This window comes from Saimiri boliviensis, chromosome 21 (genome assembly GCF_048565385.1).
Source record: "Saimiri boliviensis isolate mSaiBol1 chromosome 21, mSaiBol1.pri, whole genome shotgun sequence".
Classification (NCBI taxonomy): Eukaryota; Metazoa; Chordata; class Mammalia; order Primates; family Cebidae; genus Saimiri; species Saimiri boliviensis.
Window position 1 is genome coordinate 1,575,835 of NC_133469.1, and position 140,993 is coordinate 1,716,827.

Here is a 140,993-nt window from a genome sequence, read left to right on the forward strand (position 1 = left end):
TTCAAGCAATTCTCCTGCCTCAGCCTCCTGGGTAGCTGGGATTACAGGCACGCGCCAGCATGCCCAGCTAATTTTTTTGTATTTTTAGTAGAGACGGGGTTTCACCATGTTGACCAGGATGGTCTCGATCTCTCGACCTCGTGATCCACCCGCCTCGGCCTCCCAAAGTGCTGGGATTACAGGCTTGAGCCACCGCACCCGGCTCATACTTTCTTTTACTATTCAGTGAAGCAATTGTTTGGCTTTATGGCTACACAGGCAGTTTTTCTTTCATAGCTAAGTTAATTTCGTCTTTAGGCAATCAGGTGGCACAAAAGTATTAACAACTACAGGAAACCAACATCTGGCAAAGACATTTGAAGATCATGTTCACCCTGAATAAACAGGTGCCTTTAAAAAAAATTCTTCCAACTTTTAACATCAAACAGAAAAGTTGAAAAAGAAGTACCATAAAGACACATGCGCCCTCTATTTAGATTCACAAATTGACATTTTCTGGGATTGGCTTTGTGTGTGTCTCTGTCTCTTTTCCTCTTCACATACACACTCATTTTCTCTCTCTTACACATGCGTACATATGCATGCACACACTCACATTTTGGGGAGTTCTGAACTGCTTGAAAACAAATTGCAGACATTAAGATTATTTAAAAGCCGGGCGCGGTGGCTCAAGCCTGTAATCCCAGCACTTTGGGAGGCCGAGGCGGGTGGATCACGAGGTCGAGAGATCGAGACCAACCTGGTCAACATGGTGAAACCCCGTCTCTACTAAAAATACAAAAAATTAGCTGGGCATGGTGGCGCGTGCCTGTAATCCCAGCTACTCAGGAGGCTGAGGCAGGAGAATTGCCTGAACCCGGGAGGCGGAGGTTGCGGTGAGCCGAGATCGCGCCATTGCACTCCAGCCTGGGTAACAAGAGCAAAACTCCGTCTCAAAAAAAAAAAAAGATTATTTAAAAATACTTAAGGGATTTTTTTCCCAAAATTAGCACATTCTTTTATATTACCACTATAACAATTACAAGACATTAGTTACTGATAATTAATATTATGTAGTATACAGTCTAAATGTCTCCACTTGCTCTCAGATATTCTCTATATCAGTCAGGGATCTTACATTGGAATTTTTGGCATGTTTCTTATTTTCATCAGTCTTGAATATTGCTTCCCCTCCACCCTTTTTTCTCATCTTTTACAACCTTGATATTTTTGAAGAGTCCAGATTAATTGTCTCATAGAATGTTTCTCAAACTGGATTTATCTAACTGTTCTTCTGGATTAGGCAAAATGTTTAGGCAAGTATTACGTTTCCCATTGCATTGCATCGGGAAGTTTATAATGTCACTTTATCTCAATATTTGTGAAGCTAAGTTTCATCTCTTCGATTTAAATTCCATGCTTAATAAACATTTGATGGGTAATAGAGATATATGAATGTCCTTTTCCTAACAATATGTTAGTATATAGTGTTAGGAGTAATTTCATGCCAGAATCTTATATTACCTTGGTGGTATTTGCAAAATGGTGATTTTAAAATTCAGGCATTTTTCTAGCTCAGGGGCCAGTAGATTTTTCCAGTAAAGAGCCACATTCTAAGTCTTTTAGGCTTTGTGGGCCACATATGGTCTCTGTTACATATTCTATTTCTTCTTTAGCGGTGTAAAATTATTAGCTCATGGAGTGCAGGAAAATGGTCTGCAGCAGGATTTGAGCCATGAGTAGTAGTTTGTCGAAGTCCTGTTTGTGTTATAAAGAAGAGCTTTCCTTTTCCTTGTAACACCTGTGTGTGTGTGTGTGTGTGTGTGTGTGTGTGTGTGTGTGTGTGTGTCAGAGGGAGAGAATGAGATTGTTTTTTGTTTGTTTGTTTTTGAGACAGAGTTTCGCTCTTGTTACCCAGGCTGCAGTGCAGTGGCGCGATCTCGGCTCACCGCAACCTCCGCCTCCTGGGTTCAGGCAATTCTCCTGCCTCAGCCTCCTGAGTAGCTGGGATTACAGGCACGCGCCACCATGCCCAGCTAATGTTTTGTATTTTTAGTAGAGGCGCAGTTTCACCATGTTGACCAGGATGGTCTCGATCTCTTGACCTCGTGATCCACCTGCCTCAGCCTCCCAAAGTGCTGGGATTACAGGCTTGAGCCACTGCCCCCGGGAGAATGAGATTCTTTAGTAACTTTATGTCTTTTGTAGAGTTGGTCTGTTTAAACTTTTTAAAAAAATAAATACTCTTGGATTTAACTTTGGTAAATAATATTGTCTTAAGAAAATTTCAATTTCATATTCTGTGCTTTCTGATACAATACCACTAGCTGCATGAGACTATTCAATTTTAAACTAATTATAATGCAGTTATAATTAAAAATTAAGTAAATTAATCAGAAAAATTCAATTTCTCAGTCACAGGAGCCACATTTAAGTGTACAAGTATTCACTCAACGCACGTAGCTAGTGGCTACATATTCAACAGTGCAGATGTAGGACATTTTTATGATTTAGAAGTTGTATTGGATAGTAATCAATGCAGATTTCAAATATATTTGTATATTTGAAAGTTGTGTAAAATAGTCCCTTATAATTAGAGTTAACTTATAATGTTTTTCTTGCCCTTTTTTTTTTTTGCTTTTATGCTTATTTCCTTTCATACTAATTTGTCTATTTCTTTTTTTTCAAGGCACCAAACTATTATGTCTACTATTTTTTGGTTTTTGTCTCACATTTTCGTTTCCTTATGCTTTCTTTTGATTTAGTTTATCCATTATTCTTGAAATTTTAGGTTCAGAGGTACGGTGCAGGTTTATTATATAGGTGTCACTGGGGATTTGTGTACAGATTATTTATTCACCTATGTGGTAGGCACTGTACCTCATAGGTAGTTTGTCTGTCCCGACCCTCCTCCTTCCCTCCATCCTCAAATAAGTCCCAGTGTCTGTGTGTCCATGTGTACTCAATGTTGAGCTTCTACTTATGAGAACATGTAGTATGTGGTTTTCTGTTCCTCTGTTAGTTCATGTAAGATAATGGCTTTTACCTTCATCGATGTTGCTGCAGAGGACCTGACCTCATTCTGTTTTATGGCTCCATCATGTTCCATGGTGTATATGTACCACATTTTCTTTATCAGTCTACCATCGATGGGCATTTAAGTTGGTTTTGGTTCTTTGCTATTGGGAATCATGCTGCAATAAGCATATGCGTGCATGTATCTTTTTCTTTTCTCTCTTATATTTCCCTCCCTCCGTCCCTACCTCCCTCCTTCCTTCCTTCCTTTCTCTTTTCTCTCTTCCTTTTTCTCTTTCCTTCTCTTTTTCTCTCTCTCTTCCTTTCTTTCTCTCTTGTTTCTTTCTTGCTTGCTTGCTCGCTTGCTTCTTTTTTTCTCTTATCTTCCTTCCTTTCTCTCTTTCTGTTTCTCTCTTTCTTTCTCTCTTTCTCTTTCTGTCTTTTTTCTTTCTCTTTTCCTCCCTCCTTCCCTCCCTCCCTCCTTCTCTCTGCTTCTGTCACCCAGGTTGGAGTGCAGTGGCACCATCTTGCCTGGTTGCAAGCTCCACATCCCAGGTTCAAATGATTCTCCTTTCTTAGCCTCCCAAGTAGCTGGGACCACAAGCGCCCGCCACCAGATCCAGCTAAGTTTTGTATTTTTTATTAGAGGCTGGGTTTCTCCATGTTCTTCAGGTTATCAGACTGGTCTTGAACTCCTGATCTAAGGTTATCTGCCCACCTCGGCCTCCCAAAGTGCTGGGATTATAGGTGTGAGCCACCGCACCCAGCCCTCACTACTACTCCCCTTTGTATCCCCCAACTCACACCTTGCCCATGCCACTCATGCATAGCCCCTGCCTTTCCCCACGGTCATTTGTGAGTCCTGCACTAAATGGCCTTCAGCCCAGAGACCAGACATCAGACAGCAATCTGGACCTCTTCCTTGATGGGAGGTGAGACCTCCAGAAGAGGAAAACACCTGCTTTGGAGACTGCAGGCTGAACACAGTGACTCTCCAGGCAAACAGCTAGAACCGAACTGAGTAAAATCTCCAGCCAGAAAGAAAACTTCCCAGTCAGCTCTTCCCTGACCCCATTTTACAGATGGAAACATTAAGGCTCAGAGGAGAGGAGACAGAGCAGGCATTGGAACCATAGTCTCCTGGCTCCAAAGCCAAGTTCTGTCCACCCAGCCAGGCTGCATCCTTCCTTCTATAAATGTTTATAACAGTATGTGCTGGGCACTCTCGTTAGGCCCTTTTATACATATCACTCAGTCTTCCCATTCATTTGACAAGTGTTTATTGAGCTCCTACTGTGTGCAGATGCTGGACTCGATACTAGGGACATCTTGGTAAAAAGCTCAGGCAAAGTCTACCCACCTGGGGCTCTAACAAGACAAAGTGAGGCTTGGCGCCATGGGCAAGGCTGTGAAGGCAATGAATGAAACGGTGGGGTCAGACAGAAAGGGTGGTCAGGGATGCTCTCTGCGTGGAAGGGGCATCTTCTTGGCTTTGAGACCCAAGTGCCAAAATACCTGTGAGCAGCAGGCCATGCCCATTCAGTAAGAGAGCTGAGCCACAACCCTCCATAGATGCCAAACCAAACACCAGATCAGGTCAGCAATGAGGGACAAAGATCATGGCCGGCAAGGGTCTTGCCGCCTGAGCTCACAAGGGGATTTTTGTTATGCTTCTTTTATTATTATTATTATGGTGAGGTTGGGGGTCCTTAGTGCACAAGACACACTCTAGGAACCATAAGTCAAGATCGAGGCTGCAATCCCTGCTCTGCTCTTGCTGTGTGACCTCGGGCTGCTACCGCCACCTCTCAGAGCCTCAGCTTCCTTCCCCTTCTGTAAAATGGAGAGTCTAATAATACCCACCTGGCAAGGGGGTCCAGGGAAGTCAGTGAGCTCCTTCATGTAAATAGCGGATGTCTGCACGTGGCCCCGGGTCAGAGATTTGTAATGGGGATTGAAATTACTGATAAGTGGCCAGGCATCTTGGCTCACACCCTTAATCCCAGTACTTTGGGAGGCCAAGGCAGGTGGACCACATGCGGTCAGGTGTTTAAGATTAGCTTGGCCAACGTGTTGAAACCCCATCATTACTAAAAGTACAAAAATTAGTCGGGCATGTAGGTGTGTCCCAGCTACTTGGGAGGCTGAGGCAGGGGAATTGCTGGAACCCGAGAGATGGAGGTTGCAGTGAGCTTAGATCATGCCACTGCACTCCTGCCTGAGCAAGAAGAGTGAAACTTTGTCTCAAAAGAACAAGCAAGCAAGCAATTACTGATAACCTTACAGGTTTTCAGAGGTACACAAGGGACTCAGAGGGGGGACCACACCCATCCTCTCACACACACAGAAGGAAGCAGCTTACCTACCCAAGACCACACAGTGACCAGCTGTCAACAGCTGCATCACCCCAGGCTCTCCATTGTGGCCCAGGGCTTCTGACCTGCCCTGGAGGGGCCCTTGGGCCTCCCCCACCACCTCCTCTCCGTTCCTCACTTTAGCTCTTCTCTGTGGCCCCTGGTTATGGCCAAAGGCTGGGGATCTTATGAGTTAGAGGCAGCCTGAGCATCTGTCTGTGCTTTCACCCAGAGCCAGAGCACCAGGCCCCATGCATATCAGCTGTGATTCTCCACCGATTCAAAACAACCTAAGGGCTGGCTGGTTGTGCATGTGGAAGAGGGGGTGCTGTTCTTCCTCCAGGTTGACAACATGATAGATTGAAAAGTACATGAGAGGCTGGGTGCAGGGGCTCAGGCCTGTAATTTCAGCACTTCGGGAGGCTGAGGCTGGTGGATCACCTGAGGTAGGAGTTCAAAACCAGCCTGGCCAACATGGGGAAACCCCATCTCCTAAACATACAAAAATTAGCTGGGCGGCATTTGCCTGTAATCCCAGCTACTTGGGAGGCTGAGGTGAGAGAATCACTTGAATCCAGGAAGCAGAGGTTGCAGTGAGCCAAGATCACACCACTGCACTGCCGCCTGGGTGACAGAGTGAGACTTCGTCTTAAAAAAAAAAAAAAGAAAAGTGCCTGGGCTCTGGAGGCAGAGAGATGGAATTGAATTCCAGCTTTTACTTCTCAGCTGTGTGCTCTTGGACAAGTTCACTTCTCTGAGCTTCAGTTTTCTCATCTGTGAAATGGGAACAACATTTGGCTTGCCGGGGGTCTTAGCATGACTGGGAAGTGTCTGGCACGTAGTAGGTGCTCAACGTGTGTGTTTTCCCATGGCCATCTAAGAGTCCTCAGGGCTGCCCTCCTGCCCTTCCCCCACAACTCCTGTGCCTGCCTCTTAAATGGGTGCTCAGGGTGATAAGGAGGCACAGGTGAGAGCCAGGCTGGATCCACATCCACGCATGCCCATTGTTAGGAAAACAAGCTTTTAATGCCTGGTCCTGTGGCTGGTGGCTGAGTATAAAATGGGACCCAGAGCCAGCCTCTCCCTTCCTCTAAGGCACACCAAGGCAATAGTGTTTTAAAGGAAAGGAGTCAGTGGCATGGAGGCTCCAGAGACTGAGCCGTTCCTATGTCAAGAAGGGAGGCAGTGGGGCCCACTGCTGAGGGCCATCTGGTGGGTGTTCCATTCTACCTTCCTCCTGGGACCCACAGCCTCTTCATCAGTGATGTTTTCAGGTTCACTGTCCCCAAGCTGCTTAGGTGAGTCCAGACTTCAGGAGCTCTGCTAAGGCTGGTGGTGTCTTAATGGCATCCCTTCAGAGTCAGAGGGCTTCAGCTCTCATGCCTCTGCCTATAGATCTGGTGCTGAGGACACTGGAGGGTGGGTGAGAAGGATACTGAAAAAGGGAAATGATTAATGAGAAAGTGACTGTGCCCCAGAAGGGCAAATAAGCAAGCTCTTACCTGACTGCATCAATTAGCTTTTGTTGTAAAATGCTCCAAAAATGAGTGGCTTAAAATTATAAGCATTCATTTATTTTGTTCCCGGTAATGCGGGTCAGTAACGTGGACTGGGCTCAGCTGGGTGGTGCTTCTTTTCTTGGCTGGGTTTCCTCATGTGCCTGCAGCTGTGTGTCTGAATCTGGGATGGCTTTCTGTTCCATGTGGGTTCCCACCCTCCAAAAAGCTAGCTCAGACTTGTTCATGTGGCTGCTTCGGAGGCTTCCAAGCAATAGGCCAAAAGCCACATTGTCTCTTGAGGCTCACAACCGGCATAGCTTTACCTCCACTCTACTCTGTTGGTCAAAGGTGGTTTTGTGGCCAGCCCAGATTCAAGTGGTGTCTGCTCAGCTGCTCAGTCTGCATCACAGACTGAGTAGCTTCAACAACGGAAATGTATTTTTCTCATGATTCTGGAGGCTGGAAGTTCCAGATCAGGTATCCACAAGTTGGTTCTATCTGAGGCCTCTGCCTTTGGCGTGCAATTGGCCACCTCCTCCGTGTGTCCTTGTACGGTCTTTCCTGTGTGTCCAGCCTGGTATCTCCCTGTGTGTCTACATTTTCTCCTCTTATACGGACCTCAGTCAGATTAGATAAGAGCCCAGCCTAATGACCTCATTTTAACTTTATTGTCTCTTTAAAGGCCCTATTTCCAAATACAGTCACATTCAGAGATACTGGGGGTTGGGGCTTCGACATACAAATTTTGTGAGGACACAGTTTAGCCCATAACAAGGGGTAAGAAAAACGCCATCTCTTGATTTTTAGAAGCTGCAGTCAGATTGAAAAGAAGCATGGACTGTGGGGGAAATAACCGAGATCATGATTGTGAAAAAGCCAACCACGTCGACTGACCCCCGCACCTGGTCTGCAATGGGCTAAGGCAGCACACATGGGCACCTCCTCTCACCAGCTGTACCTTCTTTCCCTTTCCCCTGCAAGCCTTTTCCTGGAGTTTATTGGTGATCCTAAGCCTCCGGCCTGGAAGGGCTACCTCCTCGCGGTGCTGATGTTCCTCTCGGCCTGCCTGCAAACGCTGTTTAAGCAGCAGAACACGTACCGGCTCACAGTGCTGCAGATGAGGCTGCAGTCGGCCATCGCTTGTCTGGTGCACAGAAAGGTGAGCCCCGGGGAACAAGTGCAGGTCTTCCCAGCCGGGAAAAGGAACATCACTGAACTGGTTGGTAGTAATGCTATCAGCAGCTGAGAACGCTTTCAGTTCTTAGTTATTAGATTCACTCACGATATATTCTCACTTCCTTTGTAATTTCTCTTTATTTGCATGTATTTATTTTTTCGAGACAGAGTCTCCACCCACCGTGACCTCCTAGAGTGTTGGGATTACAGGCGTGAGCCACGTTGCCCGGCCTCCCCCACTTCTTAAGTCTGAGTCCTATTCTGCTGTGCGGATGGATCACACAGTGTTTATCTTTTCATCTGATGGTGGACCCCTCGGTGGATTTTTGCCTTTTGGCTGCTGTGAATCACACTGCTGTGAGCACCAGTGTGCACATATCTCCCTGAGTTCCTGCTTTCTCTTCTTTTGGAATGGATGGCAGTGGCTTTGTTAGAGCAAATGGCAATGCTGTGTGTAAGTGTTTTGAGGGACCACCATTTGTAAAGGGTTTTGTCATTGTTGTTGATATGGAGTCTCACTGTGTCGCCCAGGCTGGAGTGCAGTGGCAGGATCTGGCCTCACTGCAACCTCCTCCTCCCACATTCAAGCCATTCTCATGCCTCGGCCTCCTGAGTAGCTGAGATTACAGGCAGCTGCCACCACACCAGGCTCATTTATGTATTTTTAGGATAGACAGGGTTTCACCTTGTTTGCCAGGCTGGTCTCGAACTTCTGGCCTCAGGTGATCCACCCACCTTGGCCTCCCAGAGTGCTGGGATTACAGGTGTGAGCCCCCTCACCTGGCTCTTGTAAAGTGTTTTAATCATCCTGTTTTACTGTTCTTCAGCTGGGGTTGTGATCGCAGCCCTGTTTCTCTCTGCTCCTGCTAAGGAACTTCCCGTAGGCAGCCCAGTCCCCACCTCTGTCCAGGAGACAGCATCGCTGGAAGGGAACCTGGGTCTGTCCTTCCTCAGTGCTGCTTCTGTTGTAGGTAAATATCCTGTGGGGTCAGGAGAGAAAATCCCAAGTGCACCTGGGGAACACCATGGGCATCCCCCAACTCAGGACTGTGGGAGAGATGGGGTGTTGGAGGAGAGGTAAACCTGGGAGCCACTTAGACCCACTCCGTCCCTTGCCCCGATTTTTTTTTTTTTTTTTTTTTTTTTTTTTTTTTTTGAGATGGAGTCTTGCTGTGTCACCCAGGCCTGGAGTGCAGTGATGCAATCTTGGCTCATTGCAACCTCCGCCTCCCAGGTTCAAGAGACTCTTCTGCCACATCCGCCTGAGTAGCAGGGACCACAAGTGAGTGCTACCACACGTGGCTCATTTTTGTATTTTTAGTAGAGCTGGGGTTTCACCATGTTGGCCAGATTGGTCTCCAACTCCTGACCCTAGGCCATCCACCTACCTTGGCCTCCCAAAGTGCTGGGATTTCAAGTGTGAGCCACTGCGGTCAGCCAATCCCTGCTGCATTCTAATCCCACCACCTGTGAAAGGCTTCTGGAAGCTCACAGAAACAATGGCCCCAGTATGACGGCTCCCACTCACTGCTCCCAGAGTTCTGGGGACACACAGTGAGGAGTGATTGTTTTTCTCACTCATCTAGATGTGATGAGCCTGGACAAAGAAGTTTGCTGTTGCTGACTTGCAGCTGGTCAGGCCCCTGCCCCGTGGAAATTGCCCCCACTAAATCCTTATGCCTCAGTTTACTCAGCTAACTCAGATCTCCAGCCCTGTCTCAGGCTGGGTTAGGCTCCTCCCTGTCACGCCATGCAGGAATCTCCCATGTGATACTTACTTACTTATTTGATTGATTGATTGATTGATTGAGATGGGATCTTACTCCATCACCCAGGCTGGAGTGCAGTGGTACAATCACAGCTCACTGCAACCTCTGCCTCCCGGGTTCAAGTAATTCTCCTACCTCAGCCTGTTGAGTAGCTGGGATTATAGGCACATGCCACCACGGCCTGCTGATTTTTTAATTTTTAGTAGAGACGGGGTTTCTCCATGTTGCTCAGGTGGGTCCCAAACTCTTGACCTTGTGATCCACCTGCCTCAGCCTCCCAAAGTGCTGGGTTACAGGCTCCCACACGCCTGACCTGTGTGACACTTTAATGAAGTAAGGTGTGTAGATGTTGGCTGCCTGATGATCTTCCCACCACAGGGCAGGGCTAGGGGCTGTGTTGTCTGGAAATTCCTCAGCTCTTTATGCTGGTAAGGGAAGAAGGAAGAGAAATCCCTCGGGAGACATGCGGCGAGGTTTGGTGGGGACATAGCTCACCAGATTGTACTTGGTGTTCCCATGTAACTTGTAACAGCTCTCATGGAAGGTAGCCTAGAACCTCAGGAAGTGGGGGTTGCTCACTATCACCTAGGGGTGGGGGGAAGAGAAGCTGAGGCTGTACAGAGCCAGCAGGCATAACAGGGAAACCAGGGCTAGGTGCGGTGGTTCATGCCTGTAATTCCAGCAGTTTGGGAGGCGGAGGCAGGTGGACCATTTGAGGTCCAGGAGTTTGAGACCAGCTGGCCAACATGGTGAAACCCCGTCTCTACTAAAAACACAAAATTAGCCAGGCGTGTTAGTGCATGCCTGTAATCCTGACTACTCAGGAGGGTGATGCAGGAGAATCACTTGAATATGGGATGCTGAGGTTGCGGTGAGCCGAGGTCATGCCATTGCACTCCAGCCTGGGCAACAAGAATGAAAATCCTTTAAAAAAAAGAAAAAAGGAAATGAACTTGCTCTGCCAATGTGGCTCCAGGTGCAACCCCTGATGTGTTCCCCCTGCCCTGCTCCTGCTCCAGCATCACCCACAACCCCCAGCTGTGGATTTGAAGTCCTGCAGTGCAGACAGCCTGAATTTGCAGAGCTGCGGGCCTGGGGTCTGTCTTGCAGCAGGAGACACAGAGGAGGGAGCCTTGGGTTTGAGCCAGAGGCAGCCTGTGGTGTCCCGATGCAGGTCCTGGTCCCCTTGTGTTTTGTGACACTCCCCCATATCCTCACAGAAGCCATCCCCATTTTCAGCATGATTACAGATGCTACTTAACTCGTGACGGGGTCATGTCCCCATAAATCTATCATAAATTGGTAATAGCAGCCAAGTGCAGTAGCTCACGTCTGTAATCCCAGCACTTTGGGAGGTCAACGTGGGAAGATTGCTTGATCCCAGGAGTTCAAGACCAGCCTGGGCAACACAGAGAGATCCTGTCTCTGAAGAAAAAAAAAAAAAGTGAAAACATACTAAGTTGAAAATGCATTTATTTATTTTTTGAGACAGAGTCTCACACTGTCATCCAGGCTGGAGTGTAGTGGTGCAGTCTTGGCTCACTGCAACCTCTGCCTATCAGGTTCCAGTGATTCTCCTGCCTCAGCCTCCCGAGTGGCTGGTATTACAGGCATGAGCACTGGGTAAATTTTGTATTTTTAGTAGAGATTGGGTTTCACCATGTTGGCCAGGCTGGTCACGACCTTTTGACCTCAGGTAGTCTGCCTATATCAGTCTCCTAAAGTGCTGCGATTACAGGCGTGAGCCACTGTACCTGTCCTATTTATTTTTACTTTTATTTTTGGAGGTGGAGTCCTGCTCTGTTGCCAGGGCTGCAGTGCAGTGATCCCATGTTGGCTCACTGCCTGCAACCTCTGCCTCCCGGGTTCAAGTGATTCTCCTGCCTCAGCTTACCGGGTAGCTGGGACTACAGGCACCCTACCACACCTAGCTAATTTTTGTATTTTTAGTAAAGACAGGGTTTCACCATGTTGCCCAGGCTGGTCTTGAGCTGCTGAGCTTAGGCAATCTCCCCACCTCAGCCTCCCAAAGTGCAGGGATTACATGTGTGAGCCAGCCTACCCGGCCCGCAAATGCATGTAATACACCTACCCTACCAAGCATTGGATGTTAGTCCAGCCGACTTCAGGTTGAGAACAAACCGAGCAGTACTAAAAGGAGAACAAAACCCACTCACCCTTCCCCACCTTGGATCATGACTTTGACATTTCAGGGGTCCAGCCTTCGTGAATGTTTGTAGAAATAGATAATAAACTTGGATAAATGTACCACCTTTAAGTGTACAATTCAGTGGCGCAGTGGCGTTTGGTAGCTTCACAATATTGTGCAACAATCACTACCATCTGTTTGTATACTTTCTCATCATCCCAAACAGAAATGCTGTCCTCGTGAAACAATACTTTACCTGCTTTTAAATTTTTATTTACTTATTTATTTATTATGAGACCGAGTCTTTCTCTGTTTCCCAGGCTAGAGTACAATGGTGCAATCTCGGCTCACTGCTACTTCCACCTCCCAGGTTCTAAGCAATTCTCCTGGGTCTTGAACTCCTGACCTCGTCGCGATCCAGCCACCTCAGCCTCCCAAAGTGCTGGGATTACAGGCACAAGCCAAAATTTTTTTTTTTTTTTTTGAAAATAATACAAATACACCCCCAAACTGTGTTATTTTCAAAAATACAAATACAACCCTTAGCTGTATCTTGGAAAATAATACAAATACACCCCCAAGCTGTGTTATTTTCAAAAATACAAAAATAGAGCCCTTAGCTGTAACTTGGAAAATAATACAAATACACCCCCAAGCTGTGTTATTTTCAAAAATACAAATACAACCCTTAGCTGTATCTTGGAAAATAATACAAATATACCCCTAAGCTGTGTTATTTTCAAAAATACAAATACAACCCTTAGCTGTATCTTGGAAAATAATGGAAATACACCCCCAAGCTGTGTTATTTTCAAAAATACAAATACAACACTTACCTGTATCTTTGAAAATAATACAAATACACCCCCAAGCTGTGTTATTTTCAAAAATACAAATACAACCCTTAGCTGTATCTTGGAAAATAATACAAATACACCCCCAAGCTGTGTTATTTTCAAAAATACAAAAATACAGCCCTTAGCTGTATCTTGGAAAATAATACAAATACACACCCAAGCTGTGTTATTTTCAAAAATACAAATACAACCCTAAGCTGTATCTTGGAAAATAATACAAATACACCCCCAAGCTGTGTTATTTTCAAAAATACAAACACAACTCTTAGCTGTATCTTTGAAAATAATACAAATACACCCTTAAGCTGTGTTATTTTCTTTTTTTTTTTTTTTAGCCATGGGAACAAGGATGGAGACACACCAAGTGAAGTTGAGAATGGAAGATTAATAGATAATAGCTCTCTGGTGCAGACAGGGGTCCCAGAAAAATGGGTTGCTAGATCCACAGTGAAATACAGGGGGTTTTATAGATGAGTGGGTGAGGAGGAAGTGTTTTATTTACATAGGACAGGAAAAACTGGTTGGAACAGATGTTCCATTTGCATAGGATACAAATCTCTGGCAGCCCCCACCTTAATCTTTTTTTTTTTTTTATTGCATTTTAGGTTTTGGGGTACATGTGGTGAACATGCAAGATTGTTGCATAGGTACACACATGGCAGTGTGCTTTGCTGCCTTCCGTCCCCTCACCTGTATCTGTCATTTCTCCCCATGCTATCTCTTCCCACCTCCCCACCCCCGACCCCTCCCCCATTTCCCCCCAACGGACCCCAGTGTGTAGTGCTCCCCTCCACGTGTCCATGTGTTCCCATCGTTCAACACCCGCCTATGAGCGAGAATATACGGTGTTTGATTTTCTGCTCTTGTGTCAGTTTGCTAAGAATGATGGTTTCCAGGTTCATCCATGTCCCTATAAAGGACGTGAACTCATCGTTTTTGATGGCTGCATAATATTCCATGGTGTATATGTACCACATTTTCCCTGTCCAGTCTATCATCGTTGGGCATTTGGGTTGTTTCCAGGTCTTTGCTATTGTAAACAGTGCTGCAATGAACATTCGTGTGCACGTGTCCTTGTAGTAGAATGATTTATAATCCTTTAGATATATACCCAGTAATGGGATTGCTGGGTCAAATGGGATTTCTATTTTTAGGTCCTTGAGGAATCGCCACACTGTCTTCCACAATGGTTGAATTAATTTATATTCCCACCAACAGTGTAAAAGTGTTCCTATTTCTCCACATCCTCTCCAGCATCTGTTGTTTCCCGATTTTTTAATGATCGCCATTCTAACTGGTGTGAGATGGTATCTCAATGTGGTTTTGATTTGCATTTCTCTGATGACCAGTGATGATGAGCATTTTTTCATATGTTTGTTGGCCTCCTGTATGTCTTCTTTTGTAAAGTATCTGTTCATATCCTTTGCCCATTTTTGAATGGGCTTGTTTGTTTTTTTCTTGTAGATCTGCTTTAGTTCTTTGTAAATTCTGGATATCAGCCCCTTGTCAGATGGGTAGACTGCAAAAATTTTTTCCCATTCTGTTGGTTGCCGCTTCACTCTACTGACTGTTTCTTTTGCCGTGCAGAAGCTGTGGAGTTTGATTAGGTCCCATTTGTCTATTTTGGCTTTTGTTGCCATTGCTTTTGGCGTTTTGGTCATGAAGTCCTTGCCTACACCTATGTCCTGAATGGTTTTGCCTAGATTTTCTTCTAAGGTTTTTATGGTATTAGGTCTGATGTTTAAGTCTTTAATCCATCTGGAGTTAATTTTGGTGTAAGGTGTCAGGAAGGGGTCCTGTTTCTGCTTTCTGCACATGGCTAGCCAGTTTTCCCAACACCATTTATTAAACAGGGAGTCCTTTCCCCATTGCTTGTTTTTGTCAGGTTTGTCAAAGATCAGATGGTTGTGGGTATGTTGTATTTCCTGTGAGGCCTCTGTTCTGTTCCATTGGTCTATATCTCTGTTTTGGTACCAGTACCATGCTGTTTTGATTACTGTAGCCTTGTAGTATAGTTTGAAGTCCGGTAGTGTGATGCCTCCCGCTTTGTTCTTTTTGCTTAGAATTGACTTGGCTATGCGGGCTCTCTTTTGGTTCCATATGAAGTTTAAGGTGTTTTTTTCCAGTTCTGTGAAGAAGGTCATTGGTAGCTTGATGGGAATAGCATTGAATCTGTAAATTACTTTGGGCAGTATGGCCATTTTCACGATGTTAATTCTTCCTAACCATGAACATGGAATGTTTCTCCATCTGTTTGTATCCTCTCTTATTTCATTGAGCAATGGCTTGTAGTTCTCCTTGAAGAGGTCCTTTACGTTCCTTGTTAGTTGTATTCCTAGGTACTTTATTCTCTTTGTAGCAATTGTGAATGGCAGTTCGTTCTTGATTTGGCTCTCTTGAAGTCTATTACTGGTGTATAGGAATGCTTGTGATTTTTGCACGTTGGTTTTGTATCCTGAGACTTTGCTGAAGTTGTTTATCAGTTTCAGGAGATTTTGGGCTGAGATGATGGGGTCTTCCAGATATACAATCATGTCATCTGCAAATAGAGACAATTTGATTTCCTCCTTTCCAATTTGGATACCCTTTATTTCTTTTTCTTGCCTGATTGCTCTGGCTAGAACTTCCAGTACTATATTGAATAGAAGTGGTGAGAGAGGGCATCCTTGTCTAGTGCCAGATTTCAAAGGGAATGCTTCCAGTTTTTGCCCATTCAGTATGATATTGGCTGTTGGTTTGTCGTAAATAGCTTTTATTGTTTTGAAATACGTTCCGTCAATACCTAGTTTATTGAGGGTTTTTAGCATAAAGGGTTGTTGAATTTTGTCAAAAGCCTTCTCTGCATCAATCGAGATAATCATGTGGTTTTTGTCTTTGGTTCTGTTTATGTGGTGGATTACGTTTATGGACTTGCGTATGTTGAACCAGCCTTGCATCCCCGGGATGAATCCTACTTGATCATGGTGGATGAGCTTTTTGATATGCTGTTGCAATCGGTTTGCCAGTATTTTATCGAAGATTTTTGCATCTATGTTCATCATGGATATTGGCCTGAAATTTTCTTTTCTTGTTGAGTCTCTGCCGGGTTTTGGTATCAGGATGATGTTTGTCTCGTAAAATGATTTGGGAAGGATTCCCTCTTTTTGGATTGTCTGGAATAGTTTCAGAAGGAATGGTATCAGCTCCTCCTTGTATGTCTGGTAGAATTCAGCTGTGAACCCATCTGGACCTGGGCTTTTTTTGGGTGGTAGGCTCTTTATTGCTGCCTCGACTTCAGACCATGTTATTCGTCTATTCATGGTTTCGGCTTCTTCCAGGTTTAGGCTTGGGAGGATGCAGGTGTCCAGGAATTTATCCATTTCTTCCAGGTTTACTAGTTTATGTGCATAGAGTTGTTTGTAATAATCTCTGATGATGGTTTGGATTTCTGTGGAATCTGTGGTGATATCCCCTTTATCGTCTTTTATTGCATCAATTTGGTTATTCTCTCTTTTCTTTTTTATTAATCTGGCTTGAGGTCCTGCTCTGTTACCCAGGCTGGAGTGCAGTGGCATAACTATAGCTCACTGCAGCCTCAATCTCCTGGGCTCAAGTGATCCCTCCTGCCTCAGCCTCCCAAGTAGATGGGACTACAGGTGCACACAATTGCACGTGGCTGATTTTTATCTTTATATTTTATAGAGACAGGATGTTACTATGTTCCCAGGCTGGTCTCAAACTCCTGGGTTCCAGTGATCCTCCCACCTCAGGCTTCTGAAGTACTGGGATTAAGGGCATGAGCCCCTGTGCCTGGCCCTCATGCAATGTATTGAATACTATGCTAACAGTGAAAAACAGACAGATTGTATCGGTACTGGAAGCAGAGTTTCTACTGAATGTGATCATTTTTGTGCCATTGTAAAGTCAAAAAGTTGTATGACCATCTGCACTTGGAACTACTGGTAGGCTTAGACACTTGGATTTTAGATCCAGAAACATCCAAACACCTCCTGCTGGGTGGGAAAAGGGGTTTTTATTTACGTATTCATTTATTATGAGACCAAGTCTTTCTCTGTCTCATAATAATATTTTATTTTATAAATATTTTATGTACATATTTATTTATTATGATGCCGTAGGAGTCAGAGCTCTTAGCTGCTAGGGAGAGGAGCCCACTCAGGCTGAGTATAAAAACTGAGGCCGGGCACTGTGGCTTATGCCTGTAATCCCAGCACTTTGGGAGGTCGAGGTGGGTGGATCACCTGAGGTCAGGAGTTTGAGACCAGCCTGACCAACATGATGAAACCCTATCTTACTAAAAATACAAAAATTAGCCTGGCATGGTGGCACGTGTCTGTAGTCTCAGCTACTTGGGGGGCTGAGGCAGGAAAATTGCTTGTACATGAGAGGCGGAGGTTGCAATGAGCCGAGATCATGTCATTGCACACCAGCCTGGGTGAGAGAGCAAAACTCCATCTCAAGAAAAAAACAAAAGGAAGAAAAGGAAATGAATTTATGGGGCAGCTGAGAAGGATCGAGGAGACACAGAGACTAAAGATGACAGGCAGCCAGCTGGACAGCCACAGCCTCATCAAGCCGAAACATGCAGAGGCTGGCGTGGGGGGGGTGACACAGAAATGGCCAGACATGGTGGCTCATGCCTATAATTTCTGCATTTTAGGAGGCCTAGGTGAGCGGATCACTTGAGACCAGGAGTTCAAGACCAGCCTGACCAATATGGTGAAACCCCGTCTCCACTAAAAATACAAAATTAGCCAGGCATGGTTGCAGGTGCCTGTAACTCCAGCTACTTGGGAGGCTGAGGCAGGAGAACTGCTTGAGCCTGGGAGGTGGAGGTTGCAGTGAGCTGAGATCACACCATTGGACTACAGTCTGATCAACAGAGTGACTCTGTCTCAAAAAAAAAAAAAAAAAATGACACATAGAGACAATTTCTATGCAGAACTGTGAGTGAGTGTCTCTCCTTTTGGGGGCAATGCCAGGGGATTTCCAGGATCTGCGAGTGGGCACTCAGCATGTGGCTGAGAATCCTGGGCAGCAGCAACATCCAGATGTACTTAGCAGAGGAATCAGGGATGTGCCTGGTTGGGGTATCAACAAAGCCGTCAATTCCAGCTGGCTGTGGATGTTGATGCTATACATCCTGTATATGAATTCTCCCATCAGAAACTCAGTCTAGTTAGAAATGCAAATAAGAAAGAAAATCATGCTCCCATTCCCCAAAGGAAAGGGCAGGGAGGCGGGAAGGTGGAAGGGAACTTCCTGGTGCTGCGGCCTGAATCTCCACTTGTGCTGCTGTCTTCCCCACTAGACTCTGGACTTCCAGAAAGGGCTGGGGACGGGCACAATGCCAGCCCCTCTCTTCTCTCCAGAAGTATTCCCAATCCTGACATTCACAGTAATTGCTTCTTTCTGTTCCTTTCTCCTTTTTTGAGGCAGGTTCTTGCTCTGTCACCCAGGCTGGAGAGCAGTGGTGCAATCACGGCTCACTGCAGCCTTGATTTCTTGAGCTCAAGTGATCTTCTCCCCTCAGCCTGCTGAGTAGGCAGGACAATAGTCGTGCACCACCCTTCCCAGCTAATTTAAAAAAAAAACAAAAACAAAAAAACAACTCCCCCCCCCCCCCCGAGACAGGGTCTTACTATGTTGCCAGGCTGGTCCCAAACTCCTGGGCACAAGCGATCTCCCTTCTCAGCCTCCCAAAGTGTTGGGTGTTACAGGTGTGAGCCACCACACCTGGCCTCTTTCTGTTTCTTTAGAGTAGAGCTGCCCTAGTATGCATCTCTAACGTATAACTGTTACCCAGCATTGTTTTGTCTTTTAAGCCTCTTTCAATCTCCAAGTTTGTTGGCTGGGTGAGTGCTCACTCCTGTAATCCTGATGTGAGAGGATCATTTAAGTTCAGAGGTTTGAGACAACACAGGAGACTCTTGTCTCTACAAAAACTAATTTTTTCTTTTTCACTCCACTCAGGCTGCAATGCAGTGGTGCAATCTCAGCTCACTGCAACCTTTGCCTCCTGGGTTCAAGCCATTCTTCTGCCTCATCCTCCCAAGTAGCTGGGATTACAGGCACATGGGACCATGCGCAGCTAATTTTTGTAATTTTAGTAGAGCCAGGGTTTTGCCATGTTGGCCTGGCAGTTCTCAAACTCCTGACTTCAGGTGATCTGCCCACGTCAGTCTCCCAAAGTGCAAAGATTGGGATCACAGGTGTGAACAACCGTGCCCAGCCAAAAACTAAAATTTTAAAAAAGACACAATCTACAAGTTTCTCCTCTATCCCTTTTCCTTTTTTATGTATGTATGTATGTATGTATGTATGTATTTTATTTATTTACAGACAGTCTTGCTCTGTCACCCAGGCTGGAGTGCAATGTCACAATCTCAGCCCACTGCAACCTCCGTCTCCCAAGGTTCAAGCAATTCTCCTGCCTCAGCCTCCTGAGTAGCTGGGATTACAGGCGTGTACCACCACACCTGGCTAATTTTTGTATTTTTAGTAGAGACAGAGTTTCACCATGTTGGCCAGGCTGGTCCCAAACTCCTTATTTCAGGTGATTCGCCCTCCTGATTCTCCCAAAGTGCTGGGATTACAAGTGTGAGCCACTGTACCTGGCCTTTTTTTTTTTTTTTTGATATGGAGTTTTGCTCTTGTTGCCCAGGCTGGAATGCAATGGCGTGATCTTGGCTCTCTGCAACCTCTGTCTCCCAGATTCAAGCGACTTTCCTTCCTCAGACTCCCAAGTAGCTAGGATTACAGGTATGAGCCACCATGCCAGGCTAATTTTTGTATTTCTAGTAGGGACAGGATATCTCTATGTTGGTCAGGTTGGTCTTGAACTTCTGACCTCAGGTGATCCACCTGCCTCAGTCTCCCAAAGTTCTGGGATTACAGGCATGAGCCATTGTGCCCGGCTCACCTGTTAGGAACTGGGCAGGCAGCACAGCAGGTGAGCAGTGGGTGCGTGAGGGAGGTTTCATCTGTGTTCACAGCCACTCCTTATTGCTGGCATCACCACCTGAGCTCCACCTCCAGTCAGATCGGTGGCGTTGTTAGAGTCTCATAAGAGCACGAACCCTACTGTAAACAGCACATTAGAAGGAGCTGGACTGCGTGCTCCTTATGAGAATCCAATGCCTGTTGATCTGTCACTGTCTCCCATCACCCCCAGAAGGGACCATCTAGTTTCAGAAAACAAGTTCGGGGCTCCCACTGATTCTACGTTACGGTGAGTTGTGTAAGTATTTCATTATATATTACAATGTAATAATAATGGAAGTAGGCCGGGCACAGTGGCTCATGCCTGTTATCCTAGTACTTTGAGAGGCTGAGGCAGGTGGATCGCCTGTGGTCGGGAGTTCAAGACCAGCCTGGCCAACATGGTGAAACATCCGTCTCTACTAAAGGTGCAAAAACTGGCCGGACATGGTGGCAGGACATGTAATCCCAGCTACTTGGGAGGCTGAGGCAGGAGAATTGCTTGAACCCAGGAGCCAGAGGTTGCAGTGAGCCACGATCGTAGCATTTTGGGAGGCTGAAGTGGGCGAATCACCTGAAGTCAGCAGTTTGAAACCAGCCTGGCCCACTGGTGAAGCCCCGCCTGTAATATAAATACAAACATTAGCTGGGTGTGGTGGTAGGAGCCTATAAGCTGAGCTACTCGGTAGGTTGAGGCAAAAGAATTGCTTGAACCCAGGAGGTGGAGGTTGCAGTGAGCTGAGATCATGTCCCTGCACTCCAGCCTGGGCAATAGAGCAAGATTCTGTCTTTAAAAAAAAAAAAAAAAAAAAAAAAAAAAAAAAAAGAGGCAAGCCAGTCACAATGGCTTATACCTATAATCCCAGAACTTTGGGAGGCCAAGGTGGAAAGATCACTTGAGGCTAGGAGTTCCAGGTGTAAACCTGGGCAACATAGCAAGACCCCATCTCTACAAAACATTTTTTAAAAATTAGGCACAGTGGCATGTGCCTGTAGTCTCAGCTACTCAGGAGCCTGAGGCAAGAGGATTGCTGGAGCCCAGAAGGTGGAGCCTGCAGTGAGCCGTGCTTGTGCCACTGCACTCCAGCCTGGGTGACAGAGACCCTGTCTCTCAAAAAAAAGAATTCAGAGTAGAGAAAAGTATGAATCGTAAGTTCAAGCACGCCATGTCCCAAATTTCCTTCACGAGTGTTGATGCACGCCCCAAGAAATCTGTATTCATTTCCCAGCGCTGCCTTAACAAAGTACCTTAAACTGTGTAGCTTCAACCACAGAGGTTTATTCTCACAGTTCTGGAGGCCAGGAGTCTGAAATCAAGAGATTTTTTATTGTTTGTTTGTTTTTCCTGTGAAGGCTGTGAGGGAGGGTCTGTCCCAGGTCTCGCTCCTGGATTCTCAGAGCTTCCAGAGTTCCTTGGCTTGTAGGTGGTCTTCTGTCTCTGTCTTGACATTGTCTTCCCTTGGTAGGTGTCTTTGTCCACACATTCCCTTTTTATAAGGACACCAGGCACACGGGATTAAAATTTACCCTCATTACCTCAGCTTAGCCTGATCACATGTGAAGAGCCTATTTCCAAATAAGGTCGCATCCACAGACCCTGCGGCATAGGGCTTCAGCGTCTTTCGGGGAGACACGGGACAACGCATAACGCTATAGATTTGCAAATATTTTTAGTTTGAGTTTCTGGGTTTTATTTTTTATTTTTCGCATCAGGTGGGTGATGTGATGATACCATAACAAGTTTTGAGGAGGGTGCATATCATAAAATAGCATGAAAACCCAATGGTCATGCTTAGGTTTTGATTTCTTAATTTTACTTTTAATTTTTCTTGAGGCAGGGTCTTGCTCCATTACTCCGGCTGGAGGGCAATGGTGCAAACATGGCTCACTGCAGCCTCAACCTCCTGGGCTCCAGCGATCTTCCCACCTCAGCCTCCCAAAGTGCTAGGATGATCGGAATGAGCCACCACCCCCAGCTGTTCTCTACTTTTTGTTTGTACGTTGTTCTTTTTACTCAAAAATACACCTTTGCAGCTGGGCATGCTGGCTCATTTCTGTAATCCTCAGCACTTTGGGAGGCCGAGGCAGGTGGATCACTTGAGGTCAGGAGTTCAAGACCAGCCTGGCCAACATGGTGCAATGCCTTCTCTACTAAAAATGCAAAAATGAGCTGGACGTGGTGGTGCATGCCTGTAATCCCAGTGACTCGGGAAGCTTAGGCAGGAGAACCACTTGAACCCTGGAGGCGGAGGTTGCAGTGAGCCAAGTTCATAATACTGCACTCCAGACTGGGTGGCGGAGCGAGACTCTGACTCACAAAAAAAAGGAAATACACATACATATATATATATATATATATATATATACATACACACATGCACACTTAATACACACACACACACCCCTTGGCAATCTTTTTATATATCAGCATTTGCTATTACAATTTAAAATCTATGGTAGATTTCATTTAGATTAATAGTCTAAATACTATCCTGGTAAGTTCTACAACTAAAGAAAATAGGCAATGCATTTAAATGATTCAAAGTTCAAAACCTATGAAAGAGTATAGAACTGAGTCTCCCATATGGCAGCCAGTGGCACCTATGTTTCTTGAAATCAAAGTGAGGCCAGATATGGTGGCTCCTGCCTGTAATCCCAGCACTTTGGGAGGCAGAGTCAGGTGGCTCTTCTGAGGTCAGGAGTTTGAGAGCAGCCTTACCAACATGGTGAAACCCCATCTCTACTAAAAACACAGAAAGAAGCCAGATGTGGTGGTGAAGCCCTGTAACCCTATCTAATTGGGAGGCTGAGGCAGGAGACCTGGAGGCCTGCTTGAACCTGGGGACAGAGGTTGCGGTTAGCCAAGATCATGCAGCCTCACTTCAGCCTGGGCAACAGAGCTAGACTCCATCTCAAAATAGAAAAAAAAAATCTAAATGAATTAACATTAAAGAAGATAGGCCGGGCGCGGTGGCTCAAGCCTGTAATCCCAGCACTTTGGGAGGCCGAGGCGGGTGGATCACGAGGTCGAGAGATCGAGACCATCCTGGTCAACATGGTGAAACCCCGTCTCTACTAAAAATATAAAAAATTAGCTGGGCATGGTGGCGTGTGCCTATAATCCCAGCTACTCAGGAGGCTGAGGCAGGAGAATGGCCTGAGCCCAGGAGGCGGAGGTTGCGGTGAGCCGAGATCGCGCCATTGCACTCCAGCCTGGGTAACAAGAGCGAAACTCCGTCTCAAAAAAAAAAAAAAAAAAAAAAACATTAAAGAAGATGAAGGATTCGGTTCTTTGGCTGCGTCGGCCACGTTTCAGGTGCTCCGCAGCTGCAGATGGTCCTCAAACATGGTCCTCATTGCAAAAAGTTCTATCGGTTGGTGCTGGTGCCGCCTTAAAGCCGCTCTCCCTCCTCTCCTGAAAGCCAACCACTGTTAGGGTTTTTCTGGTGATTCCTTTCCGAGATGATCTATGCACACGATCAGCACGTGGAGTTAATATATCTACCTAAAAAAAAAATCGGTGTGTCCCGTGTAGTGCGAATGACCATGTAAAAGTCCATTTAATGGAATGTATTCAGCTAGTTTCATAATGAAGTGCTCTTGAGTTTTTCCCAGGTTTCCTCTCTTACAATTATTCTGTGGTGAACACCATTCTCTCTGCAGAGTACATTCTTAACAGTGGAATTCCCTGGCCACAAGGTTTATATGTCTTTCTCTCTTCTTTTCTTTCCTTTCTCTCCCTCCCTCTATTCCCTCTTTCTTCCTTTTCCTACCTCTTTTCTTTCCTTTCCCCTCTCTCTTCCCCTGCTTTTTTTCTCACCCACTTTCCTCTTTCTCTCACAAGGTCTTCTATGCAATGGCATGATCCCAGATGACTGCAGCCTTGAACCACTGAGCCCAAGCAATCCTCTTGCTTCAGCCTCCCAAGTAGCTGGATCTAAGGCCTGTGCCATCATGCCCTTCCATTTTTCTTTTCTTTTCTTTTCTTTTTGTGGAGATGCGGCTTACTGTGTTGTGCAGGCTCATTTTCATCTTAGTAGGTCCTTTTCAAGGGTTCTTACCCAAGGGTACCTGGATAGAACTTAGTCACTTGAAGCCCTTGTCGTTGTGTTGAAGTTTCGTGTCTGTTTCCTCCATCCCGGGGAGAAGATTTAAATCTTCTATCCCCTTTTCAAGCAGAACAGTGACTTCAGAAAGTGTACAAATGTTGGGAGGTGAGGTGGGAGGATCACATGAAGTCAGGGACTTGGGACCAGGCTGGCCAAGAAGGTGAAACCCTGTCTCTACCAAAAAATACAAAACTTACCTGGGCGTGGTTGTGCACGTTTGTGGGCCCAGCTTCTCAGGAGGCTGAGGCAGGCGGATTGCTTGAATCTGGAAGGTGCAGGTTGCAGTGAGTCGAGATTGCACCACTGCACTCCAGCCAGGGTACAAATAGCACCTTTAGCCTTGATCCCACCAGGCATGACCACTGGGCACGTTCAGCAGTGGATCACCCAGTTCTGCCTCAATTTGCAGTGTCTTCTCAGATGGCTGGAGTGGCGCATCTGAAGCTAGGGCTGGATGTCTTGCTGCATAAATACTCTCTCCATTTCCACCTGTGCCGTCAGCCTGGGTGGGGAGAAGACGCGTGTCAGGGGAGAGCCATCTTCTTCCTAAAGCCCCACCTGTCTGATGGCTGAGACATCTGCTTCATTTCCAGAACTCCCAGGGGGCCTTGAACGTCTTGTTATTTGCTAAAGATGCAAGCACAGATTGCCTGTACCTCCCCTCGGACCTTCCTGCCACTCCCTATAGAGCTGTCTGAAGCCTGGAAATGTTTATTTGCCTTTGGAGAAATTCTAGTTCTATCTGCCCCAGACTCATAGACTCATCAAAATTACAGTAACAGCCTGCGCTCTATAACTTTCTGGAGCCTGTTCCAGCAAGCCCCTTCTTCAAGTCTTTTTTCTAACCCCGTACAAGATGGGGAAACTGCGGCAGATGAGCTCATGAATACAAAGTGCCAGAGCTCGGGTTCAATCTTGAATCCCTGGGCCCAGGGGTTCGAGGCTTGGGTTCAACCTTAAAGTCTGAGGGATTTAAGGTTGATGTGGGAAGTGTTCTGTTTGACACCCCCTACCCCGGTGTGTGGGGGTTGGTCCGGTGTTGCCTGGAGAGCCCCAGTTTTCGCCCGCTGACCTGACGCATTTGTGGCTAGTGTTCTCTTTAACTGCAAAGTGTGCTTTAGGAGAGAAGTTCTGTGCTCACCCTGTTCACCTGCACCCTGAGGAAGCTCTGAGAACACCACGCAGCCTCCGATACACGCTGAAGAAAGCCGGCTCTAGGATGTGCCTGCCAGCAGGAGGAGCTGCGAGCATCTACATCCACATGTAGACATATTTGTACACATACGTTCAGATACAAACATCCATATATATACACGTCTTTACACACATCTGCACACTCGTCTGTATACACACATTCATACACATGTCTACATGTACACACATCCATATCCACACATTCATACACACATATCTGTATTTCCATATATCTGTATACATACACATCTACACACATCCACGTACAGATACATCTGTATACAGATGCATGCACATACATACACATCTGCACACATGTCGGTGGGGATCAGGGAAACATAGCATTAAGTAGTGATGGTCTGGCAATAGCGAGTATTGTTTGGACATCTTTTGGGTGAACTGACCAGCTAGTGGCTATCAGAGGGGTTTGTGGGGTGTGTCTGCAGCTTGGTGGGGTCATCAAACATGGTATTTATTGTTGCACATGTCTTTTCTAGAGGATCTCCCATGCGGGGCCCTGGAGTGTAATGAGCTGTCCCCGTGGCCCACCTGCCAGTGTCTGCACCAGTGACCAACAAAGTTCTGGCTTCACAGGCCTCACGGACTTTGGATTGTACTGCAAGAAACGCTAGTGTGCCATCATTGGAAGTGTCTGGTCACCACGTGGAGATCCGTTGCCAGCGGCAGGTTGGGAGCCGGGAGGACGTTTCAGTCAGACAGGCTCGATGACCAGGGCTGGCGCTGGTGGGCAGCGGAGATGGCAGATGGGGTGGACTCTAGTCACGTTCCATAGTGATGGCCGACAGAGTTTCTGATAGATCCAACGAGGGGGTTGTCAGTGAGAGAAGAGTAGTCCTTTGTGTTTATGTCTGAGTTTATAACACAGGTTTCTAATTTTGAGAAATCCCGAGTTTAAAAAATTCGGGAAGAGCTGGGCATAGTGGTTCCCACCTGTAATCTCAGCACTTTGGGAGGCCAAGGCGGGCGGGTCACTTGGGCTCAGGAGTTTGAGACCAGCTTCGCCAACATGGTGAAACCCGGTCTCTACTAAAAATACAAAAACTAGCTGGGCACTGTGGTGTGCATTTGTCATCCCAGCTACTTGGGAGGCTGAGGCAGGAGAATCACTTGAACCCAGAGACGAAGTTTGCACTGAACCAGGATCCTGCCACTGCCCTCCAGCCTGGGTGACAGAGTGAGACTCTATCTCAAGGAAAATCAAAACCGGGGAAGGATCAGCATACAAAGCCATTAGTTGGGCTGTCTCCTGCCCTCTCTCCAGTCCCAGCTTGTGTGATCATGGCTGGGCTTGCTGGCCAAGCTTGTCATTCCGGGTGACACCATGGCCTTTTCAGGACTGGAGACATGCAGCCACCCATGGTCGGCAAGGCTGAGTGGTTCCAGGAGCAGCTGGAGATGAAACTGGTCATGGGGCAGCCCTGTCATCTTTACAGGGAACCTCACGCAGCAGGCAGGCTGCAAGCTGGCCTCTCTGCATCACTGAGCCGTCTGCTGAGTGACCAAGCCCACCTGACAGGTAGGCTATGAAACCCCTTGTGCCCCATCTCCCCTGTGGCCAGGCTAGGGTGTGGGCCAAATGCCTCCTGATGGTCCTCATCAGCCCAGCCTCTCAATATCAACAACCCATCTAAGGACAGACGTAGGCTCAGTGAGCCCCCAGAACCTCCCCAACCTCCAACTGCCCCCACAAACCTTAAAATAGCAGCTTTAGGGCAGTTTTTATTCTCACCCATGGTCAGAAACATGTAACATTTTGACCTAAAATACACAGGGCATTTAAAACACACACCCAGGCTGAGCAGGCGCTGGCCCGGTGCCAGAGCCAGGGCGGTGGCACCTGGGTATGCCGCTTATGTGTTCTGAATGATTCCAAGGTAAGGACAGGAGCTGAAGCTGGGGGCACTTGGAGCAGTGGCTGTTGACCACCTCATGTGGGTGTTTGGGAGTCATAACAGCTGGCCCAGTTCCACCTGTGTGTTCTGGATGACCTTCAGTGTTGCAGAGGCAGAAGCTTCAGAAGGTGAAATTTATCCAACAACCTATGAGGTGTGGTTAATTCTTTTGTCATCTGTCCTATTTGATTTTGTTTCATTCTTTTTTTTTTTTTTTTTTTTTTTTTTTTTTGAGACAGTCTCACAGTGTTGCTGGGACTGGATGCAATGGTGCAATCTTGACTCACCACAGCCTCTGTCTCCTGGGTTCAAGCGATTCTCCTGCATCAGCCTCCTGAGTAGCTGAGATTACAGGTGCCCACCACCACACCTGGTTATTTATTTATTTTGTATTTTTGTAGAGACAGGCTTTCACTGTGTTGGCCAGGCTGGTTTCAAACTTCTGACCTCAGGAAATCTGCCTGCCTTGGCATCCCAAAGTGCTGGGATTACAGGCATGAGCCACTGTGCCCAGCCTCATTCTACTTTATTCTTGGGCCAAGCACAGTGTCCCATGCCTATAATCCCAGAACTTTGGGAAGCCAAGGCAGGAGGATTGCTCGAGTCCAGGAGCTCAAGATCAGCCTGGACAACATAGACCCCTGTTTCTAAAATATATGTATACACACACACACACACACACACACACACACACACACACACGCCAAGGTGGCGGCACAAGTCTGTAGTTCCAGCTACTACTTGGGAGGCTGAGGTGGGAGGATCAAATGAGCCTGAGAGGTCAAGGCTGCAGTGAGCCGTGATCAGGCCTGTCTGTGGGCTGTTGTGCAGGGCACAGGTGTTGACTCTTCAATGAGCCCCCCAACCCCAAGGCCCCTGGCATATCCCGAGTCCCCTCTTTGCCTGGGGCTCAGGGTGTTGGTCCCTGGGGCCTGACCCTTTCTCCTGCCTGCTCTCTGTCCCGGCAGCACTGCTGGAAAGGAAGGGGGAGGATGGACACTGGGCGGCCACACTGGGTGCCGAGCTCGTCGTGTCAGGACTGGCGGGGCTGTGTGCCCTTAGCCTGCTGCAGCAGCGAGGCCGGCTCTGGACCAACTCCCTGAGGATCCAGTGCAGCCTGCTGGGTAAGGCACTGCATGTCTGGCTGTGGGGCAGTTGGAGGTGGCAGGGTCTGCCCTGTTTCTTGAGGCTGTGGCTCTGCAGGCTAAGATATGCTGTCACCACAGGATTTTCCATTAGCCATTCTGTGGGCTCTGAGTAGGACTTAGTACCTGCTCATTTAAAACAACAACAACAAAAAGGTGTGTCTGCTGAGGGGACATTCACCCCTCTCTTAAGGCCTCCCCAAGAACAGGTTCTAATGGAGTGACAGGTGAAGCAGACCACAGGGCTGGGAGGACACGGCTGAGGCCAGGCTGGGCTGGGCCCTCCTCCTCTTGGAGCCCTGGTGGAGGGCTGCCTGGCAGAGGGGGCAGGGGTCCATTGATCAATCTTCACAGCTCAGGCAAAGCAGCCAGCACACCAGTGCAGCACCGGCCAGAGGCTGCCGACAGAGAGTGGCTTAGATGGCGCTTACCAGCTGGAGCTGGGCCGTGAGCTCCACAGCACACAGATCCCGGCCTCAGCCACAAGGTAGGGTGCCCGGGCCAGGTGGGACATCCAGAGAGAGCACCAGAGTCTGGCAAGGTGATCTGAGTACCCTGAGCTCTTTCCTAAAGAGATGAACTTGCTCCCAATAGCATAGCCACATAGGACAGCTGGAACTCAGCCTTGGTGACTTTCCCTTTTGCATCTCCAACCCCATGTCCTCAGAAGTAAGAAACGCTTGTCACAGTGCCAAGGACTGGAAGGAGGGCTTGGGAAACAGATTTTCAATCATAAAAATGCATTTTGGAAACAGCAGTTCACTTAGTTTTTCCCAGAGCAGGGGTCCTTTTGCTGAGTTAGGAATCACGGTGTGCTCAGCTGCTGAACAGGTGGTAGTTTTTCTATAGCACGCATTTAACCTTATACATATTTTTTTCTTTTCACATCCAGTCCTGCAAATGGTGGTGGCTTATTTATTTTTTTTCTCGCTGTGTCACCAGGCTGGAGTGCAGTGGCATAATCTCAGCTCACTGCAACCTCTGCCTCCCGTATTCAAGTGATTCTCCTGCCTCAGCCTCCCAAGTAGCTGGGACCACAGGCATGCACCACAATGCTTGGCTCCTTTTTGTATTTTAGAAGAGATGGGGCTTCACCATTTTGGCCAGGATGGTCTTGATCTCTTGCCCTTGTGATCCACTGGCCTCAGCCTCCGAAAGTGCTGGGATTATAAGTGTGAGCCACGGTGCCTGACCCAACCTTCTTTTTTTCATGGGCTTCTGTCTTATTCTTACAAGGTCTCCAAGCTAATATTCCTTATGCCTGCTGCCTCAGTTTCTTCAGTCTTCTGCCTGCTTTCTTTTGCGTGTACAGCCTTGTTTCTGTGACGCTTACTGCCACAGGGTCTCTTTCTGGTTCCACGATGAGCTCTTTGTGGCCGCATGGTCCTTAAATGCTCACAGCGGCTGCCTTGACTGTCCTCCTGGCAGGACTAGGAACTTCTGGCCTCTCCACCATCTGGGGCTAAGTAAGACCGTGCCCCATGCCAGGGTAGGTGTCCCTCTGACTGGCTATTGAATGCCCTCTCTATATCCTCTCTGCTGTGCCAGAGTCCCATGGCCACCCACAGCACAGTGAATTTGAAAGAGTGCTCCGTGACTCGGCCCACTGTGCTGTTCACAGCTGTCATTGACCACAGTGAGAGAAAGCAGGAATGTCGGCACAGGGAAGGGGCCAGGGCGGAGTCCAGGGGGAACCAGGGCCAGCACCCAGTGTCCTCTCCCAGTCCAGCGCCTTCACATGGGAGGCACTTGGCTGTCCCAGCACTATGTCACCCAGGGTATTTAGTGGGGCTGCCTAATTGGCAGGTGCTGCTTGGCTCAGAGCACACTGTCAGACTCCTAGGAGGCAAGCAGGGGTTCAGCATAAACCCCGTTTGTGCAAACAGTTCAGGTGCAGAGAGCCTCGTATCACTTCTAGGAGTGGGGGAAACCCCCAATCCAAGTTCCCAGACAACTTGTAAGCAGGCCATGCAGAGGCGGCTCGGGTTTACTGTAACAACTCACCTGCACTCTTCAGTGCCTTCTACTCTATTTCTTTTCCCCCACTTCCCCCACCATTTTAATCCCAGGAACAGGCCCTATCTCCTCCAGACCTGGGCTGGGCCTCTGAGCTCCCCAGAGGCCTCATGGTGGGTGGTGGCTGCCTTTTGCAGGGCCCCTGGCCACACTGGAAGAACGCCTTCCTGGAAGTGATGCTGCAGCCCCTGGAGGTGGTGTGGCGGGAGTAGGCAGAGGAGGCCATGTGGTGGCTACAGGCCTGGGTTTCCGGGATGCCAGTCAACCGGGGTCCCAGGCCCATTAGGGTGGCCCGAGGGGCCGTGAAAGGCACCCTGGAGCTGGAGACTGAGGGCAAGGATGGGGCGTGGCTGGCAGTTGAGGACAACAGAGACAGCTCTCTCAGTCCCCTCCCTCTCCAGGTGGCCCATTCGATGCTGTCCGGGGCTGAGGCCACATTCTCACGGGCACTGAAGAGGCTCTGCAAGCCCCTGCTGGACCTGTATGACCTCATAACCAGGTAATGCAGGGTTGGGAGTGGCGCATCCGGCCTTCCTGCCACGTATCAGGTGCAATGCTGAATGCGTCGACACGCTCTGACTCACTGACTCCTCTGACTGCCCCATTTCACAGGAGAGAAAGCTGGGGTTTCTTCCTTACTCCACGGAGACCTCACGAGCATGGTCCCAGTGCAGGCAGGATTTTAGGAGCTGCTGCAGAGGGCCACCGTGGGCCAGGCGGACCCCTGCCTTCAGGAAGCTCAGTTTTACTCAGAGACAGACACGAAGCATGAGAAATCTACAGCAGGGTGTGCACCGCTCCCTGCAGAGAGCCTGAGAGTCACCTCTTAAGCAGGCCGTTCTTCTCTGTCACATTTCCTTGTTTTGTTTTGTAATTTTTTTTTTTTTTTTTTTTTTTTTTTAGATGGAGTCTCACTCTGTCTCAGTGGTGTGATCTCAGCTCATTGCAGCCTCTGCCACCTATGTTCAAGTGATTCTCCTGCCTCAGCCCTCTGAGTTGCTGGGATTACAGGTGTGTGCACTACTATACCTGGCTAATTTTTTGCATTTTTAGTAGAGACAGGGTTTTGCCACTCCAGGCTGGTGTCAAACTCCTGACCTTCAGTGATGCAACTCCTTTGGTCTTCCAAAGTGTTGGGACTACAGGCATGAGCCACCACTCCTGGCCTGTTTTGTAATCTTTTACAAACACATAAAAGCCCTTCTTTCTTGCAGGCTGTGCAGAAGATGACCACAGGCTGGGTGTGGCCCACTGCCCATCGTTTACCACTACTGAGCCATACATTAGGTGGCAAATGCTAGAGAAGGGACATTGTTGAGATGGTGGGCAGAGGAACCTGTGGTGTGGCCATGGCCAGTGTTGAGAAGGTACAGTCTGAGCAAGAGCCATGGGGCCAGTGTGGGAACAGAGCTGCAGGTGGGGGCACCACTGCACAGAGGCCTGGGAGAGAGATGTGCCTGGCCTGTTTTTGAGATGGAGTCTCATACTCTGTCACCCTGGCTGGAGTGCTGTGGTGTGATCTCAGCTCACTGCAACCTCTGTCAAATTCAAGTGATTCTCCTGCCTCAGCCTCCCAAGTAGCTGGGATTACAAGCATTCATCACCATACCTGGCTAATTTTTGTGTTTTTAGTAGAGACGGGGTTTCACTATATTTGCCAGGCTGGTCTCAGAATCCTGGGCTCCAGAGACTCGGTGCTGGGATTACAGGCATGAGCCACCTTGCCTGGCCTGTATGAATAGCAAGGTGGTGGGGCTGATGTAACTGGGAGGGACTGGGAGGTCCCAAGGCTGGGGTGGTGAGGGGAGGACTCTGGCTTCTGCTCTGACCTAGGAAGGATGTAACACAAATTTCTGCTCCTGCCATCTTGCAGTCAGAATGTAGGCTAAGGGAAGAGCTCCCAGGGCGGGGCGTTGGCTTGGTTGAAGAATTGCCTGTCTGGTTATTCGCCTACCTGGTGAGTGGGATCTGGTGGGAATGCCAAACAACTGGATTCAACTGGCAGTGAGGGTGTTGAAGCTGCTTCCTGCCCACAGCTGCAGGGCCTCTGAGCTCCCTAAAAGGTAAGTGAGGCTACCTGTCCCTCCCCCTCACTGGCCCATCAACAACAGAATGTGCAATGTTCCTCTTCCCACTCCGCCCCCACCTGAGCCAAGATCTTCTTAATCATTCAGATCTCACAGGCTTGAGCCTGCTCTACATATTAAGAAAGTTCCAGTCCTCCGCTCAGCTGTAGAAACTTCCTAGACCTGTTGGTCGGGCACACTGGTTCATGCCTGTAATCTCAGCACTTTGGGCAGTGCTGACTCGACTAAAAATTTAAAAATTAGCCAGGCATGGCAGTGAGTGCATGTAGTTCCAGCTACTCTGGAGGCTGAGACAGGGGAATCACTTAAACCCAGGTGGCAGAGGTCACAGGTAGTCGAGATGGTACCACTATACGCAAGTTTGGGAAACAGAATGAGATTCTGTCTCAAAAGCCCAAACAATTTCCTACACCTTCCAGCTCCTGTCCTTGGCATCCCCACACACAGGCCCTATGCTGCCCAAGACCCGGGGGGCAGATCAGACATGACATCAGACATCTGTGTCCTCAAAATAGGGCAGCTTGTTTCTGTCCAAGCCTCAGCCATCACCTCTACTGTCAGGCCAGCGTCTGTCCTCCTCCACCTCATTATGGGATTTCCTAGAACAAGGACAGCCCCGAGAGGCAACCCAGTGCTCTCCACGGCAGGGCTCTTCCTGTGGACCTGTGAGCTCCCCTTCTGCAGCCAAAAGGAGCAAGGCTCGGCTAGGCATAGCGACTTGTCCTGTGTGTTCCCTCTAGGAACTACTTAGTGGTGGTGACACTGCCACTGCTGCCTCGGGGGGTGGGAGGGAGGGCGGGGATGAGCCCCTGGACATGGCCTGGGTGACCAGCTACCTGGTGGTGTAGAAGCTGCTGCGGCCACTCTGAGAGGTGTCCGAGGCCAACATGCTCTCGTGTTCTACCAGCTCAGATGCCGCCTGCTGCATGATCTCTGAGAGTTTGAGTCCTGCCCCGAGCTGTGCCACCTTCCTCCCTGGGAGCCCCCTGCCCCATGGGCACAGCAGCAGACCATGCAGGGGCAGGTACTGTGGGAGCACATGGAAGCCTACAGAGGCTTGTGGCATCACAGTGCCAGGCCCAGATCTTATTGGACTTCCCAAGGTCTTATGGGACTAGAGCTGAGGCTTCTCATCCTGCTTTTCTCCAGATTATAAGGCCTGGCCCAGCAGTGCAGCCAAGGGTGGTGCTGGGATGACCGGCTCTGGGCTGCTGGGGAGCTTGCATGTGGCTCGGGTGAGTCTGCTAACCTCTGTGGACTCGGCTTCCTCCGCTGTGAAATGCAGGTAATCACGTGGCTCACACACATGGGTAACGGGCATGTACAGTTCTTAACGCACGAGGGAGTCCCTCATGTCCATGGGCAGCCAAGGTACCCAGGCTTGACAAGGAGCGGTTTATCTTGTGTGGGACTCACAGGGAGGCCTACGGCTCCCTAGAAGCATGGGTGTAGTCAGGTCTAAGCAGCACACTGATTTTTTAGAAAACAGCCTGGTCTTGAAGTTGTGTGTGTGTCACCATGGGCTGCTCTGTGCCCTCAGTTCTGACAGCTGACCACGGCGCTGGTAGTGCCTCCCTTGGGATGCTGACCCTGGCCAACAGGTGTCTGGCTGTGCACGATGGATGGTGCTTTCCCGCCATGGGCACGAGCACCCCCAAGGCACGGCTCAGGGGCCATGCTGGCTGGACGGGTCCCACTTGCTCCTTCACAGGCCAGGTCAGCAGGACACTGCTGTCATGTTTGAGGGAGCCATTGGCCATCCACTTAAACAGTCCATGCTTTTCTCTCCGTGGCCTCCCCCACCCCCACCCCCACCAGTAGCTTCCTTGAGATTAAATGGATGACTGGTATGATTTTTTTTTTTTTTTTTTTTTGAGGCGGAGTTTCGCTCTTGTTACCCAGGTTGGAGTGCAATGGCGTGATCTCGGCTCACCGCAACCTCCGCCTCCTGGGTTCAGGCAATTCTCCTGCCTCAGCCTCCTGAGTAGCTGGGATTACAGGCACGTGCCACCATGCCCAGCTAATTTTTTGTATTTTTAGTAGAGACGGGGTTTCACCATGTTGACCAGGACGGTCTCGATCTCTCGACCTCGTGATCCACCCGCCTCGGCCTCCCAAAGTGCCGGGATTACAGGCTTGAGCCACCGCGCCCGGCGGTATGATTTTTTTTGAGACTAGATCTCACTCTGTTGTCATGGTTGGAGTGCAGTGGTGCGATCTCGGCTCCCTACACCCTTGACCTCCTGGGTTCAAGTGATCCTCCTGCGTCAGCCCCGCCAAGTGCTGGGATGGCTTAGCGCCACCATGCCTGGCCGATGTGTGAAATTTAAGTGCACCATTCAGTGGCTTCTAGTTTATTCAGAGCGGTGCATGCCTCACCACAATCGATTTTATAACGTTTTTATCATCCGCAGCTGCCAGCCTGCCTGCTGTGTCCAAGGCTGTGCCTGCTGTGGACATCTGATGTAAACAGAGGTATGACTGTGGCCTCTGAGCCAGGCTTTGTTACTTAGCACAGCAGTTTTGTAGCGGTTCTGGGGACTCCATTCCTCGTTAGGGCTGAATTGGTCCATAGCCCTTCAGCTCATGTCATCCTGAAGCAGGTGAGGGATCGCTGGGCCGCTGGCTGCTGCACAGGGAGAGGGGGACTCTTGGCCTCAGGGCAGGCTAAGCTGGGGCTCTAGGCAGTGGGGTGCCCAGCAGGCATTGGGCTCCCACTGTGGTGGGTGGAGCTGGCTCCACTCACCCTGCCTTTGGGGCTGCTTCTCCCCAGACCATGCCCTGGTTGCCCGAGCCCAGCATGTGGTGACTTTTGACAGCCGGGTGTGGGACCTCAGCACCCAGTGTGGCAGCATCCTGCTGGCCCAAGACTTTGCTCACAACACATTCTCCCTGATGCTGAGTCGGACAGGCTCGGGGCTTACCGCCCTGATTGTGGAGCTGAACCACGTGACCCTCATCTTCTACCCCAGCCTGCAGGTGAGGAGGAGAGGCCCGAGCTTCCCCCGGAGACCTGTGCCTGTGGCAGGTTGCCTGGGGAGATGGCCCTTTCAAACTTGTCCCCTGGCTGTGGGTCGGCCCTCCTGCCTACCCGCTCTGGTCCACAGGCCTACAGGCTGTACAACTCCTCGCTGCCAGGGGAGAGCTGTCCAGACCTCCAGCCGCTTCTTGCCATGAAAAGGAGGGACGTCCCCAGGATTGAGCTGGCCAGTGAGGATGGGGTCTCCATCTCCTGTGACGTGCCCACCGGCCTCTGCAGCCTGACTCTGGGTCTGTGGCACCACGGTGAGTCTGGGCCCTGGCGGGGTTGGCCCCACCACCGAGATCCTTTTCGGGATGCACCATTCTCAGCTTCCAGTGTGACAGGTCCCCGGGCTGTAGGCAGCTACTGTGGTTGAGATGATGGCACTGAAGTCCAGGGCTTTCTGCCCCCACCCCTGGGATATGTGGCTCCAAGGTGGATTGGCCTTTCTGTGGTCCCTCTGCCAAGGAACATAAAGGGTGGGCCTGGATTCTGGCCACTCGAGCTGAGGCCATGGGGAGGGGACGGGGGCGGGGGGAGACACATGCTGTCCTTAGACCCTGTGCTTTCTCTCCTGCCTTTGATGAGGGTATGGAGCCAGAGCCCTGCTCTGGGAGACTGGGGTGGAGGTGGCAGGATTCTACCACTTCTCAGTGTGCCTCAGGTTTGTCTCTCATACAAGTACCCAGGGGGAGGATCATGGGCTCTCAGGACCTCCTCAGCTTCCCTCCGCCCCACAGGCATATCCGCTGGCCTTCTGGGCACCAACGACAATAAAGCAGGCAATGAGCTGATGTTGCCGGACAGCTCTGTGGCCTGCAGCGTGGAGGAGCTCAGCCTGGCCTGGCAGGTGAGCAGGTGCACCTGCCCTTCCTCCCTCTGGGTGAGGCTCTTGAGGGCTGCTGGCTGCAGAGTCCCAGGAGAGGCAGGTGCCCTGCTGGCTCTGCAGAGGTCTTTGCAGACCCAGGGTTGGGGGAGTCTCCTGCTGAGGCCGATGTAGGTAGGGGAGCCACATGGTCCAGCGGGAGGCCTACATCTTGTGTCTGTCCCGCCAGGTGGATGGTGACTGTAGGGCCGCCGAGATGACTCAGCCAACCTGCCCAGGACAGAGCCCCACCTGCCCGGCCTTCTTCCAGGGCCCCGGCTCCAGCTTGGGGAACTGCTTCTGGGTGGTGAGTGTGAGTCTGGGCCCCGGGACACAGAAAGCCCCTTCCCCAGTCTACCCTGGGGAGTGGCATGGAGGAGGGGCCTGAGATAGAGTGGGTGGGTGGCCCTGATTTCAGGTGGACCCTGCACCATTCCTCAGCCTGTGTGTGCAGGACCCCTGTGGCATTGGGGAGCTCCAGCTTGCCTGCACTCTGGGGACTGCCTACATCCACCTGTATGCCTGCAGCTTCATGTCCCTGACCCCTCCTCCACAGTGCGGTAAGCTGCCCAGCTGGCTGGCACTCTGTCCCCACCCCCCCGTCTGCCTTCCAGCTGGAGGGAAAACCCATGTCTCTCTCTTGCCAGGGAGGACAAATAGTTGGCATTCAAGGAGCTAAGAGTAGAAACAAAACATTTGCAGCCTGACACAGCTTGGATGTGTGTCCCCTCCAAATCTCATGTTTGTTAGAGGGGGTACCTCCCTCATGGATGGCTTAGCACCCTCTGTTTGGTGAAGCATGACTTCTTGCTCTATTACTTCCCATAAGAGCAGTTTGTTTATAAAGAGCCTGGCCCCTCCTCTCTCTCTTTGCACCCCCTGCTGTTTCTGCCATGATCATAAGCTTCCCGAGGCCTCACCAGAAGCCAAGCAGATGCCGGAGCTGTGCTTCTACAGCCTGTAGCACTGTGAGTTAATTAATTATATCTTTTATTTATGAACCATCCAGGCTGGAGTGTAGAGGCACAATTTTGCCTCATGTCAACTTCCCCCACCCAGGTTCAAGCAACACTCCTACCTCAGCCTCCCCAAAATACAGTCAGGTATTTTTGTAGAGATGGTGTTTTGCCGTGTTGGCCAGGTTGGTCCTGACTTCCTGACCTCTGGTGATCCACCTGCCTCGGCCTCCCAAAGTGCTGGGATGACAGGTGTGAGCCACCATGCCCAGCCTCACTAGGAATTTGAATGTACACTCCCATTTAGAGAAAATGCTCAGCCCCTGTTTTTCCTCTGCTCTCATAGTGCAAAAATCATCATCAACACAGAAGATGACTTCGGTGAGCAAATGTGTGGGGGTTTGTCCCCACTACCAGGGTGGACCTCTAATTCAGTTCTAACAGTAGCTACCTTGAGATTCTCTAGCCCATGCTGCATATGATTGCTACAGCCAAAGCCCCACTAAAAGGGCACAGAGAGAGGTCAGTATCAACAAGAGGAGTGGAAAATATGACAAAGGGAGGATGAAATGAGAGGATCCAACACGTCTCAAAGAAATTCCAGGCCGGCTGTGGTGGCTCATCCCTGTAATCCTAGCACTTGGAAGGCCAAGATGAGTGGATCACCTAAGGTCAGGAGTTTGAGACCAACCTGGCCAACATGGTGAAAACCCATCTGTACTAAAAATACAAAAATTAGCCAGGAATGGTGGTATGTGCCTTTAATTCCAGCTACTTGGGAGGCTGAGGCAGGAGAAATGCTTGAACCCAGAAGGTGGAGGTGGCAGTGAGCCAAGATCTTGCCTCTGCACTCCAGGCTGGTGACAGAATGAGAGTCTCTCAATAAAAATTCCAGAATGAAAATAGAGACAGGACCCAGGACCCTTTAGAGTCAGGAGGCACTATCCCCAATACAATAAATCCATCCATACCTAGACCCATCCAAACACAATTGCAGAAAAGACAAAGAGGAGGTCCTAAAAGCTACCGAGGAGGGTGGAAAGAAGGAAGAACATGTTGACAATTGCTTTCCCACCCGCAGCAACAGAAGACAGTGGAGTAAGAGAAAGCAAGCATGAGGTTAGAGATGATCCCCAGCTCAACTATTACTGAATGAAATAACCTCTCAGCACCGATCTGTCTAGAGATCTCTTTACCACAAACGGACACTTTCTCACGGGACACATGCCCGTGTTCATTTACGTACGTCTGTGTCTGCTCTCCTGCTACAGTGGCAGAGTATCTGCAAGGGAGACCACATCTTTGCTCTCTGAAAGACTCAATTAGGAAGATGGAGAGACAAGCTACAGGTTGGGAAAAAACCAATTGGTGGTTTACAAACCACCAATCAGACCAAGGACTCATCTATCTCCAGAGACTCATCTCCAGAATGCATAAAGAACTCAAAGCTCAAAAGTAGGCCAGGTACAGTGGCTTACGCTCGTATTTCTAGCACTCTTGGAGGCTGAGGTGAGATGGCTTGAACCCGGGAGGTCAAGGCTACAGTGAGCCATGATTACACTCCTGCACTCCTGGCTGCATGACAGAGTGAGGCCTTGTCTCACAAAACAAAACCTCCAAAGTAAAAAATGGGAAATAATGCATGAACAATATTTTCACTCCCAATCATAGAGAAACAAAGTAGTGCTACACACCTGAGCTCCGGTGAGTTCCGGCACGGGTTGGTGAGTTGCAGGGACTCTGCAGCATAAAGCATTAGTTGCACATCCAAATGGCCAGGTTGTTATTTCAGCATCCACTGATGAGTGCATTATAAAAAGCACTGTCCTAGTGCCCAAAAGGTGGTGGCTGATAAGAAAAAAGTGAGGCTCAGGGGCAGGAATCAAGGTCACGGCCTACCAACCAGATCCTCTCGGGAAGCAGCATTCGACTCATGAAGTGCCAAGACAGGAGATGGTGTCGCTCTGGTGGAAGCTTGGACATTCTGGAATCAAGCAGAAGCACTCATTGTTCTGACCGTGTCAATACAAAACCGTCAGCTACTACAGCGATGAACAGAACATCTGGGACGACAGGCAACTCAGAAGATTTACAGCCACAGAGTAACAATGGAGTCTTATCTGCAGTTAAGGTCCTCTGTATTCCTGTTAGGGTTTATGTATTTTTTTGAGACAGAGTCTTGCTCTCTCACTCAGGCTGAAGTGCAGTGGAGCAATCTCAGCTCACTGCAACCTTCTCCTCCCGGGTTCCAGCAATTCTCCTACCTCAGCCTCCCGAGGAGCTGGGATTACAGCCATGTGCCACCACGTCCCGCTAATTTTTTTGTGTTTTTAGTGGAGACGGGGTTGCACCATGTTGGCCAGGATGGTCTCAAACGTCGGACCTCATGATCCATCTGCCTTGGCCTCCCAATGTGCTGGGATTACAGGTGGGAGCCACCGTGTCTGGCCAGTGTTACTTGTTTTAAATCAAGGGCTAAATTCTTCCCCTCTCTTGGACACCAGTGAAGTATTTAAGAAAAGCACTCACCAATTACAGTTAACATTTGAAGGACAAATTTAAAGGTGGTTATAAGTTACAAAATAAAGGCGTCTTATGAACTCTCATAAGAAAAAAAGAATATTAAGACACTTTTTGCTATCTTTTTGGGATAGGGTCTTGCTCTGTCCTCCAGGCTGGAGTACAGTGGTGCAGCCTCCCAAGTAGTTGGGATTACAGGCGTCCACCACCGTGTTTTTGTCTTTTTAGTAGAGACGGGCTTTCACCATGTTGGCCAGGCTGGTCTCAAACTTCTGAGCTCATGTGATTCTTCCACCTGTCACCTGACCAGAGAAATTAAGACATTCTCAGATAAACAAAAGCTGAGACAGTTCATTACATTGGGACCTGTCGTGCAAGAAATGCTAAAGGGAGTTCTTCAAGTCAAAACAAAAAGATGCTAGGTGGACATTTGAAGCCACATATAAAGACCTGTATTATTGAAATTTTGATTCACATCTCTGATTTTAATTATTTTACTGGATTTAAAAGAGGCGTAACCATAAGCCTATGTTAAATATGTAATTTATTTTAAAAAATTAGGCATGGTGGCGTGCACCTGTAGTCTCGGCTATGGAGGATCACTTCAGTCCAGGGGCTTCAGGTTACAATGAGCTATGACAGTGATACTGCACTCCAGCCTGGGTGACAGAGTGAGACCCTCTCTCTAAAATATAGATAGACTTTGTAATGAAAACATAGGACGGGGTAGAGCTGTCGAGGAGTTGAATATTTGCTATGTCATTGAACTTACTAGTTTAAAATCAATTGCCATATCTTCAGGATGTATTATGTAATCCTCATGGTAATTACAAAGAAAATATCTATAGAATGTACACAAAAGGAAGAAGGGATTCTAAGTGTATCACGCAAAAAAAAAAAAAAAAAAAAAAAATTAAACACAAAGGCAGGCAGAAGGAAGGAAATGAGAAAGAAAATAAACCATAAGCCATGCAGAAAACAATCCACAGAGTGGCACCTAAAAGCCCCATAAATGGTGTGCTGGAGTCCTCCCAGAACAACTGCTCACCTTAGCCCCTGGCTGTGGGCCTCATGGCACAGTCACCCACCAGGCTATTGACTTTCATCAGATGATATTCTTTAAAAGTGCAAATTATTTCCACAATCTAAAGACAGTAAGAGACTTACACATAGGATGACAAAAAAAGATACTCCATGGAAATGGTAACTGAGAAAAGGAGGGAGGAGCTAGATTAATCTCAGACTAAGTAGACTTAAGGTCAGAAGCTGTTGTGAGAGATAACAACAGTCCATTCACCAAAAAGATGCAACAGTTATAAAGGTATGTGCAACGCACCTCGGAGCTCCTAAATATATGACTCAAACACTGACAGAATGAAAGAAGAAACAGTTCTATGAAACTTGTAGGAAACTTCAACACCTCGCTTTTTTTTTTTTTTCCCCCCCCCAGACAGAATCTTGATTTCCCAGGCTGGAGTGCAGCTGCAACCTCCTGAATTCAAGTGATTCTCGTGCCTCAGCCTCAGAGTAGCTGGGATTACAGGTGTATGCTACCATGCCCAGCTATTTTTAGTAGAGACGGGGATTCACCACATTGGCCAGGCTGATCTTGAACTCCTGACCTCAAGCGATCCACCCACCTTGGCCTCCCAAAGTGCTGGGATTACAGGCATGAGCCTCTGTGCCTGGCCCAATAATTGACTTTCAATAATGGATACAACACCCAGACAGAGGATAAAGAAGGAAACAGAGAGCTTGAAAGATACTACAGACAAATTGGACCTACCAGACACACACAGATGAGTTCACCCAAGAGCAGAATACACATTCTTCAAAGTACATGTGGAACGTTCTCTGGGAAAGGTCATACATTAGGCCTGAAAGCAAGATTTAATACATTTTAAAGGACTGAATTCATAACGGCAGAATGAAAACTGGAATATTCACAAATCTATGGGAACCCGACAACAACTATGAATCAAAGAAAAATAAGGAAAATTATAAAGTATTTTGAGAAAACAATGTATCAAATCTGTGGGATGCAGCAAAAGCAGTGCTATGAGGGAAATTTATAGCTGTACATGCTTACATTTAAAAAAAAAAAAAAAAAGGCTGGCTCTAGGTAGTGGCTCACATCTGTAATCCCAGCACTCTGGGAGGCCGAGACAGTCAGATAACCTGATGTCAGGAGTTCAAGACCAACCTGGCTAACATGGGCACCCCATCTTTACTCAAATCATAAAATTAGCCAGGGGTGGTGGCAAGCACCTGTAATCTCAGCTACTTGGGAGGCTGAGGCAGGAGAATCATTTGAACCCATGAGGAGGAGGTTGCAGTGAGCCAAGATTGTACCACTACACTCCGGCTTGGGAGAGACAGCTAGACTCCATTTCCCTTCACCCCACCCCACACACACACAAAAGCAGCAGTAGCCAGGCATAGTGACACTGTTCCATAATTCCATCTACTTGGAAGGCTGAGGCCAGGAGATTGCTTGAACCCAGGAGTTTGAGACTAACTCAGCAAGTGGCAAGAGCCTCTCTCAAAAAAAAGAAAAAGGAAAAATCTCTCAAACCGCAATCCTAACTTTGTACCTTAAGTTTTTAGGAAGAGAAGAACAGCCTAAACCCAAAGTAGGACAAGGAAGGCAATACTTAAGGTTAGAACAGAAATAAATGAAATAGAAGATGAATCAGTGACCAAAAACTTGACAAGAAAGTACAAGAACAGATGGCTTCATGGGTGACTTGTACCAAACATTTACAGAATCAATACCAATCCTGCTCATCTTCTTCCAAATTATGGAGGAAAGAATACCTCCAAACTCATTCTGTGAGGCCAGCATTACTGATACCAAAGACAGACAAAGCAGAAGAAGAAAACACACCACAATTCCTGATCAATACAGATGCAAAATTGCTCAAGAAATTACTAATGAGAATTCAACAGCATCATAGAAAGATTACATAACATGATCAAATAAGATGTATTCCTGGAATGGAAAGGTGGTTACCATATAAACATTAGGGTAAGATACCACATTAACAGAATGAAGGAAAGAAAACACATGATAATTTGTTTCAATTAGTACAGGAAAAGCAGTTAATGAAGTTTAATATCCTTTCATGATTAAAAACATACTGACTAGAAATTAAAACAACCTCAACCTAATAAAAGTCATATGAACAACCTCCAGCTAGTATCATTCTCAATGATGAGAGACAAAGTTTTCCAAGAGGAGGAATAAAAATAGTGGTGCCTGCTTTCATAATACTGGAAATCCTAGCCAGAGCTACTAAGAAAGAAAGAAAAAAGAAAAGGCATCAAAACTGGAAAGGAAGAAGTGAAATTTTCTCTGTTAACAAATGACATGAACTTCTTTGTAGAAAATCCTGAAGGCTGCACAAAATAAACTGTTAGAACTAATAATTTGTTCAAGATTCAGAATTATGAAATCCAACACACAGGAGTCAGTTGCATTTCTACACACTAACAGTCGATGATCCAAGAAGGAAATTAAGAAAACAGTTCCTGCTGGCTTGGTTGTGGAAGCCTAGTCCCAGCTACTTGGGAGGCTGAGGTAGGAAAATCCCTTGAGCCTGGGAGGTCAATTCTTTCAGTTTTTATAACGATTATGCCTGTGAATAGCCAACATACCCTAGCCTGGGCAATATAGTGAGATACTATCTTAAAAACAAAAAAAGTCAGTTTACAATAGCATCAAAAAGAACAAAACAGGAATAAACTCAAGCAGGAGGCAAAGACTTTGGAAGGATTTTGAGTTCCAGAGACCGGTTGTGTAACAAATGTAAAGGCATCTCGTACTTAAGTATTATAAGGCTTAGTTTCCTTAAGATGTCAATATGACTCAAAGTGATCTACAGGTTTAGTTTAATTGCTCTCAAAATCTCAGTGACTTTTTTTCTTCAATTATAGAAAAATCCATCCTTATAAATTGTGTAAAGTTTATATACAATTTCAAGAGATCCCAAATGGCCAAAGCAATCTTGAAAAAGTAACAAAGTTGGAAGTCTTTTATTTCTCAATTTCAAAATGTATTATTAAAAGCTACAGTGGGCTGGGCATGGTGGCTCAAGCCTGTAATCCCAGCACTTTGGGAGGCCAAGGTGGGCAGATCACAAGATCAAGCGATCAAGACCATCCTGGCCAAGATGATGAAACCTCATATCTACTAAAAATACAAAAATTAGCCAGGTGTGGTGGCACACGCCTGTGGTCCCAGCTACTCAGGAGGCTGAGGCAGAAGAATCCCTTGAACCCAGCAGGCAGAGGTTGCAGTGAGCCGAGATTGCGCCACTGCACTCCAGCCTGGTGACAGAGCAAGACTCTCTCTCAGAAAAAGAAAAAAAAAAGAAAGCAAGTTACAGTGGTCAAAAGTGTGGTATGACAGTAAAGACATACAGAGAGACCAGTGGAATGGAATACAGAGTGCAAAAGAAAACACTTACACATATGGTCAAATGAGTTCAATAAAGATGCCAAGATTTTTCAATCAGGGAAGGAATAGTCTTTCAACAAATGGTGTGGGTAAACTAGATATCCACATGCAAAAGAATGAAGTTAAAGCCTTACCTTATATCATGTTAAAAAAACAAACAAAAAAACAAAAAAACACCTCAATAATGAATCAAAGACCCAAGTGTAAGATCTGAAGCTGTACAATTCTTGCTTTTTTGAGACAGAGTCTCACTCTGACACTGAGGCTGGAGTGCAGTGGCCTGATCTTGGCTAACTGCAACCTCCGGCTCCCGGGTTCAAGCAGTTCTCTGCCTCAGCCTGCCAAGTAGCTGGGATTACAGGTGCCCATCACCACACCTAGATAATTTTTGTATTTTTAGTAGAGACAGGGCATCTTGGTCAGGCTGGTCTTGAACACCTGACCTCATGATTCACCCCCTTTGGCCTCCCAATGTGCTGGGATTATAGGTGGGAGCCACTGTTCCCAGCTGACGACTCTTAAAACATAGAAGGAGAGCTTCCTTTGGCAATGATTTCTTGCCTATGACACCAAAGGCCCAAACAACAAAAGGAAAAGTAGACAAATTGGATTGCTTCAAAGAATACTATTAACAGAGTAAAAAGGCAACCTGCAGAATGATAGGACAGAGGTGCAAATTACGTGTGACTGAGTTCCCATCTAGAATAGATAAATCACTCTCACAATGCAACAACAAAACCCAACTAAGGCAGTTCAAAGATGCGCAAAGGATGTGAATAGACAGTCCACCAAATAAGAGATGCAAATGGCCGTTCGGCACATAAAAAGATGCTCACCATTACTATTAGGGAAACAAACCAAAACCATGGGGAGAGGCTGGGCGTGGTGGCTCAGGCCTGTAATCCCAGCACTCTGAAAGGCTGAGGTGGGCAGATCACTTGAGGTCAGGAGTTTGAGACAAGCCTGGCAGACATAGTAACACCACGTCTCTACTAAAAATAGAAAAATTAGCTGGGTGTGGTGCCATGTGCCTGAAGTCCCAGATGCTCAGGAGGCTGAGGCAGGAGAATTTCTTGAACCTGGGCGGTGGAGGTTGCAGTGAGCCAAGATTGCACCACTGCACTGTAGCCTGGGTGACAGAGCGAGACTCCACCTCAAAAAAAGAAACATAAGAAGACCTACATGGAGAGGCCACCTCAGACTCATTAAGATTACCGTAATCCATACAGAAAATAAAGTGTTAGCGAGGATGCTGAGTGGTTGGCAGCCTTGCGTACTCTTACTGGGAGTTTAAAATGGAGCTGTAGCTATGGAAAACAGTGTTTAAACTTTTCATCAAAAAGTTAAAAACAGGCCAGGCGTGGTGGCACACACTTGTAATCCCAGCACGTTGCGAGGCCGGGGCAGGAGGCTAGGAGTTGAGGCCAGGAGCTCAAGACCAGTCTGGCCAACATGGTGAAACGCATCTCTACTAAAAACACGAAAGCTCACCAGGCGTGGTGGTGTAGGCCTGTAATCCCAGCTACTCAGGAGGCTGATGGGTAAGAATCACTTGAACCCAGGAGGCAGAGGTTGCAGAGAGCCAAGATTGCACCACTGCATTCCACCCTGGGTGACAGAGTGAGAGACTGTCTCAAAACAGAGGGTTACCATATAATCCAGCATTTCCACTTCTGGGTATGTACCCCCTGCAATTCAAAGGGCTGCACACATTTATACACTGATGTTCATAGCAGCGTTGTTGAGAGCAAATTCTGGCATGTGTGAGAAATCATATTGTTTGCTGAGAAATCCTATTGAGATCAGCAGCAAGAAATATCAAGTCAGCCCCCCAAAGCGGAAAACTGCCCCGAAAGCAGCAAACTGCTCAAAGCATTATAAAACAGCATCCAACATAATTATGTCTCATGCCAGATGAATGAGTTCTTTGAACACAGGATGTGTGACCCTTTCCTTTGTTCCCTCGTAAAAAGCATTTTCTAGTTCATCTTTTACCTATAGTAAACACACACTAGCTGCCTGGTTAGTTTACCTTTAACCAATGAAAGAACACAGAGCATCTGCTTGTAAAACTTGTCACTGGAAAGTCAAGAATAAATACATAGGTCAGAGTCTGGTCTGGACTCTCAGCTGGAAATGCTGTGAAACCCCTGGTGCTCCACTCTGAACCCACCTTTTGCTATCTCTGTGTCTGTTTCTTAATTCCTTCAGTGCCGCATGACTGGGGGTCTCCAAGGCTGAGCTGGCCTCAGCACAGCGTTATTCATAGGCGCTGCAAGATAGCAGCAACGCAAGTGCCCACCAACGGATAAACAAATGTGCTCTCTCCATACAGTCAAACATTATTCAGCCTTAAAAAGGAAGGAAATTCTGACGCATCCTAGCACACAGATGAACCTTGAGGATGTTATGCAAAGTGAAATAAGCCAGTCACAAAAAGAGAAATACTGTATGATTCCACTTATGGGAAGGATCTAGAGTAATCAGATTCACAGAGACAGAAAGTAGAGTGGTGGCAGCCAGAAGCTGGGAGAGCCAGTAAGGGCTTATTGAATGGGGACAGAGTTTTAGAGTTTGGATGCACAAAAATATGAATGTACTTAGACTGGTGTACTTTAAATGGTTGTGGTAGATTTTTTGTGTTTTACCACATTGAAAATTTTTGACATTGGAAATGTGTATTTATTGAGCACCTCCATGCTGGGCATGATGATAGGATTATGGACACTGTAGTTATAAAAAACACTCTTAGGGAGGTACAATTCTAAGTGTAAACACTAGCACAGACAGACAATAATAGATACAGACCTGCAGGACTCAGATAGTAGACTTATTAGACAGAGATCATAGATTTCAGCAGGGAACCAGAAATTATTAAAATTACTAATCACTAAATTTATAGTGTAGTAATTTAGGCAATCAGCTAATTTACTAATTACTGAAAATTACATACTGAAAAAGAACCAGAATGTAGTAGAAAGAGATGGCAGAAAAGGCCACCTAAAGCTCAACTTTTAGACATTTCTCTTAGCAAATGAGGGATAGAAGGGCACTTCCTGGCCAGGCGTGGTGGCTCATGCCTGTAGTCCCAGCCACTCAGGAGGCTGAGGCAGGGGAGCCACTTGAACCCAGCAGGCTGAGGTTGCAGGGAGCTGATACTGTGCCACTGCACTCCAGCCTGGGCAACAGAGCGAAACTCCATCTCAAAAAAAATAAATAGCAGGATGCGATGGCTCACACCCGTCATCTCAGCACTTTGGGAAGCCAAGGCGGGTGGATCACTTGAGGACAAGAGTTGGAAACCAGCCTGGCCATACCCTGTCTCTAATAAAGATAGAAAAATTAGCTGGGTGTGGTGGCAGGCATCTGTAATCTCAGCTGCTCAGGAGGCTGAGGCAGAATTGCCTGATCCCGGAGACAGAGGTTGCAGTGGGCCACTGCACTCCAGCCTGGGTGACAGGGTGAGACTCCATCTCAAAAAAATTAAATTAATCCCATCTTTTAAACAGTTCTCCTAGCAGATGAGGGATACAAGAGTGCTTCCTTACCGTGGTAGCTCTGAGTGTCCAGTCTGTGCCCTTCACCACCACACCTAATGGGGAAACCGTAGGGCAGCCTCCACTGCAAGCTGTACTGAAGATCCCACCCACATAGTGAGAGTTCCCTTTAGCCTGCACTTTGGGTTGCACACATCCCGAGCTCTCAATGCATCATGTGCTAAGCTTCCACCCTCCCCTGGGCTGGGAAGTATGTCTTGGTCTTCTTTCTCCAGGGTGCTGGTGGCAGAGGCTGACATGGAGTGAGTGCTCCATAGACGCTTGTTCAGTTTCCTAGGAACTCAGCAAGCTGGGCCTAACACCACTGCCTGCAAAGGCCTGGCAGGTGTAGGGACTCATCGACCCCTGCCTGCTGCTCTTACAGAAAGAGGAGAGAAAAATGGGTGGGAGTGGATGGAGAGTTGTCCTTTTAGTAATGAGGGCCAGGAGCTGTAACAGGGGCCCCAACATAATTGATCTCAGGAAACAGCAGGGACCCCTCTCCTCTGGGGCCCATCACCTGGCCTTACTTGTCTTGTCACTTCTTTTCAGATTGAGATTTCATCTAAGCCAGCACTAGGCTGCCAAAGACTTCAAACTCCTTCACCTTCTACTCTAATTCCAACTCCTTGACAAGGGCAAGATTCTTGCCTGGGACAGAATAACCAGCATGGAATGCCAGGAAACTCAAAATCACACGTTCTTCAAATGCAGGGAAGAAGGGCTGTTTGCCATTGTGCTCAAAATACTTCTGAGGACATGAAACTCTCCCACTGGCCTGGGTAATTCTCCCCTTTCCACTGTAATCCAAGAGACAGCATGGCCAGTGAGTCTCAGCACTGCAGAGAGAGCTCTACTGGCTCCTGTTCATGCCCAAGGTATTTATTAACTTATTCAACAGCCATGTGGGAAGCACTGCTTCAGAACGCTGACTGTGCTCAGGGAGACACAAAGTCAGGTTCTCAGCTGCCTGGTCCTGGCTTTCCCTGCCTGACCCAGGGGTCTCCTGAGGCAGTAGCTTTTATGAGGGGAACAGATAGCTCTTCAGAAGCCTGATAGAGAACTGCGATCTGGGGTAGACACACAAGGACTGAAGGCTTTCGAGGGCCTCTGTTTCGGTAGGGGCACCTGTGAACTAAGGCTCCCAGGCTAGAGCATTCAAAGTTTATCTACTTTCTTTTGGAACATAACTTTTCCTTTGAGTTTTCAACTGAAGAATAAACCTACCAGAATCCAAGAATGTGTATCTGGATTGCTGGGGCTGATCAACTCAGGAGATGGGGAGATGTGGGCATTTATGTAATCTTCTCACCGATAGGGGGAGCCCTCTTTAGGCTGAGCATTTGGTAGTAGATTGCAGGGTCCAGATTCCAGAGCAAAGGGCCAGGTGTCAGCCACAGAGACTGAGGCAAGCTGAAGGCCAGATGCCAGACTTTGCTGTCCCTGGCCTCCACACTCATGAATCCCTGGTGCACAGCAGGTGCTAGATGAAGTTCAGAAGAAAGAACTCCAGGGTAAATGGGAATGAGCAGGTTGGTCCTTCACATTCCCATTCTGGAGGAAAGAGAAGGGAGGGTGGCTGGGATCTGAGTGTTTGCTATGGTTACAGCCTGAAGACCCCGGAGCCCAGGCACTGCTCCAAGTGCCTGGAAAGATGTTTGATCTTAAGCCTTACAATAGTCCAAGGAGGAATGGATGATCTCCTTAATGAGGGAAGAAACAAAGGCTCAGAGAGTTGAGGGGAATCCCCAAAGTTAATATAACCTACAAATGGCCAGGACGGTGCTGATGTGGGCCTGTCTGCCTCCCAATGCTGTCCAAGCTCAATCACACCCCCACCACTTCTGCTCTTGTAGTAATAGCCTTACGCCACATATTCTACCAGTTACTTTATGAAAGAAAGTCAAGTAAACTTTAGCCATATCCCAAGCCATAATAGGTAGCTCCTGTTCAAAATACCCTGTAAATCAGGTCATCCAAGATCAGAAATGCACTCACAACTGTCACAGGTGCTCTGCTGGCCACTGTTTTGGGGAACTCAGCCTAGGAATATGAGTGAAGAGATAACTCACAAAGAAAAGCAAATCACTGGCGTGCAGGGGGCCCTGAGCAATTCAGAGTCAGATACATCTAGGGCGTGCAGCCACCTGACCTGCTGGTTTCCCAATATGCTTAGTGGATCCATGATGTGAGGTCCACAAAGGAAATGCAGAAGCCTTCCCTTCCTGCCTCCCACACTCTGTGGGTCAAGTATTTACCAAAAACACAGCAGTGGACTGGACACCAGCAGAGATACAAAGAGGGAAAAGCAGTTTTCCCTTCACAAGGCAGGTTGGACAACATCAATATTTTGCAGTTAGGAGGTACGGGCGGAGTGTGTGTGCATGCCCAGAATTTAAAGACAAACAGATGGGAGAGGGAATGATTCCAGCAGAAAGACAAATAAATATTCATATCGACAATGTACACTGAATTGCAGCCTAGACAACATAGCAAGTCTCTGTCTCTACAAAAAATTTAAAAATTAGCCAGGCATGGTGGCACATGCCTGTAGAGTCAGCTACCCAGGAGGCTGAGGTGGGAGGATCACTTCAGCCCAGGAGTTTAAAATTACAATAATGTGTGGTCACATCGCTGCACCAGCCGGGGCATCAGAGCAAGGCCGTATCTCTAAAACAAAACAAGATAAGACATTTACATAAAAATCAATGTATGAAAATCCCAAATAATACATTAGCAAATAAACCCCACTGGGGCTTTAAAAAAACTTACCTAAACCAAGAGAAACTTGTACAGTGTGAAAAGGATGGCTCAAAATTAAAACATCTTCCCATTTCATTTATATTAGTATGTTGAAAATCATAATCACCATAGATGTTCAAAAGGCATTTGACTACAAAATTTATAAAAGAAACTTATCAGATTAGAAAGAAGGATACTTCCTTAAATTACACACAATAAAAAAAATTACACCCAGATACACACCCATCAAGGCAAAGCCCAGCATCATTTGTAAGCGATGGAAGCAATAGAAGCTTCCATCAACCTTTGGAACGAAGGAATGCTCTCTGTTACCACTATTATTTTGGAGGCCCGAGCTGACGCAACCAGGCAAGGAGCAAAGTAAGACATTAAAGAAAAAAGCAGAAGGTGAAACAGTTATATTTACTCTGAAAAGTAAATATAACTACTTAAGAAAATAAGAGAGGACAGAAACAGATATAAAAACATTTCATGCTCATGGTCAGGAGGAATCGATATTGTGAAAATGGCCATACTGCCCAAAATAATTTACATAGTCAATGCTATCCCCATAAGCTACCAATGACTTTCTTTACAGAATTGGAAAATAAACACCTTAAGCTTTATACGGAACCAAAAGAGAACCTACATAGCCAAGACAATCCTAAGCACACAATTATGGAGACATCATACTACCTGACTTCAAACGGTACTACAAGGCCACAGTAATAAAAAAACACCGCGGTACTGGTACCAAAACAGATATGTAGACCAACGGGACAGAACAGAGGCCTCGAAAGTAACACCACACAGCTACAACTGTCTGATCTTTGACAAACCTGACAAAAACAAGCCATGGGGAAAGGATACCCTAGGTAACAAATGGTGTCGGAAAACTGGCTTGCCACATGCAGAAAGCTGAAACTGGATCCCTTCCTTGCACCGTATATAAAAATCAACTCCGGATGGATTCAAGATTTAAACATAAGACCTAACACCGTAAAAAACCTAGGCAGTACCGTTCTGGACATAAGCATAGGCAAGGACTTCATGACTAAAACAGCAAAAGCAATGGCAACAGAAGCCAAAACAGACAAATGAGATCTAAACTTAAGAACTTCTGCACAGCAAAAGAAATTAGCATTAGAGTGAACTGGCAACCGAAAGAATGGGCAAAAAATTTTGTGACAGAGATGAAGAGACACTTTTCAAAAGAAGACATTCATGCAGCCAACAAACATGAAAAAAAAAGCTCATCATCACTGATAACTAGAGAAATGCATATCAAAAGCACTTTGAGGTACCATCTCATGCCAATTAGAATGGCAATCATTAAAAAATCTGGAGACAACAGATGCTGGAGACAATGTGGAGAAACAGGAATGCTTTTACACTGCTGTTGAGAGTGTAAATTGTTCAACCATTGTGGAAGACAGTGTGGTGATTCCTTCAGGATCTAGAAATAGAAATATTGTCGGACCCAGGAATCCCATTATTAGATATGTACCCAAAGGATTATAACACTTTCAATTATAAAGACACGTGTACACGTATGTTTATTGTGGCACTGTTTACCATAGCAAAGACTTTGAAATAACCCAAATGCCCATCCTAGATAGACTGGACAAGGAAAATATGTCACATATACACCATGGAATACTGTGCAGCCATAAAAAATAACTTCATGTCCTTTACTGGAACATGGATGAAGCTGAAAACCATCATTCTCAGCAAACTGACACAAGAACAGAAAACCCGACATTGCATGTTCTCACTCATAAGTGGGTGCTGAATAATGAGAACACACAGACACAGGTGGGGGAACATCACACACTGGGGGCCAGGGGCTGAGGGGCTAGGGGAGGAATAGCAGGGTGTGGGCGAATTGGGGAGGGATAGCATTAGGAGAAATACCTAATGTAGATGACGGGGCAATGGATGAAGTAACAACCACCATGGCATGTGTATACCTATTGAACAAGCCTACATGATCTCCATATGTATTGCAGAACTTAAAACATAGTATTTTTTTCTAAAATATAAGTGGATGGTGAACAATGAGACCACATGGACACAGGGAGGGGAACATCACACACTGGGGCTTGTGGGTGGTGGGGGAGGGGTGGGGAGGAACAGGCAGGGGTGGGGGGATTGGGAAGGGATAACACGAGAAATACCTAGTGTAGTTGATGGGAGGATCAGATGCAGCAAAGCACCAAGACGTGTGGATGCCTATGTAACAAAAATGCACGTTCTGCACATGCACCCCAGAAATTAAAGTGTAATAATAGTATTTCTTTCTCTTCTACCTTCGTGGAGAAGTTTTCTTGGTTGGGGGGAGATTTCGTTTACAATTATGTGTCTCTAACACCTCCCAGTCTCAGTGAGAATGTTAAACATATATACATATATACATATATATGCATATGTATATGTATATATATATATTTATGTATATATGTATATAAACATCTTCTAAATTAATACTTTATCTCTTCATCTGTATTAGTCCAATTTGCATTGCTGTAATAAAGGGATACCTGAGGCTGGGTAATTTATAGGGAAATGAGGGTGATTAGACTCATGGTTGTGCAGACTGTCCAAGAAGCATGGCACCAGCATCTGCTTCTTGTGAGACCTCAGGGAGCTTACAACCATGGCAGAAGGCAAAGGGGAGCTGGCATCTAACATAGTGAGAGAGGAAGCAAGAGAGAGACGGGGACAGTATCACACTGTAACAACCAGATCTCAGTGAGTGAAGAGAGCAGGAATTCAGCCATTACTGTGAGGAGGGCACCAAGCCATTCAGGAAGGATCTGCCCGATGAGCCAACACCTCCCTCCCAGCAGGCCCTACCTCCAACACTGGGGATCACATTTCAACATGAGACTTGAAGGGCCCAAGCATTCAAACGGTATCACCATCTCTGTTACTACCGTATCTACACAGGTAATGAGGGGTTCTGTTAGACTTCATTACATCTTAATTCTGCTGCCCATATCAGATAAACAATGGTAGGCTGGTAATGAGGAATCAGAAGTAGAGGCCAAAAGTGGTTTTACTCAGATGGCCATAGCATCATTTTAAATGTTTGGAAAAATTAGATTTCTTGGGTTAGTGCACTGATTAGCGGAAAATGCCCTGTGCTTGCAGTTGGAAGAATGTGGATCTGAACTCCGTTCCACCACTGACTCTCTCTGTGAGTCTTACCAGTCTCCTAATTTCACCCTGAAGCCCAATCTCCTCATCTGAAAACATCTCTTGTTTCTTCTAGGGTCACTGAGAGACCAGATGAAATATTACAGGTGTGCTTTGCGTGATGAACACTTGTACCCTAGTGTTTTCTTAGTATTCACTAACCTTGCCATCTAAAGGGACTGTGACATTTACCAGCTAGTTTCCAAAGGGGCTTACTCCTAAAGGAAAGGAAAACTGATCTTTCCATTTCCAGTTCATCTGTCCATTCTTCTACTTCTTTAAACTTCTTCATAAAGACTTTCTTGCCTTTCAGCATTATATTCTATCTTTAATAACATAGGACATGGTGCTCACAGTTTTGCACATTTAATTTGTTCTGCATTGGGGGTTATGGTTCCTAAGGGGGATGCCCTATCAAGTTACCCTGTCTTTTCAGCTCAAGAATTCAAGGTGTTTATAAACTGAGGAAATACAATGACTTCAAGTGGAAAATAAAATGAAGAATAACTGCATACTACAAGATAGCAGTGCAATTTAGAGCTAGAACAGGCCTAGTGTGTTCTAAATCTAGCATAAACACATTTTATGTTATAAATATGGATTTTAAGTAAAAAACCAAGCTTTCTGTTGTGATTTATTTATTTAGGTTTCTCTCTAATTTGGTTGAGGTCTCTCTTTAAAGGAGGCCAGAAGCCGGCCCATCTCCAGGAGAGCCCTGGCCAGGAGGAAAGGAAGGCTCTGGGGTGTCAGTCAGGTAAGGCACAAGGAGGAGGCAACACCAAAACGCAGGAACAGAAGAAATCTCTAACTTACACATCCTGGAGAAGGTCGGGGAGCGTCTGCAGCCCGAGGGGCAGTCTGAAGGCCGTGAGGAACCAGAGAGCAGAGGGAGGGCCTGAAGCTTTCTTCTCGGGCTTTCCCGTGAGGGTGTGGCTTTGCTGATTTAAGAGAACACGTGGAGCTGGGCTTATTTACAGGGCTCTGGTGTCGACCATTAGGTTTTATCATGACCAGCAGCTGTGTGATGGGTGGGTTCTGACTCAGCGGGATGGGCCGCATCACGACCACTCAGGGAGGGGGAGGGTTACCCGGATCGGAGGGGACACAGTGAGACTGGGCTTCAGACAACTTAGGTCAGGTCTGAAAATGGATGCTGAGGCAGCAACTATTAAACACATTTATGGCAGCTTTCCCCGAAACCTGGCTTTTAAATCATTTATATTACACATGAACCAAAACTAAACTGAAAATATTTGGAAGTAACCCCTTTGGTTTGCACTAATAAGCGGGAATCAAGTTTCTAGGTTGTCCTGTTTTAAGTAAAATGACCATGTTATTTAAGTTCTCCTATTCGTAGGTTCTCCTATTATAAGTAAAATGACAATGTCATTTCATCTTAACGCTAAGATATGAAAATAGAGAGGGAAATATGTAGCCCTTTACCTGAGGTGTCAAAGTGTTTCTGTTCATAAAGGCCGTTTTAAGTTTTAGTTTCAGATTTATCTTGTTATTTTAGTGCAGTCTAGGTGAAAATATTCTTTTGAGGCTGTAAGACACATGTTCCCATTTGGAAAAAAGATATTTCATTGACCACATATGTTTCTATTATGACTGTCGAGTGTTTCTTTCATCTAGAGGTTTATATTGCTAAAGAAGTTGCCTATGGTTATAGTTTGCAGCCAACAAGTTACCCTGAATTAGCAAAGGTGACTCTTGTTATAGGAATGCCATGGCGTGAGGCTTAACCATGGTTCTCATATCTAATCATTTATAAATAAGATACTATACTAAAACATTAATTACTGAGCATAGCTAATTCAATTTTATATACTTTTGTCCCGTATTTTTATGGAGAGAATAAAGATATTTTGGCCTGTTATTAATAATTTTTTTTTTTTTGTATACAACACTGAGAAATTGTACTATGAGGAAACATCACTCTAGATGTCGGGAGAGATCATATACTCATACATTTTCCTTTTATTTTCTGAGACAGAGTTTCGCTCTTGTTACCCAGGCTGGAGTTCAATGGCGTGATCTCAGCTCACCGCAACCTCCTCCTCCTGGGTTCGGGCAATTCTCCTGCCTCAGCCTCCTGAGTAGCTGGGATTACAGGCACATGCCACCATGCCCAGCTAATTTTTTTGTATTTTTTAGTAGAGACGGGGTTTCACCGTGTTGACCAGGATGGTCTCAATCTCTTGACCTCGTGATCCACTCGGCCTCCGAAAGTGCTGGGATTACATGCTTGAGCCACCGTGCCCAGCTCCTCATACATTTTCTAATCTACTACAGAATGTTAATATATGACAATTTAAAATTGTCTACTTCCTAGTTTACTCTGGAAAATAAAGATTACTAAGTGTTAAAAATATAATCTATTTGGCCGGGCGCGGTGGCTCAAGCTTGTAATCCCAGCACTTTGGGAGGCCGAGGCGGGTGGATCACAAGGTCGAGAGATCGAGACCATCCTGGTCAACATGGTGAAACCCCGTCTCTACTAAAAATACAAAAAATTAGCTGGGCATGGTGGCACGTGCCTGTAATCCCAGCTACTCAGGAGGCTGAGGCAGGAGAATTGCTTGAACCCAGGAGGCGGAGGTTGGGGTGAGCCGAGATCATGCCATTGCACTCCAGCCTGGGTAACAAGAGCGAAACTCCGTCTCAAAAAAAAAAAAAAAATATATATATATATATATATATATATATATATATATATATATATATAATCTATACATAAATAAAATTACTAGAAATAACAGAATAACTAGAAACTCTATGCAAAGTATGCAGGAAAAGTAAGGCAAGTTATGCAAATAAAGTACGTTGTATTTTTTATAAGAAAAACTATACCAAATACACAACTAAAAAGAGATATCTAACCTTCCCTGGGTTATATTTGAATTGGTAAAATGTTATGTTTTCAAAAATTATATAAAATTCCTGGAAATTTGTCAGTGTCTTCCTTATTTATGCTATGTGCTGGTATAGTGTTATGAGTCATATTTTCAATTATTGTTTTAAATGTCATATGCCACAGAAAAAAATTGAATATCCTTGTCAATTGTGGTATAATGAATTCTCATCAGGTCTTTTGTCATAGTCATTTCATGCTCTTTGTCATTTAGATGTTATTTAGCCCTGATGCTTTCCAAAAAGCTCCTGCAATCAGCTATGGATCAGAATGTGCGTCTCCAACACAGGACTCCCTCTGAGACTCACAGAAAAGACTGTGACAGGTACTCTGGTTACAGGTTTCTGATGATATTGCTCAAATAACTTTAAGACCATACACTTGACTCAGTGAAGCTTCCAGAAGTCTAGTTGAGAAACAGATGGGTTCATGACACGGCTAACCCAAGACTCAGCGAGACTGGAATTGAGTACATGGCACTGACTACACTGATGAAAATGGATTATAATTTTATAGCTTATTTTAAGCATTGCTGATCCTTTAATGTTATAGTTTCTGTATTTAAGAAATCTCTTTCTCTTAAGCTAACTATAACTCACAACAATTTAGTAGATTACATTTATTTAAATAGAAATGAAGCATTTATCTTGTTTCTTGACTGATTTCTCCAAAATTTTGAAATTCTTACTGAACACTCTTATTTTCATGACAATATAGTTGTTAGCAGAAGTCCAATAAGAATCTGTTCACCTTAGAACAGGACATAATTGGAAACTTTGTTTATATTATCAAGGCTTTTACTGGAATATCATATTTAGCAATAGTGTACCTAAGATCAGCTATGACCAGCAATTTTAAGGAACTAAGGTTGATTTTTATGCACCCAATCCTTACAAAGCAGTCTGAGAAAAGCCAGCCTGATACCTAGATTACAGGATTCACTTCCTTACAGGTTAGTAAGAAAGGTCCTTTCTTGTAGGCCCAGAAATTTGGGGATAGTTTGGGAGCCTGAAGAAGAGAAGAATTCACTCAAAGCTATGAGGACTGCAGCTGAAATGTGATAGTATGTTCTGGGCTTGGCTTTTAGCCTCAATAAGGCCTTTAAAACTCCAATCTGAGATTCTGAAGGAAAACTTGCAGCAAAGAAGCTTGAAAGCACCTATGTGGTCAGCTCCTTTTCTTGCTGCACTTACATAAATAATCAGGCAAAATCTAACAAAACTAGACTTATTTTAAAACAAGAATAATCTGTGATTATCTATGATCAAAAATTATGTTACTGCAGAGAGAAATTTTATGTTTCAATGAAAAACTATAACTCAGCCAGGCATGGTGGCACATGCCTATAATTCCAACACTTTGTGAGGCCAAGAGTTCAAGACCAGCGTGGGCAACACGGCAAAACCCCGTCTTTACTAAAAGTACAAAAATTAGCTGGGCATGATGGCATGTGCCTGTGGTTCCAGTTAATCAGGAGGCTGAGGAGGGAGGCTTTCTCATACCCAGGAGATAGAGGGTGAAGTGAGCTGAGCTTGCACCACTGCACTCCAGCCTCGGCCATAGAGCCAGACCCTGTCTAAAAAAAAAAAATTTTTTTAATAGGAAAACTACAGCCCTTGTGGGCTATCAGATTCTAGTCTTGTTTCTTTTCTTTGGGCTATTTTTACCTCTTTGTAAACTGGATCCTGCCATCTCATGAATTTTGTCACATGATGATACAGGTGGAAAAAGTAACCAAGTATTGTCTCCCCTATTAATGTATCTATTGTTAGACAACTTGCAGGCCTCCAACCCTGGAACAAAGAAGAGGAAGGTTTAGTCCCCAAAATGCATAACCAAAGTGTAATACATTTATGCAATGGAATACTGTTTCACCATAGAAAGGAACAAGCTATAAACTCAGATGAAGACACAAGTGATCTTTCATGCACATTGCTAAGTGGAAGGAGAATCCTCACAGTGTGAGGAGAATCGACACAGTGTGACCTCATTTAATGAGATTCTGGAGAAGGGAAACTACACAGATGGGAAGCCATTGGCTGCGTGGGGAGGGGGTTTTAAGTGTTCTATATGATACTTTAATAGTATATACCGGCCACTATCCATTTGTCAAAACATGCAGAATTTACAGCTAAATGGGTAAATCAAACTCTATTCAAATTAAATATTATTCAGGATGTGGAGTATCCCAGCACAGAATCCATAATGTGAAAAATAATTTAACTATGTTACAAATTACACTGGTTTGGATGTCGTTTGTCCCTGCAAAAATTCATGTTGAAATTAGACCCCCAAGGTGGCAGTGTGGGGAGGTGGGGCCTAGTGGAAGGTGTTTGGATTATGTAGATCGATCCCTCATGAATAGATTTATGCTCTCCCATGGGGGTGAGTTCTGTCTGCTCTCACATAAATGGATTAAATCCTGCAAGAGTAGATTGTCAAAAAGAGTCTTGCTTCCTTGGCTTCCCTCGTGCTTTCACTCTTGCTGTGATCTCTGGTGCACCCCTTGCTCCCCTTCCACTTTCACCATGAGGTGAAAAAGACTGAGGCCCCGCCAGATGCAACTGCCCAATCTCGGTCATTCCAGCCAGCAGTATTGTGAGCCAAAAGAACCTTCTTTACTTACAAATTACCCTGCCTCAGGTATTGTGTTACAGAAGCACAAAATGGACTAAGACGCAAATGTGGGAAACAACTCTCTGAAGGTGTAGCGAAAACGGTGCTGACCTAAGTCTCTTTAACAATGAGTAGAATCTGTAGACTGAAGGAAAATAAACTATACTTCATCATTGGATTCCACTTTATAAAGTCGCAGATGGTAGGAACCAGGTCCCTCACTGTTGAAATGGAAGGTTATAAATTAGCAAGGGGAGAAGGGTAGAAAGATTCATGTGATAGTAGATCAGAGGTGAAGACATCAACATAAACTTATGTTTAGTTTAATACAGATACATACAGTTCCACATCGAAACCTTCCTAACTAGGTGTGTAAAGGTAGGCGACATACACACATATACTTCCTAGCATTGCTAATGAGAGACAAGACACAATGTGCTTACTCAGCAGCCAGATAATCTCAAAGTATCAGAAAGTAAGAACTAAAAAAAAAACTGAAATATGTCAAAGGAAAATTGCAGCCAATAAAAAGAGCTACTGGTGGCCAACACAGGAATGAACTGTTCAACACACTGCTGCAGTGTTTAATACTAACTAAAGCTTCAAGTAATTATCTAGGTGTCTCCATTTGTGTATGTAGGTGAATAAGCAAATAGAGTTGAATAGAAATCTCCTTTGCAAAAGATTCCAAATACTTAATGTAGACACTCAGCCATCAAGAAGGTGGAGCTAACGCCTCACTCCATGAGTGTGGGTTTTGCGTATGTGTAAACTTGTTTTCACATTTTTTTCTTGTGCTGTGGATGTGTCCTGGGTTCATTCTCTAAAATGCTTTTCACCTTAGACCAGGAAAAATAATAATAACCTTACAGATTCTATTTCAATTCATGGATATTTTTATAAGACCGACTTTGTAAAATTATGTTCCAATGGCTGATTGACTCATTGTGACTGGATCACTTATTCCAAATACTTCTTGTCTTTATTTTTTTCCAGTGTCTACCTTTTAGCCATAATACACCAGAATCAAATATTGGTCACTGGGAAAAAATATTCAAAGAAAAAAAGAATGTGAACCGAACTTGTGATGATGATAATTCAATGTTTTACCACAACACTTCCTAAAACAAAAATGTTTAAAAGGATATTCAAAGTCAATTTCCTCAATAAGGCTTTGCAGAAAATGAGGAAACTAGAGAAACAAAATTGGCAGAACATCCTATGGGTGATTTTAGATGTTTCCATGTTTTATGGGGAAGAAATACTTTACCTTTAAAATAATTACAAAGAATTATTGGAAACCCAAACTCTGGAATGTTTCCAAATTTAGTTGAACTTCTATGTAATTATTTAGCTAGTCATGAACTTGATGTATTTTTAAAAATCTCTGCCTTATTTGTGTAATAAAATATACAATGAATAATTAATGCTAATGGGAAAACATGTTAGACCTTGTGAAAAGAAAATAAATCTTGGGGAACCAAAATCACTAAGCTAAAGGGAAAAGTCAAGCTGGGGACTGCTTAGGGCAAACCTGCCTTCCATTCTATCCAAAGTCACCCATCTGCTCACCGAGATAAATGCATATCTGATTGCCTCATTTGGAAAGGGTAATCAGCAACTCAAATGAATGAAATCATTCATCTTCATCTACCTATGATCTGGAAGCCCCCTGTTTGGCCTTCAAGTTGTCTCACCTTTCTGGACTGAACCAATGTACATCTTACACATAATGATTGATGTCTCATGTCTCCCTGAAATGTATAAAACCAAGCTGTGCTCCTCCCACCTGGGGCACATGTTGTCGGGACCTCATGAGGATACATCATGGGTGCGTGCATCATCAAACTTGGCAAAATAAACTCCCTAAAAAATCTAAGGCCTGTCTCAGATTTTTGGGGTTTATACATGTAATGTAGGATGTTAATGTTTGTAAAACACACAGTATTCTATCTACTATTAAAACTATACTGCCAATTAACCTTAGACTTTCTCAACAAAATAAAAATGTTGATGAGGTATGAATAATATATTTAAATTTAAATAATGTTGCAAGTTTTAATATGCCTACTTTTTATTTTTTTAATATGCCTATTTTGACTACTTTAATGCTGTAAGAAAAATGAGTAATTAAAACATCAATAAAAGTGTTTACAGGGGGTGGACATGTTTCCTCCAGCCTCAGGATATGGGTGACTTGAAAGGCAACTGCCCATCCCCAGCTTTCATCCCAGCTGTCCTGATGGTGGCTCTAAGCATTTCTCCTTTCTCTATATGAAGACCTCACCCCAAAAACAAACCCAAATCTTACAATATGTTAGGGCACGCTAAGATGATGGGCAGCCAAAGCCTCAGGCAAGGGATGCTTCTGAAAACAAGACTTGTAGAATATAATGTGTGAAAGTAAAGTCAGTGTCAGAGTTCCTTCCTCTGCACACGGGGAGCGGACAGGAAGCTGCTCACCTTCCTCACGTGGCCTGCAGTCACGTCTCCCCAGGTCAGACTTGAGGAGAACAAAACTTTGGTCTTCACTGTGGACACGCCACCAGGTGCTCCAAAGCCATCGCCTCTCCTCAGGTGGGTCCTGAGGAGAACAAAGCTCTGCTTCTAATCCTAACCCCATCCCTAGACTTCGACCCTGACCCTAAACCCTGATCCATACCCTGGTCTATAATTCTGACCCTAACTTTGAAACTTTGACCCTGACTTTTATCTTGACCCTGACCTTGACCCCAACTCTAACCATACTTCCGGCCCTGACCCTGACCCAGACCCCAATTCTAACCCTATTATTATCACTACAATCTCTCTCTAATCTTACCCTCTAGTGCTAAACAGCTGTACCCAAAAGCACTTTTTGATTATTTAACTTCTTTTCCTTGAATTCTCTAAGGAAGTCCTAAAGGAGATGTCATTATGTATTCTGCAGTCCCTGTGAGTGGCATGGCTTCAGATAAAAAGTTCTAATACTTTGCAAGACAGAAGTGTGAAGGGTAGCAGCACTGGGTTGTCAGGAATGCATGTTAGCATTCACGAGAGTCATTGGCGCTGTTCTCCACATATTTTCAGTTCATTTTTTATGAATGCATTCTGAGTGTTCCATCCTACCTACTTAAATTTTTGCATGGCCATATATATATATATTTTTTTTTTTTTGCCATCGCAGGTGAGAAGAAATAATATGTGACTTTTTCAGGAGAAATATCCAAGAAACAGTTCTATCCAGCATGCTTTTTGTCTCTTCTAGAGCAATGGGGATATTATTTATGGTACTTCCTTTAGCCTCGATTCCTGTGTTAGGACGACACAGCACAGAGCGACCACTCGCCTGACCCATGATGAGATGCAAATAAATGAGGAAGAAGATTTTTGAGCCACTGAAACTTGGAGGTTGTTTGTCACCGTGGTTTAACCAGCCCACACTGACTGACGTAGGGCTGAAGAGTGAGTCAGAACTGGGTCTGGACATGTGAAGTGCACTCCTCCAGGCTAAGTAAAGTTCAAGTCTTGTTGCAAAGGTAACAGTGAGCACGATGTGTTATTAGCATGCGTGTGGGATACGTAAGGTATGTCAGGTGAGAATAATGAGAAACTCAACTTTAAAAGACAGTGCTTCAAGCCTGTAATCCCAGCACTTTGGGAGGCCGAGGCGGGTGGATCACGAGGTCGAGAGATCGAGACCATCCTGGTCAACATGGTGAAACCCCGTCTCTACTAAAAAGTGCAAAAAACTAGCTGGGCATGGTGGCGCGTGCCTGTAATCCCAGCTACTCAGGAGGCTGAGGCAGGAGAATTGCTTGAACCCAGGAGGCGGAGGTTGCGGTGAGCCGAGATCGCGCCATTGCACTCCAGCCTGGGTAACAAGGGCGAAACTCCGTCTCAAAAAAAAAAAAAAAAAAAAAAGACAGTGCTAATTTGGACTGTGGAGAGATTCCAATGTCCTACTTAGCATTTGAGACTGCGATGGCTGAACAAACTCATTAAGAACCCTAAATGCATTTAAGAGATGAAGCCTCTGAGGCTTAGGGGTTAAGTTTCCCAAAGTCAAACAGAAGGTTACTGTCACACACGGACCCCAACACTACTGTGAGGCAAGTACTGGGAGTTAAGAAGCTGCCATAAGTTTTCCAGGCAGAAAGTGGTAGAGCCAGGCCTTAAACTGAGGTCTGTGGTCACAAAGCTGATGTTTTGTCTACTAGGGCACAGTGTAAAATGATCTATGTTGGATAAGCAAAGTGCTACTTCCTTTCATTTAATAAACCATTGTAAAAAAAAAAAAAAAAAAAAAAAAAAAGAACCCTAAATGAAGGCTTGGGATAAATATCCGAGGGTGTCTAATATACCAATTATTCATCCTAGAATGGGCAGAGTTCTTGACCCCATTCTAGGGAGTCTTCCAAAAGAAAAAAGACCTGCATTTCTCCAACAACCCACATCCAGAGACTTTCCTGCACTTCTGAGCTGTGGCTAACACTCCTCACCTTTCATTCTGTCCTCAATGTTTTGGGGAAACACCTTTAACTCTCTATGACTTACAGGCTAATAAGTGGCCCTTATAATTCCCTCCAGAGATAGAAAAGACTAATGATGAGGGAGTCCGAGCTCACGGCAGCAAGCGGGCATGTGTGCTCAGCAGCCAGGTGGCTCATCTGCTAGATTACTACATACGATGTTCTGCAATGTTGCTTAACACAACGGGACTCTCTCCCCACTCAGGTTTGATTGTTCACTTGCTTCTTTTTCTGCCCTCTTGGGCTCCTAAAATGAAAAGAACTCTAGGGTGATACAGTGAATCAAAGGAGTGCCAACCATATCATAGCAAAATAAAGATCCCTAAAAAAATCCCTGGCCTAAGATGACAGCCTTGGCTGGGTTAGTCTGAATGTGCTAACAGTGGACATGGAAGCATTAAAGCGGTCAAAATGTTCACATTAAAGAACATCTGCACAGAGCACAAGAAAAGAGGGACGAATGGAGATGGCAGCACGAGTCCCTAAAATAAAAGCAGTTGTTTTGAGATCAGTTATTTTTTTTTTTTTTTTTTTTTTTTTTTGAGACGGAGTTTCGCTCTTGTTACCCAGGCTGGAGTGCAATGGCGTGATCTCGGCTCACCGCAACCTCCGCCTCCTGGGTTCAGGCAATTCTCCTGCCTCAGCCTCCTGAGTAGCTGGGATTACAGGCACGCGCCACCACGCCCAGCTAATTTTTTTGTATTTTTAGTAGAGACGGGGTTTCACCATGTTGACCAGGTTGGTCTCGATCTCTCGACCTTGTGATCCACCCGCCTCGGCCTCCCAAAATGCTGGGATTACAGGCTTGAGCCACCGCGCCCGGCCTGAGATCAGTTATATTCTTTCCGACAAAAATTAGAGACAGAAACCAAAGTTTAGCCTGAGGCGACAATTAACTGGGCAATAAGCCAGAGGCACATGTGGCATAGACAGATTTAAACATTTTCCCTTATATTAATAGAAATACTAAATTAATATCATATAAATATAAACACTTGGGCCTACAGCAGTTTTAAAGATCTCACAAATGAGTTTGGCTTTTGAAGGTTAGCACTGATGTGAAGTGAAGCAGAATTGCTTTTAGTAATCTGATTACCCTCACCCTCACCTCCTTAACCTCTAACCCTAAACCCTAACCCTGTGACCCTAACCCTACCCCTACCCCAATTCCTCATCCTACTCTTTAGCCCTGACCCTTGACCCCAACCCCCAAACCCCAACACCAACCCTAACCCTAACCCCTAACCCTACCACTAACCTTAACCTTTTACATCTGCTCAGATTCTCTAGCAAAAGCAGGGACCCTTGGCTCCCAGCTGTGCACCACTGCATCTGGCACAGGACTCCATAGCAGTCCCCAAATAGGCACCTGAATGCCCACTGTGCCAGCCATGCAGTGTAAGCCCGCGCTATATTGTCACCTCCAGAACCAGGGCCCAGCACTTGCATCAGGCTGCTCAGGGCTGAAGTGAGCTGGGACACCCAAGGTCTTCTTAAGACCAAGGTTATCTCATGCCTCATGTCACAGAGCGAGACGCAGACCCAGCAGCACTGCACGCCCCCTCCTTCCCTCCGCGGCAGCTCGGCAACCTTCCAAGTAAGTGGCCTTCCCTGATGACACTCCAAGCACAAAGCACTGGACTTTCACACAGTGAGGCTGCACACATTATTCTGTGTAGATGCCCAATTAGGCCGCTGGGAGAAAGGGTGGTAGAGGGACCCTCATGTTGCCCTGTGGTATGCATGCTCTGGTTTATACGACTGCAAGCTATTTACGAGAAACTCAAGCTGAAACACTACTTGTTTCCAACGTTTTGTCAGCAGAGGATTTACAATGTACACTCCCATACAAGCTAGCCACAGAGCACACTGACTACTTCCCCACTTAAGTCGCTCTGAGGGCCTCCGCATCAGTCCTAGAATTGGAAGATTGGTGGAGAAGAACTGGGATGTTGAGGGGGTACTGGATACTTGCTGGACACCAGCCTCCCCTCACCTAAGCTTACAGACAGCGCAGATCACGCCTGATAAATCAGACATTTTAACAAACAAAGCTCGCAATAGCAGTACTTAGAGAGGGAAAACTCTAAGGCAAAGGATTGTCTCAACTCCTTGGTGTCTCAAGGAACTAAAACACTGCCTAGCACAGGTGCCCCATCAACCTTATCACTGAATACTCCTCTATATTTTATACATCTTTGATTGTGGAAGTGATGTGATAAACGCAGTGGACTAACGACCTTTGAGATCTCTTCACGGGATCCTATCTGGTGGACCCCCAGATTTGCCAACACAGAGAAGGCATCATAAACATGTGCAGGAAAGAGGCCAGATAAAAACTGTCTCTCAGCCTCAAAGTAGCCTGGCAGTCACAGGAATGGCCACGCGGGGTCTGGCCCATACCAGGAGTAAAGCTTTCGGCTTGAGGCACCCCACTGCACCTGCAAAACCAAGTTGTGCCTAACAAAGAAGAATCAGCCAGCCTACTCCCCCTATGAAAGATTCTCCCCGGGGCCTGACAACTTGGGGGTAATTCCTCCCTCCTCAGGCTTGGTCCCAAGGTATAAGACCACGTGCACCAGCAGCATGGGTCAGCAAGCCAGCAGAAGCCAGAAAAGGGCAGGCCAGAAGACAAGGAGCCCCTGAAGATCAGGAGAGAGGCTGTCTAGGTACCATGGAGCAGTTACATCAGACTGGAACACGTTCCATTTACAGGAGATTTGAAAACCCCAGCCTCACCCTCACTTGGGGCTGACACCCTTTTAGGCCTCAGCCCGTCTGCACCCAGGCACTCATGAAAACAGCATGTTGCTCCACATCACCTTGAGCTGTTTGCTGGCGCTCTCAGGGTTCGAACCAATAATAGAGGCTTGTGCCTAATATCCCAGGTGGTAATCCAAGAGCGATATCTGCGTGGCACGCCTCCTCCTCCACCCTCCATATCCAAGCAATCACCAAGGATACAAGCCGGCCAGGCAAGGTAGCTCACGCCTATAAGCCCAGTACTTTAGGCAGCTGACACATGTGGATCACCTAAGGTCAGGAGTTCAAGACTGACCTAGCCAACATTGGGAAAGCCTGTCTCTACTAGAAATTCAAAAACTAGCCAGTGTGGTGGCAGGCACCTGCAATCCCAGCTACTCAAGAGGCTGAAACAGGAGAATCACTTGAACCTGGAAGGCACAGGCTGCAGTGAGCCGAGATCACACCATTTTACTCCAGCCTGGGCAACAGAGCAAGACTATCTCAAAAAAAAAAGAAAAGAGCCGGGCGCGGTGGCTCAAGCCTGTAATCCCAGCACTTTGGGAGGCTGAGGCGGGTGGATCACGAGGTCGAGAGATCGAGACCATCCTGGTCAACGTGGTGAAACCCCGTCTCTACTAAAAATACAAAACATTAGCTGGGCATGGTGGCGCGTGCCTGTAATCCCAGCTACTCAGGAGGCTGAGGCAGGAGAATTGCCTGAACCCAGGAGGCGGAGGTTGCGGTGAGCCGAGATCGCGCCATTGCACTCCAGCCTGGGTAACAAGAGTGACACTCTGTCTCAAAAAAAAAAAAAAAAGAAAGAAAAGAATTAGTATAATTTTGTCTCCAGAAGAGGGGTCTTGTCCCAGGCCCCAGGAACAGGATTTTGAATCTCACACGAAATGGAATTTACGGCAAGTCGCACAGTCTAGTGACGTTAAAATGGTTTCTTAGCCACTACTAAGTGACAGAGCAGGGAGTCCTCAGAAAGCAAGAGGAGGAACGCACCTGTTTTAAAGAAAAAAAAAAATTTTGAGGCCGAGTTTTACTCTTGTCATAATGACATGATCTCGGCTCACTAAAACCTCTACTTCCTGGGTTTAAGGATTCTCCTGCCTCAACCTCCCAAGTAGGTGGATTACAGGTGTGCACCACCACATCCAGCTAATCTTTTTGTATTTCTTTTCCATTTTGATTTATTTTTATTTTTTTATTTAATTTTTAAATTCCATTCCTGTAGAAACTTCCAAAAATTGCCAATGCCGACTCTATTTCCAGTCATCATTGTGGGATATTGGGAAAAGTTTTCAATTAGCCATAATCGTACCTCAGATAAACCTCATTGGCTACAATACTGCCACTGTGCAAAGTTATTTTTTTTAAAATTTTTAGTAGAGACTGGGTTTCACCATGTTAGCCATGCTGATGGCCAGACATTAACGTACAAACAAAATTACTTAATATTCGTTTATATAGGTTATTAAGAATAGTGTTGTCTCTTATGGAGGATTATAATCAGTTTGTGTCAGGCTATTAGTATTGCTACTTTTCTTTGTTACTATTGATTTTAACAATAATTTATTAGTGTACTATTACCTTTAAAACTTATTTTTAAATTAAGAATACTTTTGGCTTAAAGTACTGGTATATTTTTATAAGTTTTGGGTCTTTATTTAGTTATTAACTTGTTCCTGCAACCATAAATATTTTATAACCAAAGGTGCTCAATCCCTAAATATATGATCCGACAGATTTAACCTGTGTGTGTGTGTGTGTGTGTGTGTGTGTGTGTGTGAGAGACAGAGCGAGAGAGCGAGAGAGCGAGAGAGAGAGAGAGAGAGAGAGTGTGTGTGTGTGTCTCACTCTGTCTCCCAGGCTTGAGTACAGTGGTGTGATCATGGCTGGCTCAATGCGGCCTCAAACTCCTGGGCTCAAGCGATCCTCCCACCACAGCCTCCTGGGTAGCTGGGACCACAGGCACGAGCCACCACGCCAGCTAATTTTTATATTTTTTGTAGGCATGAGGATCTCAATATTTTCCCAGGCTGGTCTTGAACTCCTGATCTCAAGTGATCCTCCCGCCTTGGCCTTCCAGAGTGCTGGGATGACACTCGTGAGCCCTGCACCCTGCCCAGATTTAGCTTTTTCTAAAGCTTTTATTTAAAATAAAGTCATTACGGTTAAGATGCCTCTGATGGTTTTGCATTTTAAGTGCAAAGACTATGTTGAGTGAATGTTTCCATCAGTTGTAAAACGTGCATCCATGTTTATCTCATTCCTATGGTTTCCAGTTAATTGTCCCTTCTTCCTTTTTGGAAACACACGGGCTAGTGGGCTCCATGTCACTTTGCATTTCCAGAAGGAGGGCGCCGAACACTCCGCGCTCCGACTTCAAGTGGTGCAGCGGGACGGCCACCAGAGGGCGCGCGGCCTCGGCCAGCGCTGTGAGCGCGAGGGCCCTGCAGTGCCCCGGCCACCAGCAGAGGGCGCGCTGGAGCAAGGCGGCGTAACTGCCTGGTGGCCAAGCTCGTCTAACAATCAGAAGCCCGGCTTTACAGAGGCTGACAACTCCAGATACGACACGTGAAAGGGTCTTGGGGTTACAGCTCTGGAAATTACATGGGAACGGGTCTTGGTCCATGGAGTCGGTGTGGGGTGGCGGCTTGAACTCATTTAAGTTAAGACAACGCCTCCGGAAAGATTCCCCCACGCCAAGCCTGCGATCTATAAGGTGGCGCCCGTCGGCCAGCCTTTACTTCTACTGAAATGCAGTTTGGAAGTCGAGGGGGCGGTGATCTTAGATGCTTGGCTCTCTCACCAGGTCACCTCCTCCCTGCACACGGCCACTCTCCCACCTGGGCTACTTTCCAGTCTCACTCACAATCGCTCTGAGCAACTGTGGAAAGAGGACAGCTGTGGAGCCTCTCCCTTGTCCAAGTCACTCTGCTGAGAGACCTGATAACTCGTCTCACTGGACCCTGGACCGCCCTGGGAAGAATACTTCTGCCCCTGTATTTCAGACAAAGGTGGTCAGGCACGGTAGCTCACACCTGTAATCCCAGCACTCTGGGAGACCGAGGCAGTAGATCATGAGGTCAGGTGTTCAAGACCAGCCTGGCCAAGATGGAGAAACCTCGTCTTGACTGAAAACACAAAAATTAGCTGGGCGTGGTGGCGGGCACCGATAATCCCAGCTATTCGGGAGATCGAGGCAGGAAATTGCTTAAACCTGGTGTCAGGTCTCCATAGGTAAACCTGGAACCTGAAAGTCTGAAGTCCTGCTTACTTCCTGATCGTCTCCCAACCCCTGCCCCCCGCGTTCACCATTGTCCCTGAGTGCCCAGCGGAGCTTCCCCAGACAAGCCCCTCACCCAACCCTGCCATCTCAACTGTTCTTATGATAATGTGAATGCCTCTCACCCATCCTGTCATCCTAACTGCTCTTCTGCCTCAGCGCACCGCCACTGTAACTGAACTTGGGGTCATGTACACTCCTTGCCCCTACCCACCACTGTAACTGATCTTACTCTGTGACTTTCCACTGCCCGCCCCAAACCTGTAAAACCAACTCCTATCCCACTACCCTTTGCTAACGCTGTTTCGGCCTTAGCCGACCTGCACCCAGGTGAATAAACAGCCACGTTGCCCACACAAAGCCTGTCTGGGGGGGTCTCTTCATTCAAAGCATGAATTTTCAACATTTTGGTACCAAAACCCAGGGTTGAGGATCTCCTACAGGAGACCAAACCCCTGTCCTTGCTCTTGTGCTCCTTCCATGAAGAGATCGACCTACCAACCCGACCCCGGTCATCAGACCAGCCCACACACACACCACTGGCTGTTTTGGTAAGCAGTCACACTTTTTTGCTTTCTCATTCTTTTATCTTTTCCTTTCCACTTCCTCCCCCTTTCAGTTTCATCGTTTTTCCACCACAAACACAAGGAAAATCAGGTAAACCAGGTTCTTCCATGAGGTTTGGAACCAAAATACCCTATGTAGGTCATGGATCCTTGTACCCAGGTTCCGCAGGAGTTTGACTATCATGGAGACGTTCACCCTAGTCACTCACCTACCAGGCGCAGGGCCGATATTGGTGGCAGGTCAACATTCAAGATGCTTTTTTTGACTGCTCACCAACGACGAGGTTCAACGCAGGCTCACCGAGGGACGCCTGTTGAGCGGCTGGGATGCGTGCCTGTTCTCCTTGTCTCTGCTGTCTTTCCAGAACCCTGGGCAATCGTCCATCCTCTATCCCTCCCTCCTCTCCGCTGGCCTGTGTTTAAAGAACCTTAAACCTCTCCAACTGTGCCCTAACTTAAAACCCAAACGTCTCTGTAAACACTGCGTTCTCTTTACTGGGCCACTGCATGGTCGCAATACAAGTGAAACAATGGCTCCAACTGGCAAAAAATTGGCACCTTTCACCTCTATTTTATTAAATTAAGACAATTTTCATCACAACATGGGCGAAGGGTCTGAAATTCCCTAAATTCAGGCATTTTTTTTACACACTAATCCCTCCCTCATCTCTAGTCTACTTCTCTTCACTTCCGTCTGCCCCTCCTTCCTCTGCGGGTTAGCCAGACTCCTCCCTGTCCATCAACCTTCCGACCTTTCTCCTTCCCGCCTGTGAACCAGGCCCTCATCCAGGACCTAACCCCACCCCAGAGCCTTCCTCCTCTTCCTCTGCCCACAACCTGCCTCCTCATGCCCCTCCTGTCACCTCCCCACCTCGTACGCGGCTTACAGCTAGTCCTGTGGCTGCCTCCTGCACCCCTGCCCGACAATCCCCCTTCCAGAGGTGGCTGGAGCCAAGGCACAGTTAGGGTGACGTTTCTTCCCTTTATGACCTTTCCCAAATCGACCACTGGTTACGCTCCTTATCTTCAGATCCTCCAATACTTCACCCAGTCCAATACTCTCACCTGGAGTGACTTAAATGCCATCCTTACTTCCACTCTCACCCCTAAAAAACGCTTTATGTGCATTTTATCACCCAGTCAACCCCAACATTACAAAAAGGTACAAAAATTAAAATCTGGCCCTCAAACACCGCAACAGGAATTAGACAACCCTACCTTCAAGGTGCTCAGTAACAGGGAGAAATCTGCCCGGCTGCACATCTCAGAACTGCAGACGCTGCCTCCTCAGTAAGACAAACCCCAGCCACGCCACCGGCTCACAGAGACTTCAGAGCACCCGGACTGTAGCGGCTCCAGCCGACCCCCCAGACCTTGCTTCACGTGTCGGAAACCTGGCCACTGGGCCAAGGAATGCCCGCAGCCCAGGACTCCTCCTGAGCCCTGCCCCGTCTGTGCGGGGCCCCCACAGAAAGTCGACTGTCCGACTCAGGTCGCTGCTCCCAGAGCTCTTGAAGCTCCAACCCTTGGCTTGACGGCTAAAGACTGACGCTGCCCGACCATCTCAGAAACCCCCTGGACGTTCACAGATGCCAAACTTAGGGTAACTCTTACGTGGAGGGCAAGTCCATGTCCTTCTTAATCAGCACGAAGGCACCCACCCCATGCTGCCTTCTTTTCAAGGATCTGTCCCCTTGGCTGCCGTGCTGTTGTGGAAATTGACGGCCAGGCCTCCAGGCCGCTCATAACTCCCCACATGTGGTGTCCATCAGCCCAGCACTCCCTTCCACGTTCTTTCCTAATCATCCCCACCTGTCCGGTTTCCCTGTTAGGCCGGGATATCCTAGGGAAATTGTCTGCCTCCTTGACTGTTCCTGGGCTACAGCTACACTGTTGCAGGAGCGGCCACAGGCTCTTGAACACTGAATATTGGAGGAAGTTTATTCGGCCAGATGCCAGGTGGCATATTTGCCTCATATCCAAGCTCGCCTAACAAAAGAAGTTTCCCTCTTTATATAGGCTTATACTTTAGATGTTACCTGGAAGAATCTTGGGTTTATAGCTTAACATATGAAAAGGGTCTCAGTCTAGGAATTACATATGAAAATAGTTTCAGTTTACAGTCTAAGGAATTACATATGAAAAGGGCTTCAGTTTACAGTCTTAGGAAAAGGGAAGTTGATCTGAGATGCCTGGGGCTCCCTCTTCAACACCTCACTGCCGCCCTCCTCCCCAAACCCATACCTCCCTCAATAGCTCCCCTTATGTCCCCCAACCTTAAGCCTGGGTGTAAAACACCACCTTCCCATCCGTTGCTGCAAGTCACTCACCCCTTCTCATCGCCTTAGAACCTAACCACCCTTACCCTGCCCAGCCCTGTACCCCATCCCACAACAGCTTTTAAAAGTAAAGCCTGTTATCACCTGTCTGTTGAAACATGGCCTTTTAATTCACCCGTCTGCTTTTTCGGCATCTGTACTCAAAGGGGCATCATGTATCCCCTTCCGAAGCCCAAATTTCTTCCCATCTTTTATAATCTTTCGCCAGCATACACACGCTCCCCCTGCCAACTGCATCCAGTAAATTTCCCAAACCCCAACCCCCTCCATCAAACAACAGCTTATCTCCTTCCTGGGTGTGGTTGCTACTTCACCTCAGGATACCAGGTTTTGCTATTCTGAGCCATTGTATAAACTCACTAAAGAAAACTTATCCAACCCTGTTAATCCCAAATCCTTTCCTCACTCCTCCTTTTGCTCCTTAAAAAACAGCTCTAAAAACTACTCCCTCCCTAGCTCTCCCCAACCTGTCTCAACACTTTTTCATTCTATACTGCTAAAGTCCAGGGCTCTGCGGTCAGGATTCTCACACAGGATCCAGGCCCATGGCCTGAAGCCTTTTTATCCAAACAACTTAAGCTCACAGCCCTGGGCAGGCCCTCATGACAACATGCAACAGCAGCTGCTGCCCTGATACTCTTAGAATCCCTCAAAGTCACAGGCTCTGCCCCACTAACCCTCCTGCTCTCACGGCCTCCAAAGTTTTGTCTTTACACCTCACACACTTAACCTTTAGCCCCTCGCCTTCTCCAGCTTTAAGCAGTCACCCCTACTGCTTAAACCACACCTCAAAAAGTCTGTTTCTATTATTTCCTAACTGTGCCCAAATTCACTGCACTCATTTACTTTTACATGCCCTGCTTTTCTTTAAGTTGCCGGTTTACACATTTCCTCCAGGCAATTACAGCTGACATTTCACTCTTCATCTGGCTCCCATTCTCTGCTCAAACACAATCTATTTTTTTTTTTTTTTTTTTTTTTTTGAGGCGGAGTTTTCGCTCTTGTTACCCAGGCTGGAGTGCAATGGCGCGATCTCGGCTCACCGCAACCTCCGCCTCCTGGGCTCAGGCAATTCTCCTGCCTCAGCCTCCTGAGTAGCTGGGATTACAGGCACGCACCACCATGCCCAGCTAATTTTTTTGTATTTTTAGTAGAGACGGGGTTTCACCATGTTGACCAGGATGGTCTCGATCTCTTGACCTCGTGATCCACCCGCCTCGGCCTCCCAAAGTGCTGGGATTACAGGCTTGAGCCACCGCGCCCGGCTCCACAATCTTGTTAATAAAAGTGAGTGGTTGCTTATAGATACCGCACGCTTCCTCACACACCATGAAAACAAAAGCTCTCGCTCCACACAGTTACCCCACCAAGCCCTGTAACGGCAGCAGCCCTTGCTGGTTCCCTTGGCTTTCAGGTCCAAAGCTCCAGAAAAAATGTTAATATGTAAAGCAGCGTGGCCTCATATTTAATGACATCAATTAATGAAGAGACAGAGCCCAAAAGCGCACGAATCAGGCAAATGGTTATTCTGGACCTGGCTGGACGGGCTGGACGCTGTCTAACTGGAGTCACGGCTCCTCCCAATCCTTACTCCGTTAATACCCATCTTTCTTCTTCTCCTGTTCGGACCCTGTATCTTCTGTTTAGTCTCCCAATTCATACAAAACCGCATCCAGGTGACCACAAACCAGCCGATGCTGCTCTGGATGACCCACAGTACCGCGGAGTGCCTCTAAGTCCCCCCGCAGCTTAAGCATTCGTAAGGCAGAATGTATTGTCCAGACCTTCCTTATTTGCACACCTGTCCTGTTCCCATTTCCACCCCGTCTCCCCCGCTCAAAAAAAATACTTTACGTGCCCCTGCAGTCCCGTCAGGCAAGAAGTAACCTTAAGAAACTTCACCCTCACCCCCAGAAACCTGTGCTCACCCCCTCTTCTCTAATTCTTTCTCTCTATATAGATAGGTATGTCAGGTCTCCATATGCAGGCCTGACGTCCTGCCTGCCTGGGCTGATTGTCTCCCACCCCCCAACCTGCGTTCGCCATTGTCCCTGAGTGCCCAGCGGAGCTTCCCCAGGTAAGCCCCTCACCCAACCCTGCCATCTCAACTGTTCTTATGATAATGTGAATGCCTCTCACCCATCCTGTCATCCTAACTGCTCTTCTGCCTCACCTCAGCCACCACTGTAACTGAACTTGGGGTCATGTACACTCCTTGCCCCTACCCCACCGGTAACTGATCTTACTCTGTGACTTTCCACTGCCCGCCCCAAACCTGTAAAACCAACTCCCATCCCACTGCCCTTTGCTAACACCCTTTTCACCCATAGCCGACCTGCACCCAGGAGAATAAACAGCCACGTTACCCACACAAAGCCTGTCTGGGGGGGTCTCTTCATTCAAAGCACGAATTTTCAACACCTGGGAGGCAGAAGTTGCAGTGAGCCGAGATCGCTCCACTGCACTCCAGCCTGGGCAACAGAGCAAGGTTCCATCTCAAATATAAAAATAAAAGACAAAGATTACGAGGCTAGCAGAGGCTGTGACCAAGCACCTGACCCAAGTTTGTTGGCTGTAGCTGATTTGGAACTCGGTTCTCACATTCACAGGGTGCGATGACGGCCTCCTGATTACAAGATCCAAAGTGTGACTGGCACTTCCATTAACATGTACAGATGTTTGTCTACAATCTATGTATGAGCATTTTCATGCATCTAATTTTGCCAGGAGTCTCTCATATTATCTTTTATTATAGTCACAAAATTCTGTGCTCTTCAGTATAAATACTTGTCTTTTTATTGTTGAACACTGGGGAGGCAAGTGATTTTCCACACAGCCAGCAGCTAAAATATTCCAAATGTGGTTTTCACCATGGGTTGGGATTTACTCAGGGTGGCTGACAAAACAGGAGGAAAATATTAGGGAAAGTTAGAAATTTAGTCTCAAACCTTTTGGCAGGCCGAAAGGTTTTTTTTTTTTTTTTTCTTTGAGACGAAGTTTCGCTCTTGTTACCCAGGCTGGAGTGCAATGGCGCGATCTCTGCTCACTGCAACCTCCACCTCCTGGGTTCAGGCAATTCTCCTGCCTCAGCCTCCTGAGTAGCTGGGATTACAGGCACACACCACCATGCCCAGCAAATTTTTTGTATTTTTAGTAGAGACGGGGTTTCACTATGTTGACCAGGCTGGTCTAGATCTCTTGACCTCGTGATCCACCTGCCTCAGCCTCCCAAAGTGCTGGGATGACAGGCCTGAGCCACCATGCCCGGCTGGCCAAAAGGTTTTAATGGAATGGGCTAAAGGCAACCAGTTCTTTAAGCTAAAATTTTAGCATAAAATTTGTAAAAGTCATAGGGTGAAAGGTAGGGACAATCAAGCTTCCCCAGTGGCCTGTTTACCCACATCCCTTTGTCTCTATTCTAACTGTTGACTCCTGTAAACCCTGTGTTGAACAGCCCTCTCAGCAGGAGGTCAAAGGGGAATAACACGTGAAGGGTGTTTTCTCTGGGCCCCAAACCAAAAACTTTTATCATTCAAAACCACTCTTTCAACCATGTTAATTATCCACAAGTGTGTTAACTTGAAGCCTCTATTATTCAATCTATACCAAATAAATATAAGAAGGTACAGGGAGTCATGGCCCGGTTTGCTGAAACCGCCCTCTAAAAGCAGTTAACAAATATTCCCACCCCATTCAAAATCACTGTACTGGTTGTGAGTGCATTCATTCATCTGTGCCTAAGTCTCAGTCTGCAAAACAAACCTCCACAGGTGGTGTAGCTGTTTTATTGTTTGAATTCGTGTTGCATGACGTGAACCCGCATCTCTCCCAGCTGCACTCCCACCTGAGAGGCAGCCGGGCTAACAATACCACCAGAAGCAAGTCTTGGAGGAGAAGAAAACACCTGGCAGGATGTGACATTCTGAAGTGCCAGGACTTTTGGGGAACTAAAGTTTCTGAAGGTGGCAGTTTGTGTCTCCATCTCCATGGGGTCCAGAATTTGCTGCACAGCAGGAGGTGACACGGAGCTGCTGGATTCTTGGGTGATGTTAACACTGAACATGTGCCTGCTCTAAGCTCTGAAAGTCACACCCTCCCTGGATTTTTTTTTTTTTTTTTTGACATGGAGTCTTGCTCTGTTGCCCAGGTGCAGTGGTGTGATCTCAGCTCACTGCAATCTCCGCCACCTGGGTTCAAATGATTCTCCTGCCTCAACCCCCTGAGAGTAGCTGGGACTACAGGGACATACCACTACACCAGCTAATTTTTGTATTTTTAGTAGAGATGGGGTTTCACCATGTTGGCCAGGCTGGTCTTGAACTCCTGACCTCGTGACCTGCCCACCTCAGCCTCCCAAAGTGCTGGGATTACAGGTGTGAGCCACTATGCCAGACCTTTTTTTCTTTTTTTTTTTTAAGATAGAATCTTGCTGTGTCACCCAGGCTGGAGTGCAGTAGCATGATCTCAGCTCAATGCTGCAACCTCTGCTTCCTGTGTTCAAGTGATTATCCTACCTCAGCATCCTGAGTAGCTGGGACTACTTGTGCCACTAATCCTGGCTAATTTTTATATTTTTAGTAGAGACAGGGTTTCACCATGTTGGCCAGGCTGGTCTCAAACTCCTGACCTCAGGTAAACCACATGCCTCAGCCTCCCAAGGTGCTAGGATTACAGGCATGAGCCACCATCCCTGGCCCTTCCCTGCATCTCAATGTCCACAAACATTATAAATCACCTGCTTAACTGTCTAGGATTTTCAACTAATTGTCCAATGTCTAGATGAAGGTGCTTTCAAATATTTATAATAGGTCAGGATGTGGACTAGGATGTTTTATCAATTAATTGGTTGATTCCAAAAAATGTAAATCCAATTGTGCCCTCTGCCTCACAGGAAGCATTGGCATGTGACGTTTCCTTACTAACATGGACTTTAATTTCATTTAGCTACTGTTCTTTTGATTCATGATTTGAAAGCCATTTTGTCTTTCAAAAAACCACACTGGCCGGGCGCGGTGGCTCAAGCCTGTAATCCCAGCACTTTGGGAGGCCGAGGCGGGTGGATCACGAGGTCGAGAGATCGAGACCATCCTGGTCAACATGTGAAACCCCGTCTCTACTAAAAATACAAAAAAAAAAAACTAGCTGGGCGTGGTGGCGCATGCCTGTAATCCCAGCTACTTAGGAGGCTGAGGCAGGAGAATTGCCTGAACCCAGGAGGCGGAGGTTGCGGTGAGCCGAGATCGCGCCATTGCACTCCAGCCTGGGTAACAAGAGTAAAACTCCGTCTCAAAAAACCATACTAACAAGGCACAGTGGCTGATGCCTGTAACACCAGCATTTTGGGAGGCCAAGGCAGGTGGATCATGAAGTCAGGAATTCGAGACCAGCCCGACCAACATGGCAAAACCCTGTCTCTACCACAAATACAAAAATTAGCTGGATGCGGTGGTGGGTGCCTGTAATCCCAGCTACTAAGGAGGTTGAGGCAGGAGAATCGCTTGATCCCAGGAGGCAGAGGTTGCAGTGAGCCAAGATTATGCCACTGCACTCCAGCCTGGGTGACTCTGTCTCAAAAAACAAAACAAAACAAAACAAAAAAAAGATGACCCATACTATTGGCCAGGTGCGGGGGCTCACACTTGTAATTCCAGCACTCTGAGAGGCTGGCAGGAGGACTGCTTGAGACCAGGAATTCTAGACCAGCCTGGGCAACATGGCAGAACCCCTGTCTCTACAAAAAATACAAAAAGGCCGGGCGCGGTGGCTCAAGCCTGTAATCACAGCACTTTGGGAGGCCGAGGCGGGTGGATCACGAGGTCGAGAGATCGAGACCATCCTGGTCAACATGGTGAAACCCCGTCTCTACTAAAAATACAAAAAATTAGCTGGGCATGGTGGCGCGTGCCTGTAATCCCAGCTACTCAGGAGGCTGAGGCAGGAGAATTGCCTGAACCCAGGAGACGGAGGTTGCGGTGAGCCGCGATCGCGCCATTGCACTCCAGCCTGGGTAACGAGAGCGAAACTCCGTCTCAAAAAAAAAAAAAAAAAAAAATACGAAAATGAGCCGGATGTGGTGACACACATCTGTACTTCCAGCTACTCGGGAGCTTGAGGCGGGAGGACTGCTTAAGCCTGGGAGGTCGAGGCTGCAGTGAGCAGTGATTTCACCACTGCACTCCAGCCTGGGCAGCAGAGTGAGATCCTGTCTCAAAAAAGAAAAACATCCAAACCCCGCCAAAAGCATAGAACTGCCTTTCCTGTTAGATACCTCCACTGCTGTACATATTGCTCAGTTGTGACGACACGTCTCTCATGTTCCATTTTGGATTCCCTGAGGTGCGGCCATGGCATGGCCCCGGACTCAGGAAGACCCTGAAGGAGGGAAGCGCACCAGCTGCTGTGGCTTCATTGCCTGTCCACACGGGGTTTCCAGCCAGATGGAAGAGCACCTGCAGCGATGCCCTCCCATCCACACCTGTCATCCTTCCTGCCCTGACTCCAGGTGAGGGCAGAGGGCCTCCGAATTACAGATAAGTCATTTTTGTTTGTTTGTTTTTTTGTTTTTTTGTTTTTTTTTGAGATGGTATTTCCCTCCTGTCACCCAGGAGGGAGTACAATGGCGTAACCTCGGCTCACCGCAACCTCCGCCTCTCAGGTTCAAGTGATTCTCCTGCCTCAGCCTCTCCAGTAGCTGGGATCACAGAAATGTACCACCACTCCAGGCTAAATTGGTTTTTTTTTTTTTTTTTTTTTTTTTTTTTTTTTAGTAGAGATGGGGTTTCTCCATGTAGGTCAGGCTGGTCTCAAACTCCTGCTCCGCCCACCTGGGCCTCCCAAAGTGCTGGGATTACAGGTGTGAGTCACCGCACCTAGCCTCAGGTAAGTCTTCTTTACTCAGTCATTTATTCACTCACTCGCCTAATTCATTCATAAATTCCATTGCTGTAACTTAGTAATCCCAAATAACCTAAACTTCCACATGCCATGCAATGCCCTTACCACACACCTTGCCTGGTTGGCTAATTCTTCCCAGGGATTTCCCATCCCTGTAATGCTGTTAAAATGTCTAAACTAATCCGCCGGCTTATAAAACAGCAAGTCAGAGTAAAAACAAAACTGGGCTTAGATCCAACAAATCACAACTGTCACAAAAGAGGCTCGGCTGGGTGCAGTGGCTCACACCTGTAATCCCAGCACTTTGGGAGGCCAAGGCGGGTGGATCACGAGGTCGAGAGATCAAGACCATCCAGGTCAACATGGTGAAACCCCGTCTCTACTAAAAATACAAAAAATTAGCTGGGCATGGTGGCGCGTGCCTGTAATCCCAGCTACTCAGGAGGCTGAGGCAGGAGAACTGCCTGAACCCAGGAGGCGGAGGTTGCGGTGAGCCGAGATCGCGCCATTGCACTCCAGCCTGGGTAACAAGAGCGAAACTCCGTCTCAAAAAAAAAAAAAAAGATACTCCCAAACAAAAATGGCCAAAATTATAAGGAATTTTTTTCTATAATTATAATTGATGATTTTTAATATACTTCTAAGAGAAACCAATAAAATCAGAATAAAGAAACAAGTTGAGGAAACCTATGTCATGGATAACAAATATAAATGGCTTAATCTAACAGATTAGCCAACAAATAATACACTGTCTATTAAACAACACAGAACTTCTACAAAAAGTAAACATGCACTTGGCCACAAATAAGTCTCAATACATTTCAAAAACTTTCTATCTGATCAATTCTCTAATCATAATGCAATTTAAAATAAGCCAGGCCAGGCGTGGTGGCTCATGCCTGTAATCTAAATCAGAATAATAATACTTTGGGAGGCTGAAGCAGGCAGATCGCTTGAGTCCAGGAGTTAAAGACCAGCCTGGACAACATGGCAAAACACCCTCTCTACAAAAAATGTAATACAAATATTAGCCATGTGTGCTAGCACATGTCTGTAGTCCCAGCTACTCAGGAGCCTGGGAGGTGATGATTGCAGTGGGCTGAGATCACACCATTGCACTCCAGTCTGTGCAACACAGTGAAACCCTGCCTCAAAAAAAAAAAAAAAAAAAAAAGTTAGCCTGGCATGGTGGCATGTGCCTGTAGTCCCAGCTCCCTGGGAGGCTGAGGTGGGAAAACCCCTTGAGCCCAGGAGGTCAAAGCTGCAGTGAGCCATAATTGGACCACTGCACTCCAGCCTGGGCAGCAGATCAGGACCCTGTCACATACATACTTAGAAAAGTAAAAAGCAGACAACAGTAAACAACTCTATGTGCTTGCAAACTAAAAAACACACTTCTAAATAATCACTATGAAAACCACATATATTTAGAACTTAATAACCATAAGAGAAATATACATCAAAAGAAGTCCTGGGAGCCGGGCGCGGTGGCTCACGCCTGTAATCCCAGCACTTTGGGAGGCCGAGACGGGTGGATCACGAGGTCGAGAGATCGAGACCATCCTGGTCAACATGGTGAAACCCCGTCTCTACTAAAAATACAAAAAATTAGCTGGGCATGGTGGCGCGTGCCTGTAATCCCAGCTACTCAGGAGGCTGAGGCAGGAGAATTGCTTGAACCCAGGAGGCGGAGGTTGCGGTGAGCCGAGATCGTGCCATTGCACTCCAGCCTGGATAACAAGAGCGAAACTCCGTCTCAAAAAAAAAAAAAAAAAAAAAGAGATCGAGACCATCCTGGTCAACATGGTGAAACCCCGTCTCTACTAAAAATACAAAAAATTAGCTGGGCATTGTGGCGCGTGCCTGTAATCTCAGTTACTCAGGAGGCTGAGGCAGGAGAATTGCCTGAACCCAGGAGGCGGAGGTTGCGGTGAGCCGAGATCACGCCACTGCACTCCAACCTGGGTAACAAGAGCGAAATTCCGTCTCAAAAAAAATAAATAAATAAATAAAATAAATAAATAAATAAAATAAAAAGAAAGGGAGCTGTTAAAAGACACTTTTTTATAAGGGTATGCACAATGGCAAATAAAACAGACATGGTCTCTGCCCTTGAAACTTACAGTCCAGTGGAAAAGACAGAAAAAAAAAGAAATTAACAAATTTATTGTAACAAATTATGCTAATTAGAAAGGAAAATCCCTAAGACGATGAAAAAGACCAACAAGGGAGCCTACTGAGCATGGTCAAGGAAGGCCACTGACAATACAGGCTGAAGGCGTGTGTGAATGGTCTTTTTCCTGAGACAGAAAGAAAACCTGAAGGAGTTTTCAGACTAAAGTCCAGTTAAGCTGAAGAGTTTAGGTGGGGAAATGGGAGTGCGCAGAAGATCAAGTGAAAAGGGGACAGGAGGAGCTTTTAAAGTGCAACAGGAAATCACTGCAGAGTTTTAAGCAGAGGAATTACACGATCAACTTAAAAGATTACATTGGCTGCTGTGTGAAAACTTTGGGATGATGAGTGGAATGGGCCAAGAATGAAACTTTGTCAAGATACTTGTAATTACACTGAGACCAGATCAGGAAAATTTGAACGAGAAAGGTAATTCCGACTGCACTGGGAGGCATGCTTTCAATTTAGAAACCAATGTAAAGGAAATGTACACAAGGTAAACTCTATAAACTTGCTGCTAAGCGAAATGGCCTAAACTAGAAACTGAACCATTCGTGCCAATTCCTGCTGCTCAAATAACTTCCAAAATCCTACTGCTGTTTACTTGGGCTAAATTTTCGCCCAGTTCAAGTATCTTCTAAGACGCGGGCTAACTACTCAGTTGGAAGAGAAAGAATCAACGGCGAGTGAACGAGCGGACAAGGAGGGGATGCGCCTGAAGATGCAGCCAGCCTTCAGAAAAAGGACTTCTAAGCAGCCTCACTTAGATGAAAGAAGGAAGGAGGGCTCGGCTGCTGGATTTCGGACTTACTTTCTTCCTCCAAAGCGAGGAGGGCGGGTCGCTGAACCGGCGGCAGGCGCGGGGTCCCCGGAACGCGGCTTCTCTGCAGGAGGCAGAGCGTTTGGGACCCTAAGATGAAGGAGGTTGGGCATCCCGGTGGCCGGAGCCCAGACGCTCCCCAGGTGCCGGGAGTTGAACTGACGGAGCCCGACCTCGCCCTGCCAGCTTCAGCACGTGGTCACCGCGGCAACCACGCACCTTCCCACGAGGGCTTCCCGGCCTTGGGCCTTCCCACTCCCAGGGTCTGGGCGGAGCCGTGCGAGGCCTTTGCAGCTGGCCCCACCCTAGCTCGCTCCACTCAGCACTGCCCCGGTAATTAAGTGCAAATTATCAGCCTGAGGCGGGGGCGGGGGGAATGTAGGAGTTTCAATCAAAAAAGGCAGGTTCATTGCCGCTGCTCCGCAGAAAGCAAGCTGGGGAGGAAGACCCTCCCTGTTTTGCTTTACAAACCCTTAGTGGCTAATCTGACACTCACTCCATTAGCTTAAATTGAACTCTTCAGTGGAATTCTGAAGTTCTGATTTCTAACTTTTGTTTACAGCATGCACGGCGAAGATCTCAGGCTCTCAAGTTATTCAACCTAAATTCTTACACTGGCACTGCCACCTAGTAGTTACTTATGTGGCCTTGGGCAAAACACTCCGCATCTTGGCCACTTCATCATTCAAATGGGAATGAGAATAGTGCCCACTTTACAGTTATTGTGAGAAGCAAATGAATTTGTGCTTATGACCATGCCTGAAACACGTAAGCAGTTAATAATTCCAATTGTTTTGGAATAAAATGGACGTCCAGAAATAAACCTTCATGTGTGTATGGTCAACTGATCTTTAGTAAGGGCGCAAGACCATTCAATGGGAAAAGAATCATCTTCAACAGAAGGGAGACAACTGGATATCCTAGTGCAAAAGAACACAGCTACATCCTTACCTCACATCACATACGAAATTAAAATGGCTCAAAGACCTAAACTTAGGAGCTAAAACTCTAAAGCTCTTCAAAGAAACTGTTGGTGAGGCCGGGCGCGGTGGCTCAAGCCTCTAATCCCAGCACTTTGGGAGGCCGAGGTGGGTGGATCATGAGGTCAAGAGATCGAGACCATCCTGGTCAACGTGGTGAAACCCCATCTCTACTCAAAATACAAAGCATTAGCTGGGTATGGTGGCGCGTGCCTGTAATCCCAGCTACTCAAGAGGCTGAGGCGGGAGAATTGCCTGAACCCGGGAGGCGGAGGTTGCGGTGAGCCGAGATCGCGCCATTGCACTCCAGCCTGGGTAACAAGAGCGAAACTCCGTCACAAAAAAAAAAAAAAAAAAAAAAAAAAAAAAAAAATGTTGGTTTAAATCTTTATGACCTTGAATTTACAATTCTAAGAGTTTTTGATGGATTCTTAGCTATGACAACCAAAAGCATTACCAAAAAAAAAAAAAAAAAAAAAGAGGCCGGGCGCAGTGGCTCAAGCCTGTAATCCCAACACTTTGGGAGGCCGAGGCGGGTGGATCACGAGGTCGAGAGATCGAGACCATCCTGGTCAACATGGTGAAACCCCATCTCTACTAAAAATACAAAAAATTAGCTGGGCATGGTGGCGCGTGCCTGTAATTCCAGCTACTCAGGAGGCTGAGGCAGGAGAATTGCCTGAACCCAGGAGGCAGAGGTTGCGGTGAGCCGAGATGGCGCCATTGCACTCCAGCTCTGGGTAACAAGAGTGAAACTCCGTCTCAAAAAAAAAGAAAAGAAAAGAAAAATAGATAAACTAGACATTATCAAAACTAAAAACCTTTTGTTTCATAAAATACCATAAATAAAGTAAGAAGACAAACTACAGGAAGAGGGGAAATTCTTGCAAATTATACATCTGATAAATAACTTGTGTCTAGACTATATAAAGAACTATTAAAATTCAAAAACAGGTGGGTACAGTGGCTGGTGCCTATAATCTCAGCACTTTAGAGCCAGAAGGATCACTTGAGCCCAGAAGTTCCAGACCAGCCAAGGTAACAGAGCGAGACCACATCTCTATAAAAAAAAAAAAAAGAAAGAAAGAAAGAAAGAAATAGATAATAAAAATTAGCTGGGTCTAGTGGTACATGCTTATAGTCCCAACTACGCAGGAGACTGAGATAGGAGGATCGCTTGAGCCTGGGAGATCAAGGCTGCAGAAAGCCATGGTCACACCACTGCACACAAGCCTAGGTGAGACTGAGACCTTTTCTCAAAATAAATAAATAAAATAAAAAAGACAATCCATGTTAAAAAACGGGCAAAGAGGTCGGGCGCGGTGTCTCACGCCTGTAATCCCAGCACTTTGGGAGGCTGAGGCGGGTGGATCACGAGGTCAAGAGATCGAGACCATCCCAGTCAACATGGTGAAACCCCGTCTCTACTAAAAATACAAAAAATTAGCTGGGCATGGTGGCGCGTGCCTGTAATCCCAGCTACTCAGGAGGCTGAGGCAGGAGAATTGCCTGAACCCAGAGGCGGAGGTTGCGGTGAGCCGAGATCGCGCCATTGCACTCCAGCCTGGGTAACAAGAGCAAAACTCCGTCTCAAAAAAAAAAATAAATAGGAATTTCTCCAAAGAACATATGGAAATAGCCAAAAAGAAAATGAAAAGATGCTCAATATTGTTAGTCTTCAAGGAAATGAAAATTAAAACCAAAATTAAATCCCACTTGACACCCACTAAAATGGCCATCCTAAAGGATGGACAGCCAGGTGCAGTGGCACACCTGTAATTCCAGCACTTTGAGAGGCAAAGGCAGGTGGATCACCCGAGGTCAGGGGTTTGAGACCAGGCTGACCAACGTAGCGAAACCCAGTCTCTACTAAAAATATGAAAAATTAGCTGGGCATGGTGGCACATGCCTGTAATCCCAGCTACTCAGGAGCCTGAGGCAGGAGAATCACTTGAACCCAGAAGGTAGAGGTTGCAGTGAGCAGAGATCACACCACTACACTCCAGCCTGGTGACAGAAGGAGACCATCCCAAATAAATACATATATAAATAAAAAGATGGACAATAACAAGTGTAGAGAAGGATGCAGAGAAACTCAAACCCTCATAAACTGTTAGTAGGAATGTGAAAATTGCACAGCCCCTGTGAAAAATGTTCTAGCCATTCTTCAATAGTTTATACAGTTACAACATAATCCAGCAACCACCACTAAGTATACATGCAAGCAAAATAAAAACATAATGCACACGAAAAGTATACATACAAATGTTTATAGCAGGATTATTCATAATAGCCAAAATATAAAACAAACCCATAATGGTCATAAACTGATTAGTGGTTGAATAAAAACTGGTAACAGTAAGCTACCCCTTACTGTTAATTGTGATGAAATACCAGCTGAGGCACATGCCTTGGGAGCTAAGTAGCTTCTGCACTTGACCAGTATAAAGACGGGTGTGGGAAGAGTTCTTTTGGATGCACTTGAGCAGGGACCTCTAATCCCTGGGTCACAGGCCTGTACTTGGCCACACAGCAGGAAGTGAGCACCGGGTGGGAGAGCAAATCTTCATCTGTATTTACAGCTACTCCCCTCATCACTGCCTGATATCCACCTCCCACCAGGTCAGTTGCAGCATTAGATGCTCATAGGAACACAAACCCTATTGTGTAACAGTGCATGCAAGGAATCTACATTAGTCTGTCCTTAGGAGAATCTAATGCCTGATAATCTGTCACTGTCTTCCATCACCCCCAGACTGGACCGTCTAGTTGCAGGAAAACAAGCTCAGGACTCCCGCTGATTCCACTTCATGGTGAGTTATATAATTATTTCATTATATGCTACAATGTAATAATGACAAAGTGCATAATGAATTTAATGTGCATGAAATATCCCAGAACTGATCCCCTGCCCCAAGTCTGTGGAAAAATTGTCTTCTACAAAATTGGTCCCTGGTGCAAAAAATATTGGGGACCACTGCACTTGAGCACTTACAGAGAGAAATACAAAAAACTCAAGTCCTTACGTCTCAGCATAAGTCATGGTCTAAGATCCGGAGAGCTTCCATGATAGCCCAAACACAATTCCTTATTTCTTGTATCGACAGGGCTGATATTATTGAAAATGAAACACAGGCCGGGTGCGGTGGCTCAAGCCTGTCATCCCAGCACTTTGGGAGGCTGAGGCGGGTGGATCACGAGGTCAAGAGATCGAGACCATCCTGGTCAACATGGTGAAACCCCGTCTCTACTAAAGATACAAAAAATTAGCTGGGCATGGTGGCGCGTGCCTGTAATCCCAGCTACTCAGGAGGCTGAGGCAGGAGAATTGCCTGAACCCAGGAGGCGGAGGTTGCAGTGAGCCAAGATCGCGCCATTGCATTCCAGCCTGGGTAACAAGACCGAAACTCCGTCTCAAAAAAAAAAAAAAAAGAGACAGGGCAAGGTCCCCCGGTCCGCTGGGAGCGGCGACTTCCGTGCTCCCGGCCAGCCGGCGGAGAGCGGGGGCCGCACTGGGGAGTGTGGGCTGGGCCGCAGGTGAGCGCGCGGTCCCGGCGAGCAGGTCCTGTCAGCCCAGGCCCGTAACCTCTGAGTTATGGGAGGAGTGATCGCTAGGGTCCACACCGGTCCCAGCCAGGCGTGACGACCCTCTCTTTTGCGGGTGTTCTGGTACCAAGTCTCGGAGCCCAGCTGGCCCGCTGCAGGCAGGGCTTCTCGGCACCTCAGTGAGGACGGACGTTGATGAGGCCGTGAATGAGATTATTTCAGGGACCAACCTCTCGCATTGCTCTGCACAGGACTGGGTGCTCAGTAAATTGGGCCAGGCTGCCTGATGTCACGTGGCCTGTGTTTTGGACCGTGGTTCGTACCTATGCTCCCTATGTCACATTCCCTGTCGCCTTCGTGGTTGGGGCTGTAGGCTACCACCTGGAATGGTTCATGAGGGGAAAGGACCCCCAGCCTGTGGAGGAGGAAAAGAGCATCTCAGAGCGCCGGGAGGATCGCAAGCTGGATGAGCTTCTAGGCAAGGACCACACCCAGGTGGTGAGCCTTAAGGACAAGCTAGAATTTGCCCCGAAAGCTGTGCTGAACAGAAACCGCCCAGAGAAGAATTAATGCAGGACACAGGGCCCTGTGGTCCTACTGTGGCCGGTGCCTGGTCCTGCTACCATGTCCACCCAGCCCCAGAACCCACATCTGATTGGCTTTGTTGCCAGGCAAGTACTGGCTGCTCCCTGATGGCCAGGCAGACCCAGCAGCCGCCGAGGGGCCAGTGAAGAGGAAGGCCGCATCTGTTGTGTGGTGGTCACAAGCACTCGGGCGTCTGAGTTTACTGGTGCATGGCTGGGAGGAGCGTTATGAGATGAACGTTGGCTATCAGTCTCCGTGGGCAGGCGGCTTGGCCTCGAGTGGGAATGGCTGGGATTTGGGTGTTGCCTTTAGGAGGGATACCTGCATGTCTAGTTCCAGTCTGCACTGGGAAGAATTCAAATATGCACCTGGCTCCCTTCACTATTTTGCTCTATCCTTTGTGCTCATTCTTACTGAAATCTGTCTTGTCAGCTCAGGAATGGGAATCCCCAGGGAAGGAAAGCATTTTTCTGTTCTGGGAGGCCCAGACTGTTCACTTTGGGGCAGGGCCAAACATGTGCCTCGTGAATTTGCTTGGAAACCATCACCGTCTTCTACCCTCATCACTGTATAGTGCAAAACTTGATTAAAGTGGTATCTGAGAACCATAAAAAAAAAAAAAAAGAAAAGAAAGAAAGAAAATGAAACACAAACTTAAATGTGTGGGTTGCTGAATTGTAACAGTTGGATTCACTGTGCCACCAAGGTTCTCATGAGAACATTAGGGTACTATAGGTAAGAATGGGATTTTTTTTTTTTTTTTTTTTTTTTTTTTTTTTTGAGGCAGTCTCCCTGTGTTGCCCAGGCTGGAGCACAGTGGTGTGATCTTGGCTCACTTGCAGTCTCAACCTCCCAGGCTCAAGCCATCCTCCCACCTCAGCCTCTGGGGTAGCTGGGACCACAAGTACGAGCCACCACACCCAGATAATATTTTGTGTTTTTGGAGAGATGTGGTTTCACCACATTGCTTCGGCTAGTCTCACACTTCTGGGCTCAAACCATCTGCCCACCTTGGACTTCTAAAGTTTTGAGATTACACGCAGAAGCCACCATTCCTGGCCCTATTTTCTTTTACACTGATTTATTGTGAGGACCCCCAACTGTCTTCCTGACTTCTAGGCTTGCTCACTTCAACCTGTTCAATGAAGCCAGAGGAATTTTTCTAAAAGGCAAATTTGGGTCGAAATGGTCCTTGACTAAAACCTGTTGGTGACTGCTTATTGCCTTTAAGATAGAGTCCAAACGAATTTGGCCATGGGGCCTGGTAAGAGCTGGCCTTGGCTCACTTTCTGAGTTTTATTCTGTGCTACCCTCCCCATATCCCTACCCTCCAGTCACATGAAATGTCAGTTTTCTTGGGGGACTTTACTGGTCTTTCAGGAAACACTCCCCTACCCTCATCATCACCCTTTCATTCTCATCTTTCTTCCTCTTTAGCCTCAGCTGAGGTGTCTCACCTCACTCTCTATGATACAACAAGAAGCCTCTTGAGAGTGTTTCCACCCCACTGTGTACTTCTGTCATTGTGCTCATCACAGTATGGTAAGTATTGGCGTATGATTCCTATATTGGTCCATTTTGCATTGCTATAAGAAAACACATCAGGCTGGGTAGCTTATAAAGAAAAAAGTTTGGCCAGGCATGGTGGCTTACACCTGTAATCCCAGAATTTTGGAAGGCCAAGGTGGGCAGATCATGAGGTCAAGAGATTGAGACCATTCTGGACAACATGGTCAAACCCTGTCTCTACTAAAAATACAAAAATTACCTGGGCTTGATGGTGCACACCTGTAACCCCAGCTACTTGGGAGGCTGAGGCAGGAGAAATGTTTGAACCCAGCAGTCAGAGGTTGCAGTGAGCCAACGTTGCAAGGCACTCCAGACTCGGCGATAGAGTGAGACTCTGTCTTAATAATAATAATAATAATAAACTTAGCTGGGTATGGTGGCACATGACTAATCTCAACTACTTGGGAGGCTGAGGTGGGAAGATCACTTGAGCCCAAATGATAGAAGCTGCAATGACTCGTAATTCACTGTACTCCAAAGTCTGTGTGACAGAGGTGGACTCTGTCTGAAAACAAGGAGAAAAAATGAAAAAAATATATTTGTTGGGTTAAAAAAATAAAGGGTAACAAGAAGACTCAACAAGCAAAGGTGTCAGTCCCCACTAGAGTGTGGGGACTTGCGCAGGAGTGTCTGGACTTGAAGAACAGGTTGGTGGAGACCAGATCTTTCATCCCACGCAGTTTGCCCTGTAGCATGTACGTCAGATATCCCACATTGGCTGCTGGTGACTGAACTGGGCTTCCCGTTTCTGTGTTTGGTTTGCCCATCACAGTATTGAAAAATCTCTGAAGTGAATACCTTGCAGTTTGCTACAGTCCCCCCACCGGTGTCCCACATTATTTCAGCCTCCTTTCCTCATGTAGATTTTCTGACCCACCGGGACCTGTGTTTGCTATGGGGGAACGCAGGAGGGCAACAGAAAGTACAAAACCTCCAGCCCCTGGTCTTCCCAGGTAATCCCCCATTCAACCCCAAGCTAGGCCTGAGCCAGGTTAGCTTCCATGCTGGGGCACCCTCAGGCTGCTATGGCGTCTGAAAGCTGCTGCATCAGACTTCCACAGGAGGCCCCTGTGAAAATGGGGGAGCAGGGGAATGGGAAACGGATGGCCAAAAAATAAGGGGGCTGGTGGAAAGCATTGCAACATATGGCAGAAAGCAGGAAAAGAGTAGGAAGCCAAAATACTACAGCCTCCGGTCTCCCCATGCAGTCCCCAATCCAAGTCTTAGAACTGACCGTGCTTAGCTTCCAGGAAGGGGCACATTCAGGCTGCTATGGCACTCAAAGGCTGCCAGGATGGCCCACCACAGGGAGGTATCTGGTATGAGCCAGGCATGGGGGAAAGGGACAGCTAGGGAGTCGGGGAGGTTTGGAAGCAGTGTGACAAGCGAGGGAAAGCAGGAAGGGAGCGCGAACCCAAAGCCTCCAGCCCTGGGTCTCTCAAGGCTGTCCCCCATCAAGCTCCAGCCAGGCCCATCCCTACTTTGCTTCTGGGCTGGGGTGCCCTGAGGCTGCTATGGCACCAGGGGCTGCTGGCACGAATCCCACAGGGAGGTCATGTGCAGGCTGGTACAAAAGAGGGGACCAGAGAGTAGGGAGGAGGTTGGGAAGCGCTGTGACAAGCAGAAGAACGCAGAAAAAGAGAGGGAAGCCAAAGTTTCCAGCCTTCTTTTCCCCGAGGTGGTCTTTCATCCAAGCCTCAGCCAGATCCAGACCTGTTTAGCCTTAGGAATGGGTGGCCCTCAGGCTGCTATGCCACTTGGGAGCTGCCACAAGAGATCCCTAAGAAAAGGTCAGGGGCTGCGGAGTGGCAGAGATGGGCAGGCAATGGGGGACCTGAGAGTCAAAGGCCGGTTAAAACCGTTGGAACAAGTGGAAGAAAGCAGGAAAGGATTGGGAAGCCAAAACCCTAACCTAACTCTGGTTTCCCCAGGTGGTCTCCCATCCCGGCCCCAGCCAGGCTCAACCCTGCTTAGCTTCCAGGTTGGGGCCGCTCAGGCTGTGATGGTGCTCAGTGACTTCAGAAACAGCCCCCTTCAGGGGGGTCCTGGGCCAAGGCAAGGCTGAGGCTGGCCAGAGAGTCAAGGTGTTGCTGGGACGCCTTGCGACAAGAGGGTGAATGTGGGAATGGAGCAAGAAGCCAAAAGCCTCCCATCCCCTGTACTCTCAGAGGGTCCTCAATCCAAGCTCCAGCCAGGCCCGACCCTGCTTAGCTCATGGACTGGGGCACCCTCAAGCTGCTACTGTTACAGAAAGGTCCCAGGCTGAGACAGGCTTGCAGGCTGTCAGCAAAGATGGGGTCAGAGTCGGGGTGGTTGGGAAGTGTTGCAACAAGGGAGGGAAAGCGAAAAGCGAGAGGGAAGGAAAAAGCCTCCCGCCCCCAGTCTCCCCAGACAGCTCTCTATCCAAGCCCCAACCAGACTCGACCTTGCTTAGCTTCCATGCTGGGGCCCCCTCAGGGTGCTATGGCATCCAAGGGTTGCCAGGCGAACCCCTACAAGAACATCCCAGGCTGCCGTGGGAGCACAGTCCAGTGGAAAGGGGGCCAGTGAGTCGGGGGCCATTGAAAAGCGTTGGGGAAAATGGGGCAAAGCAGAAGAAAGAGGATGCCAAAAGCCTCCAGCGCCTGTTTTCCCAGACCATCCCCCATCTAAGCCCCAGCCAGGCCAGACGCTGCTTAGCTTCCAGGCTTGAGGGCCCTCCGGCTGATAGCGTGACGGAGGACTGCCTGGACAGACATTCGTGGTGAGATCCTGGGTCGCAGCAGCATGGGTGAAGGCAGGCCAGAAAGGGGAGGGGCACAGTCAGCGGATGGTCAGGAAGCATCATGACCAGCAGGGAAAGGTGGGAAAGAAGCAGGAAGCCAAAAGTTTTCAGTCCCCAGTCTTCCTGCAGTCCTCCATCCGAGCCCCAGCCAGACACAACCCTCCTCAGCGTTTTGGCCTGGGAGTCCTCAGGTTGCCATGGGCCCTTGGGCTGCTGGAATTAACCCACATGGGAAATTTTCAGGCCGTGGCAGGGCAGCGGGAAATGTAGCCAGAGTCAGGTCTCAGAAAGCACTGTAAGAAGCAGCAGAGAGCAAGAAGGTAACAGAAATCCATGAGCCTCCAGCTCCCGGTCTCCCCAGGCGATTTGCCTTCCATGTCTCCGCCAGGCCAAACACCGCTTGGCTTCCGGACTGGGGCGCCCTCAGGCTGCTATGGTGCCAGGGTGCTGCCAGGACAGATATCCACAGGGAGGTCCCTGTCCATGGTGGTGAAGCATTCAGGCTAGAAACGGGGGACAGAAACTCAGCGGGGGTTGGAAAGCATTGACAAGTGGGGGAAAGCAGGAAGACAAAACCCTCCAGCCCCCCACCTTCCCAAGTGGTCTTTCATTCAAGAACCTGCCAGGCTTGACCCTGCTTAGCTTGGGAGCAGGGGTGCCTTAGGCTTCTATGGTGCCCGGGGGCTGCTGGGCAGACCCCCATAAAAAGGCCCCAAGCTGTGGTTGGGGTGCAGGCGGGCAAGTGTGGGACAGAAAGTCAGTGGGCACTTAGGAAGCATCGTGTCAAGCAGTGAAAAGTGGGAAGGAAGCAGGAAGCCGGAAGCTTGCAGCCCCCCGTTTCCCCAGGTGGTCTACCATCCCAGCCCCAGTCAGATCTGACCCTGCTTACCTTCCAGCCAGAGGTGCCCTCAGGCTGCTACAACACCCAAGGGCTGCCAGGCAGACCCCAAAAAGAAGGTCCTGGGCTGCTGTTGGGGCGCAAGTTGGCAGAAAAGTGGGCCAGAGAGTCAGGGGGCAGTTGGAAAAAGTTGCAATAAGCGGTGGAAAGCGGAAAGGGAGCGAGAAGACAAAAGCCTCGAGCACCCCGTCTCCCCAGACGGACCTCATACAAGCCCCAGGAAGGCCCAGCCCTGCTTACTTTCAAAACTGAGGCACCCTCAGGCTGCTACGGCCCCAAGGGCTGCTGGGGTGGCTCCACAAGAGTGGTTCCCCCACAGTCACAGGGGCAAAAAAGGATCAGCCAGAGTCAGGGGCTGTTGGGAAGCGTTGCTACAACTGGGGAAAAGCGCGAATGGAGCGGAAAGCCAGGAGCCTTCATCCCCTACTCTCCGCACGTGGTCTCCCATCCAAGCCCCTGCCAGGCCTGATCCTGCTTAATTTCCAGCTAGGATACTATCAGGCTGCTATGGCCACCCTTGGCTGCCAAAACGGAATTCCAAGTGGAGGCCCTGGATGCCGGCAAAGGAGCAGTCAGATAATAAAGGAAGACCGCGCTTTCCCCAAACCAAACACCGCATGTGCTCACTCCTAGCTGGGTGTTGAACAATGAGAACACATGGACTCAGGGAGAGGAGCATCACAACTGGGGGCAGTTGTGGGGTGGGGGTAGGGGAGGGACAGTGGGGGATGGGGAGGGTGGGGAGGGATAACGTGGGGAGAAATGCTGGATATAGTATACACCTAAAGTAAAATTAAAAAAAAAAAAAAAAAAAAAGAGGGGGAAACCAGAGAGTCAGGGGCACCAAGGAAGCGATTCCAAAAGCAAGGAAAAACGGTGAGGAAGGAGAAAGCCAAACACCTCCAGCCTCTGGACTTTCCAGCTGGTCCTCATTTCAAGCTTTATCCAAACCCGACATTGCTTTGCTCATCAGGCTGCTATGATGACTTCGGGCTTCCGGGTCCGACCCCCCGCAGGAGGTCCAAGGTGGCAGGTGTGCAGGACAAAGGGGTTCCAAAGAGTCAGGGGGTGGCTGAAAAGCGCTGTAACCAGTAGGGGAAAGCAGGAAGGGAGCCAAAAGCCAAAAGCCACCAGCCAGGGACTCTCCAGGCGGTCCCCCATCCAAGCCCTAGCCGGGCCCCACTCTGCTTAGCTCCCGGACTGGGGCGCCAGAGGTCGGCGGAGACGGACCCCTCCAGGGAGGTCCCTGGCCGCGGCAGGAGCGGGAAAGCGGAGCAGACTCGACGGTGTTGAAAACTGTTTGACAGCGGGAACGCGGCGGAAAGCCGAAACCCTACGGTCCCCGGTCCCCCCCGCGCAGCCCCCTTTCAGGCCGCAGCCAGGCCCAACCGGGCTCAGCCTCCTCCGGGCGCAGGCCCGAGAGCTGCTCTGGCGGCCAAGGGCGCGAGACAAACCCGGCCGGGGCGAAAGAGAGGACAGAGAGTCGGGGTGACCGGGAAGTGCTGGGCCGGGTGCGGGGCAGCTTGAAGGACGCGGAAAGACGAAGCGCCCGGCCCCAGACGCTCCAGGCTCGACCCCGCGCAGCGCCCGGCTCCGCCCGCCCGTGTTCTCGCTGCAGCCCGGGGTCTTTTTGTGGGAGTTTCTTCTGGAAGGTTCCGTGGGCCGCAGCAGTCCGCGGGCGCCCGGGCCGGCCGGAAGCCACAGTGATGCGGGCCCGGAGGCTCTTGGCTTCCCGCTGTTTTCCTGTTTTCTCCCACGTGTCCCAACACTTCGTAACCACCGCCGCTCTCGGGACCCCGTTTCCCGCCTACCTGCACCTCCAACGTGGACGAGGACGTCTCCACGTGGTCCGTGTTGGCGGACCCGGGTCAGCACCGCAGCCTGAGGGCGCCCAGCACTGACGCCGAGATGGCGAGAGCGTGGCCGGGGCTTAGCCGCGGGCCGCGCGGGGGCTGCAGGCTCGCGGCCTCCTGCCCGCGTCCCGCCCGCCCCGACTCTCTTCAGCCCCTTCCTTGCCCGCCTGCGCCCCCGCCCTGGCAGCCCCCGGTCACCGCCGCAGCCTGAGGCCTCCCCAGCCTGGAAGCTAAGCAGGGTCGCGCCTGGCTGTGCTGGGATGGGGGACCGCCTGGGAAGGCCAGCCCTGGCGCTCCTGGCTTCCTGCCCTTTTCCCTTTTTCCCGTGGTCGCACGGTTCTCACCACCCCGACTCTCAGACTGCTGTGGGGCTCGTGGGCTGCCTAGACGGAGCCCCAAAGGGAGGTCCAGAATGGTGGGGGGCTGAATCCGGGCGGGAAACTGAAGGCCAGAATGTAAGGGGGCGCTTGGGAAGCCCTTTTGCAAGCGAGGAGAGTGGAAAAAGAGCCGGAAGTACAAAAAAGAGTCAATGAAGTACAAAAAAAAAAAAAAACTGGATGTGGGGGCGCAGGTTTATAATCCCAGCTATTCCGGAGACTGAGGCAAGAGAATCGCTTGAACCTGGGAGGTGGAGGTTGCAGTGAGTGGAGATTGCGTCACTGCACTCCAGCTTGGGAGACAGCGCAATACTCCATCTCATTAATAAATAAATAAACAGGCCAGGCGCGGCGGCTCACACCTGTAATCCCAGCACTTTGGGAGGCCAAGGCGGGTGGATCACGAGGTCAAGAGATGGTTAGCGGGGCGTGATGGCGCATGCCTGTAGTCCCAGCTACTTGGAGGCTAAGGCAGGATTCCTTGAACCCAGGACGCGGAGGTTGCAGTGAGCTGAGGTCGTGCCACTGCACTCCATCAAATAAATAAATGCAGAAAGGTGTCCAGTCTGAGTGGAGAATGGCTGCCCTAGAGCCCTCTCCCATTTTCTGAATGGGGAACAGACCTGGAGAAGGCAGGCATCAGGACCAGCTCATCCCTTTTCCCAGGTCCTGGAGGCAGCCTTTTGTGGGCTCAGGCAGTTCTGTGCTCAAATCCTGAGACTTTCAGTCTCAGACAAGGACAGAAATGAGGATGAGACCTAACACGTGTCCACTGCTAGCACAGTCCCCAGCCACAGTGTGGAGGAGGCCATTTTGGGCCTGAGATTCCTTTTACTATCCCAGTAGGGAGTGAGGGGGCCAGAAACAGAACGGAAAGTGAGAGGTGAGAGGAGACGGGGCCCTCCCAGGCCCCCGGGGTTGGTCTCGGTCCCTCCTTCCTGTGAACCCGTCCCTTTCCCTCTTCTTCCCCACTCCCTTCCAGCCACTCTGGCCTTGCTGTGCTCCTGGGATCACCCAGTAAGTCTCCGGAGCACCAGCTCCTGCCTCCTGCATAACTGGGATTACAGGCATGTGCTACCATGCCTAATTTTGTATTTCTAGTAGAGAGAGGGTTTCTCCATGTTCGTCAGGGTGGTCTCAAACTCCGGTGATCCACCCACTTCAGCTTCCCAAAGTGCTGGGATTACAGGCATGAGCCACCGCGCCCGGCCCTGCTGCCCCATTTTAAGAATAGCCCCATGCCAGCGTGCCTCATCACCTCTGTAATTTACCACGTGCAGATGGAATCCTGACTTCCCTTAGTGTCAAAGCTCATCTGACACTGATGGGAGGCAGCAGCCTTGTGGTGGATTAGGGCTGCCTGGTTTCAGCTGGTTTGCCTCTGGGTGTTGGGAATTTTTTTCCTGTGCATACTTCCTTGTACTTTCCAAATTTTCTAGCACAAACATACATCAAAAATAAATGTCACGCCGGGCACAGTGGCTCACACCTGTAATCCCAGCACTTTGGGAGGCCAAGGTAGGTGGATCACTTGAGGTCAGAAGTTCGAGATCCGCCTGGCTAACATGGCAAAACCCTGTCTCTACTAAAAAATACGAAAAAGTTGGCCAGGCATGGTGGCTCACACCTGTAATCTCAGCACTTTGGGAGGCTAAGGCGGGCAAATCACAAGGTCAGGAGTTCGAGAGCAGCCTGACCAACATGGTGAAATCCCATCTCTACTAAAAAAAAAAAAAAAAAAAAAAAATTAGCTGGGTGTGGTGGCATGCACCTGTAATCCCAGCTGCTCGGGAGGCAGAGGCAGGAGAACCGCTTGAACCTGGGAGGTGGAGGCTGCATTGAGCCGAGATCACGCCACTGCACTCCAGCCTGGATGACAAAGCAAGACTGTCTCTTAAAAAACAAAAATTTAGCTGGCTGTGGTGCTACATGCCCATAATCCCAGCTACTCTGGAGGCTGAGGTGGTAGAATCACTTGAACCTGGGAGGCAGAGGCTGCAGTGAGCTGAGATCACACCACTGCACTCCAGCCTGGGTGACAGAGGGAGAGACTGTCTCAAAAAGAAAAACAAAAGAAAGAAATGCTGGGTCTTCCCAGCCCTTTCCTGTCCCCCCACCCCTTGTGATGCAGGTCACAGACCCTTGAGGAGCTACAGATGGGTTGATATTAGCAAAGTTTACTTCATTTTTTTTTCTGCTCATAAATGACTCTGGAAAAGCCGATACGCAAGAGGCTAACACAAACTGTAGTCTAAAGGCAATGTCGAGGTCACCAATACGTCCCTCAGACTCGAGGCACTGCTCAGAATCCCCCTGTGCTGGGGGGTGAGGGCAGGAGGGGATGGTGTAGGACACAGGAATAAACACGTGGTTATGGGAGTCCTGCGCCGGGGATGGTGGCCCCAGCCCAGGACCCCAAAACCACCAGGCGGTGCAGTGGGCTGCCCAGCCCACAGCTCGGGGCTCCCAAGGCTGCCTCGGTGTCTGCATGGGCTGGAAGGAAATGGCGAGGTTCCGTGGCCAGCACCCTCTTCCCACTCTAGCCAGAGGAGAGCCAAGCTCCCGGCTGGCCAGAGCCCGGGGTGGGGAGCAGCGCCCCAAGGGGGCTTTCTGGTGTCGCTGTCTCACACAGTGTCGGGTGCTGAGGCCTGGGCCCGGCCCTGATGCAGGAGTAGTAGCGGCAGGTGAGGCTGGGGGGGCCCTGGCACCTGCAGGTGTGGACTGCCCATCTGCATCTGCTGACATCCTGACTGTGGACCAAGGCTGGGAAGGGTGGGCTGAGGAGGCTGCTGGCAGCCCTTGGCCTTGTAGTGTGTGTGTCGGGTGGACGAGGGGTCATGAGGATAGGGATGGGGCGGGCGTCTCTGGTAAGAACCAGTAAGCACCCAGCAGGACCCACCCTGAAGGCTCAGCCGTGGCCCACCTGGGATAGAGCCCTGCTCCAAAAGGGGCCCCAGGAGGCCTGCTGAGCTGGGTGATGCACCAGGGCACGGGCAGGCCAGGCTGAACCCGGAGCCCCAGTGCGCGATGCGGGGAGGTGACAGGGTGAGCGTGGACGGGACGCAGGGCAGGAGGCCGTGTGACTGTGCCCGGCCCTCAGAAGGCGAAGCAGCGCTCCTTGGGGTGGCCCACACGGTCCAGGTTGGGCAGGCAGGCGTACTGGATCATGGGTGGGGGGCCACACATCAGCACCAGCGGCTCCTCCTCCGGGGGTGGAAGGTGGTCCCGGATCATCTCCTCGTTCACGAAGCCCTGGCTGTAGTCCCAGGCTGTGGGGTGAGAGACCAGGTGAGCTGACGTGTGGCTGTGTCGCCACCAACCTGCTGACCGAGCAGCCCTAGGCTGTGAATTCGCCAGACATTAAAAAAGGAGAGGCAGGCCGGGCGCGGTGGCTCACACCTGTAATCCAAGCACTTTGGAGGCCAAGGCGGGCAGGTCACCTGAGGTTGGGAGTTCAAGACCAGCCTGACCAACATGGCGAAACCCCGTCTTTAAAAAAAAAAAAAAGAAAAAAAGAGAGGCTGATCCTAGCAAACCGTGACCAGTCCCCCTGCCCCTAACCCTGACTCAGGCCTGTGGCCTCAGGCCCTGCAGCCTGAAACCAGGATGCCAGCTCGTCACAGTTCCCCTCACTGGACTTTACAACACCTTTTGCTTCCATTTGGCCCTCCCATGTGGCCCTTGGAACAACCAAGTGGGTGGACAGGGTGGGGGTTATGAATCCCATTTTATGGATGTGGTAACTGAGGCCCAGAAGACCCAGAGTTGAGTTGCTCAAGGTCGTCCAATAAGGCAGGGACAAGGGCCAGGCGTGGTGGCACACGCCTATAATCCCAGCACTTTGGGAGGCCGAGGCGGGTAGATTGTGAGGTCAAGAGATCGAAACCACCTGGTCAACATGGTGAAACCCCGTCTCTACTAAAAATACAAAAAATTAGCTGGGCATGGTGGCGCATGCCTGTGATCCCAGCTACTCAGGAGGCTGAGGCAGGAGAATTGCCTGAACCCAGGAGGCGGAGGTTGCGGTGAGCCGAGATCGCGCCATTGCACTCCAGCCTGGGTAACAAGAGCGAAACTCCGTCCCAAAAAAAGAAAAAAAGAAAACAAAAAACAAGGCAGGGACATGACCAAGATCCAGAGGTCCCCAGGCTGGTGCTCTGCCCCGGGCTGGTCGGGGTGACACTTTCTAGCCGCCCCCACCTCCATGAGCCCACTGTGACTCCCCAACAAGGACGTCGGCCCATGAGGAGCTGTGTGTCCTGCCCCTCTAGCCCAGAGCACCCACGACGATATGGCTGGTCTCTATCCTTAGCAACCAGAAACAGCCACCCCACAGCCCTCCACACCAACAGAAAAGCTGCTGAAGCCCCATGCCAGGAGGGCTGGCATCGGCTGACACAGACACCTTGCTCAGACCGCCAAAGTTTACAGCATCATAGTCCACACTACGGAGGTCCTGAAGGGGAGGGGCCAAAGCAGTCCCAGCTTGCCCTGGAACCAGGAAGAGTCTACAATGCTGAGCAATGGGGTCCTCTTTACCTCATGGACACCCGAGCTAAGTAACTGACTGCATTTCCCTTTTCACCTTGGCTGCCGGGAAGCTTGGAGTGGTATGCATGGCCCATTCACGACAAGCACGCATGACAGTCCATGTTTCTGTACAAACCCCATTCCTGATTCCTTCATTTTATGGCCCTGCCCTTGTTTCCCTTTCAGTCCTACTTTCCATCTGTGCCACTCTGACTCACCAGACAAGTCTTTGGAAGCCTCCTAAAATCCCTCTGGAACAAGGCGAAGCATAGAAAGTATTTTTATAGCTGGGCAATGGATCTGAAGTGGATCTAAAAGTACTTTGTAAAAACTGAATGGAAATAAACTGTATTTGCTAGTGTACAAAATGTGCAGGTATATAAGACATCTTTCAATTGCCAAGGATTTCTTTTCAGTGTTTTTTTTTTTTTTTTAAGAGATGGGAACTGGCTGCACTGTCCCGGCTGGCATGTAGTAGCTATTCACAGGTACGATCACAGAGTACTCCAGCCTGGAGCTCCTGGGCGCACGCGACCCTCCTGCCTCAGCTTTGAGTAGCTGGGACTACAGGTGCCTGCCACTGTGCCTGGCTCAGTGTGTTTTTCCTTTCTTTTTTTTTTTTTTTTAACAGAGTCACGCTCTTGTTGCCCAGGCTGGAGTGTAATGACACATTCTTGGGTCACTGCAACCTCTGCCTCCCGGGTTCAGGTGATTCTCCTGCCTCGGCCTCCCAAGTAGCTGGGGTTACAGGCATGCGCCACCATGTCTGGCTAATTTTGTATTTTTAAAAATTTTTTTATTTTAAGCCATGGAAAATTAAAGCAATTAATTAAATAATTTTGTATTTTTAATAGAGACGGGGCTATTGGCCAGGCTGGTCTCGAACTCCCGACCTCAGGTGATCTGCCCACCTCAGCCTCCCAAAGTGTTGAGATTACGGCCATGAGCCATAATAGCGTCCAGCCTCTTAGTGCATTTTCTTCTATACCTGTCCTGAAAGCGGCTCTGTGGGGAAAACAGTCGCTGAACCTGCCTGGAGTCCTCGCTGCTCCCCCATCCTCCACTTAGCTACGGTACAGCCAGTCTGGCCTATCACCACTTACTTTCTCAACCTCTGGAATTTCAGCGTACATCTGATGCTACAGCAGTACCTCAACTGGCCTTGAATTGTGGGTCATGGTGGCAATAAATCAATGCTAGGAGACCACCCAGCTACTCCTCATTGGCAGGTAACTGTCCCTGGGCGGTGGTGCAGGTGCTGCCGCGTGTGGCCACCAGGGGTCAGCATCGGGCCCCCACCCCACCCCCACCCCCGCGGGACCAGGCCTCGCTCTGACAGGGCAGCGCTCCTGCAGGCACCCGGGATTGGGACCACTCGCATCCCGGACAGGGATCGGGCTGAAGCCTGTTGCAGGAGCCGGCCCTGCCCACGACATTAGAAACTGCAGTCAGAAGGGAGCGAAGCCGCCTGTCGTTTCCTCCCTTTAGATGGACACATGCGCACAGGATAAATGCTCCTCCTTTACTAGAAGAGAAATGGCAGCTAGACTCCCAGAACCAGCGCCCTGGCCGACCTCCGCTCCACCTGCTGCCTGGCTTTGCTCAGCCTCCTGCATTACACGAACCCCGGTACTATACCGGCGTGGCAATTCACTAAGAAATCTGCTTTCCGGGCCGGGCGCGGTGGCTCAAGCCTGTCATCCCAGCACTTTGGGAGGCCGAGGCGGGTGGATCATGAGGTCAAGAGATCGAGACCATCCTGGTCAACATGGTGAAACCCCGTTTCTACTAAAAATACAAAAAACTAGCTGGGCGTGGTGGCGCGTGCCTGTAATCCCAGCTACTCAGGAGGCTGAGGCAGGAGAATTGCCTGAACCCAGGAGGCGGAGGTTGCGGTGAGCCGAGATCGCGCCATTGCACTCCAGCCTGGGTAACAAGAGCGAAACTCCGTCTCAAAAAAAAAAAAAAAAAAAAGAAATCTGCTTTCCGTTAGTCCTCAGCCTCCCGCACTGGAATGTCAGCTGTGCGGCCACGTTGGCTTCGTGAGCACTCCGGGTGGAGGGGCCGCCCTGCAGGGGGTGGGCTAACCCAGGACTACCGGTCCCGCTGGAGGCTGGACACGGTGACAACCCAGGCATCCACCCCCTCCCCAGGCCTGGCTCTCAGCCCGAGGGCTGGTCATTTGAGGAGGGCAGCCCCTCCTTCAGGGATGGACCCAAGTGACCCAGCCAAGGAGCCCATGTGCTCCTGGGAAGAGTGGAGGGTGCTGTGGGCAGAGCTCGCTCATCAGCAGAGGGTGTGCGCCCCTGCCGTGGATGAGTCCTGGGGGAACAGTTGGGCTGCAGGAGGTGCTGGAGGCAAAGCAGGGGCAGATGGTGGGACATGAGGCCCAAGCTGGCACTCAAGCGGTGTTCAAAAACGGTGCTTCTAACACTTCGAAATTTCCCAGAAAATGCAGGCGCAGGTCCCCAGCTTCTCTTGAAAAGCAGAAGCCCTGGCCGCACAGGGCTGTGCACCTCCACAGCGGGACTGCCCATGGTGGACGGGGCTGTGTCCTCTGAAACTGGCAGAAGCAGTCCCCGCCTCTCCCTACGGACTCTCAGCCCTGAAGCCAACCATCACCAGAATGATCCCTCGGAAGCCTGAGCTTTGCTTTTCTTAGAGCAAAGAAGCCGTGATATTCGTTATACCTACATCTTTATCTGAAGCCAAAAAGGGAAGGGCACTTGAACTCCCAGAGGGCAACGTCACTGCAAGCGGTGGCCCTCAATCGCTGCCTCCTGCGCAGCCTTGACTCCCCCACAACTCCCTTGGCAAGCAGCTCTGCCACTGGCCAGGTGGAACACAGGTGACCCCAACACTGGCCCAGCCCACTCCCCAGGACTGACGATGGGAGAGAAGACGGCCTCGGCGCACCCCGCAGTGCTGGAGAGAGTGCAGGCTGGGAAGTGGGAGCAGCGGCCGCCACCGCTGCCCCAAGACTCGCCACGAAGGGAGCCCAGCCCAGGGAGAGGACGCCGGCCTCCTGCGCCCAGCCGGGCAGTGCAACGCACCCAGGAAAGGACTCTGCCTCTGGAGGCACGGACCTGAGTTCCTGGCCAGGCTGTGGTGGTTTCAGCTGTGTGGCATCAGTGAACCCTTGTTCCTCATCTGTGAGACAGGGCCACACCATCTCCCTCCCACAGGGCCACACTGAGTGCCACAGATGGTGCAAAGGCTCAAGGCCGCAAAGGGCCGGGCACAGATGAGCTGCAGGCTGGCACCTGATACCCAGCCAGCGCGGGGCCCCCCTCGCTCACCTTCAGGGGCTCTGTCCAGCGTGTACCAGAGCTTGAAGCGCGAAGAATGTTCGTTCCTGAGTTCCTCCAGCTCAGGCCGCAGCAGGATGTCCTTCTCAGTCTGCAGGGGACAGGACCAGGTGGTCAGGAGGGACAGGTGGCAGAGACCGCCCCAGAGACACTCCACAGAGATGCGCCTGGTCATCACGCCCAGAAGGGGACTCAGCCACAGCTCATCCGCAACGCCTCTCTCCTGGTCTAGCCTACGGAGCCCCTCACAGCTGCTGACGGAGGGACGGAGGGACGGAGGCACTCACTACAAACTCAGTGTGTGAACTGCTTCTGATGTGGGGAAACGTGCATGTCCTGAGAGCGGGGAAAAATGACCCCTGGGGCTGGGACCCTTCAGAGAATCCCTGGGGCCAAACGGTTTTCATACGATACTGAGACACTGTTGGTATTTTTCACTCCTGCTCTCAGGAGAGGCTGCGTGACTCCAAACCTTACACAGACGGGGTGCAGAAGCAGACACAGAAATCCAGCTGTCCTGCGAAGCCAGACATCTACGGTTGGCAAAAATGTAAAACAAAATGTTTTCTAAAACACAGTGTATAAAAAATAAAAATATGCCCTGGTTTCCGCACTTCCTATGAGACATGTGTAGTGAAGCCCCGCTCAGAGGCTGTGTGCCGAGGTACAGAACGAGGCGACCACACTGCCCTCACTACCAGGTGCCAAGATGGCCTCCCAGACTCTGACCCCGCACCACCAAGCCTCTGCTGCCCTCCCTCCCTCCACACCAGCCAGCTTGCAATTTCTGGCTCTTTCTCCCCTGGGCCTAGCAAGGCCATCTCGGTTTGCCTTGGGGCTGTTTTCTGCAGCTGGAGGGCAGGGTGGGCCAAGGACGCATATCCAAGACCCTCAAATCCACGTCATCAGTCTCAAAACACTGACCCTGGAAAGACCTTGCAACAACCCTGTTTCATCATCAGCTTATTCCACAGATGAGGGCGTGAAGCCCAGAGAGGGCAAGCGGCTGGTCCAAGGCCACACAGCAGGCCACGGCAGGCAGGCAGTGGGGACAAGAATATGAATCAGGAGCCAGAGAGACCAACGTTCAAATCCTGCCCTGACACCCTGTAGCTCAGGGATTGTGTGCAAACCTCTGGTCATTTGTAAGACGGGCCCCTCCATTTCCAGGCCCATACTGGCCCACACCCAGGCCAGTGTTCTTCCTACTCCACCATGTTCACGGTGAAGGCAGTTCTGAGTTTGAGAGGAAGCCACTGGGGAGGGGTGTTCAGGGAGCTCCCCTCAAGGCAGCCCCCTCAGCCGGACACAGGCTCTGCACCACAACACCTGCCCCCATGTGCTTCCAAGAACGTTCAGAGCACCCCCCCGGATTTCGGTCATCCTCAGAATCTCAGCAGAGCCATGCAGACCCCTCAACAGCACCTGACGGGCCCAGAGTCCCCTCAGGGAAAGCTGAGTTTGCATATCATGGGGATGCCCACTGACCTGGTTGGCAAAGAGCAGGTGGCATACGGTATGGTCGTCGGGGTCCTTCATGATGGCCCGGATCACCTGCAGCATCGGGGTGATGCCTGCAAGACAGCCGGGCAGGCCCCCCACATGCTGAGTGACGCCTGCTCACAGGCGCCGCCCCGCTCAGCTGTACAAGGGGGAGAGGGGCCAGGACCACTCCCGACCCCACCCATGACATCTGCCATGTACCTGTCCCTCCTGCGATCATGCCCACAGACTTCACTGTCTTGATGACGGGGTTGGATTTTTTGTCAGGTCGGATGGCAAACTTCCCTGGGGAGAAAGAACGGGTGAGGCTGACCGTCAAGCATGCCACGCGTAGGGGCTGGAGAGGCTGCAGAACCTGCCCCCACACTTTGAGGACCGAGGTGGATGGAGGTGGCTGCCATTGTACTCCAGCCGTCAGGACGGTGCAGGAGCAGCAGAGAGGCTGGGGACCGGAAGGCCAGCTCCGCCCCCTTGCTTCCTTGTTTCAGATGCTGAGAAAACCAAACAGAGCCTGGCAGCCAGTGAGCTGTGGCCCCCAGGAGCCGCCCGTCCGCAACCCCCATGCTGACAACTTATCCCCTCTACAGCCAGGGAGACTCAGGTCCCAGAGAGGGACAGCTGGCCCGAGAGTCACCCATCCACACGGAGCCAGGGGCCTGCACCCAGCACCCCCAAGCTCTCCAATTCTCGGAGCCCGCTCTGTAATCAGGGGATTCCGACCCAAGTCACCTTTGCCCTGGTAGACCAGCAGCCCGTTGGGGCCCCGGAATTCAATGGTGTCTCCAATCTGCATGCTTTCCAGGTACTGGGACATCTTCCCTCCGGCGGGAAACTTGGGATGAGTGTCCTTGAAGTAAACCTGCAAGACACCCCCACAGCCCTCAGTTCTGGCTCCCGGGCCTGCCCAACAGGAGGAAGTGCCTCTTCTGCGGCTCTTCTCAGGCTCACACGGGGCCTTCTCCTGCGTGGCCCCACCCACCCAGCCGCCAAATCGTACCTGTCCCGCACCCATCCTTCACCCGTCCTTCCAGGAGGCAGCCTCCACCTGACATCCCCGGGAAAGCAAGGCGCCAACCTGGTGTACAAGGCCAACTGGCTGCGGGGCTGGATGCGCTCCCATTTCACCAGCTGTCTCAGGGGCCCCTCCGAATGGGAGACAATGACATCTGTCAGCAAAGTCAAGGCTCTGGGAGGCCCACTCAGCCACACTCCTCCTGGGGGCCATTCGGTCCCTTCCATTTTGTGCTGTTGTAAAAACCGTGTTCACTTTGGAACTACCTCCTGCCCTGCACTCTCTGGGATTACTGTCTTGGAAAAGAGGAGCGCCTCGATCCAACCCACGTGCAGAGATGGGGAGACAGGAGGAGCGGCACACCCTGGCCAGCGAGTCTGATGGATGCAGAAGGGAAAGGCGGCTGGGGGAGGGACAGTGTGTGCACAGGGCCTTGGGGAGGGGAGCCTGTTGTGGCCTCAGCACAGAGGGTGGCTACAGGGCGTGGAGGCAGAGGGCAGAGGAGGGCCAGGGAGAGACAGGCAGAGCCCACTATCCCGGGCCCTGGGTGCCAGGCCAGGACTCTGACCTTGACCAAGGACCAAGGGAGCCAGCAAGGTCCCCAAGCCAGCAGGGGCCTGGTCACCTGTGAGTTTTTCATCCCCAACTTGAATCCTCCCAATAGCTTCTCCACATCTGGCCGGAGAGACTTCAACGTGAACAGATGTGTGAGCCCTCAGCACCACCTCTGTGCTTGTAGACAAAGCTCCAAACCTTACTGGGGCCTCCAAGGCCCTCTGCGTCCCCACTGACCTCCCCTACCCCTTGCCCCCACCCTCCAGCCACCTCAATCCTCGAGCCTGCTGCTGACCTCAGGGCCTTTGCACCTGAAGCTCCTTTTCTTCCTTCACTTGCTCGGCCCCAGATCTCACCGTCACTGTCGCCTGCTAGGGAGCCGCTCTCACCAGCCAACCCACCCATCTCCCCGGTGACCCTGGAAGCTCAGTCACAGCTACCTGTCCCCTGCAGGGAGCACCGGCTTCCCCACAACCATGTGCTCAGTGTCCTCCAGCCAGACAGGCTCCTGAGGCCAGGCCTGGATGTCCCAGCAAGGAAGAAGCCCAGGCCAGGCAGACCCAGTGCCCCTCCCCACCCTCGAGATCCAGTGCCTGCCCCGAGACCTGGCAAGACTCATGGCCTCAGCTGCAGCCCAGCAAGGGGGCTCTAGCGGTACCTGAGGGTGCTGGGCTAGGGAAGCTGTGGGGCCCCACGGCCACTGGTCTAGGGGTACCTGAGGGTGCTGGGCTAGGGAAGCTGTGGGGCCCCACGGCCAGTGATCTAGGCTGCTTCTCATCTGTTCCGCAGGAAAGCTTGTATTTTTTTTTCTTCTTTTGACCAAGTCCCGTTCTATTGCCCAGGCTAATCTTGGTTCACTGCAACCTCTGCCTCCCAGGTTCGAGCAATTCTCCCGCCTCAGCCTCCCAAGTAGCTGGGATTATAGCTGTGTGACACCATGGCCAGCTAATTTTTTTTTTTTTTTTTAAGATGGGGTTTCACCATGTTGGCCAGGCTGGTCTTGAACTCCCGACCTCAGGTGATCTGCCTGCCTCGGCCTCCCAAAGTTCTGGAATTACAGGTGTGAGCCACTGAGCCCAGCTGAAATCTTGTATTTCTAATTTGCATAAAAAACGTCCCTGCTGGGGCCGCCATGCTGCCTCTGACTTCCACTCGGCTTGTGTTTTAGGCTCTGGGCTGTGGCCCCTAATGGCTGCATCTTCTCCTGTGAACCTCCACCTCCAACCCCGTGATGGACCCCAGCAAGCCCAGCACCCCAGCTCCAAGGCAACATCCCATGAGACCCTCACATGCTGCCCTAGCAGGCCTGGGGACATTTCTCAAGGAAACAAGAACAGGGCCTGCGTGTCGCGGAGGCCCAGCCGCTGACCATGGCGGAGTGGCCGCCTCACCCCGCACTCGGGGCCCAGCTCCCAGGGATCTCCCAGCGTGAGTGCAGGGGTGGGGCTGTGCCATCACACCTCGAAGCAGGAGAGTCTGCACCACCAGCCGGCCTTCCTTCCTGGCACCTCTGCTGCAGGTACCTGTTCTTGTTTAAAGGTGCTTGGCCTGAACCTCGGCCCTGATCTCTGCCAAGGCCACGGCTTTTGTTGGTAAACAATGACTTGCTATTTACTCAGAAACCAGCACAGGGAGCACTGGGCCTTTAGAGACCAGGCTCTGGGGGGACGGGGGCCCGAGAGGGCTCTAGAAGCCACCACACCTGCAAGCCCCTGGGGAAGTGGGGCGGCTGTGACCCAGCCTGGGCTGCGCAGGGCAGGAGCAGGGGCCTTCCCTGTCCAGCGGCTCCATGTGGGATGTGGGCTGTTGCCATGGCCACCCACCCACCCCTCCACAGTCATAACCCAGAGGCTTCACCTTGATGACCAGGTCCACGAAGCCCTTGTCATCATCACTGGAGACGGGTGTGTAGGGCCGGATGACCAGGTTTCCGTCAATTCGAGCCGAGAGATAGATGTGCTGGCCTGCAGGACAGGACGGGGTCACTCCAGGACAGGGTCAGAGATCATCCCTGCGGGTGACCTGTGGGTCTTGTCAACCCACTCCCCTGCACCCTGCCCGGCATTCAAAGCCTAGCCTGGCCTCAGCTCCCACGGCCCCTCCCACCACCCCTCCCAGGGACTCCCCTCACATCCCAGCTTCCGGCCTCCACACCTTCACTCTTGCTGTGCCACTGCCAGGGACCCTGGGCCTTCCTGTTCTCATTTAATAGACTTGCCCTCAAAGGCCCAGGGCAGCTGTCACCTCCTCCTGAAGCCTTCCCTGCTCTCCCTGGTGGAAACGTAAAGCTCCCCTCTCTCTGATCTAGTGCCCCAGCTGCCTGCCAGGCTCCACGTAGGCCCGGCAGGGGCAGGACTCACCGACAGGGAGGCCCAGGATGTGCTGGGGCGACGGCAGGGCGAAGCGGAAGCGCCGGGTGTCATGGCTGATGATCTGTAGAGAGGCCCAAAGCTGCTGGACGGCCCCCAGGGCAGAGGGGCTCCCAGACCTCAGAGCCCCCATCCCACTCCTCCTCAGGGTCCCCACCCTTTCCCAGTGCCCCTGAGTGTTCTTGTAAGAAGTGACGCTGATGCCACGTGCCACGCACATACCAGCACACTGCATGTGAGGTGCTGAGGTCAGGTGCATGCTGGGTATGTCTGTCCTGCTGGCCCAGAGGGGCCACATGCAAGGTGGCCAAAGTAGGGAATGAACCCAGGCTCCCCAAGGGAAGACACCAGACAGCCCAAAAAACTTCCAGGACAGGGAGAGAGGAATCCACCTCTGCCATCAGCTCAAGTAGTGGCCTGGAATAGCAGGAAACACTCAGCAGCTGGATACACAAACTGGAGCAGAGCTAGACAAGGCTGCACGTGCCCAGGCCTACGCCCCGAGAGAGGGGCTGCAGAGGCCATGGCAACCGAGAGCCCCTTGGGAAATGGGGCAGCCAGGACTGAGGTGGCTTCACGGGGCAGGAAGTGCAAGCCTTCCCCGCCCAGGAGCTCCAAGAGCCCAAAGCCAGGCTTCCACTCTGCACAGGGGGAGCATCCAGGGCACGGTCAGTGGCTGGGACAGTGGCAGAGGAGACGGGGGAGCAGGTGGCTGGCTAAGAGCCAGGCTGGGCCAGGGATGGAGCTGAGACAAAAGCCCGTGAGGTCTTACTAAGTGGGTCTTACACTGAGGCCAGGGACAATCACATAACGAGTTCCAGTGAGAGCTGGAACCAACCCCAGCGCCCTGAGGGTACACTCCCTGTGGGGTCTCCGGTACCCGCACGGCCAGGAGAGGGAGAGTGGAGGAGCCACGCAGAAGGTGGGTGCCACTGAGCGTGTCTTACATCCAAATGTGACAAAGTCCACACACAGACGGTGTCAGCACTTAGAGGGGGACAACAGACCTCTCCAATGGGGCAGAATATCACCGATGCCCATCTTGGCTCAGTATGAGAACAAACTCCCTGACCTCAGCAGTGTGCCAGCACAGGGCAGTCGCCTGAAGGAGAGACCTGTCCTTGCACGTGCGAGCAGAAGCACATCACAGGGAAAACGGCACGGACGCCACCCAGGGTCAGGCGTGCAGGCGGCCCACCGACCTCCGCCCAGCTGCCCAGGCCGCAAAGCCGACTCCACTGGAAGCCTCTGCACTAAGGGCAGACGGAGCCCCAAGGCTTCCTGGAAGTGGTTTCCAGGACTAGCAATTGGTCCTAACGGTCAAGGTCAGACACCCACATGCCAGAAAATATTTGGAGGAAGAACAGAGGGAAGACAAGAGATGGAAATAATGGTGCTGGCCAGCCTCCAGCAGGGCAGCTGGGGGCACAGCACAGGGCACCCAGAGCAGCCCACTGCAGGCCCCGCAAGGCCACCACGGGCACAACACGGGACAAAGCTGCAATCCTAGGACATCTGCCACACGCTCAATCAAAAGGACCTGGAGGGTCCCTTGCATAACACCCCCAGGATGACATACTAAAAGGATGCATGTTGTCTGGCTGGATAAAAATCAGGTTATGGGCCAGGCGTTGTGGCTCATGCCTGTAATCCCAGCACTTGGGGAGGCCAAGGTGGGTGGATCACGAGGTCAGGAGTTTGAGACCAGCCTGGCCAAGATGGTGAAATCTCATCTCTACTAAAACACCAAAAGTAGCTGGGCACGGTGGCTCAAGCCTGTAATCCCAGCACTTTGGGAGGCCGAGGTGGGTGGATCACGAGGTCAAGAGATCGAGACCATCCTGGTCAACATGGTGAAACCCCGTCTCTACTAAAAATACAAAAAATTACCTGGGCATGGTGGTGTATGCCTATAATCCCAGTTACTCAGGAGGCTGAGGCAGGAGAATTGCCTGAACCCAGGAGGCGGAGGTTGCAGTGAGCCGAGATCGTGCCATTGCACTCCAGCCTGGGTAACAAGAGTGAAACTCCGTCTCAAAAAAAAAAAAAACAGCGGCCGGGCGCGGTGGCTCAAGCCTGTAATCCCAGCACTTTGGGAGGCCGAGGCGGGTGGATCACGAGGTCAAGAGATCGAGACCATCCTGGTCAACATGGTGAAACCCCGTCTCTACTAAAAATACAAAAAAATTAGCTGGGCATGGTGGCACGTGCCTGTAATCCCAGCTACTCAGGAGGCTGAGGCAGGAGAATTGCCTGAATGCAGGAGGCGGAGGTTGCGGTGAGCCGAGATCGCGCCATTGCACTCCAGCCTGGGTAATGAGCGAAACTCCTCCTCAAAAAAAAAAAAAAAAAAAAAACACCAAAAGTAGCCAGGGTTCAAGTGAATCTCCTGCCTCAGCCTCCCAAGTAGCTGGGATTACAAGCATGCACTACCACGCCCAGCTAATTTTGTATTTTTAGTAGAGATGGGGTTTCTCCATGTTGGTCAGGCTGGTCTCAAACTCCTGACCTCAAGTGAGGTCACCCGCCTTAGCCTCCCAAAGTGCTGGGATTACAGGTGTGAGCCTCTATGCCCGGCCCTACTGTTGTTTCTTAATTCCAGAAGTAATGTGTGATTTATATGTGCTCACAACAAAAACTCTGCGAAGTATGACCTCCACCCCTGCCCCACTGTGGCATCCCCGTGCAGAGGGCCCAGGTCACAGCTCAGCCTGAGCCTGCCAGACCCCGCCTAGGTATCAAGTTCACACACAGTGATGTGTGGAGGGGTGGGTGTGCGCACACTCAGTTTCTTTTTTTTGACAACCTGATTTTTTTTTTTTTTTTTTTTGAGACTGAGTCTCACTCTGTCACCCAGGCTGGAGCGCAATGGCGAGATCTTGGCTCACTGCATCCTCTGCCTGCCAGGTTCAAGCGATTCTTCTGCCTCAGCCTCCCAAGTAGCTGGGATTATAGGCACCTGCCACCATGCCTTGCTCATTTTCATATTTTTAGTAGAGACAGGCTTTTACCACGTTGGCCAGGCTGGTCTCAAACTCTTGACCTCAGGTGATCTACCCGCTTCGGCCACAAAAGTGCTGGGATTACAGGCATGAGCCACCATGCCTGGCCAGTAATTTCCTTTCCATTTTGTATTTTTTTGCTTCTCTCTGCTTGTCAACTTCTCTATGAACTCCTGGGACAATTACAGAAACTTGCCCCAACAGTTACAGGAAGTGGCGAGCTCCGTGCCATGGAGGCCTGAGATTCCTGGGAAGCCTGAGGCTGTGGCAGATGACTTTCTCTGCTGTGACTCAGTTTTCCCTGCCACACCCCTCCTTTGCCTGCTAAGGGTGGCCAGAATTAGGGTCAGGGAGGGGCTCTGAACAGAGCAAGTGACAGAGGGAAGCAGTCTTTACTGAGCAGCAAGCAAAGGAGGGAGAGGATGGTTTTAAATCATAATGAGAGATTTGAAAAAAAAGGAGTCACGCTGAGCAGCATGGCCCAACACTTTGGGAAGTGGAGATGCAGGGATCACTAGAGAGCCCAGCAGTTTGAGACCAGCCTAGGCAACAGGACAAAACTCCACCTCTACAAAAAATACAAAAATTAGCTGTACATTCTGGCACACGCCTGTAATCCCAGCTACTCAGGAGGCTGAGGTAGGATAATCACTTGAGCCTGGAAGGCAGAGGGTGCAGTGAGCAGAGATCACACCACTGCACTCCAGCCTGGGACACAGAGCAAGACAATGTCTCAAAAAAATAAATAAAAGAATGAATGAAAGAAGGAAAGAAAAGAAAGGAAAAAGGAGAGGGGAGGGAAGAGAAGGGGAAGCGGGGAAGGGGAGGGAAGGATCAAACAGGGCAGAGGAGTCCCGAACAGCTGACAGCACCCAGGGAATCTGCACAGGTGTGAAAGGCATCCAGGCCCAGCAGTACCGGGCTGTGGAATGACGCTGGGGGAGGGGACGAGGGAGGAAGCCTTATCTTCCACTCTCACCTCCTGCTTTCCTACCCCATAAAGCGGGGACTGGGCCTAAGTGTTCTGAGGGTTCCTTCCACTCTGCCCTTCCATGAGGCAGTGAGTGTGGTTCAGAGAACAGGCTCTGCGCACAGAGACTGGGGTTTAAAGCCCTCTGCCACTTCCTGGTGGCCTTAGCAAGGGACATCACCTTGCTTTCTCCATCCGTAAAATGGGCGGACAACAGTGTCCACTTCAGAGCAGGACCACGCCCTGAGCACAGAGCAGGTGCCCGAGCCATGCTGTGGTGCTGACGAGGACATGGCACTCACCTCCCGGTCGATGAGCCGCAGCGGGTACTTGACGTCCGGGCTCTCGAGGGTGATGGCCGGCGTGGAGCGCTGGAACAGCTTCATGAGCAGACTGTACAGGAACCAGACTGGAGAGAGGACCACATGGCCCAACTGAAACGACAGGGGGCCGCGGGGTCAGCGCAGGAGCCTGCCTCTCCGCTGCACACACCGGCTCAGCCACATGCCAGGCCGCCGCTCACGCGGCCCCCTCCGCCGGAGCACCCTCTCCCCACCGCCCTCATCCAGAGAACTGCATCAGCCATTCTGGCGCCCACGAGGAGAAGCTATAAAGACCAGACTCCTGACACCTGTCACAGAGCATTACCCAGGCTTCTAGGCTCAGTACCATGAGAAAAAGTTCCCTTTCCTCGGAGGAGCAGGGACCAACACATACTAAGTATCAAAACACATATTCTTTTTCACTTTGGCTACTAGGAAGCTCAGAGTAAAACTAATCTTTTTTGTTTGTTTGAGATGGAGTTTCTCCTTTTTAATTTTTTTTTTTTTTTAGAGACAGCATTTCACTATGTTGGCCAGGCTGGTCTTGAACTCGTGACCTCAGATGATCCACCCGCCTTGGCCTCCCAGAGTGCTAGGATTACAGGTGTGAGCCACCAGACCCGGCTGGATGGAGTTTCACTCTTGTTGCCTAGGCTGCAGTGCGATAGCACAATCCTGGCTCACCGCAACCTCTGCCTCCCGGGTTCAAGTGATTCTCCTGCCTCAGCCTCCCGAGTAGTTGGGATTACAGGCATATGCCATCACACCTGGCTAATTTTGTATTTTTAGTAGAGTCGGGGTTTCTCCATGCTGGTCAGGCTGGTCTTGAACTCCCGACCTCAGGTAATCCACCCACCTCAGCCTCCCCAAGTGTTGGGATTACAGGCGTGAGCCGCCGCGCCTGGCCAGTAAAATTAACCTTGAGCATGATATATTTGTGCTCCATCTGTCTCTTCCTTCCTTTAGTCAACTTCCCTGGTCTTATTAAGTGATGTCAAGTTCTAGCTCGATTTAGACAAACAGACAAATAATTACCCCCAACTCAGAATCTATCTGAAAGGCCTACACTGACCAAATGGCTCTATGGTACCTTTAAATCCAGTCCTGCCGGGCACGATGGCTTACACCTGTAATCTCAGCAGTTTGGGAGGCAGAGGCAGGCGGATCACCTGAGGTCAGGAGTTCAAGACCAGCCTGACCAACATGGAGAAACCCCATCTCTACTAAAAATACAAAATTAGCTGGGGGTGGTGGTGCATGCCTGTAATCCCAGCTACTCGGGAGGCTGAGGCATGAGAATCACTTGAACCCAGGAGGTGGAAGTTGCGATGAACTGAGATCACGCCACTGCACTCCAGTCCGGGCAACAAGAGCAAAACTCCATCTCCAAAAGAGAAAAATTCAGTCCCTTGGGGCCACTGGGACTGAAGCTCTCCTCTTTGGTCTCCCACAGAGCAAACTAGAACAAGCCACTGAAGTTGGGTAAACTGAGCCACTTCCCACGAATGACATCCATGAGTGTTACCGAGCCCTGGGATTGTGCCATCAGGTATAAGGGGGAGTGAAGCACTGAGCCAGGCACTGGGAAGCTCACTGGCAGTGTGACCCCAAGAAAGTCCCTTCCCCTCTCAGCCAGACTGGACCAGGTGATCTGCAAGGCCCCCAGAGCTGAGACTCTACTGCTCAGATCACCAAGGCCAGCAGCCTGCAGGATGCTAACACCACACAGGCATGGCCCTCGAAGCAACCCATGCAGTAGGCACTGAACACCACTTCACAGATGAGGAAATGGCCCAGAAAGGCAAAGCGACTCACCCAGTCACACAGCTGGCAGGTGGGAAGCCGACCCGGAGTCCACCCACTCCTCAAAACATGCTGGGAAACCTCAGGCCCAGCTGACCCTGCCACATGACCCTGAGGGGCTGTTCCTTCCCAGCGCCTACCCCTCACATCTCAGCCTCACAAAGGCCCTAAAACGGGGGCCGGGCATAGCGGCTCACACCTGTAATCCCAATACTCTGAGAGGCCAAGGCAGGCATACAGTGTGAGCCCAGGAGTTCAAGACCAGCCTGGACAACATGGTGAAACTCCGTCTCTAGAAAAAATAGAAAAAGTTAGCCAGTTGTGGTGGCACTCACCCACGGTCCCAGCTACTCGAGTGGCAGAGGCAGGAGAACTGCTTGAGCCCAGGAGTTTGAGACCAGCCTGGGCAACATGGCGAAACTCTGTCTCTATTTAAAAAAAAACAAAACCCTAAAAGTTGGTTAGAAAACCTGAATCCCTGGTGGAGCGCAGTGGCTCATGCCTGTAATCCCAGCTACTCAGGTGGCTGAGGCAGGAAAATCGCTTCAATCTGGGAGAAGGAGGTTGCAGTGAGCCAAGATGGCACCAAAGCACTCTAGCCTGGGTGACAGAGCAAGATTCCATATCCAAAAAAAGAAAAGGGGGCCGGGCGCGGTGGCTCAAGCCTGTAATCCCAGCACTTTGGGAGGCCGAGGCGGGTGGATCACAAGGTCAAGAGATCGAGACCAGCCTGGTCAACATGGTGAAACCCCGTCTCTACTAAAAATACAAAAAATTAGCTGGGCATGGTGGTGTGTGCCTGTAATCCCAGCTACTCAGGAGGCTGAAGCAGGAGAATTGCCTGAACCCAGGAGGCAGAGGTTGCGGTGAGCCGAGATCGTGCCATTGCACTCCAGCCTGGCTTAACAAGAGCGAAACTCCGTCTCAAAAAAAAAAAAAAAAAAAAAAAAAAAAAGGGGCCAGGCATGGTAGATCACACCTATAATCCCAGCACTCTGGGAGGCCAAGGTAGCTGGATCACTTGAGGTCAGGAATTCAAGATCGGCCTGGCCAACAAGGTGAAACCCTGTCTCTACCAAAAACACAAAAATTAGCCAGGTGTGGTGGCGGGTGCCTGTAATCCCAGCTATTTGGGAGGCTGGAGCAGGAGAATCGCCTGAACCTGGGAGGCAGAGGTTGCAGTGAGCTGAGATCGTGCCACTACACTCTATCCTAGGTGACAGAGCAAGACTCGTCTCAAAAAAAAGGGGGGGGGGCGGGGTGGTGGCTCACGTCTATAATCTCAGCACTTTAGGAGGCTGAGGCGGGTAGATCACCTGAGTTCAGGAGATCGAGACCAACCTGACCAACATGGAGAAATCCTGTCTCTACTAAAAAATGCAAAAAAGTAGCTGGGCGTGGTGGCAGGTGCCCATAATCCCAGCTACTCAGGAGGCTGAGACAGGAGAATCACTTGAACCTGCGAGGTGGACGTTGTAGTGAGCAGAGATCACACCACTGCACTCCAGCCTGGGTCACAGAGTGAAACTCCACATCAAAAAATAAATAAATAAATACAAATACAAAAATTAGCCAGGTGTGGTGGTAGATGCCTGTAATCTCAGCTACTAAGGAGGCTGAGGCATGAGAATCACTCGGACCCAGGAGGCAGAGGTTGCGGTGAGCTGAGATTACACCACTTCACTCCTGCCTGGGAGAAGGAGCAAGACTTCGTCTCAAAAACCTCCCCACCCCGCAAAAGACACAAAAACTGCTGACAGCCTCTGGGAGCTGATGGAGGTAGAAGGATCCTCCCCCACAGCACGGAGGGAGCAAAGCCCTGCCCTGCTGACACCTGGATCTCAGACTTCTGGCCTCCAGAACTGCAAGAGAATAAGGTTCTGTTGTCTTCAGCTGCCCGGGGTGCGGAAAATTTGTTATGGCAGCCCTGGTAAACTAGCACAAAGGCCAAAGAGACAGAATGACTGACTCCAGCACGTGGAGTGATCACTCCCAGCGATTAGCACCGGGCCAGAAAAAAATTGTTACAAAGGACAATACTGAGACAAATGATGAAATCTGGCCAGGTGGCCAACATGGTGAAACCCCGTCTCTACTAAAACTCCAAAAATTAGCTGGGTGTGGTGGCACATGTCTGTAACCCCAGCTACTTGGGGGGCTGAGACAGGAGAATCGCTTCAACCCAGGAGGCGGAGGTTGCAGTGAGCCTAGATCACGCCACTGCACTCCAGCCTGGGCATGATCTAGTTCACTGCAACCCTGCCTCCCCGGCTCAATGAACTTTCCTGCCTCAGCCTCCGGAGTAGCTGGGATTACAGGCACCTGCTGCCACGCACAGCTAATTTTTGATGAGTAGAGACGGGGTTTCACCAGGTTAGCCAGGCTGGTCTCGATCTTCTGACCTCAGGTGATCTGCCCACCTCAGCCTCCTGCAGTGCTGGCGTGAGCCACCTTGCCTGGCCAGTTTTTGTATTTTTAGTAGATCCAGGGTTTCACCACATTGGCCAGGCTGGTCACGAACTCCTGACCTCAAATGATCCGCCCGCCTTGGCCTCCCACAGTGCTGGCCTTTTCAACTGCACAGGTCAGCCCCTAACCCCCGTGTCATTCAAGCATCCACTGAATGTACACGCATACATGTAGTGTCTGGTCTATCTAATATACACTAGATACTTGCTATATAGAGAGAAATATGCAAATGCAGCGAATGATAACATCAGGCCCATCTGGGTAAAGCGTACATAAGAGCTTTGTTATTTTTTTTGTCAGGGTCTCACTTTGTCACCAAGGCTGGACTGCAGAGGTGTCATGCTGGCTCACTGCAGCCTTGACCTCTTATACTCAAGCAGTCCTCCAACCTCACTCCCCAAAGTCACTGGGGCTACAGGCATGTGCCACCAGGCCTTGCTAATTGTTTTGTATTTTGTGTAGAGACGCGATTTCACCATGGTGCCCAGGCTAGTCTCAGACTCCTGAGCTCAAGTGATGGGTCAGCCTCAGTCTTCCAAGTGCTAGAATTACAGGTGTTAAGCCACCGTGTCCAGCCCATAAAAGCTCTCTTACAGTAACTTTGAAATTACTTCAAAATAAAAAGTGTGTGAAGTCCATACTCGTGGTTCAACCAGAGAGGCTGAGAACCCAAAGTTCACAGAAAACACAGGCTCTCAGGGGAGCTTTGCACTGCCTGTTTACACAACATCAAGGTATCCCTCCCCAGCTATAGTTCTCTTGGTCAACGTGCTCCTGCGTTCTCTTCTTATTATTACCCTACAAGTTCCCTTTTCACCTTGACTGCCAGGAAGCTCAGAAACAAATTCCCTGCACGTGTGCATGTGCAGGTTGCTCTGCTTCCTTTGTGGGATCTGCTATGGGCCTCTTGAGGTAGTGTATCCTGCAGAACACAGACTACAAGTGCTCCTGCTCCAACCAGGCACAGGTAAGATGCTCCTTACCTCTCAAGGCCTAGCCCCACTGCCCCTCCCCTTCTGGAACCCTACCAGGACTCCGTACTCTCCAACAACTCTGGAAGGGTGCTCTGGAGGAATGCTGTGTCCTGTTTGTAGAAGGCAAGGGCCACTGCCCGGCCCATCTCTCTCTCAGGAGCTATGACATGAGATGAGGGGGCGCCCACGTCATGTAGGGGCCTACAACCTGGGAAGTGCCAGCCACACTCAGGAGCTTTCCCTACCACCCTCCTGGGGCCTCTAACACCTGAGAGGTGGAATAGCCAAGTGAAAGAAGGGCAGGGGTGCTACAACCTCACGCCAGGCCCTAACTGGCCTAGCAGCTCCAAGCTGCCCGGCTACATTTACAGGCCCTTTATTGGACTCAAAACAGAATGCCTCCCTCCCAGGCAGGGCCTCCACGCTGGGTGCAGCTGAGGCCACTCTCCATGGGGCCCTTGGTATTTGGCCCATGGGTCTAAAGGAAAGGCTGTGGGTGCCTAGCCCACCCCCTCCCCATGCCCAGCGCCACCCAGCTCAGGTCTCTGGCCACCACCCATTTAATCAGCATGGCCCAGGTGTGTCACCCATCCCAGGCCTCCTTTAAGGCCCTGGCTGGCAGCCAGGTGGACTTGGGTTAGAGACCAGGGTTTGAGTCCCAGCTCAGGACGGCGAGAGAGTCGATTCACCTCCCCGGGCCCACCTGGAGGATGAACAGGGTGGGAGGGAGGAGGCACACAGCGGCCAAAGCCCTTGGGCTGGCACTGCTCCGAGTAGGGCCGTGGGTTTCCCGGGACATTCCCCACCTCAACCCTAGGCTGCAGGCAGTGATCAGCAGCAGCACACGTGAAACCAAGGCCAGGAAAGGGGAGTGACCTGCCCCGAGTTACACCAAAGCCGGCCCTCCAAGCACGTGACACTGTTAACTGTCCCTCAGATAGATTAAGTGATTAGCCAAGGTCATGCAGCCACACAGGGTGAGCCAGGATTGGACTCCAGGCCCGTCTAGCCCAAAGCCCTGCTCTTCCCAGGGCAGGTGCCCTCTCTGTGCTCCAGTCACAGAGCCCACAGTCCAAGTCTAATATCCTACCTCCCACAGTGAGGCATGAGCACCTGCCTCCAGCGCCAGGGGCCCCAAACCAACAGGTGGCTCCACTCCCTCCTCAAATACCCACTATAGCTCCCCACTGCCTACCTGAAGGCACCCTCTCTATGGCCCCAACTCTGGACTCAGCTCTTCCCAGCTCTCTGCTCTCTCAACATCAAGCTCACCTTGCTTTAGGTATTTGCCTCTCTCTCTTCTCAGCCCTAAATGCCCTTCCACTGCGCTCATCCAACCAGCAAACTCCTATTCATCCATCAGAGCCCAAATCATCCGTCAGAGCTCAAACATCAAATCTTCCTGAATGAGCCCTTCCCTTGCTAACCAGAGCCTTTGGTAACTTTTCGCAGCCCCTGGTCCCCTCTGGAATCTCCCTGGGGTGAGGGCCATTCCGACGATTCCTGTGCTATGGACTCCTCCGTCAGTCCCAGAAACCACACCCATGGGGAACCGGGTCTAGGGGAAAAGTTGGCTCAAGTTACATTTGCAGGAAATGACCATTGTCGGGAGCCCTGGAAACGAACTCGAATGGCATGAGGAGCTGGAGCTGAGCTTGGTGCTCCCTGGAGTTCTCGTTTCCCAGCACAGCTGTGTCAGTGCACAGCCCAGCTCAAGGCCCCTGGGAGGGCAGCTGGCTTCACAGGCTGCCAGCCACCTTCCCCCATTTCCTCCCTGGCCCTCCCACAGTGGTGCAAGGTAGGAACAACCATGTTGCCCATGTGGCAGATGAGGGGACAAACGCAGCTCGGGGAGCCCCAGCGTGGAGCCTGGGCTTTAGTTTCTGATTTTCCATTGGTATCCCACATCCCTCACTTGCCCTAAACCTAAACTGACAGACGTGAGCCTAGGCGGGGGTGCTGGGCCAAGAAAAAGACACCTGTGTGTTAGCAGTCCCGACAGCAAGTCCCCGAATGCGGGCCTCCGCCCTTGCACAGACCTTCCTCCAACCCCAGGCGCCAGCTCCGCATGAATATCCAGAGGTGGCCCTGGAGTAGACCCTGGGATCTGTCATCACCACTGTATCCCCAACACTCCACGCAGAAAGCACTCAAGAAATATTCACGGAGGCGGACATGGTGGCTCACCCCTGTAATCCAAGCACTTCGGAGGCCAAGGTGGGCGGATCACCTGAGGTCGGGAGTTCAAGACCAGCCTGACCAACATGGTGAAACCCCATCTTGAAAAAAAAAGAAAGAAATATTCATGGAATGAATTTGTGACGGGACAACAGACTCCCGCCCTTCCGGTCTTTTTATTTTGTTTAGAAGTTTCCAGAACCAAGACAAGAGCCCAGACTCCTGGGTGAAGGCAGGGCACAGCCTATCCTGTTTGTCAGAAAACGTCACTTGCCCTCCAAGAGCACAGGCCTCAGAGGTGGGCTTAAGATCCAGCTGCAGGTGGTTTCCAGTCCTGTTCCCCACCCAGAGAGGACGCATGCAGCTCCCAGGGCTGAGCTGGGAGTCAGGCACTGCTCAGAAGGCCCGGCTCGCTGTGGGCAGCGGATGAGTGTCAGGGGCCTTCTTTCCAGTGTCCGCTCCCAACAACAGGGGCTGCCGGAGCCAGGATCCTGTCACCTCCTACCGTCCTCAAGCCTGGTCCTGACTCTTCCCACTTCAGGTAAGGAAACCAAGCCTCAGGGGACAGACCAGAGCCTGGGGCCACCTCCTGGCCACGAAAGAGAGGGGATGGGTTTTTTTTTTTTTTTTTTTTTTTTTAATCTGAGATGCAGTCTTGCTCTGTTGCCAGGCTGGAGTGCAGTAACATGACCTCAGCTCACCCCAACCTCCACCTCCCGGGTTCAAGCAATTCACCTGCCCCAGCCTCCCGAGTAGCTGGGATCACAGGCATGCGCCACCACGGCCAGCTAACTTTTTGTATTTTTAGTAGAGATGGGGTTTCACCATGTTGGCCAGGATGGTCACAATCTCCTGATTTATTTTTATTTATTTATTAATTTTAAATGAGTCTTGCTCTGTTGCTCTGGATAGAGTGCAGTGGCGTGATCTCGGCTCACTGCAACCTCCACATCCCAGGTTCAGGTAATTCTCTGCCTCAGCCTCCCAAGTAGCTGGGATTACAGGCGCCTGCCACCGCCACCAAACCCAGCTAATTTTTGTATTTTTAGTAGAGACAGGGTTTCACCATTTTGGCCAGACTGGTCTTGAACTCTTGACCTCGTGATGGGGTGGGCTGTTTGCTTGCTTTAGATTTAAAAGCACTTAATGCATAGCATATAGATAACAGGGCAAAAGCTGAGAGGTACAGGTCGCGTGGCTGAGCGCCAGGCCTGAGCAACCACCTCCCGGTTCAGGCCTAGCCTCTGAAGTTCATTCCCATCCATATCATTTTGATTGCCAGTAAGATAGTAATTTGTCATCCGCAATAGTTACAGTAACAGAGAAATGCACACTATGTATCAAATAGTAAGGAAATGAAGCCAACTGGAACACAGTGTGGCAATGCACAAGCAGAGTAACATTACTTTGCCCAGTAAATGCTTCAGTTCCAGGGGTGGGCTTTTTATAGGTAAAAGCTCTTTTCTGGGGAGGCAGCGAAGGGCAGACCATCACTATCCATCAATCATTTAGTCCACAAACCCCAGTGGGCACTCAGGTGGCAGGTCCCATGCCCAATGCAGGGGACACAAGCCAGGAGGCCCCACCCGAGTTCAAGCCATATGGGGGAGACAGATGCTGGCAGAGAAGGTGCACCACGGGCAGGAGCAGTGGAGGGGCAAAGTGTTCACCTCCTGAAAGCTACCGGCCCTGCCAGCCTCACACGGTGGGATGTACTCTCTTTCCACCAGCATGGGTTGGAATGGGCTCTGCCCCAACCTCCATCACCGGCACCACCCCCACCTCCACCAGCAGTGGGCCAAGTAAACAGGAGGCAGATGGCTAAGCCCAAGGTCCCGCCGCTGTGCCTCCTCAGTTGTGCTGTGTGCACACTTACACACACACACACACACACACACACAGATATCACCTCACTCCAGCCACCCTGGGGGCCCAGGAGACGGCTGCCTCCCAGGCCCTCACCTAATGCCCATAAGCCATGCTCTGCCCCACCAGGGAATCCACCACCCTCAGCTCTCCTTGCCTCTAATAACATAGAGTGGAAGAGGGACGTGGCGTGCCAGAGTTTTAAGGAGCCCCCACCTCCCCCACCATACTGAGGGGCTGCATAGCTCTGCTCCCTGCTCTTAGAATGCCCTGCTCAGCTGCCCACCTCTGGAATTCCCCACTGGGACCCTGGCCTCCACTCTGCCCAGGCCAGGTTTGGGGTGGGCAGAGAGAGCTGCCAGGACCCCCAACCTGGCAGGCCCAGTTCTCCCCAGGTGCCAGCTCCCTGCCCTGGAGCTTAGACAAGCCAGTCAGGTGACTTGCTTACCTGTCCCCCCCGCCACCGCCCGCCAGCGGTCCCACCAGAATCTGAGCAGCACCTCCCTCCTAGTCCTGTTCTAAGTGGGAGGAAGTGGGTGGGGGTGCAGGAAGTCCTGCAGTGGGGGGCTCTGGCTGGGCTGGGAACTGTGAGGGAAGGGAACCCAGGAGGAGGAGCAGCTGGACACAGAGCTGGGATCTGGGCCGCCAACTAAGCATGGGGCTGCCAGGGACAGCAGGAAAGCCCAGCAGACTCTACCTGTCAGTCCATCAGGGTCGCTGAGCCCTCACGGCAGGGCAGGGAGACAGGGAACCACAGTCCAGGATGGCAGGCCAAGCCCTAGCGTTCCCCCAGAGTGGCTGGCAGAGTCCAGGGCCAAACCCAGGCCTGGATCCCCCAAAGTGTCGGGGGAGGCCTACCACAGGGCCTGCATGTCCCAGATAAGACACCTAGTGCACCAGGCCCCCAGCCAGCCTCCTGCAGACTGTAGGGAGCCCTTGAGCCAGGAGGCCTGGCTCAGAGTGTGCTGGGGACATTCTGGGCCAAGCGGGGATCCCAGCAGCACCCACAAAGGAAATCCCCACCTGACTCCCAGACAGAGCTCTGCCCCTCACAGAGGACGGCTCAGCCATTCAACAGAAATGTATGGAATGAGGCCAGGCACAGTGGTTCACACCTGTAATCCCAGCACTTTGGTGGTGGGGGGGGGGAGGGGGGGGCCAAGGCAGAAGGATCACTTGAGCTCAGGAGTTTGTGACGAGCCTGGGCAACATAGTAAGATCTTACCGCTATTAAAAATCCAAAAAATTAGGCCAGGCATGGTGGCTCACTCCCAGCACTTTGGGAGGCTGAGGTAGGTGGATCACCTGAGGTCAGGAGTTCCAGACCAGACTGGCAAACATTGTGAAGCTCTATGTGTACTACAAGTACAAAAATCAGCTGGGTGTGGTGGTGAGTGCATATTAATCCCAGCTACTTGGGAGGCTGAGGCAGGAGAATCGCCTGAGGCCAGGAAGTGGAGGTTGTGGTGAGCTGAGATCACGCCACTGCACTCCAATCTGGGTGACAGAGTAAGACACCGTCTCAAAAACAAAAAAATCAGCTGGAGATGTTGGTGCATGCCTACAGTCCCAGCTACTCAGGAGGCTGAGGTAGAAGGATCACTTACTGTACCCAAGAGGTTGAGACTACAGTGAGCTATGACTGGGCCAGTGCACTACAGTCTGGGTGAGAGATTCTGTCTCAAAAAGAAAAAAACAAAAAGAAATGCATGCAGCAGCCAGGTGCTGAGCACACCGTGGCCATAAATCCAAGCCCCAGCTGGGAGGTTAGGCACACCACCAAAAACAGCAGGGAAGAGTGGGGTGGAGACCAGGGGACGCTCTAGCGACACAGGACATTTCAACAAAAAAGGAGGCAGGTGCTTTCTGGGGAAAAATGGGCAGGTTGCTGCATGGAGGCTCGAGTGGTGCCCACGGGTTCTCGTGGTGCCCACTCGAGGTCTGAACATCCTTGAGTTCTGGATTGCGCCACACTTTACTGAACCACCACCAAAACCAAGAGGCCTTTTGCCTGGCTCCCCAAGGAGGAGCCTCCGACGCCTGAGGGAGGACCCAGGTGCCCTCCAGGTGGCAGATGCCAGGTATGGAGATGAAGGAGTGCAGGGCTGATTCCTCCTGTGCCAGCCTCCCCATGCCCATCAGGTCAGTTGACTGGGGAGCTGCCCTCTGCAGCTGCAGCCTCCATGTGAGCACACAAACACAAGCCTGCAGCCCCATAAGGGTCCACTTTTGAGAAACTGGAGAGAGGTGGCCTGACGGGAAGGGAAAGTGTCTGCAGGCCAGCGCAGAAGTGACAGCAGCAGAGTGGACTTTGAAACCCCACGGAGCTGGCTCCCTAAGGCGGGGGCGCTGTCGCACTGTGACCAAGCCCCACTTGCAAACGGAGAGCGCGCAGCGCTGACACCACAGCGTGAGGTCCCCAGCGAAGCTTGCAGGGTGAGCGGGGGCCCGGCCTTGCCGGCAGCCGGGCCCACTGCGCACGGGGAGGGCGCCCCGGTGTCATCGGGTTTCTGTTCCTCGTCGCTCGAACGTGCAAAACCCTCTGACCCAGTCCCAGTGGCCACGCGCATCCTGCCGCTCACACTTGCACCGCAGCACACGCCCCACGCCCGCCCTGCACACCCGCCGTCACACTCGCGGCCGCGTGGACTCGCCCTCTGAGGCCGCACTCACACGCTCGCTCACGCTCGCTCACACCCGCGGGTCCCCCCGGCGGCCAGGGCGGGGCCCGGGCGCCGCCACATGCCGGGCTCCGGCGCGCCCCACCCCGGGCAGGAGGACCCGGGCCGCGCCCGGGCCGGGGAGGGGTGGGGCGGGGCGGGGCGCGCAGGCGGAGGGGTGGGTGCGGCCGGGCGCGGTGGGGGTGGGTGCGGCCGGGGTCGCGCGCTCCCTCCCGCAGGCCGGCGCGCCCCCTCGCCGCCGGGCCCCCGTCCCTCGCGACGCCCCGCGGCCCCGGCGCCCCCTCCCCGCCTACCGTGCTCAGCTGGGCCCCCATGACGGCCCCGCGCTGCGCTCGCTCCGCCGCCGCCGCCGACACCGCCGCGCCCCGGCCAGCGTCACCCCGAGCAGGGGCGGGGCCGAGGGGCGTGGGGGGCGGGGCCGAGGGGCGTGGGGGCGGGGGCCGAGGGCGTGGGGGCGGGGCCGAGGGCGTGGGGGCGGGGCCGAGGGGCGGAGGCGGGGCCGGGGCGGGGCGGGGGCGGGGGCGGGGAACCGGGGCGCTCGGAGCTCCCCGGCCTTTTTGGGCCTCGTTTGCCGCCGTAAAGGAAGCAAGATGGCGCCTCCCAGACGGGAGCGAGGAGGAGAGGCCTCGGGGCCCGCCCGGCCCGGCCTGGGCCTGCGGCTGCTCAGCGCGGCCCTGCCCCGGGCCTGCGAGCTTGCAGTTCCCTGCGCAGCCCCGTCGGGCCGGCCCGTGCTGACCGCTCACGTCCCAGGTCGGACGCCGCGGCCTCCGCGCCCTGCGGTCCCACTCAGCCCAGCGCCTCCTGCGTGTTTCCCCCACTCCCACGCATCCCAGTGGGCGGAGGGCAGGGCCCTGTCTGATTTGAAGTCCCTTACGTGCCAGGAGCCTACAGTAGGTGCTAAATAAATACTTTCAACAGCAGCAACAGGGCCTCAGTCTTGCCCAGGCTGGAATGCAGGAGCCTGATCACAGCTCACTTTAGCCTCCATTTCCCAGGCTCAGGCGTTCCTCCTGCCGCAACCTCCTGAGTAGCAAGGGCTACAGGCAGGTGCACCACGTCCAGCTAATTTTTTTTTTTTTTTTTTTTTTTTGAGACGGGGTTTCGCTCTTGTTACCCAGGCTGGAGTGCAATGGCGCGATCTCGGCTCACCGCAACCTCCGCCTCCTGGGTTCAGGCAATTCTCCTGCCTCAGCCTCCCGAGTAGCTGGGATTACAGGCACGCGCCACCATGCCCAGCTAATTTTTTGTATTTTTAGTAGAGACGGGGTTTCACCATGTTGATCGGGATGGTCTCGATCTCTTGACCTCGTGATCCACCCGCCTCGGCCTCCCAGAGTGCTGGGATTACAGGCGTGAGCCACCGCGCCTGGCCATTTTTGTATTTTTTGTAGAGATGGCCAGGCTGGTCTGGAACTCTTGGGTTCAAGTGATCCTTCCACCTCGGCCTCCCAAAGTGCCGGGATGACAGGCATAAGCCATGACAACCACCCAAAGTATTTGTTGAATGGGTGAATTTGACAGACAGTGGGCACCTTCTCCTGCTTTATTTTCCTTCTTACACCCGAATTAATGATGATTATCATGGCTCTGAACATGATTAGAGTGTCTTCTCCTTGTGAAATTTTTTGTTTGTTCATTTTTGGTTTTGAGATAGGGTCTCACTCTGTTGCCCAGGCTGGAGTGCACTACTATCATTACAGCTCACTGCAGCCTCGACCTCCCAGGGCTCAGATGATCCCCTCACCTCAGACTCCCAAGTAGCTGCAACTACAGGCACGCACCAGCATGCACCAGCACGCCCAAATAGTTTGTTGGTGGTGGTGGTGGTAAAGATGGGGTTTTGCCATGTTGCCCTACCTGGTCTTGAACCTCTGGGCGCAAGTGATCCTCCCACCTCAGCCTCCCAAAGTGCTGGGATTACAGGTGTAAGACTCCAACGCCTGGCTTCCTTGTGAAATGTGGAGGTGATGAAGCTGGCTGTCCCCCTTCAATCACCCCTGAGTTTTAAAGAATTCCCACACATGACTTTTCCTGGAAAGACTTATGGCCTAAGGGCATAAAGTAAACAAAACTTATATACTGTTTAGGTTAAGGCTGTAAATGCTAAGCCCAGCAAACAATCCTACAAAACCAGAATTGGGGTGGAATCTATTTTTCTGTCTTGTAAGGCCATTTATTTTTGAGACGGAGTCTTGCTCCGTTCTGACGGGTGCTGTGTCCCGCACTGCACAAGTGTTCAAAGACCTAAGAGGGAACTGTGGGGTATAAAGAAGGACACACAGGGCCGGGTTCGGTGGCTCAAGCCTGTAATCCCAGCACTTTGGGAGGCCGAGGCGGGTGGATCACGAGGTCAAGAGATCGAGACCATCCCGGTCAACATGGTGAAACCCCGTCTCTACTAAAAATACAAAAAATTAGCTGGGCATGGTGAGGCGTGCCTGTAATCCCAGCTACTCAGGAGGCTGAGGCAGGAGAATTGCCTGAACTCAGGAGGCAGAGGTTGCGGTGAGCCGATATCGTGCCGTTGCACTCGAGCCTGGGCAACAAGAGCGAAACTCCGTCTCAAAAAAAAAAAAAAAGAAAGATAACGCTGGGCCAGGCGGTCCAAAAAGCTGATGATGTAAATCTCTTAGGCCCCGACCTGCCTCAGAGTACTTTATTTTATATTTTTACAAAGTATATAGCAGAGGGAGGGTGCAGTTACTTAGAACATTGTGTGATTATAATTCTCACACTTTAGCTAACATACTTCAGCTAACAACTATCTTGCAGCAAGATCAGTGCGAGCTGGTTATCTTCTTCTAGGCCTCTCTGCTCTTCTCTGAGACATACACATTCCCTATCATGGTTTCACTTCTCTGGAGTTCACTCAAAGTTCACGGCAGCCTTGCTGCTGATTCCCCCAGAGGGGGTGGGCTACTCTGGCTCTCTACACTCTGTCACCCAGGCTAGAGTGAAATGGCTTGATCTTCGCTCACTACAATCTCCGGCTCCCAGGTTCAAGTGATTCTCCTGCCTCAGCCTCCCAAGTAGCTGGGATTACAGGTGCGTGCCTGTCCAGCTAATTTTTTGTATTTTTAGTAGAGATGGGATATCATCATGTTGGCCAGGCTGATCTCCAACTTCTGACCTGAAGTGATCTGCCCACCTCTGCCTCCCAAAGTGCTGGGATTACAGGCATCAGCCATGGCGCCCAGCCTTAGGTAATCTTTTAAAGACAAAGGGAACTCCTGATCTCATGATCTGCCCCCCTTGGCCTTTCAAAGTGTTGGGATTATAGGCATGAACCACTACACCCAGCCCATCATTTAAATTATTATATATATTTGTTGGCTTAGTGTGGTAGCCAAGGCAGGTGGATCACTTGAGGCCAGGAGTTTGATACCAGCCTGGCCAACATGGTGAAACACTGTCTCTACTAAAAAATATAAAAATTAGCTGGGCATGGTGGCTCATGCCTGTAATACCAGCACTTTGGGAGGTCGAGGCGGGCAGATCACCAGGTCAGGAGTTCTCTTTGTCTTTAAAACATTCCCTAAGGCCAGGTGCCATGGCTCATGCCAATAATCCCAGCACTTTGGGAGGCCGAGGCAGGCAGATCGCCTAAGATGGGGGGTTCGAGACCAGCCTGGCCAACATAGAGAAACCCTGTCTCTCCTAAAAATACAAAGTTAGCCGGGCATGGTGGCACATGCCTGTCATCCTAGCTACTCAAGAGGCTGAGGCAGGAGAATCACTTTAATCTGGGAGGCAGAGGTTGTGATGAGCCCAGATCATATCATTGCACTCCAGCCTGGGCAACAAGAGCAAAACTCTGTCTCAAAAAAAAAAAAAAAAAAAAAAATGTCCTTTTTTCTCTGAACCCTCCTTTTTACCCTGAGGTCTGATCCTGCCTGCACCCAGGGAGTTGGGGCTATCTCCCCAGTGTAGTCAGCAGAGCATGCTGAGGGAAGCTAGGGGTTCATTTTCTTAGGAAAGGGAGGGGTAGGTTTCTCCCCTGAACCCCATGGGAGCTGCTCACCTCTTGCAAGGTGCTAACTGTGGGGCAGCCCAGGGGAGCAGGGCTAGGAAACGGGAATGACACTGAATGATGCCACCTTACTGTTCTTGGGGGTCCTCAGACCCAGGGCTGCGGCCTTGTGTTTGCAGTCAGCAAGCTTGGGTTTGGCCAGCCCCGCTGTGGCTCACGGAGTGGCCATGGGCCAAGACCTTTCCTTCTCAGGGTCCTGTCTGGGAGAGGGTGGGCTGACTGTGAGGTCTTTAAATCCCTTTCTGCTTCTGATGTTTTATATTTATTCTCCCACAGACCTGTTTTGGAAAAATAGTTAATGTACAGAGTAGTTGCAAGAACAGTATAAATACAACAATCAGATTCCCCAGTGTTTATCATTTCAGCTCTTTCTCTCTCTCTCTGCTTTTCTATCTCCCTATCTCTCCATTTGGTTTGGTGAACCGTGTGACAATTAGTTGCAGATACTTGACCCTTTACCCCTAAACACTTTCCCATGCTTCTCCTACGTTGTCACATCGTGTGATCATTGAATTCAAGAAACGTGACATGCACATGATGCTGCAATCTGTCCATCTTCCCATTTACCCCATGACAGCCTCTCCAGCTGTTCTTTTTTTTTCTGATCCAGGTTCTACTCGCAGATCAAGCATTGCACTTACTTGGAAAGTCTCTTTAGCCTCCTTTACTCTGGAGACAGATGGGATCGGGAGGTACAGGTGTGTGATGTCGGCTTGCCCCACTGTTGGTGGTGCCTGCCAGGCCTCCCCGTTGTAAGATAACCTTTCACTTTAATAGCCTGTGAATGCCCTGATCCCCAGTAGACTTCCTGTAATACTTTCTGCATCTATCCAGGATCCCGGCCTGAATCAATTATCATTGAAGTGGTTTAACCGGTTTACAAACTGCTTTGGGGGAGGAAAAAAAAAAGACCCCTGTCCTGTTCCCTCAAAGTCTTACTGTGAGCTAAAGAACAGAAACTCCCTACAAACCCCTTTTCCTTCCAGCATGTTGCTGAGGATCCCTGACCCACCCCACTCAGGAGTTTGATCCTTGGGAAAGGCTGGCAGGTAGACAGAACAGAGAAACAGTCATTTTCTAGAGGAGGAAAGTGAGGCCCAAGAGAGAGCAGAATGTCTGCCAGGTGCAGTGTCTCAGGTCTCTAATCCCAGCACTTTGGCAGGCCAAGACGGGTGTATTGTCTGAGGTCAGGAGTTTGAGACCAGCCTGGCTAACATGGTGAAAACCTATCTCTACTAAAAATACAAAAAAATTAGGCCAGGCGTGGTGGCTCATGCCTGTAATCCAAGTACTTTGGAGGCCAAGGTGGGTGGATCACCTGAGGTTGGGAGTTCAAGAGCAGCCTGATCAACATGGTGAAACCTCATCTTTATTTAAAAAAAAAAAAAAAAAGCTGGGTGTGGTGGTGCTCGCCTGCAGTCCCAGCTACCTGGGAGGCTGAGGCAGGAGAACTGCTTCAACCCTCGAGGTGGCGGCTGCAGTGAACTGAGATCGCACCACTGCACTCCAGCCTGGGAGACAGAGGGAGACTCAGTCTCTAAATAAATAAATAGAGAGCAGAGAGTCAGGAGGGTACTGGAGGAACTCCCCAGGAGTCTCGGAGCTCCAGCCCTTCCATGCCCAAGAGGGCAGTTTGGGAAGGAGGCTCCCAGGCAGATTCAAGGGCGCAGTTTTGGGCAGGGGTTGGAGTTGTCCCACCCAGGCAGTCCCGTAACTCCCTGGCAGGAGTACAGGAACTGGGTTGCCAGATTGAGTGCATAAAAACACAGGGCACATAGTTAAATCTGAATTTCAGATAAACAAAGAATCATGTTTTAGTATAAGCATGTCCTGAATATTGCTCAGAACATAACTTTTTTTTTTTTTTTTTTTGAGATGGACTCGTCTCTTGCAGGCACCACCAGCCTTAGTAACAGGCACTTCAGCAACTCCCAAACATGTTTGGTGACCAGGTATAGGATGAGAATTTGGCAAGGAGGGTGAGGGGCCCCAATTCTGGGTGGGTATCTGGACCAAGGAGGGGAGGGAGCCAGAGGACATGCTGTCAACCCAAGGAGTGGGGACCAGCAGGAGCACCTGGCATTGCACAGGTCCCAGGAGGTACGGGGAAAATGCCATTCCATTTCCAGCCAGGAGGATGCTCCCAGGGTCCACACCAGTGAAAGAACACGGACACGGGAGCTGTTCTCACCACCGGAACTCCTCCCTACCTGCCTGCCAGGTGCCTGAGTACCTGCTGGGTTCCTCTCCAGGCTTCCCCTGCCCGGAGTTACATGCTTCCCCGATCAGGGTGTTTGTCCCCAAACCGGTTTGTGTCTGTTGAGCTGTGTGGCAACCCTGAATGTAACTAAGTGTTGTGTAAGTTGCTCAAACACGAGCACCAACAGAAAAGTTACGGGAGTTTCTGTGAAATAAACTTGAATCCCATGGAAAAGCTTGATAAAGGCAAGCTGCCTTACAAAAACGCCTGCAAACAGGTGAGATGATGGCTGAATATTCCAAATCTGGAAGGGCTCTGCACGTGAGTGTCTTCTAAGCCTCTGAGGGCTCTAGCTCCACATTGGGAAGCCAAGCCTGGAAGCTGCTGCCCTCTGGGCATGGGTCAGGCAGCAAGCATGATGCAGCCTGCAATCGGTGGCCCAGCCTGCCAGGAGAGATTGGGGGTGCTCACCAACAGAATCACAAAGAATGTCGTCCAGCGGTGGTTCACACCTGTAATTCCAGCACTTTGGGAGGCCAAGGCGGGCGGATCATCAGGTCAGAAGATTGAGACCATCCTGGCTAACACAGCGAAACCTGGTCAATAGTAGAAATACAAAAAATTAGCTGGGTGTGGTGGCACGCGCCTATAGTCCCAGATACTCAGGAGGCTGAGGCAGGAGAATCAACTGAACCTCGGAGGTGTAGGCTGCAGTGAGTTGAGATTACGCACTGCACTCCAGGCTGGGCAACAGAGCGAGACTCTGTCTCAAAAAAAAAAAGAAAAAAAGAAAAAAAAAAACTCCACTTACACAAGTTAAAGCAAACTGCGGTAAAAGAAGTTTAAGGAGAGAGGGCCGGGCGTGGTGGCTCACGCCTGTAATCCAAACACTTTGGAGGCCAAGGTGGGTGGATCGCCTGAAGTCGGAAGTTCAAGACCAGCCTGACCAACATGGTGAAACCCCATCTTAAAAAAAAAAAAAGAAAAAAGAAGTTTAAGGAGAAAAAGAAAACAATTTATTTTTAAAATTATTTTTATTTGGGCCAGGTGCAGTGGCTCATGCCTATAATCCCATTACTCATTACCTATGGTCCTCTCATGCAACTAATAAATAACACCCAGAAGTCAGTTGTGCAGGACAAAAGAGCTCTGGCTGGGCACAGTAGCTCATGCCTTTGGGAGGCTGAGGCAGGGGGATCACTTGAGCCCAGTAGCTCGAGACCAGCCCTGGCAACATAGCAAGACTTCATTTGTTAAAAGGAAAAAAAAAAATAAAGCCGGGCAACGTGGTTCATACCTGTAATCCCAGCACTTTGGAAGGTTTAGGAGGGTGATCCGGTTTAGGAGGGTGGATCACCTGAGATCAGGAGTTTGAGACCAGCCTGACCAACATGGTAAAATCCCCGTCTCTACTAAACATACAAAAATTAGCCTGGTGTGGTGGCGTGACTATGTAATCCCAGCTACTCAGGAGGCTGAGGCAGGAGAATCCCCTGAACCCAGGAGGCGGAGGTTGCAGTGAGCTGAGATCGCGGCACTGCACTCCAGCCTGGGCGTCAGAGGGAGACTCCGTCAGCAAGAAAGAAAAAAGGAACAGGAAAGGAAAGCGAAAAAGGAGGAAAGGAGGAAAGAGAAGGAAAGAAAAAGAAAAGAGAGAGGAAGAAGGAAAGTGAGCCGCACAGGCTCTGGTGTCAGATGCTCAGATGGACGGGGTTCTAATCCCAGCCTCCCTGTCCTCTAGCAGCGTGGCCTTGGGTACAGCACATGGCTGGAGTGTGGAGGATGATGCCCAAGCCTCTGGGTCTCAGCTCCCGCCTCCACAGAGGAGGCCCTGCAGACGGCTGTGTTAAGGCGTCCCCACAAGTGGAAAACAAATATCACTTGCCAGAAATAGAAAGTAATCACAAAGACAAGCACTGCGGAAATAACGTAATTCAATTCTAACCAGACCCCAGTCTACTGCTGGCCAGAGGCCTACGCCTGGGCCTTCTCTTCCCTGGGTCTAAAGGCTGGAAAGAGACTTGTAAAGGCAAGGATTTTCCAGGCCCAGCCCCAGGGGGCCACACCGACACCATGGGCGTGGGAAAGCCTTGCCTGGTGAACCCGGAAGTCCCTGACACAGAGGCTGCTGGGCTTGCAGCCTAAAGCCCCCTCCCCACCCCGTCCCGGCAGCTCAGGCAGGTTTTCCCCCAGGCACGTCCATCTGGGTCAATTAGAACCTTGTCACTGAGGGTTCTTGGCCAGTTTCTTGGATCTGGTTAGCAGAAAGCCAATTCTGTGGTGACCTAATGCTGAGAACGCCCGCACAGAGGACCCAACCGCAGCGTCCCTGTCCCCCAGAGCCCTGACGTGTCTGAACACTCGCCTTCTGCCCCCGCGGGAGCCCTGTGCACTCCCTCACCCCATGCCCTGCACAGAGGCTGCCCTGGACACCATTCAGGGCCTGCCCTCAGGGAGCTGAAGATCCTGGGACTCCGGCCCACAGGAGTGGACAGATGGGCAGTGTCAACACCAAGGAGGGAGCACCCCGGGAGGCCACTGGGCCAGGTTCAGAGAGGAGACGGGGTCCCAGGAGGAGCTGGGGGGATGGGAGAGGCGAGGTGAGCATGGCAGGGCCTGGCCGGCCAGGCGAGGCGCCAGCAAGGTGCCAGGCTGCCCAGGGCTAGAGTTGGCGTGGGTGGGGGAGGCCAGCCAAAGATGGCACCTGGGGTGGTGGTCTGCCCAGGCTGGGTGGGCGGAGAGGAGATGTAGGTGGAGAAGGCTGTGAGCTTGGCTTTGGGAGGCAGGAGGGGGCCGTGGGGCCTCCTCAGCCAGCTGCAGCCCTGACCCCCCTTTGCTTCAAGAGCAGCAAGTGGCCACCGGCGCCCTCAGGTGGTTAACTTGAGAATGACCGAAAACACTGGAAAGAGGCAGGATCTTCACTTCCCCTGTGGGGCGAAGTCACCTCACCAGGCGGCCTCTGGCGACTCATCGGAATCTGGCCTCCAGCCCTTACCTGATCCAGGACTTCAGACAGGGCACTCGACATCTCAGTTTTGTCATATGTAAAACGGGGCTTACGCCGGGTGCAGCAATTTGGGAGGCCGAAATAGGAGGATCGTTTGAGCTCAGGAGTTTGAGTCCACCCTGGCCAGCACAGCAAGACCCCATCTCTACAAGAACTCAAGGAAAGTCAGCCAGGCATGGTGTGGTATGCCTGCAGTCTCAGCTATTTGTGAGGCTGAGGCAAGAGGATCTCTTGAGCCCGGGAGGTGGAGCCTTCAGAGAGCTGTGATCTCACCACTGCACTCCAGCCTGAGCAACAGGGCAAGACCCTGTTTCAAAAATAACAGTAATAAGACCAGGAGCAGTGGTTCACGCCTGTAATCCCAGCACATTGGGAAGCCGAGGCAGACAGATCACCTGAGGTCAGGAGTTCGAGACCAGCCTGGCCAACATGGAGAAACCCCATCTCTATGAAAAAATACAAAAAAATTAGGCAGGCGTTGTGGCGGGTACCTGTAATCCCAGCTACTTGAGAGGCTGAGGCAAGAGAATTGCTTGAACCCGGTAGTCGGAGGTTGCAGTGGGCTGAAATTGCGCCATTGCACTCCAGCCTGGGCAACAGAGTGAGACTCCATCTCAAAAAAAAAAAAAAAAAAAAAAAAAAATATATATATATATATATATATATATATATATATATATATATAGTAACAATAACAAAATAAAATGGGGTTCAATCCTAGAAAGACCTCAGATGATTGCAGGTGACTCCCCATCCCTACATCATTTGTTTTTCACTGGTGTGGCCAACTGGTGACAGAATGACACAGCCACCCAGTGACTTATATGATGTCAGAAGCTGGGTGCAGTGGCTCGCGCCTGTAATCTCAGCTTTAGGAGGCCTAGGCAGGAGGATCACTTGATCGCAGGAGTTTGAGGCCAGCCTAGCCAACATAGACACATGTCTACAAAACATAAAAAAATAGCCAGGCATGTTAGCGCACACACCTGTGGTGCCAGCTACTGAGGCAGGAGGATCCCTTGAGCCCAGAAGCCAGAGGCTGCAGTGAGCCCTGATTGCACCAATGTTCTCAGCCTGGGTGACAGAGGGAGACTCTGTTTCAAAAAAGACAAAAACCAAAAAACCCCAAACACAGTTAAACTATAGATTAAGTTCCTTCCAAAGTTAGTTCGGCCTACACCCAGGAATGAACAAAGAAACCTCGGAGGTTAGAGGCAAGATGGAGTCAGTCAGGTCAGTTCTCTTTCTCTGTTATAATTTTCTCACTGTTACAATTTTTGCAAAAGCCGTTTCACTTTCTTTTTTTTTTTTTGAGATGGAGTTTCGCTCTTGTTACCCAGGCTGGAGTGCAATGGCGCGATCTCGGCTCACCGCAACCTCCGCCTCCTGGGTTCAGGCAATTCTCCTGCCTCAGCCTCCTGAGTAGCTGGGATTACAGGCACGCGCCACCATGCCCAGCTCATTCTTTGTATTTTTAGTAGAGACGGGGTTTCACCATGTTGACCAGGACGGTCTTGATCTCTTGACCTCGTGATCCACCCGCCTCGGCCTCCCAAAGTGCTGGGATTACAGGCTTGAGCCACCGCGCCCGGCCTCACTTTCTTTTCTTTTCTTTTTTTTTTTTTTTTTCAGATGGAGTTTCGGTCTTGTTACCCAGGCTGGAGTGCAACGGCATGATCTTGGCTCACTGCCACCTCCACCTCCTGGGTTCAAGCAATTCTCCTGCCTCAGCCTCCCGAGTAGCTAGGATTACAGGCGCATGCCACCACGCCCAGCTAATTTTTGTATTTTTAATAGAGACGGAGTTTCACCATGTTCACCAGGATAGTCTCAATCTCCTGACCTTGCGATCTGCCTGCCTCGGCCTCCCAAAGTGCTGGGATTACAGTTCTGAGCCACTGTGCTTAGCCTATTTTTTTTTTTTTTTTGAGACAGTTTCACTCTTGTTGACCAGGCTGGAGTGCAATGGCATGATCTTGGCTCACCGCAACCTCTGCCTCCCAGGTTCAAGGGATTCTCCTGCCTCAGCCTCCCAAGTATCTGGGATTACAGGCATGTGCCACCACATCTGGCTAATTTTGTATTTTTAGTAGAGACGGGGTTCCTTCATGTTGGTCGGGCTGGTCTTGAACTCCCAACCTCAAGTGATCCACCCGCCTCAGCCTCCCAAAGTGCCGGGATTACAGGCGTGAGCCACCACACCTGGCCTCAACCGTTTCAGTTCCATCTGAGCCCAGATGCATTAGAACCCCGGCCTCCTGTCATGCCCACCTTAGATCCACCCCTTTGCAACCATGCCTCCACCCTGACACCCTGTGTGCTCACCCCTCCTCCCTCAAGCCTGGTTGAGGACTTCTTCCCGCCCCCCTGAGCTTGCAGCAGGGCACTCCAGGAGCAGCAAGCCACATACTCTCGGGTCTGGATGAGTCGTGCCTCCCCCACCACTAGGCCTGTAGCCCTCAATAAATCTTGGCCAGAGAGACAGTAGGTATAAAGACCTTGCCAACTGGGCACAGTGGCTCACGCCCATAATCCCAGCACTTCGGGAAGCCAAGGTGGGTGGATTACCTGAGGTCAGGAGTTCGAGACTAGGCTGGCCAACATGGTAAAACCTCATCTCTACTAAAAACACAAAAATTAGCCAGGCACAGTGGTGTGCACCTGTAATCCCAGGTACTCGAGAGGCTGAGGCGGGAGAATCACTTGAACCCAAGAGGTGGAGGTTGCAGCCAGCTGAGATCGTGCCACTGCACTCCTGCCTGAGCAACAGAGCCAGACTCCACCTCAAAAATAAAAAAAAAAAGAAAAAAAAGAAAAGACCTTGCCAAGCGGCAGGCATCTAGAATTTTTCTTCCACTTTCCCTCTGAGAGCAGGGCTGGTTAATGTTGTTTCTCTGTGTTGGCACCACAGACTTGCATGGCCAGGGCTTCCAGGATGCTCCCGAGTGTCCCCAGCTGTGTCTGACTCTGTCTGCCCATGTTCCTGCCACTGGAAACAGTCAAAGACGTCATAAGGTTTCCTTTTGAAGGAGTAATCTATTCAGATGGTAAAAAAATTGCAACAGTCTGGGTCCTGTGGCCCACGCCTGTAGCCCCAGCACTTTCAGAGGCCAAAAGGGAGGGATCTTGAGCTCACTAGTTCAACACCAGCCTGGGCAATATAGCAAGACCCTATCTGTATTAAAAAAAAAAAAAAAAAAAAGGCCGGGCGCGGTGGCTCAAGCTTGTAATCCCAGCACTTTGGGAGGCCGAGGCGGGTGGATCACAAGGTCGAGAGATCGAGACCATCCTGGCCAACTTGGTGAAACCCCGTCTCTACTAAAAATACAAAAAATTAGCTGGGCATGGTGGCATGTGCCTGTAATCCCAGCTACTCAGGAGGCTGAGGCAGGAGAATTGCCTGAACCCAGGAGGCGGAGGTTGCGGTGAGCCGAGATCGCGCCATTGCACTCCAGCCTGGGTAACAAGAGCGAAACTCCGTCTCAAAAAAAAAACAAAAACAAAAACAAAACAAACAAACAAAAAAAAAACAAGTGGCCGGGCGCGGTGGCTCAAGCCTGTAATCCCAGCACTTTGGGAGGCCGAGGCGGGTGGATCACAAGGTCAAGAGATCAAGACCATCCTGGTCAACAAGGTGAAACCCCATCTCTACTAAAAATACAAAAAATTAGCTGGGCATGGTGGCGCGTGCCTGTAATCCCAGCTACTCAGGAGGCTGAGGCAGGAGGCCTGAACCCAGGAGGCGGAGGTTGCGGTGAGCCGAGATCGCGCCGTTGCACTCCAGCCTGGGTAACGAGAGCGAAACTCCGTCTCAAAAAAAAAAAAAAAAAAAAAAAAAAAAGCGCAAAGAGGCCAGGCGTGGCGGCTCACACCTGTCATCCCAGCACTTTGGGAAGCTGAGGCGGGCAGATCGCCTGAGGTCAGGATTTTGAGACCAGCCTGGCCAACACGGTGAAACCCCGTCTCTACTAAAAATAGAAAAATTAGCCGGGTGTGGTGGCGCAGGCCTGTAGCCCCAGCTACTAGGGAGGCTGAGGCAGGAGAAATGCTTGAACCTGGGAGGTGGTAACTAACTGGAGTGAGCGGAGATCTTGCCACTGCACTCCAGCCTGGGTGACAGAGCAAGACTCTCAAAAAAAAAAAGAAAAAGAAGAAAGAGAGAGAGAGAGTGAAAGAAAGAAAGAAGGAGCTGTATTATCATCTATACACGAAGAAAACTGCTTCTGTCCAACTAGCGCAGAATAGACCAAAATGGATCTTTGAGTCCAGAAACAGACCTAAGCATGAAGGGGGGTTTGCAGTCGAGGAAGAGGGGGCCGGGGGCGGGGCCGGGGGCGGGGCCGGGGGCGGGGCCGGGGCCGGGGCCGGGGCCGGGGGCGGGGCCGGGGCCGGGGCCGGGGGCGGGGCGCCGCGGTGTCAGGCTCCGGCCCCCAGGGGGCGCGTCGGAGCCACGAAAAGGCTCCGGGCTCCGGGGCGCGGGTCCCCCGGGCTGGGTCCCGAATCTCCGCTCCCGCCCGCTGCGACCGGGGTTCTGTCGCCGCTCCGCGCCAGCCGGGCCCCCGATCCCGCCGCCCCTGCCCACTCCCGACCCTGCCCGTGCCCACCTCAGGTCCCCGCGCCGCGGGAGGGGTGCGCGCCTTCGCCTCCGAGCTCTGGGGTGTTCGGGCTCCTCCGCGTCTGCGCCCCGAGCCCCGAGCCCCGAGCGGACGGTGGGGAGGGGGTGCTGCCGGGGACGCCCGGGAGGCGGCGGGCGGGGACGGGGGATGCTCGCGGGGCGCGGAGGGCCGGGGCGGTGGGAGCCCTACCTGGTACGCCCGCGCTCCGGGGCCCGGTCGGAGCCTCGCGGGACGCTGGGCGGCGCCCTCCCGGTTCCTGCACGTGGTTACGCCCCGCGGAGCCCCCAGCTGGTCCTCCGGGACCCCAGCGCCCAGGGTGGGGGCAGGGGCGATGTGAAACCCCCGAACGCCCCGCGGAGCCCCAGCTGGTCCTCCGGGACTTCAGCGCCCAGGGTGGGGGCGGGGACGATGCGAAGCCCCCGAACGCCCCGCGGAGCCCCAGCTGGTCCTCCGGGACTCCAGCGCCCAGGGTGGGGGCGGGGGCGATGCGAAGCCCCCGAACGCCCCGCGGAGCCCCCAGCTGGTCCTCCGGGACTCCAGCGCCCAGGGTGGGGGCGGGGGCGATGCGAAGCCCCCGAACGCCCCGCGGAGCCCCCAGCTGGTCCTCCGGGACTCCAGCGCCCAGGGTGGGGGCGGGGGCGATGCGAAGCCCCCGAACGCCCCGCGGAGCCCCCAGCTGGTCCTCCGGGACTCCAGCGCCCAGGGTGGGGGCGGGGGCGATGCGAAGCCCCCGAACGCCCCGCGGAGCCCCCAGCTGGTCCTCCGGGACTCCAGCGCCCAGGGTGGGGGTGGGGGCAGGGGCGATGCGAAGCCCCTGAACGCCCCGCGGAGCCCCAGCTGGTCCTCCGGGACCCCAGCGCCCAGGGTGGGGGCGGGGGCGATGCGAAGCCCCCGAACGCAGGCCGAGGGGGCAGCGGGGACGCCAGGGCGTCCGGGGCAAAAGCGGTCCTCGCTCAGGCGCTCAGCGAGGCCGCGCTGGTCCTGCCGAGGACAGGGCCTGTCACAAAGAAGGCGGCACGCTCTGGAAGTTTCTTTCATTCCTTTTCACGTCCTCCTTCAAGACAGACTCTGCGTCCTTTCATTAAAAATCAAGACGGGCGCGGTGGCTCACGCCTGTAATCCCAGCACTTTGGGAGGCTGAGGCGGGTGGATCAGAAGGTCGAGAGATCGAGACCAACCTGGTCAACATGGTGAAACCCCGTCTCTACTAAAAATACAAAAAATTAGCTGGGCATGGTGGCGCGTGCCTGTAATCCCAGCTACTTAGGAGGCTGAGGCAGGAGAATTGCCTGAACCCAGGAGGCGGAAGTTGCGGTGAGCCGAGATCGAGCCATTGCACTCCAGCCTGGATAACAAGAGCGAAACTCCGTCTCAAAAAAAAAAAAAAAAAAAAAAAAAAATCAAGAAAGAGCCGGGCGCAGTGGCTCACGCCTGTAATCCCAGCACTGCGGGAGGCTGAGGCGGGCAGATCACTTGAGGTCAGTAGTTCGAGACCAGCCCGACCAACATGGTGAAATCCCGTCTCTACTAAGAACGCAAAATTAGCCTGAACGCGGTGGCACCTGCCTGTAATCCCAGCTATTCAGGAGGCTGAGGCACCAGAATCGCTTGAACCCAGGAGGCAAAGGTTGCAGTGAACCGAGATTGCACCACTGCACTCCAGCCTGAGTAACAGTGAAACTCCACCTCAAAATCAGTCAATCAATCAATCAAGACAGGAGCTCCTCTCCTTCTATAATTACAAACTTTTATTTATTTTTTGTAGAGATGGGGTTTCTCCATGTTGATCAGGCTGGTCTCCAACTCCTGACCTCAGGTGATCCACCTGCCTCGGCCTCTCAAAGTGCTGGGATTACAGGCATGAGCCACTGGGTCTAGCCAATTACAAACTTTTAATAGTTTCCCCGGGGTATCATTCCTATTTCATGAGAAAGTTCCAGGTAAAGAGTACCCAAAAGCCAAAGTAAGTGCTGATTTCAGGCACAGTGCTAGGTGCCTGTAATCCAACCAGGAGCTGGGGCTGTTCTGAGACTGTCCCGTGAGGAAGGGGTGCTGGGGATTTACGGGTTTTTTTTTTTTTGAGACAGAGTTTCGCTCTTGTTACCCAGGCTGGAGTGCAATGGCGCGATCTCGGCTCACCGCAACCTCCGCCTCCTGGGTTCAGGCAATTCTCCTGCCTCAGCCTCCTGAGCAGCTGGGATTACAGGCACGCGCCACCATGCCCAGCTAATTTTTTGTATTTTTAGTAGAGACGGGGTTTCACTATGTTGACCGGGATGGTCTCGATCTCTCGACCTCGTGATCCACCCGCCTCGGCCTCCCAAAGTGCTGGGATTACAGGCTTGAGCCACCGCGCCCGGCCGATTTACGGGTTTAAATCCCCATCAGCCATGGGGCCAACCCCAAGTGCTGAGACCAGTGGGTGGGAGGAAGGGTTTCCGGAGCACAAACTGGGTTGAGGCAATGTTTTCCAGGTGACTTCCTGTAGAATCTTCGTAGGTGGGGACCCAGGAGGTGAGGCCCAGGTTGATTCAGTGAGGCCCAAGCCGCTGCAAGACCTCAGCTATCTCAAGCCGCCTGTCCTCCTGGCCCTTCCTGTCACTGAGGCCATC

At 50.1% G+C, this 140,993-nt stretch overlaps 4 protein-coding genes, 1 long non-coding RNA gene, 1 other non-coding gene and 1 pseudogene across 10 annotated transcripts in view; 3 read left to right on the forward strand and 4 right to left on the reverse strand.

Moving 5' to 3' along the window:
* Positions 1–18,439: 18,439 nt before the first annotated feature.
* LOC141582650 (uncharacterized) lies at positions 18,440–82,556 on the reverse strand. Of its 2 annotated transcripts, XR_012515539.1 has the most exons (4): positions 82,405–82,556; positions 41,393–41,483; positions 38,781–39,070; positions 18,440–25,893 (listed from the first exon to the last, which is right to left on the reverse strand). It is a non-coding gene; the product is annotated as an uncharacterized LOC141582650 (long non-coding RNA). The 2 variants fall into 2 exon arrangements; XR_012515538.1 differs by lacking the exon at positions 82,405–82,556 and having other exon boundaries at positions 41,393–48,154.
* Positions 21,487–21,583, reverse strand: LOC141582663 (small nucleolar RNA U13; annotated as a pseudogene).
* LOC141582649 (uncharacterized) lies at positions 26,415–33,227 on the forward strand. The gene is made up of 8 exons (XM_074391336.1): positions 26,415–26,619; positions 27,964–28,119; positions 28,495–28,627; positions 30,558–30,655; positions 31,060–31,167; positions 31,371–31,523; positions 32,030–32,219; positions 33,151–33,227. The coding sequence occupies exons 1-4, from the start codon at positions 26,448–26,450 to the stop codon at positions 30,607–30,609; spliced, it is 513 nt and encodes a 170-aa protein (XP_074247437.1). The 5' UTR covers positions 26,415–26,447; the 3' UTR covers positions 30,610–30,655; positions 31,060–31,167; positions 31,371–31,523; positions 32,030–32,219; positions 33,151–33,227.
* LOC141582648 (uncharacterized) lies at positions 33,508–48,841 on the forward strand. 3 transcript variants are annotated; one of them, XM_074391334.1, is made up of 6 exons: positions 33,508–33,528; positions 34,658–34,718; positions 35,017–35,222; positions 35,351–36,115; positions 36,321–36,437; positions 48,154–48,841. In XM_074391334.1, the coding sequence occupies exons 1-4, from the start codon at positions 33,523–33,525 to the stop codon at positions 35,639–35,641; spliced, it is 564 nt and encodes a 187-aa protein (XP_074247435.1). In that variant the 5' UTR covers positions 33,508–33,522; the 3' UTR covers positions 35,642–36,115; positions 36,321–36,437; positions 48,154–48,841. The 3 variants fall into 3 exon arrangements, with proteins under 3 accessions (XP_074247435.1, XP_074247434.1, XP_074247436.1); XM_074391333.1 differs by lacking the exons at positions 33,508–33,528; positions 34,658–34,718; positions 35,017–35,222; positions 48,154–48,841 and adding exons at positions 36,572–36,690; positions 37,035–37,098; positions 38,168–38,787 and having other exon boundaries at positions 35,650–36,115; XM_074391335.1 differs by lacking the exons at positions 33,508–33,528; positions 34,658–34,718; positions 35,017–35,222; positions 48,154–48,841 and adding exons at positions 37,035–37,098; positions 38,168–38,787 and having other exon boundaries at positions 35,653–36,115.
* Positions 67,559–67,699, reverse strand: LOC141582667 (U4 spliceosomal RNA). The gene has a single exon (XR_012515548.1). It is a non-coding gene; the product is annotated as a U4 spliceosomal RNA (small nuclear RNA).
* Positions 82,557–87,146: 4,590 nt separating the features above from the next.
* On the forward strand, positions 87,147–87,527 carry LOC120361474 (small integral membrane protein 12-like). Its single transcript, XM_039462975.2, has one exon. It carries the CDS (start codon positions 87,147–87,149, stop codon positions 87,507–87,509), a length of 363 nt encoding a protein of 120 aa, XP_039318909.2. The 3' UTR covers positions 87,510–87,527.
* Positions 87,528–97,142: 9,615 nt separating this feature from the next.
* CYB5R3 (cytochrome b5 reductase 3) overlaps positions 97,143–140,993 on the reverse strand; it is a 49,922-nt gene continuing 6,071 nt past the window's right edge. Inside the window, exons 2-10 of one of the 2 annotated variants that reach the window (XM_074391063.1) lie at positions 131,230–131,354; positions 112,537–112,668; positions 108,254–108,326; positions 107,751–107,857; positions 105,056–105,185; positions 104,528–104,611; positions 104,312–104,397; positions 102,815–102,914; positions 97,143–98,254 (exon numbers count right to left, since the gene is read on the reverse strand). In XM_074391063.1, the coding sequence (XP_074247164.1) occupies positions 98,082–98,254; positions 102,815–102,914; positions 104,312–104,397; positions 104,528–104,611; positions 105,056–105,185; positions 107,751–107,857; positions 108,254–108,326; positions 112,537–112,620 (837 nt within the window). In that variant the 5' untranslated portion in view covers positions 112,621–112,668; positions 131,230–131,354 and the 3' untranslated portion in view covers positions 97,143–98,081. Of the gene's footprint in view, positions 98,255–102,814; positions 102,915–104,311; positions 104,398–104,527; positions 104,612–105,055; positions 105,186–107,750; positions 107,858–108,253; positions 108,327–112,536; positions 112,669–124,821; positions 124,921–131,229; positions 131,355–140,993 lie in introns of those variants that run through there. The other variant, XM_039463247.2, reaches the window with a different exon arrangement.

What these genes read in the sequence shown, in the direction of transcription:
- LOC141582649 (XM_074391336.1), top strand. Translation starts at nt 26,448, where the DNA reads ATGCAGCCACCCATGGTCGGCAAGGCTGAGTGGTTCCAGGAGCAGCTG. An exon ending in GATCCAGTGCAGCCTGCTGG is followed by an intron (nt 28,120 to 28,494) that starts GTAAGGCACTGC and finishes CAATCTTCACAG; the next exon opens with CTCAGGCAAAGCAGCCAGCA. An exon ending in ATCCCGGCCTCAGCCACAAG is followed by an intron (nt 28,628 to 30,557) that starts GTAGGGTGCCCG and finishes CTCCCTCTCCAG; the next exon opens with GTGGCCCATTCGATGCTGTC.
- LOC141582648 (XM_074391333.1), top strand. Translation starts at nt 35,810, where the DNA reads ATGCTGTCCTTAGACCCTGTGCTTTCTCTCCTGCCTTTGATGAGGGTA. An exon ending in GACCCCTCCTCCACAGTGCG is followed by an intron (nt 36,691 to 37,034) that starts GTAAGCTGCCCA and finishes CATGATCATAAG; the next exon opens with CTTCCCGAGGCCTCACCAGA. An exon ending in CTTCTACAGCCTGTAGCACT is followed by an intron (nt 37,099 to 38,167) that starts GTGAGTTAATTA and finishes TCCCACCCGCAG; the next exon opens with CAACAGAAGACAGTGGAGTA.
- LOC120361474 (XM_039462975.2), top strand. Translation starts at nt 87,147, where the DNA reads ATGAGATTATTTCAGGGACCAACCTCTCGCATTGCTCTGCACAGGACT.